This window comes from Excalfactoria chinensis, chromosome 7 (assembly GCF_039878825.1).
Source record: "Excalfactoria chinensis isolate bCotChi1 chromosome 7, bCotChi1.hap2, whole genome shotgun sequence".
In the NCBI taxonomy this organism is placed as follows: domain Eukaryota; kingdom Metazoa; phylum Chordata; class Aves; order Galliformes; family Phasianidae; genus Excalfactoria; species Excalfactoria chinensis.
In genome coordinates this window covers 30,135,865-30,270,992 of record NC_092831.1, presented here as the reverse complement: position 1 = coordinate 30,270,992, position 135,128 = coordinate 30,135,865, and the positions used below count along the sequence as shown (strand labels likewise).

The window sequence follows — 135,128 nt, the reverse complement described above, 5'->3', positions numbered from 1 at the left end:
TAAAGCAGCACCGCTGCAAATCTTAACCAAGATTCTCTTTTTAAGGACCAGTTTAACAATAAGCGAAAGGCATTTTTCAGACAAACTAAACCAACAAGTGGCTGGATGTGCTTAATTTCATTGAAGCTATGGTCAATAAGCTCTTAAATACCTCATTTAACTTCAGTGCTATAAATGCTCTGTGTTGCTTTAAAAAGGGTTCTAAAAACACAGCCCTGGAGTTCCAAGGATGAGTTCAGGTGTTGTTTCCCCTGGCAATTCCTACACACTCATGCACTGCAATGATACACAGAGGCAAAATCCTGCGGGAGCTGCGCCATGCAGCTGAACTCACCTTGCACGCAAGGGCCTCGCCACCTCTCTGCCAGCCTTCCTCAGTGCTTCCTGCCAAACCGAGCTCATTTCCAACCACTGAAGGAAAGAAAACAATGTTAGAAAGATGCCTTCCATTTCCTATCATAATACACTAACAAGGCAGAAGAGTTAATGGCAGAATCACAGCTGGATTTTGATAAAAGAGTTCCACTATTAAAAACTCCAATCAAATAATCACTAAGGGATAAGCATAAGCTATCCACCTCTAAAGGTTTTGTTCCCTTCCCTTCATACAATGAACAGAAGCATAAAAGTTTTCATGGCTTGCAGCAGCTCCAGCAGTCACAGGCCAATAAGACCCAGCTCTCACTTCCATGCTTTCCCTTGGTCAGACCTCTGAAATATCTCCCTGAAGAGCAGTGCTATGATGCAAGGAATCGTCCTCACCGATGCTGCTTTACCAGTCAGATGATTAAAAACAAGTCCTACTTTTGGAAACAGTTCTGCGTAGCTGCACCCAGTTGAGCACAGAGGGTGATTGCTGCTGCCAGAACTGGGCTCCTCACTTCCCAATGCTCCCACATGACACCCTGTAACAGGTAGGCTCTTTGGTCCTGCACCCATGAGGAAGGAAGCTCTATGTGCTACTTACCCGGGACCTGTCTGCTCTGAACAGATCATCCCCCTCATCCCCAGTGCAGCACAGACTGCTCCACGACTGGGACCCTGCAAAAAGAATCCAGACATAAAACACCGCACTGAGGATGTCAAGGTTCCGTATTATCACCAAGTTAGATGAATCCCCCGGCGCTGGCCCTGCTTGCCCACAGCGTGTGACTTTCTCAAAGGCAGAAGCATGACGCAGCACTTCAGACATCAGACTGAGCGGCAGGCTGCAAGAATTTATGCCTGGTTCCTAACCCCAGGGCCACTGCGGGTGGGTGGCTCCCGTCCCCAAGGACAGGTCGGGCAGGGTGTGGGACAGGCTCTGTGCCAGGCAGCCAGTGCCCTGCCTGGCACTGAGCTTACAGCCCTCTTCTCTCTCCCCCTCTCTGGGTTTCTGTAGGGAGCCAGGTCTCTATCACCGGGCACAGAGGGACAGCAGTCAGATAATCACAGTGCTGTTAGCAGGGCAACTGCAGGACCCCAGTGTAACAAAGCCCAGCAGGCATCTCCTGCTTCCTCGGAATGCTCAGAGAGCAGCAGAACAGTTTTCTGTGCTGATGGGGGGGAAAAAGGAATTTTAGTGTTTACCATAAATATTTACATTGCAGAAAAGGGATAGAAATGCTGGTAACACCCAAGTTCTCCCTGTGATCAATGTTAAAAATGAGAAATGGGACCTCCAGAACTACCCAAAAGCACACACTGAAGAGACATCCAACAACTGCTTATGCATACCAGCTGGATGCACAGCTAGGCTTAGCAGAACTTCTCAACCTTGCAAAAAATGACATGTGATTTTTTTTTTTGCCCTTTTAAAGAGACTGAAACATTAAATATGAAGGGAAACACATCTCCCTCTATTTCTAGCTGAGCACCTTTTCCCAGACTAAGATGGAAGCACAGCAGAAGCACGCTGCACAGATCACACAGACCACTTGTGAGCTGAGCAATGCTGACCCAGGAGGCAAACCAGCAGCACCTGGGCAGCCAGACCTCCCTGCTGCATCTCATGGTGGCAAAGTCCAGGCCCTCTGTGAGACCCAGCAGTGAGACAGAGCAACCCCAGCCCGCCTTCCCTCTGCCCAGCACAGCAGCACCTCGTGCTGTGGGACACACGATGTGATGCTCACGTATATTCTGCCCTCCTCCCTCGTGGTGCTTGCTGCTGGCAGGAGATAAGCGTTACAGATTGGGAAGGGCTGGATGCTGGAGACAAGCTGCTGCTGCGCAGGATTAGAGTGTCAGTGAAAGTTTCCTCCTTATCTCCCTTATGGTGAGCGCTGGAATTTCAAAGCCTTCCCCCCTCCTGTGGCTGGAACTGATTAACTCCAGCAGGCGTCTAAGCCGGCCTGCAGCCGAATGGGGCAACAGCACAAGCCTGGGGAGCTCTTTCCTTCCTATCTCCCTTTTGAGAGCCAGGCGTGACCACCAGCTTATTTTAAACGGCTTTTCGGTAAGAGGATGGCTGACAGAGCAAGCAGAGGAGAAGGAAGGAGCCTTTTGGATGGAACAGCAGTCAATCAGAAGACAACAGTCAGGCAGTAAGTGCAGCTCTCAGCTGCCAGAAGGTTAGATTTCATCCAGGAAAAGCCTCGCCGGAGATACAGAATGCTGCGTGCGTGGTAGCGCTGTCCTGAAAGGTTCCCTTGCCTTAGTGCAGCAGCGGGTTGGGTTCAGCTGGGAGACAGCCTGAAGGAAGAGATAGGGAAGATGCTGAAAGCTTCTTACAGGCTCGCTAAACGTCTCTGCTTGTCCAAGCAACTATAGCAGAAAAGACATGAAGAACCTGAAGCTGCTGAGCTTCTCAGGAGCTCCGTCTGCAGGAAGCCTGGCCAAAGCTGCGGGAACCCAACTGCTGGAGTCACAGAGGAACACCTCCGTTCGGGGGAGGGAGTAGCTGATAGTTGTGGAGATCTGGAACTCCTCAGGAACCCAGACCTAAATCCCAAGTGATGCTCAAACTGGCAAAAAGAAACACAACGTAGTAAAAGGATGTCACATTTTCAATGCAGGTGTAGAGCTGTTTCCTCGAGCAGCGTGCAAAGGAAAGCATGTTCCAATCCCCTCTCAGCAAAGCCCAGAACACCGTGAGCATCGGCAAAACCCCATACGCATCAGTTGCCTCCCCAGAGCCGGGGGAGACCCCAGGAAGGCCCGCGTGGGGCACCCGCCGAGAGCCCTGTAGGAAAGGCAAGGCCCGGGGTTATCCGAGGTGGGGGCCCCCGTCAGGTACCTGCGGCAATACCAAGCAGCTGCTGGGGTGAGCGCAACCCAAGAGCCGTTTTCCCGATCCTGCGCAGCACGGCACGAGGGGAGGCAGCCCCGCGCCCGCAGACCCAGCAGCGAGGAGCCGAGCAGACGGCCGGCAAGGCGCGGCCGCATACCCCGCATCCGTGGCTCAACCCGGAGCCGTTCCGCACCTGGCGGCAGGACAGGGCCGCCCGGGGAAGAGCCGCCGGCGAGACGGGGGTCGCAGCGCGGCGCACGGAGCGGCCGCAGGCTCGGAACGCCGCTTCGCTAACGGAGCGAAACCATTCTCTCTAGTTTCCGTTTTTTATTACTATATTTAGAAACCCAATTCCGACTCCCACCTCCCGGACCGCGAAGAAGCACGAGCTGCCGCTCAGCGCTCCGCGATTCCCAGCGCGGCTTACCGGGCACCGGATCGGGGCAGCCCTCCCGGGCCGGTGAGGACGAACCTCGCGGTTCCGCCAGCCCTCGGCCCGCCGCCGCCCGTCCCGGCTCCCTCCGCAGGATCACGGCACTGCCCCCCAGCCCCGCTCTCAGCGCCCGGCGGCGCTCCGGGACCCGCCCCGCGCACACCCCACGGGAGCAGGGAGCGCCCCGCGGCCACCTGCCGGCGGGCGGCGGGCAGGGAGGCGGAGGCGCGGCCCCGCCCCTCGGTGGGAGCGGACACCTCCCGGCCTCTGGCTCTGCCTGGACCGGGATGCGCGGCGGCATCCCTGCGCGGCCGGGTGCGGGGTGATGGAGATGGGGAGAACCAGGCCTGGCCTCACGCAGCCCCCAGCTCAACCCGTCTCGGGCTGCGGGCTCTACCGCTTAACACTCTGTTTCTTCCTGTTTTTACCCTGAATACGTAAGCTGCATTAAACAGGGCTGTATTAAGACCACGCTGAAGGACATGGAGAGCCAGAAGCCTCCTGGAACCGGATCGCAACCACACGGTGCCCCCACCAACTCCACTTGTGCATACAGCCATGCAGGGACCATATGGATTGGAAACAAGTATGTGGTCTAAACACAGAGATTCTGAGGAGCTGTGGTATAAACTTTCATAACCAGAAGACAAAGCGGGTATTACAAACAGTCGCATGTTTCTGTACAGCATAGGTTTTAGTCAACTGAAGGTGGCAGCTCATAGAAACTTTAGTTTCAACATGTGCTAGCTGCTCTTATGGAAACTGAGACAAGACCTGCAAAACCTGCCTGGGTCAATCTTAAGAATGCTTCAAACAAAAGTTAATTCACAGCTCGGGGTGTCAGTTGTTAAGGAAAACCCATCACATTGTCCATGTGTCATAATTCATCTCATTGAAACACCACTGAAAATCCCACGTTTAGCAAACAAGTTGGGGGTTTTAGGGAGGAACAGGGATGACAAATTTAACAAAAACCATTAAGTTAGATAAGTGTATAGATGCTTTTGTCCCCACTTTTCTGCAGGGTCAGGCCTGGGAGTTCTTCCCTCACTTCTGCCTTGCAGTCAGAAACCAAGGCCTGCCTGAAACAAACTTTGTTTTGCCTCCACCATTTCCATATGGCTTCTGTCTTCTGCCGTTCTGCAGTAGTCTTACCAACAAGCACTGATAAGATAAATGCTAAGAAATGAAAAGCACAGCTAGCTGACTTAGGTTCTACCTTTGCTAGCACTTCTGTCATAGCTAACAGATGCTGAAGCAAAAGCTGGCCTAAGGGAAAAGACTTCAGGACCGAAGGAATGCACCAAGCAGCCTTTTACTCATAGCACTTTCTATCTACAGGAGGAAGGCAGAGATGCATTCCCATCGGCATTGCCAGTCACTCCAGAAATAGGAGCTTGGCAGGTTAGGATGCTTTTGTCATGTAAAACCTCACTCAATCATGTGAGTGATTGTGCTCCAATCACTCCAATCACATAAAGCATCATGTGCTCCAGACATGCAACTAAATGAAAAGCTGTTTTCAAGAGAAAATAAATACTGAGTATTCAGTACTATTTTTACGTCTTGAGTCTCATAACAAGTAGTTTCATTGTACTGGACTCTCTCTGAGACCATAACATCATAAAAACCTAATGCTTTCCTGATGCTCCTGTAGCTGTTTGCCATGGGGAACACAGCGCTGGCAGCTCGGGGCTCTCTGGATTACCCCTGCTCTCCAAAGGTAGCTTAGGGGCACATGCCCTTAAGGGAAGGCAGAGCAAAGGCTTCTGAGCAATTCAGAAGAAGACAAAATGTTGTTTTTTAAATAACTCTGAGAATTAATTCTCGTTCAGAATGACAATATTTTTGAAAGGGGGGAACTTCTTATAATGGAAAGATACTGAGCACTTCAATTAAGGGAGACTCAGTGGTGACAGTCCCTGACCAGAGAAGTCCACTGTCACAAACACTGGCCTCATCTTGGTGCCATGGCAATGCAGAGGCATTTTCTCTCTTTTATTTTTAAGAACATTTTCTAAGCACTGACTCTGTCAGCGGTGCATATAGAAGCCAAGCTCTCAAGCGTCACGTTCATGGTGAAGGGAAACTGAAAGCACAGTGATAAACACACTCCAGGAGCTGAGGGAAAAAGACAGCAATACCTTTTGCCTTTGTGTCTGTATGAAGCAGGAGGTGACGTCTGCAGCAGCTCCAAGCCTGACCATCGGCTGTCACGAGAGGCGGTGGGGATGCTTGGTGTCAGCCTTCCATTGCCCTGCAGCTCGGTGTGGTTGCAGGCAGCCTGTGCAGTCCTGTATAGTCAGGCGTGTACCCTGCAAGTGCACACCATCCTCCCCCTGCAGCTACTGCTAGAAAGCATAAAACAGGGAAACACAATACCAAATACTGTTATATTTTTTGCTAATAAGGCAGCGTACCAGCCAGAGACATATTCCTGATTTACATGCAAGACTTTTTATTCTTGTTTGCTCCCATTCTGAGCCCAGTAACACAATGCAGGCCTGCAGCACAGTGAGGAGATTAACTGAGCATGAGGCATTAGAATATTGCAAAGAGGATCAAAAGAGATTTGTGGCTGAAAAGCTACACACCAGAATTACAGTCAGCTGAGAAGCCGGGCAGACAGAAAGTGGGTAAATCTCTTAAATTTAGAGATCTTCTAAAATAAATCCAAGCGTTGGGGGATGCGCTGCAGTGTGTCACATCAGCCCTCCCTGGGACACGAGGCTGCACACAACACCAGCTTCTTTCAAAATGGAAAACTGTACTTCTGTGACAATCAAATATTACCAAGCAAAAAAGCAAAGTCACAGTAAACATGGCCACAGATGTTCCAAAAGCCGAGAGCCCGAAGGACAGGAACAGACAAAGCAGCAGCCATGCATCATTTGCCACACAATGGTAAATGATACAGAGAAATAACAGCAATTGAAGTGCCCAGTCTTCCCAAAGCGTTCCCTTCTCCAAAGCAAAAACCACTATTGGGGTTCCCAGTACGAAAGGTTTTGAAATAGAATTCAAAATAGGAAATTGCATCTCAGTTGAGGTAAAAGCATATTTCACTACTGCAGCCAAAGCCGTGGATCAGCAGGGCAGTGACACGTTAAGACCCTGCTCTTCCCAATCCTCTAGCAGCTCTGGGTATTCATGTATTTAAAGAAGAGGAGTAATGTGTTTCGGAGGATTATCGTACCGACATCTGCACTCAGCCTTCAAATTTTCACACTGAGATAAACCATCATTATGAACAACAAAGAGCAAGTACAAGTACAGAAAACAAAGGGCAAATAGGAGGAGAACAGGTTTTGTACTGTATGGGACCTAGTTGGGATAGTCACACACAGAGTGCTGCTTTCTGGAGTTGTAGCTACAGCACTGTCAGCAAATCACCAGCAGGCAGGAGGCGGGGAGAGGACAGCCAAAGGGCTGCAGCTGTATGATGCCATTCAACCCAAACAGTGCCCAGTGAAGTGGGCAGGTGAATGGCCCCCCTTAGAGCACAGCAAGGAAGGATTTACAAACAGGAAATGTACCAAAGATACCTTAAGAAGAAGCTGGGGAAGACACTTGCTCATTAGGGCACAGACTGAGGACTGAAGGAAGAGAGTGCTACGGAAACATCCCTCAGGGAGGTGTATGGATGGTTATATGGCAATACACCTCCCATCTATGGGAGGTTTATGAGTGGCTGGATCAGAGCTACTGCTGCAGAAGCTGGTTTCATTCTCTTAGATTGCCTTGTTGGCTGAGATCAAGTCCTGTGTCCATTCTCTCATACTCCAAGATTACCTTCTGCAGTGCAGATGTCAAAAAGATTCCTTTATAAAGCCACAAAATGTCTTCTACTGACACCAAAGTGGAAAGATAAATTAGACTCTTCTGAAAATGAATTTCAAGCTTACTAAGAACTGACATCGTGATTACTTTACATCATAAATGTGTTGTTATCTGCAGATATTATCCAATATCCATACAATCTGGTTCATTTTATCTGAGGCTACTGTCCCATGTTTGGTATCCTTTCCACTTTGTCAAGAGGTTTTCAGTTGCATAATCTTACAATCAGAATTGGTGCACAGAGGGAAATTTCTAAGACTAGACATTAAGTAGCAAGAAAAGAAATAATGTTGGGGGCACAAAGTGGAATATACAACCGCACACAGATTAAACAAGGTACTTTTTGGGGGCGCATATAGAAATATAACGTATTGGCACATGGCAAAGAAGAAAGTAAAAAAATTGATTTTATGTGTGGTATTTGTAAGTCCCCTAACTGTGCATTTTGGTTTCAGGAGGAAAAAATAACCTTTAACGTGGCTCAAGTGATTGCTCACTGGAGAAAAAGGCATCTTGAGGAAATCATGAACATGAAAGACCAATTCAGCTGAAAAAAAAGGATACTTTTGGACTGCTCATGTCACAGTCACTCACCACTGAGAGGTTCAGCAGAGTGCCAATACTTGGCTCTGGAGCCCATTTTTAGGATATGGCCAAGATTTCTGCTTTTAAATCTCAGTTTGCCTGATTTCCAGTTAATTTTGTGATGTCCAGTTCTACAGCAGATATGAACACCTTGTGGAGTGAGCTCAGGGTCAGGATAAAGCTGGGGTTAAGACCTGAGTTTATGTGGCGGTGGCAGGGGCTCCTTTACTGAGCCAGGGCTTGAGTGTGCCTTTCAGGAAGTGTCAGACATCCCATATCGCTATGGGAAAAGGAAAGACATACATATAAATAGTTTTGTACCCAAATAAATAATATGCAAAATACAAATAAGAACTAAAGCCCTTTAAACCTAAGTGTTGTCTTTCACTTAGTTTCAGCACACTTTTATATGATGAAGTGATCTCATTTGTAGATATATTTAACATAGGAAAGATAATACAATCTCCTAGACACGAACAGATCACAAAAAATCCAGCAAGGCCATCCAGACCCAGGTGATCTGCCAACAACCCCACAGGTTAATATTAGAAATTAACTCCTATTAACTTTTAGTTCTTCATTTAGCTCTCCCTCCTTCTTCACCCTGCCCCTGCCCCCCCCCCAAGTCAGAAATCAGCTCTTTGATGTGTGAATTCAACACTGTTCGTCCCACACAGTTCCAAGTTCAAGATCCTACTTGTGGGCTGCACAGCATCTCACTTGCTGGAAAAACTTAGTCAAAGTCCTGACTGCCTTCAGAGGCTAAGACTCTGGGTGCAGTTTCCACTGCTAAACTTGTGTCACTTAGCACCAAAACAAGCCTGCTTTTAGTGAACGAAAGGAATCATTCCAGTAGCTCAGCAAAGAGCCCAATCACACACAGTCTGACAAATTCTTTTCAGTAAGCGTCAGTAGTGCAGACAGACAGACACATTATTTCAAGGCTCAGTTCTCCTGAATCAGAGGGAATGAAATAGAATGAATTGCTTCAGCCAAACAAGAGTATTTAACATTCATGTCTATCTCATCGATGAGCAATATCACATAATATCAGCAATTAAATACCAGCTTCTCCAACCGCTGCCACATGTCACTGCTTATGTATCTACTTAGCGGTTTGCAAAGGTCTCATCCCCGCAGTAACTTAGCACACCACCTATTTTGTTCTCACAACTGTCCTTCAAGTGGAAAAGGGCATTTTCTTTTTAATGGTTGAGCAAGAAGGAACAACAAGGGGGAACAGGCGGGAAAATCATCCAAGCACACAGGCTTCAGCCCATGCATAAACACAGAGCACCGTACTGGCTCTGGACAAGCATGGATTCCACCGCTTTTATCAATAAAATAACTAAGACTATTTAACAAGTACTCCTTCTATGTGCATTTGTTCATATGTTACACAGTCTGGAGAACAGAACCAGAAAATCACGCTTTCATTTCTTCATAATTCCTCCTTATGGCAAGATTTTATCTAAGGAAACAATGAGTTTACATCTATATAAGTGAGTAACATGATTCTCACTGACATTTTAGAGTCGAGACCCAAACTTTAAGATTCCTAAAGCAAACACAGCCTTTCCTCACTGCCCAATCTGAACACCTCTGAGCTTTGCTAGTCAGGTTTTTCTATGCTGAAAGATTAATCCTAGGCAACTACAACATGTTTACACTTGCAGGCAACTTGTTACTCATTTTACTATTGGCGTGATTTTAATTAATGAAGGGTTTTATAAGTTTCTTTCTAAACTACTTGGACAGAATTAATTGAAAATGTGCTGGATACAAAGCTGCTAGAAATATGAATACTATTTAACGAAGATGGATTGTTAAATTTACTTCCAAGATTCTGTGCAAGCTCATTATTCAAGTACTCTATTCCAAATACATCAACCGTGACAATAACTTAATGACCTACACTAATGAATGTAATGTATTATTGCATAGATGCCACATCATGCTGTTCTGATATTTGTTTGATTTTCAGGTGATTGCACAGCTAAGTGCAGAATATTCCTCACCTTTTTACTAAAGTGAGTAAGAATGAGAAACACCTTCTGTTGGGAAAGATGCTTGTTTGGGAATGCTGTTCAAATGTTAGCCCTCCCAGGAGAGGTAGCGAAACTCTCTTCAGTTTCTTCACAAGAGCAGCCTGTGAGCCACGTTCATAATCTTGGCCTGAAATCGGGATGATGGAAGACTTACCTCACTGCTATTAGAATATACAACTTTCACATGTGTTCTTTAACTAATTTAAGGTTCAGCTCTGCTTTGAACATTACACACCAGTACCAAGCACTGTGCTGCACCATTTCCATTTAGGAAATTATTTTTGGAAGAAGGTCCTGCTTGATGCAAGAAGGGTGAAGGGCACTAGGATTTAAAGACAAGAGGGCACTAGGATTTAAAGACAAGAGCTGATGTCTGTTCAGATTTGACCCACAGTCTTTGAAAGTCTAAAAGCCCTTCAAATCAATGGATTTCGTTATTTCAGTACTCTTGGATCACGCTACCTTTGGAACATGTTGTCTTTCATGGTATCTTAAAGCTCTGTACGTCTGCTTGTTGGAAAGTGGAATTGCATAAAAGAACTGGTTTATTCAATCAGAACTGCTACTGCTTTTGAATTTTCATCATGCTTCAAACTTAGCATATTTTCCCAACCTTTGAAAGAAGAAAGGTGCTTTAAATTCTCTGCATTTGACTCTGTCTGTATTACAGGCATGAATTAAGACTTTTCTCAAACCATGTTTGCGTCCCTTTGGATATTGTTACAGCTTCTTTATTCTCCCTAGCAGAAAATTAGTAATCAGATTTTCATGTATTTCCCTTGTCTGTGGATTTCATGATGTTTACAAATGTTTACAAGGGCATGTCAGTGAATTTCCTAATGCAAGCCAGTACAACAGTATCCATAACCTCCACTCCCAAAACATAGACTCCAAGGACTCCGTGCTACAATATTCCCTAGAAAGCTCTTTAAAGATTCTCAACCACTTTTTAGAGTCACCCCTGAGTGATAGTCAAGTAAACAAAGACTGCTTGAGCCCTTTTTCTCACATACATTTGCACTGCTCTTGTGCATATAGCAAATGGAAAATACATTAATTCCGCCTTAGTTCCTCAAGTTTTGCTTCACAGCTGGCAATATCATAGATGATACTATTAAGTATAAACACCACAATGGATTAGTGAAAGCATTAGTTTTTCCTGATTTTACTTTGTAAGGAAAGGTAGATTTAAGACCTAATATAGAAAACCAGAGTCTATGTGATACAGTATCACAGTAGAGAAACTGGGGTTCCTATACATGGTTAAATTACATGTAAGCAATCTCGCCAATAGAATTGTTTACTATTCTAATAATCACCCCAGTAAACTCACAGTATTTAAAGCAGTGCAGTATGTAAAGCTATTACATAAGCATATTTTTCACTTTATATTCCAGTACATTTTTTAGGTAAATTTAATCTGTGCAAACTTCTTTTTAGATGCGAGACACTTTCATCTCACGAAAGAAGCCAGAAGCAGCCCCTTAACACAAGAGCTTGGTTTGCTTTTTAAGACCCAAAGTTCTCACAGTGTTTAACTGTGGTTAAACTGGAAATGACTCTGGAGCAATAACTTCCTTCTGCCTCCCAGCTGGGCAGACTTGTATAGCAAACAATCCAGCTGAGATGGTTGAATATACAGTCAGTGAGAAGGAATAATTGTTTGTATAACTTACAGGTTCCTCTGTTGCTTATAATTATTTTTTTAAACACACATATAGAGGAGAAAGCTCAATGAGAATTTCTATTTAATGATGTGTAGGTATTTTTATTTTTTATTTCTTGAAGGTTTCAAATAGTTATAAATAAAAGGCAACTATAGTTATTCTACGCCTGTGCAGCCTACACATTCCCTGAAACACTGCAGACGATTACACAGTATTGATGGCTATTCTATCTCAAAACTGAACCTTGCACAACTGAACCTTGCACAACTGGAGCGGTCTTGGAAACTGAGGAGAACGGAGGCAAAAAGAATACAGACCTGGATCAGTCTGCCTGAAGTTACAGAAGTGGAGGTACTTACTATAGAAAGGAAAGAAAGTGATACACTTGATAGCGTTATGCTTTGGACAGAGAAGATGTTTCCTGTTTCCCATAGTAAAGGTACAACAGATACTATGCTGGAAAGGAAGAAGACCATAGTGACAAGGAGTTGTCTTCACATAATCCCTAAAAAGACCACAGAAGTTGCAGCCTTCAGAATGGCTTCAGAACACCCAGATTTACTATAGTATATGCAATATAAGGTTTGGAAGGAATATCTGATCTCATGATTTCATGCAGAAGCCAAGCCTTAGCAGAGACTGCAGTGGAGGCGTATGGAGCAGCAGACAGTTTTGCATGCTTAGAGTTGGAGGATTTTGTTCCATGTTAGATACAGGGGCATTATCTCTGATTCACATCACCAGATTTATTTTTCAAGCTTGCCAGGCTCGTTTGTATTAGTATGTGAGAAACAATAAAAAAATCCAGCAAACTAAATTCTTCAGTCTCGTCTGATTTCCTCATAGGGATGCAAAACCTGTTCTGGAGGCATGCAACTACTCTGACACTCCTGAGAATTACACTAAGCTCCATCAGCTTTCTTATCGATTACCACTTGTTAATAAGATTCACATTTAATTTTGATTCTCTATTACAAAACATGCTCTTCCTGAGACCACAGATAGAATGGCAAAACAAGTTTTCTAAAACAAAATGAGCAGAAAAACCACAAAACTAAACAGGCAATATTTTGCAGTGGCTGCTGCTACTGAATTTTGTCATCTGCAACTGATATTCCAAGCTTACTGTTTAGTAAGTTTGCAGTGGGAGACAAATGAACCGGAGAAGACGCAATGAAAATGATTGATTTTATTCGCCATGCCCCGAGAACTGACCTGAAGCCTTTTGTGTTGAATCAAAAGCATGCACTTACCACAATAAAAGCACTGGCAGCTCTGAGCAGCTCTTCCTGTCAGCAGAAATCACACATTAGGTTGCGACTCCTTGTTAATTCAGCACTGGCTGAAATCATGCAGCGTTAGTCCATTTGGGCAAGCTTCTTCCAGTTCCTTCCCTTTTCTGCTGCCTTTGTTACCCTTTTGTAATTCTATGGAAGAAAGAATGTGATAATTTTACCATAAAGCTATATCCTGAAAGGAAAACTGACCTACCCCAAATTCAGATTTAAATGTAACGCTTCAGGCTCAGCCCTGCATTGGTGGAAAAGAGATAAATATTCATTTACCACTGCTGCAGTCTGGGAGAAGCAGAAAGCTACCACTCTCACGCTCAGCAAATATTACTTAAGAAAGAACTTCTTGCAGCAACTCTGTGTATTAGCACCTGATCTCAAAGAGTAACTCTACCCCTACAACCAGCTCCAGTGGGACAGCTTAGAAACTTGGCTGGTTTACAGGAAATAATACCCTCTCTGATAATATTCATAACGTAAACGTTAAGAGTAGTTTAGGACTTAAATCCTATATAATCTAATTGAAAAGAACATATTAGGTCTGCCTAGATGAACAAATTACAGAATGTGGTGGTGACTTTCTCACTACCAAACAACTAGATGATGCTGTTACAGTGAAATAAACATTTTGATGAAATTCTGTCCAGAAAATCACAGTAATATTGTGCTACGCACTGGTTGTTACCGGTACTATTAAGAATTTCTGTGACTCAGTACTTGCAGCTCTTTGTCCTGTTTCACGATGGGCTACTGCAACTCCAGGCCATTCAAAAGGCTTCTTAAACCAAAGAGCATCTTATCTGCTTGGTAGAGCTTTGCAAGGTGTCATGCAAATAACATCTTTCCCATTGCCTTATGGCTGTTGGCATTCAGTATGACTCAAAGGACAAGCTACAAAACTGGCTATCAATTTTCCCCTTTCTGATCCACTTTAGTAGCACTGAATGCCTACAAGACAAGCCTAAAATTAACCTTATATAGTAATGGTCTGATAATGAGCTATTAAGTTCACCAATGATTGACAAACCACTTTTATACGTCATTTTTAAAGTACAACACTCTGAAAAAGGATTCATAATAAGCCATTCTGAAAATAATGACCCCTATTTACTTCCATGTTAATTACAACAAATGGAAAAAGCACAATTACCCTGGCTGACAAGGTAAATTCCCAGCTACAAAAAACTGCTTTTCAACAGTCACCACCAGTCGCTATACGTTCTCAGGCTGCCCCTCTGCTGCCATCTGCTGCACAGCAACAAAATATAACCATATTGGTGGGAAGGTTCACTCCCTACTGCCATACCACCGACACCTTCTAGCTTCACATGCTAACTTAATAGTATACTATATATATATATAGTATACTATATATATATATATATATATATATATATATAGTACTGACAGGAGGCAGTACTTTCACAGCAGCTCTTCTGTGTTTCAGAAAGTTCCAAATAGATATTGAAATACATATTTTCTTCGTATTTTTGGTAAGCCTTTTGCCCTTTATTAAATGCATACCACTCGTGATTTAGCACAGTTCAAAGAAATGCAAGTAATGTTGATGTTGTTCGAGCTAACAGAAAGGGATATACAGGAAGAAGATCTCTTTTAATAAGTCAATCAGTGAAGTATCCGCTGCTCTCCAAATATCCTTGTGCAAAGTTCATTGGGCATAAAACAAGCTTTGTGCACATTTGTGCAGCTATTTGTTACCAAGTGTTAAGTCCTACATTGTTGTATATATGTGCAGAATGGCTGAGGTCTATTACTAAAGGTGAAAAAAAACAACAACAAACCAGTCAATTGTTTTGTGGTCAATCATTATTTCTCATCAGCCACTTGGTTTGTGCTGCCAATTATGGGGCTTGATGAAAAAGAAGAGCTTGCATGTCTCAAGGAAAAAGCTTGTGTATTTTTATAGCAGCAGCCTTTATTGTGAGAAATTGGACATGTCTGCTAAAGGAGCCAGAGCCAGTTCCCAAGAGAAAGAGGCAGGACAGCTAATGCTCTAGCCAGTGCAGATTGTTTTTCTTAAGCTGGTGCTCTTATGGGAAGCTTCATAATGGAGCTCATAAATAAGAAACATCTTTATTACATCAACAGGAAACAAAGAAGAAAATACTTATCAAAGAAGAGACAGTAAAAGCTGAGTTTCCCTTCTTCCTATAGAGTAGACAGCATTTAAAACATCCCACAACTATGTTATAAGGCCTCTGAAGTTGTGTTAACTTCTGAAATACTGACATTTACAGCAGCTAAACCAAAGCATTACAGATGAAACCCTCAGGCTTGATTAGCCAACTTCTCTGGTAGGTACGCCTGCAGCCAGGACTGAACACTGCTGTGCATTCTGAGTATCTATTTCAATATGAAATGACTGCAGTGCATTGCTATTGAGAGCACTGCAGCATAACATGTTGTGTTCTGTTCAAAAAGAGTTCTGTGAATGCATTGCCACCAAGGATGCACAATGCTGGAGCAATACGCCAGGCCTGCAACCACAGAAACCTCTTCTATTTTAACAACTGCAATTTGGCTCATGTGTACAAGTTCACTGTCCCAAGTTGTAGAAAGGGGGAAAGGAGGAGGGGGCAAAGGAGGAAGAGGAGAATAATAAGAAATAAAGAAAAAAAAGAGAACTCTTCAGACCCAGAGCACCCTGGATCACCGCGTCCCAGCGGGTGCCATTCCTGCAGAGCCCAGCAGAGGGCAGGCCGCACACAGCAAACCACGGATTCGCAGCCTGAAAATCCCACTCCGCTTTGGGGAGGGGAGTTGTTACCGTTAGATACAACAAAATCAAGGGCTTTGGAGCTTCACATGCCTTGGGTGTGCAGAAGGGAAACTCTTACCCGTCCAGCACCGGCTCCTTATAGGAACGACACGTTTCCCAGCACATGGAGGCTAACATCTCACTGGGGTGGCTCCCAGCTACACAGCTCCTAGGCTGACAATGATAATCCACCACTTGCAGGCTTCTGCAAGGATTTAATGGTTTTCCTCAGTGCCCAGAGATGATGTTCCCTACTTGTTAACTGGTGCTGAAAGCTGCCTTGGACAATGGCTGAACAGGCACACTGAATTTGGTTGCATGCCTGAGCTTGGGGTCATGCTGGTTACCATCCGCTCCATTGCTCTGTGACTTAGGCCTGGTTTTCCTCAGCTATTTCAGTAAACATTGAATATTAAAGTCAGGAATTCTGGGCAGAAGTGTAAAAGATCCAAGGCTAAAGAGAAGAAAGAATCCTTTAACAGGGTGGGAGCCTTTAGAAATAAACAGATGTTTGACAGGGCCCTACTGCAGGATTTAATGTAAGACTAATAAAGAAACACTAAAGCTAAGGCTGCAGAATAAAAAGCTGAACACAAAACTCAGAGAAACTGGAAGCAATTATTGTAGGCTCATGCTCCCTTAACAGTTTTTAAGAAGTCCAGTGGGAATACATTTCCCTACCTGTTCATAAAGTTCATTTCCATTAGCATATCTAGTCAGTTGCAGAGCAACTATGCGGATTAACAAGCACTGGAATATGCAGGAGAGAAAAACACAACGGGAACATTCTAGACCAGCACAAACATACAGAACTAACCCACAGTCAGGAGAAGATAGCGAGAACAGAAAGCTGTCAGACACCAGCTGAAGGAGACCCAATGTCATTTCCCTAAACTGTACTCAATTCAGCAGCAGCTTTTGGGCAAGCTGAGAGGTACATCAAAGGCAAACATTGCTACAGCACCAGTTTCCCACCTATTTTATGTGTTTTGTCCATTTCATCCATCGCATACTTACCTACCACTGCTGGTGAAGAAGTCCTGAGCAGGTTGGGCTCTGTCTAAGCTCCTGAGGAGAGCAGATCATCTGTCAGGCAGAGTGAAGTTTTGCCCTGGTACTTAAAATACAGACTCAAGTGTGCCTTGAGTGGAGACTCCGCAAAATCCCAGATCCACAAACATCTTGGTTTTCCTGGGAAAACAATGGGAGAGCAGGAACTGAGGAGTTGCAGCAGATCCTATTCAGATGCCAGCACCCCATGGCATCTGTATCCAGCACCATGCTCATCTCTTATATGAATCCTGCTCTCTATTACCTGGAACTCAAAACTGGTAAAAACAAGATGAATTTGCTACTTTCTTTTTTGTAAGTCATAGCCATTAAATATGTGAATCATCAAGAACCTGGTGCAGCACAATGCTTAGAAGGTTATACATGTATGAGAAACTATATGGAGAAGAACAAACTACTGTAGGGCTTTTGTTATAGATCAAGGTTTCTTCCTAGTTACAGACTTCATATTGTAGTTAATGATAATAAGTTCAGTTAAAAATACAGTTATTTATGCCTTATAGTAGCAACAGCTTTGATTTGCATTACACAATTTTGGTGATGTTTTCATAGTTCTTTTGTTATCATGATATTTCTGTTTCATTAGATATTACCTTATATGTCCTATCAAGTTCAATAAAATGCTCCTTCTTACAGTTCAGGTGTCTGAGGAAAAAGTACCTGGTAAGTTAAGACAGCTGTGTTCATACATCATACTTAAGGACTTAACATACCCCAACTCCATTGCATTTCATTGTATGTCTAATTTTTTCTGTCTAGTAATAAGTACTCTAAGCAAAATTACTTCTTAGCCATTAGGCTCAGCTGCGATAGCAAATAAGTGAGAGGCAAATCTAGTAAAAAGTACATTAAATGGATTTTCTCTCCTTTTTGATACCTCTAGATTTTTGAACCTCTAGAAGCAGGAGGTTGGACTCCATGATCTCCAGAGGTTCTTTCTAACCCCTGCAATTCATTGATTCCAAAAAGTGACATAAGGTGACTGAATGGTGATCTTACCCAGGTGTCCAGGAGCTTCCTTTTAACGTTTGTTTCAAATTAGGAATAGAATCCAAATGGTTCTGAAGCAGAACAAAAATCTTTGTGGGCAACAAGTGCATGTTTACAGTGCATTTAGTAACATCTGAGTCTTTATTGAAGTTCTACCTTTTGCACTGAGCCAATTACAGGAACAAATTCATGTAATTTAGTTAATAGAAAACAAGATGAGTGAATTTCTAGCCTCCTAGCCTGTAAGGAAACGTTTGATAGTCTTGCCCACAGCAGAATGAAGATGCCTGATTTCTGGCACAGTTATAACCTATATTCTTTCTCCTTCCATAAGCTCCTTCATACTCTCCTAACTCTTTCTCAGCAATGGTCTGGTTCCCCTTCATAGCCATTTGGTTCACTCCCATAACCAGCTCCAATCCCATCCTGTTCTTTCTGTCTTTTCTGGGTTGCTGGCCAAGCAAGGGATGACACAGTGTAGATGGTCCGGAGCTATGAGTACACTGGCTAATAACTAAGTGTATGCTGACTGGCTAATTACAGGCTGCCAAAAACAGATGGGTAATGGTTGAGCTCTGTTTGCTTTTTCCTTGGGGAGGACATTACTAATCTCCTTTCCCTCTACACAGTCACTGTTTTCCCATAAAACTCACAGTAATACAGCATCTTCAAAACCTCCTGTATCCGTCGTTTTAGGGTTTGGTTATTTTTTTCTTTTTCTTTTTTCTTTAGGTTTTCCAGTGAGTATGAAAACTACTGGTGGAAAGTGGAAAGCCAAATGGCAGTTGACAGCTAGATAGCTGTGTGCCTTTTCTCTTTTGAAAGAGACACATTCGTACGTTGCTTGATTTTGGGGGCCTGAGTCATGATCCTTGAATAGCCAGGGTTGGGAATACTGTTCAGTATTGGCAGGCACAGCGGGTAGAATGACACAAACCCCAAAGATAATATTAAAACACCATAAAGTTCAGTAAGATATTTGTTTCATTTTTAACTCTTTGGTTTTGGTTATTTTCAAATCATTTTTGTAAAGTAATTGTGTGGGGAAATAACTTCTGTCTGGTTACTTCTCACTTAATGCTTACTTTGCTCACCTACTTTTGTAACTAGCATTATCCTTAACTGCCACTAAGTCATAAAGAAAAACTATCTCTATATGGCACTGTTCAAGAAATTAAGTGCTTCAGTACTTTCTGATCAAGTGCTATGCCTTCAGCTCTCTCCAAATTCTTGCAGTCTCATAGAAAATGAACAGTAACAACAAAAGATGAAGACCAAATTATTCTACTAACAACCCACAGGTATTCAGAGAATGTGCATTACCATGGTGGCTGAGAGAAAGCTCTGCTCTTGCTAGAAGCCCAGTGGCATTTCCAAACAAGAAAAAGAAGGGATTTTGGTCCTTGAGTGATAAACAAATACCTTATTGAGGGGAAAAGGATGGCTTTTTAAATTTTCCTCCAGAATCATTACACAAGTTAGACAGAAAAACATGCATTAGTTCAAAACAACTCAATGAAAGACCTTGAAGGAGAAGGAGGAGGCCACATACTGCACCAGGCAAGCTGCTGCAGAGCATAAAGAAGAGACACGGTAATAGAGGCATTTCTCACTGGCTGCTTCTCTTGTCCCTTCTCCAACATGGTGAGTGGCTACCAGCCAGTCTGCCAGAGCATTTAATGATGCTGATTTTAATGACTGTGTCAAAGTTCCTACCTGTTTATTGATGGATCATCATTCCCTTTGGAACTGTATCTAGTGTGAAACTTGGCACTATTATCAAGGTTTCCACTCAGGGTAGATTCCCTTTTATATTCAGATCTTTATGATCATTATGATTAATATAAAATAGCTTTAATATGACAATCACTGTTATAATACATTTAGAAGAACACCACAGTCTAAAAGAAATAAAGGACCAACCAAAACCTTATAACTCTTCTGAAACTGGTTTAGTTATTTTCAAGATTCTTTATGTGAATCATCCTATCCGCCATTCATAAAGATGTCTTTACAGCACCTGTAGCGTCCTGGACTCTTCAAAGTACAAGAATACCAAGAGTCTGATTAAAGCAGTCTGGTGTGAACATGGCATTGCAAACTCAGATCTCTCCTAACTTGTAGTTCCAGTGAACCACGAGCCCATTTATGTTACCATAAATTGAGAGCACTTACAGGAGTGTATTGTACGAAAATAAATGCACAAGATATAAGCAGTCAAAATGCTTGCTTTACACTTGGATTTGGCCAAAGTGAGAACATCAAGGGTAGACCCTAAAGCTGAAGCCTGGAACATGTGAGCATGATACATTAATGCTTGCATCAACTTTACACAATGGAAAGGACTGTCAGTTTCAAATACTCAAGATTTACGTTCCTGGTCTGAGCTGAATATTAGGCTCAATTCTGTGCTATGTAGTGAATTTCTATTCCCTGGAAAGGTAATACTAAATAAAACTAATGACCAGGCAGAAATGAGGATTTTTTTGATCCACAACTTCCTGTGTAGTAACTTCCTTCCTGTATGAACATATGCAAACAAATCCCCATATTTGCCACAATTTCGGGTGTGTTCATTTTGGAAAAGAAATAATGAAAAAAAGGAAAAAACATAAAATAATAATAATAAAAAAAATCAGTGGAAAAACTGACAATATGGTCCCAATTTCAATATGCAAACTGTGGCATCTTGCATGAAATTCTTGGATTTGTTTTTGATCTAACATACAGACCCCCAAATCCCCAAACGCTAGCAGCATGTCCAGAGTCATCTACATTGATGTCAGATTTTACAAGCCATGACACATAATTGAACAATTATATCTAGGGGTGTCTTGTGCAGAAAGCACACAAACTATAATTTTAAAAAGTGGGATATAGAGAAGTCACAGATGCTTAAGTAGAAAGCAAAACACACTGTTACTTCAGTTGGTGTAATACAGAGGTATCCTGAAATGAATTAAAATAGGATACGGAAAATGAAGATTTACAGACAAAAAGGATTTAAATGATTTATGTCTTTAAGAACTTTCAGTTCTAATGGAAAATGCAAGCTGGATTATCTATGTGTAATATTTGAGTTGAGCAGCTGATCATATTCCTTAAAAATACCTTTGCTACTAAAGGTCTCTCAGTATCTAAATTGCTGTCCAGGATTTTGCTGACAGAGCAAATTTGCTTTACTTATTAAGTACCTCCACGCTGAATGATTTTTAATACTAAAGGGTCAAATAGCTAGCACTTAATTTTAGTCATACGTGTACAGAATCTTTATCCCTGCTTATCTAGTATCCATCAGAAAAACCTATTACGGTCTTCTGAAATTTGAACTGGTTAGTACACTTGAACTGTTAAACAGCATGGATTCCTAATGTTTGCAATGTATTTAGTATGTATTTTTTTCCCTCCTCTTAACAGAATTTGCCTTTAAATAATACAGTATTTAAATCAAAATAGCAACAGGATCCTCAAGGAGCTCTAAAGAGAGCTCTGCCTCAATTCATAGTGCAGCTATGTGTTCCGTGTGTATTTAAGAATGATAGTGCTCTCTTCCAGCACTGCTGCCCATAGTAATTGGAAATATATCCTTTCCGTATGTGAAGACATATCCTCTATGAAGCTACCAGATAAATCAGTTCACCCTTGGCTGTAACTAAATGCTGTCTAGTGACTTGTGATCGACAGGGCTTTAACCTCTGACAGCTAGATTCATTGTTGGGACAACAACCAATCGTCGGTTTTGACGACATGAGCCTAATCAAAGTCGCAGTATAAAAGCCCCCTTGGCATATATAAGGCACACCAGTGTGGCAAGCCGTCTCTCAGATTGCATTTGCTTCCACGGATCTGTTTAGAACTGAAAGAAAAAAGGGAAAGAGGGAAAGGGAAAAAAAAAACAAAAACAAAAAACCAAAAAAGGAAAAAAGCTGCAGTGACTGTAAGATCATGCAAAAGCTAGTAGTCTATGTTTATATTTACCTGTTCATGCAGATATCAGTTGATCCGGTGGCTCTCGATGGCAGTAGTCAGCCCACAGAGAACGCTGAAAAAGACGGACTGTGCAATGCTTGTACGTGGAGACAGAACACAAAATCCTCCAGAATAGAAGCCATAAAAATTCAAATCCTCAGCAAACTGCGCCTGGAACAAGCACCTAACATTAGCAGGGACGTTATTAAACAACTTCTACCCAAAGCTCCTCCACTGCAGGAACTGATTGATCAGTATGACGTCCAGAGAGATGACAGTAGCGATGGCTCTTTGGAAGACGATGACTATCATGCCACAACCGAAACGATTATCACAATGCCTACGGAGTGTAAGTAATAACCCTGCTGCTTTCGTCTTGCACTGCTCCTCTGAGAGTTTTCTCCGTGCTGTAGAGCCACACAACTCCTCAGGCTCTCCCAACAGGCTGCTGGCTGGAGTCTGCAGGAGGGAGGGAGGAGAGCGTATTTCTAAAGAATCTGAGTCAGGTTCAAATGACCGTGCTGTGAGCCTTTGTTTTACTGTTCGTTTTTTCAGCTCCTTGTAATGTGTGTGCCCTGTAGCACACTTAGGATTTGCCTAAGTGTGTTTAGAAAGCAAAAGGAGATCTGCAGTTGAGTTGGCTCTGTTATTTGCAGCATACAGGACGCTCCCTATTGCAGATTGAAAGTGAAAGCGCAGCTAGTAAGATAACTATTTTTCTGCATGACATTCCACCTGCTACTGTGTTTAAGAGCAAAGAAATGAATAGAAAGACAGCTTAGAGTAGGAGACCTACATAACTACAGCATGTTACAGCAAGCATAAGCATAGAGTTAAACTATTGCTTCTTTGCTGATCCTGTGAGTTAGCACCACCCACCTCCGAGTTAAAACTATATATTTACAGCAAATCTATGTGTAACAGATTTAAATGTTATAATGTCCACGTTACAGCAATCGGCTCCAGCAGTCGTGCCAAGAAAGAATGAAGGCATTTACTGAATGAGCAGATTCTAAGTTATCTTCTGAGTGCTAAACATCTGCTATGGCTCCTATCAAGTATCTTTTGCACAGCTAATACTATAGTATCTTATGTTCTTCATCAGCTGAAGTATTTGGCTATGGCAGCTGTTTTTTAAAATAACACTTAAGAATATGCTGTCAATAAGGAAAAAGATGTCAGGACATTTAAGGCAGGTTAGCAGCTACAGATCTCATTACAATACAAGTACTAGAATAATGTCAGCTCCTGTAGCCAGCTAAAATGGATTAAAAAATAACTGTCAACTTACTTAACTTCAATAAGACTCATACTTAATGGCAATATATTATTGCGACCTTGTCACAAACTGTCAGCAGTTCTATTCTAGACTATTATGCCCAAGATTTCAAAACTACTTTAATTAAACTCGTATATAGTCTCAATGACTAGGGAAAAGTCATTAAGCTTTATTGCTCTATTCCCTTCCTTTTACAAAAAGCCTTGGAACTACTATAAACACACTGAAGAGGCAGCTATCTTAATTGATCTGATTTATGAGTGTCAAAGATCTGTACCATTTAAGATGAGTATTATCTGTTTTAACTTGGCATGGAAATACGCTATCATGACTAGGTAGGACAGCTGCATTATAGGCTACAGGAAAAAGGAATGCAGCACTGCACATGGCTTTCCTATAATAACACTGAAATGAAAACAAAGATTTAGGTCAGCAAATTTCTCTCCACTCAAAAGAAAATAAAGCGTTAAGGCAGTTTGCACATAGTTGCCCCTATCTGCACAGTACATAGCACCCTAAGGTTATTTAGTAGCCTAGAAGTTCTCAGAGGTGACAAATGATGAATCAGCTCATGCTAAGTTGCTGTTGCTTTAGGAAGGTTCTCAGATGAACAGCAGAAGTGGTCTTTCAATAGTCACCGTGAAGTTGCATTGCCTGTTCCCTGTCCTCTGACAAATTTTGTCTAAGAGACTTTTCTGCAGCTGCAGGGTTGCACCACAGTGCTGGTGTGATGGTCAGATCCTTGAGGACCACAGGGGTCCCTCCATAATGCTTTTCTTCTCTTGCCTATCATTTCTGACTTTCTGCCTGTGCTCACTGCTCACTCTGAATCCTCTGAGTGCAAAGGATCAGCTACAGTTACTTAGAAAACTGCTTACCCAAACCTTTTAGCCAGCTTACAAAACAACTATCAATTCCTTGTCACAATATGTTACTTTTAAGTGGCAGCATAATGATTATACTTGCTGTAGAATGAAAAGTGCTGAAATAGAATGATATTGCATCCACTTTGTAAACAATACTGTTTATATAATATTGTAAGACATCTTACATGCTCTGGAAAAAAAATGGGTTGATATATGCATACTTCTCTTTTTTCCCTGTTCAGTAATTTGTTCTTTCCATTCATTTATAGCTGATTTTCTTGTACAAATGGAGGGAAAACCAAAATGTTGCTTCTTTAAGTTTAGCTCTAAAATACAATATAACAAAGTAGTAAAGGCACAATTATGGATATACTTGAGGCAAGTCCAAAAACCTACAACGGTGTTTGTGCAGATCCTGAGACTCATTAAACCCATGAAAGACGGTACAAGATATACTGGAATTCGATCTTTGAAACTTGACATGAACCCAGGCACTGGTATCTGGCAGAGTATTGATGTGAAGACAGTCTTGCAAAATTGGCTCAAACAGCCTGAATCCAACTTAGGCATCGAAATAAAAGCTTTTGATGAGAACGGACGAGATCTTGCTGTAACATTCCCAGGACCAGGTGAAGACGGACTGGTAAGTGTATTAGAAAAATCTCATATAACAATTTGGGGTTTTTTTTATTAGAAAGTAATTGAGTTGTGCTTTAGGGATAAAAATTTACACGCTGTTTAGGGAATGGCAGATAAAGGGTTCAATAGCCCAAATTCTTTCACTCCTGGCTTTCAATTAATGGCAAAATCCCTTTGCATTCCTGTGCCTCCATTTTCCTATTTGAAAAATGAAGATTACCTCAGGGTCATGTTGTGAGGCATAGACTGCAAAATGTTTTGGTACTTAACAATGAATGGTACTAACAAAGTTACATTATGTCCAAACTTGAGTGCAAATACTGCTTAACACAAAAATATTCTGCCCAAATAAAAGCAATCCAACTCTTTCTCTGATAAGAAATTTGCTTTAGCAAGTGTTTAAAATATGTTTCATTCAACACAAGAGTATTTCTCCCTATTCTGTATGCACGTATTTTCCACTAATGACAATGAAAATAAGCTATGTTTATGAAACCTTATTTTTACATCTTTTAATATGTGACAGAATGAATAATTCTACTAAAAATGTGTGAACACAGATTTAGCTTGATATAAAAAACACATCATTATGACAGGAACAAGCATGAAATCGTTTATTTCTGTAAGATGAACACAACAAATCCGAAGTGTACCAGTTCAACTACCACATTTTCCTTGTTGCTTCCCCAAACTGCCACAGCTACAACCACAGTTGAACTTACTAAAACAGCTCAAATCACCAAGAAATTTCTGCTTTTGAATACTGAGTGCTGAGATTGTAATTTTGCTTCTACTGATACACAATAGATTGTTCTATTTACGTAGCTATGAGATGTTTAACTTCATAGCACCGTAATGCAGTGAAAAGAATCAAGACGAAAGGCACATCTTAATTGTAAATCCATCACAGATGTGAGTCTGTTGAAAGTGGCCACTGAGATATCAGTACTGGCTACACCACCTCCATCCATTCAAATGCCCAACAAGGAGTTTTCACACGTGTGGATAAGCCAAGGCTTCTCCACAGCTATCATCACCTCTAAAAACAAACTGAATCTTGAGCAGTGCAGGGTTAAACACTCTGCAGACCACGACAGAGAAGAAAAAAACAAAACAAAACAAAAAAAAACCAACAAACACCACTCTCTTCACACTCCTCCAGCTCCTTTCCATCCACTCTCTGCATTGGGCTGCTCCTCTCCATCAAGCCTCTCCCCATACTGCTTACTTTTGAAAGGAGCTTTTTCAGCAACAATGGGCAGCCCTGAAGGTGCATGCCTTCAAAGGAACCAACCCAAGTAGCAGTAAGCTGGGCTGTTTTTTTAACTCCTGTGGCAACAGCTTTGTCAGTGCCAGACAGGCACACGGTGCTGAAATGGACATGGAGCAGAGGAAAATTTGGTAACTTTTTCAAACTCATGATGACAAAGGTTGCTATATCTTTCTATGCTCAGTTAAGGACTGTGCAAAAACACCTTCAGTAGGAAGCATATGCTCAAAGTACTCTTCTGTCCACAAAGCTCTCTCAGCAGTCAAAATATCAGCTATCCCTCCTAAGTCAGTGCAGCAAACCCAGTCCTCTGTGTAAAAAAAGCTGTGAAGTGGAAATAACCAGCACCAGCATGCAAAACTTTCATTTCTGTCACCACTCCAATCACTCCTCCAAACTGTAATTACAGAGATACCCTGTTCTCCTTGGTCTGGAGGAGAAGCCTTCCCTGACATCCAGAAAACCCAAATAAAATACCATTTCAATGGTGGGAATTTCAGACAGACTCACAAAAGGGAATCCAACACTGGTTGGATCCTGCCCCTTAAATGTGTTTTTTTCATTTATTTTAGTTTGAGGGGCTTTTTTTTTTTTTTTTTTTTTTTTTTTTTTTTTTTTCTCCTTTGGGATTTCTTCTAAAGAAGAAAGCAAGGAAAGCTCTTACTGTAGCATTAAGGAAAACAACAGCTAAAGTAGAAACCAGAGATCCTCATGATTTCTGAAACTTTCTCTTAGCAGGTATTAAGAAATGATGCTAGCACTAAAACAATGATGATTTCAGGAAGAGATACTCAGAAATTAACACTCTTTGTGAAAAAGCAGCAGGGAATCGCTGGTCTTCAGAACAAAGATGAGAAATAATCTTTGAGCAGGGAACAAACGTAGCAGACTTGGATGGGGAAGAAGTACTCAGAAGGGTAGAAGTTCAAAAACATTTGCAAATGTTATTTGAGAACATACATTTGATACGTTTGTGTCAGAGATATCTAACTGCATGTTTTTACTCAAATTACATACACCTACCTTGTTAATACTTCCGATTCTTTTTCCTCTTCTCTCAGAACCCATTTTTAGAGGTCAGAGTTACAGATACACCAAAACGGTCCCGCAGAGATTTTGGCCTTGACTGTGACGAGCACTCAACGGAATCTCGATGTTGCCGCTACCCACTGACAGTGGATTTTGAAGCTTTCGGATGGGACTGGATTATAGCACCTAAAAGATACAAAGCCAATTACTGCTCTGGAGAATGCGAATTTGTATTTCTACAGAAATACCCTCATACTCACCTGGTGCACCAAGCCAATCCAAGAGGCTCAGCAGGCCCTTGCTGCACACCCACCAAGATGTCCCCTATAAATATGCTGTATTTCAATGGAAAAGAACAAATAATATATGGAAAGATACCAGCTATGGTTGTAGATCGTTGCGGGTGCTCATGAGACCATCGTGAGATCCACCACCTCATAAATTGTGGAAGCCACCAAAAAGAAAAAAGCTATATCCCCTCACCCATCTTTGAAACTGTGAAATTACGTACAGTAGGCATTGCCAACATCCTTATACTGTGTGACTGTACAGACCACATTTAGCACAATATGAGCTGCAGAATGTGAACTTGAAGACAATAGAGTTAACTAAGGGCTGGCTTTGAAACAATGGACAGAGAAGCTACAATCAAAAATCGCTGGATTTAACAAATGAGTTTCTTACATTGTGAGGGAACCAATATTCAGTCATTCAGACAAATTTATACACAGTTTTCAACCTATGTTGGTAATCTAAAGTAAGCTTCTTCTCCTCTGAGGACAGAAGGAGCGGGCTATTAAATCAACTTCTTTACAGCTTCACTTAACGTTGTATTCACAGAAAAATATATACCGGTAACATATACACCACTATGCAATACCACCAGAATCGTCCTTGAACACTTGAATATATAGTGCAGAGTTGTGTTAAGATGAAATTCCACTTAAACGGACAAATCCTGAAGTTAGGGATGGTGTAGTGTATTTAGCGTGTTTCCATTCCTTATTTTCATTAGTATGTTAGTAATCAATGGCAATGGTGCTATGTAAGCAGGCTGAGTAAATAGAAAGATAGTTACCTAAGTGAAAGAATTTAGAGTAATAATGAATTTGCCCTATCCTCAGGTACACTACTCAACATTCTCAAGAAAAAGATTTTTAAGGGAAGGTGAATAGTTTTCTAAACATGGTAAAAGAAAAGGCAGTACGGAAGCCTAACATTCAAACCATAATCCCACACTGTAATTTGCCTTCGCAACATTACCGTTTGCACTATGATAAGCCAATGCAAATAGTTGGTTGCTACAGATATTGTTTAAAAAACCACTTTGATATAACTGACTTGTGTAATATGTATGCATCAATATTTTGTAAATAAATGTTTATTTTTTAATCACTGTTGGTATACGTTCATCACAAGAAAAGAGTGATGTTAACCTGTACTTTAGTCTAATAAACAAAAACCAGTATTGTCTTCATAATATAATTTCCTGGTTTTTAACAGTAACACGAAGGGACAATTCAACAAAGTAAATCGCATGTAGAGAATTATACCACATTTCGTATGGTTGTTATTTTTATTTACATTTTGATCCACACCCCATTTTCCATACATAGAACATTATTAACCTAAGTAATAACACCACAAAAGACTGCTGCTAGACACCTGGTATTATACCTTAAATTTTGCAGTAAACTATTGTCTTCATTTGGGTAAACATGATAAAGCAGATTTCCACCCTAATTCAGTGCATTTCCTCTGTGATAAAAAATAGTTGTTAGGAATTAAAATGTTTTCACTTGAACGTAATATATTTTTAATATAATACAGAATTCAATTTTGAACTTCTCTTTGTGAGAAGCAATCGTAGAATTGCAACCATAACTGATTTTCCCCTCCGATGTATTTTTTCTCTAGGTGGTAAATACTTGTAAAAAGGCAAAAAAAACTTGATACAAAGAAATCAGACAAGAGTGAAATGCCTAAGTTCGATTGATAAATTTGAAACTTAAAGAACAAGCAGATTTTCAAGCATCCCTTCTGAACCATGAGGTGTTCTGCTAAAGCTGTGCCCAAGCATCATGCAGATGTTCAGCTTCTAACACAGTTCATCTCAGCAGACCTCTGCAGCCCTTACATACACCATCAATTTAGTTTCCTGCAAGCACACAGTGTAAAAAGTCTCAAGCAAACAGTGAGCCAAGCTAAAGGTCAGTCACACTCATAATTTTACATCTCATTTCCAGTTCCATAGAGTTTAGGTTCATTCTTCTTTGGTAGTTGGATGGTGGTTTTATTTCCCTACCCTCCCAGTCCTCCTCCCTTCTTTCTCTCTCATTCTTGGATGCAATCAAGCTCTTTCGGCCAAATGCTCTAAAAAAAACAAACTGGCCTGAGACTTGGACAGTCCAATCCAGGCAGTTGCATTTTGTTAAAGATACAGCAAGACCAAGTATGGTGTTATAAAATAAAGCGCTCAACAAACACCATATCCAAATGATCCCGAGACCACTTAAACAATTAGTGAAAAAAAAAAAAAAATTGAGAAGTTAGGAAATAGTAGGTAGATACAAGGCACTAACTAGAAACATAATATATACTACCTATAGAATTCAGCAAAAATGTCACCAAGATCCTCACTTAAGATTTAATGACCCCATCCAGATGGAACATGAGCTCCATCCCAAAAATGGTACTTGCAGCAGCAGCACCTCTGCACATCACAGCTATCTGTGCACTGATGCAATAAGACATGCAGCAAAGATGAGCTCACCAAACCACTCCCACCACTGCAGCTGCCCCTAAGAGCAGTCTGACCATAATGCTTCCATGAAATGAATTTGACTCGTGTTTTGAATCAATAAAACTGGATGTTCGCAAGCTCTGTAAATGCTAAAGATCCAGTCCTCTCTCCTGCTTAGCACAGAAAAGCCCTGATGAGATCCAAAGGCCAATTTATTAATTCATACAGGCTTGAAGTACTGCTCTGTTCATATCTCACTGTTTAGAAGTATTCACAAAAGAGCTTATAGTGCCAGCAGCTCCTGAAGCGAACTTGCATGAAGAACAATTGAAACGGGCAGGCATACAGTTCATTCAGCACTAAGCAACTACAAAGCAAAATTGCAGTAAATATTCTACCACCTACTGTTTGGTACTCCAGAACTACCGACAATGAGAAGCCTGGAAGCCATGTGTAGGTCAGGTGAAAACATGAGCAATGAGCTTTGCAGCACTTTGGGTGTAAATTCATCTGATACTCACAAGCCTTGGCTGCTAAAGCTCATTTTGGAGCTACAGGAAAGACTTCATTTTCTTCAGATGTGGAAAAAAATCCATCTTGTGTGTATTCTCAAAACGGTACAGCTACCAGGGAAAATAAACCAGCTCAGTGCCCATGAGCCAACCTGAAACACACCAGTTTGTAACCTAAAGGCCATCTCTTGCCACATTCTCTAAATTAATTAAGTATGCAAACAGCTCCTGCACAGAATTATCTTTCATTATAAGTCAATGGCCAAACTTAACTTCCAATCTGGTGCTTTTCTATTATATGTACTGTACTGCAACGAGCCTTTAGAAGCAAAGGCAAGCCCTCTGAGCACTGAAAGGATTTAACCCAAATGAATCCTAGCTGAGAAAAGGCAAAGAGGGGAGAGCTGGTTTGATCTGGGGGCTTTTCCTACAGAAATATTGTCATGGTTTTTCTTTTTTCCCCCCCTTGATCAGTTTTTGACTTGAGAGAAAACAAATGATTCTAGCTAAGCAATGATACTACAGAGATCACACTGCAAATTCTGATGCTATGAAGCTGCCTGAAATAAAGCTCAGCCTTGGACAGCACACAGAGCATAGGCTCCCTTTGCTCTGCAGTGCACGCACCTTTGAATGAGAGGCTTATCCCACTTTTGGCCAGGCAGCGAGCCTCTCTCCCACCAGTACATTCGTCACCATTTTTCATGTCGTTATCCGTCAAGTTCAGCCCCACTGACATATGAACCAGGCAAACCGAACACCTGGCTGTCACGCTTTATAGCATCAGGTTGCAGCGTGGCGCCAGGTGGTCCCACGTCAGGCAGATGCCTGCGGGCTGAGGTCAGCTGCCTACTGTATGTCGTGGGCCGGCTGCACTGACATGCAGGCAGCAAAGCGCGGTGCTGGGAAAAGAGCCTTCTCCTTGGCTGTGCCTGGCAACTACCGTGGTAGGCAAGAGCTCCACCTCACCCATCGGTTTCTGGCACGTTGCTCATACATCAGTGCTGGAACAGCATCTGATATGCCCGCCCTGCTTGGAGCGCTTTGGAGATGTGCTGCATTAAAAATTGTGCCAACTCAAATCCTGTACGTTATCTCCTTCCTGTGACTTTCTAGGGTCTTCCTCACTTGTGATGGTTTACATAGGAATTTTTTAGAGGAGCGCATTGATTTTTATGCTACATTTATGCTGCTCCCTGTAAGTCAGCATGGCAAAACCCATTTACTGGCTTGTGGACATGCCCTCTCCCAGAATGAGAGCATCACTCTGTGGGTACCAGGATTCATGCCCAGCTTGTCAGTCACCCAGAAAAGCGCATAAGAACCCACAGCATTACGGCAACCACCTCTGTATGGGCAAAGGCATCTACTAACAAGGTTACACCAACCAACCCTAGCAAAACCTCCTCTTGTGTACTGACCGCTTAATTTGTTTTTCCCATATGTTATCATAGCTGGAAATGCTATCAACGCATCCCTGCAGATTTATATTCTGATTGCTAAAAGGATCTGACCCCCCTGGTTCCCACACCACTGCCTCAGCTTTCCTTATTAACCAGTCCTGGTGTAGGATCCAAGCTCTAGACAACTCATACTGGTCATCTCTTTGGATCTTATCATCACCTTAGGTATTTTCAGTATTTTCGCTTGGCACTGGATAGCACGGTTCTTTCAGTAGCTCTTGGATCTTAAATTAAAAAAGACAAAAACTGCCGTAGGGTTACAGTTCCGTAAGCATGGAAGCAACTCACTTCTGTGGCTCAATTCTGTTTTCTTGGGGAAGAATACGTAGCAAGCCTAACAGGGCATAAGTCTGTGTTTCCAGATGGCTGTCTGAGGAATATAAAATGGTAAATAAAGAAGGGAAAAGATCTCTTACTAACAAACCTATTTTAACTATTAGTGAAAAAGACACATGTTAACAATATTTCTTACATATTCTTTCATCATAAATAATCAGCAATAGGGAACAACTCTTCCTTTTATTTTTTTATTATTATTAATTTTATTTTTCAAAGCACAGATTTTAGGCAGCACAGTAACCGCCTGGTAACAGACCCCAAGCAGCCCTGTGGTCTCTCTGTGCCATCAGTGACAGTGGCTTTCCTGACCCCTTACCATTACCTGCACGTGTTTAAGGTTACTGGCCTTTACAGACATGCTGCCAAAATCTCTCACTGTTCATGGCTTTCCCCTCCTTTAAGTCTCCACTGCTCTAAGTCTCCCACTTGTAAATGAAATCATCTGACTAAATTTGTGCCAAACTGTTTTTGACACATGACTATATTACAACAGTCCTTTTTTGTTTCTATAGTGGATCTTAAAGTAAATTAAGTCCACAGAGGGTGCAAAGCAACCCTTAGTAACTGTTGTTTGGATTAGCTATGATTTAACTTCAGATCTTCAGCTGATAAACAACCAAAAATTGGTTCGACAAATTTCTTTTGACCATGATTCAGCAGGAGCTTAGTTAGAACCAAACGTGATTACTCGGTTTTGGCTATGCAGCCTTCACGAGGCTTTTCCAGATCCTCTCCCACGGACCCTAAAGAAGATTCAGAAGCCAGTTGTTCCCTGGCAACATTGCCATGAGCCTTGGTCAGAGATTTAGCAACATCTCCCGCATGGGCTTACAGCAAAAACCACTGTGTCACACACACATAGTTTTCTTATAGCACAGTCTTAAAGTCATAGAACCGTAAAATCATTTGAATTGAGAGATACCCTTAAAGATGATTTAGTCCAACTCACCCACAGTGAATAGAGACACCTACAGCTAGATCAGAGATCCATCTAGCCTGACCTCGAAATGCCTCCAAGGATGAGGGCATCCAACCTCTTCAGGCAAACTGTTCCAGTACTGCACCATCCTTACTATAAAGAACTTCTTCCTTATATTCAGTCTAAATATCTCTTTTAGCTTGGAACCATTTCCCCTTGTCCTGTCACAACAGACACCACTGAAGAGTCTGTCCCCTTCCTTCCTATAGTCCTTCTACAGATACTGAAAGGCCATTCTCAGGTCTCCCCAGACCCTTCTCCAGGCTGAACAGCCCCCACTCTTTCAGTCTGTCCTTGTAGGGAAGGAGTTCCATACCTTCAATTGTGCGGCTCTCCTCCAGACGTGCTTTAATAGGTCCACCTCTCTCCTGCTGAGGCCTCCACATCTGGACATCATACTCTAGATGAGGTCTCACAAGCACAGAGTACAGGGGCAGGATTACCTCCCTTGTCCTGCAGGCCGTGCTTCTTTAGGTGCAGGCCAGGATACAGTCCGCTTTCTGGGTTACGATGGCACACTGCTGCCTCACATCCAACTCACATCCACCAGTACCTCTCAAGTCCTTGTAAGTGTGTGCTCCATAATTAAATCCCCCAGCTTGTACTGACAGTGGGGGTTGCCACAACCCAGACGCAAGACCCTGCACTTGGATTTGTTGAACCTTGTGAGGTTCTCCAGGGCCCACTGACTGAGCATGCCTCCCTCTCATCCTCATTATGATGGAGAAAAAGTGGCATTCTGTGTCACTTGAGAGGTCCTTTAACTCTATCTTCTACTATATTCTCACTATAAACAGTTAAGTTGACTTTTAAGCAGAAATCCACCTACAGTCTAGATAGAAATATCTGAACTGAACACAAACTACTTAACAGCAGAAAGAAGCTGGATGTATGCCTGCAAGTCAGCTGACCAGGACCAAGCTCTGGAGCCTCTCCCAGTGGAGCTGGTAAGGCTGAATCTGCTGGGCTAGCACAGCACCTCCCCACAAACTTCACACTTCATTCTCTCTGCTCTTTCAGAAAGCAGAGTTGCGTAAGGCACATGTTAAGGACATGACAACATGGTTAGTACTTCTACTGCAAGGAAAGCAAGTCTCCAAAGAGTAATTTCCAAATACGCCACCACATTCAAACAAGGAGCTGAGTCCACATTAAGATGTCAGCTCATTATTTTGTCAGCTATTTCTTTGCTTCTTGTGGCTGCAGCATTTTGGGGCTGTTTCTTGCAATATCAACAAGATGTAACTTGTGACTGAAACCAGCAAAGTGCTTTAAAACCTTTCCTCTCAGTACTGCTTCCTGTGCATTCCCCCTGTTCAAGAAGTGCTAAACAAGTTGAAATACACATTAAACTGTGACACTGAGGTAGGAACAGTTAAACTCAAAGACAGTAATTTCAATAAGTGCATCTTGTGTCTTTCTTAAACCAAGGCATAAGGTTTCCATGTCCAGAGCAGCCTCCATCCATCCAAATACAACAGGATGATAACAGAAGGCCAAATCAGACAGGTGCTGATAGCCAACTTCCTGGAAAAAGAAACACCAAGTTTCAGGCGTAGAAGTTACATACCTAATAACAACAAAAACAAAACAGTAAAAGAAACCTCATCAACACTTGCTTTCTCAGAGACTTGTCAAACTGAGGCAGAAACCAAGGACTTGTGGCACTAACTTCTAAATGAGAGTCAGGGACCTGACTCTCCTTTTTATTATTTGTTTATTCTTGCTGAAATTAAGATAGAAATGACTATTTACTTGATCTACCAGAGGCCTCGTTCTACTGGCCCTTGCAGAGTGCCGGCACTCTGGGCTTTCAACGTCTGCTCAAGAGAGTGACACGCTTCACATTCTTCACAGAACACTTTTCATAAGAATTATACACTGTTTAGAATAGCGAGGAAATGATGCAGCCACATTCATCAGGTAGAAAGAGCAATATTTCTTTCCATTCTTTCTTCCAGTTTATTTTTAAGTCTTCTCAAGTAGGGTGGTTCATGGGTGGCTCTGGTCACAAGAAACCTGACTTACCCCACACTCTACATTAGACAACGTATTGTAATCTCTCTGGAAAAAGCATCTTGAAACAATTGCACTGAAATTTTTGAAATTTAATTTTGATATTTAATGAGTACAGCTATTAAATGTTTGACCTCTTGCAATAATGCTTGGCCACCTTGATTAACTAGGAGTTACTGACATCATTATAAAAAAGTTACAGAGAAATACCTTTTTTTGTATGACCAGATGGTCATATCTCATTGAGCAGCAAAACAACAAATAAAATGCACTGGACTCAATGACAAAAATCATAGGCTGGAATCTGAATGTCACAACCATTTTTTTTCTAAATGAAGCCAAAGCCTTCTATCCCAGATTCCAGTTGTGCTAAAGTAATTGGATAATCTTTATTCTCTATGTATGGAAAGAATGTAAGAGAATACTGCCGTTACAGCTGCTTGCTTTAGCACACTACGGAGATGACTAGAAATAAGTATAGTTCACCCCAGTAACTTACTTAAAAATATCAGGCAAGCTACAGAGTCACATGAACGGAAAGACACAAATATTTATTTGGCCTATTCTTAGAAACCAGGCACCTAGATTTCTCGTTAGATTTCACAGTATACCCATACTCACTCAGTTTTCATTTAACTTTGGACACATCTGTTAACAAAAATGAATTCTTATTCACTCTGACTGCCAGCAAGGCAGTGGAATTTGGCTGCTCAAAGATGTGTCTCCTGTTAGCCTTTTAAAATGCTTCTTGGTATTTCCTGCATTTGGGATTAAAGGGAAGACTGACTACACAAACTTGCAGGTGAAGAAATGGCTTTGCATGAGGCCTCGTGTTCAGTGTCATGCCATAGCCTCCTCCCTGTTTAAGAGCTCAATCTGGGGCAGGCTATAGTTTACATGAAATGATGCTTACAGAGTTAAGTCATGTCAGGTTTACTTGTGTGTAGTTCATTGCACTAAAACAACCCTATCTGGAGACCATTGATTGAGTATCCCTTGAATAACACAGAATTTTCTGAGCTGATGCATGGCCTCTCACAGAGCTCTCTCAAAAGAGAGGCAAAATCATGCTCCGAATACCCTCAGCAGTGCTTCACAAAGGTCTTAGTGACTGTGACACTGCAGGGTCTGTTACCTTCCTGCCATTTCCGATGACACACTGAATATGAGTCCCAACGCGTTCTCCTCACTTGCGAAGGATAAGACACCAAGTGCTCCCGAAACAAACATACACGGATGTACAGAACAACATATCTTATTTAACTAAACCCCAAAAACCATATAAAAACTAAGTCGTGCCAAGGCAAAGCTGGTATCATCCCTCAGAGCAATACATCCACCCCAAGCACACCAAAGCAGAGATTCTCCAAGAACTTCCACTCTCTTTGAACCTTCCCTTTGACATTTAGGTAAAAGCCTGCCAGGATGCTTCCCCACTTCACATCACCTCAGTGATGTTGGCCTCTAATTTGATTGCATAGAGAAGTAAGAACTTAACAGACTATTTTACTGAAGTTGTTATTCACCAACTGATCACTAGCCTACATTCAATTGCAAGTTGTGTTTCCACCCCTAGAGAAAAAAAATGAAATCCAGCAAGTGATTAAACAACTACGTGAACAGTGCTGCAAAATAACCCACTAACAGCAGTGCTTCTTGTTCAAGAAGACGAACTGCAACCATTTCTTCAGAAGAACATCACAGCATAGAGCTATAACAGAATAAACCACGCAGGCAAACACCCATTTCTCAAACAAAGTGCACCTCTTACCTGAAATAATTAATCCTCTCAAACAGAGAAGGAAAAGCCAACTCTAAAAAATACTCAAGTTGGAAGCGCTACTTGATTTAACCAAGGTGAATAGGGCATTATCACCATGCATTTGAAATGTTCTATTTTCCCCTGTAACAGATGAGGACCTACGCAAACAGAAGCCACAAAACATAAGCCTTTTCTGCACTGCTGCCAGCTGATTTGCCTTTATTCATGACCTTTGCATGCTGCACGTTACTGGGTTTCTTCTGCCTTTCTCAGTCTTCTGATCCATAAAGACACCCACAATTAGTTTTACACTGAGCCCTGAAGGACTGTTACCTATGATTTGCAGTTATTAGCTCAACTTTTTGCTATCCACCCTGATTTCCTCAAGAGAGGCACAACCCAGAGATCTCCTTCAGGGCTGGAAAACTGAGACATCAGCAACTTGTCCCATGAATCCACCAACACAGCCACATTTCCCAGGCCTCACGATTGCTCTTACCCGGGTACCAACTTACTCAACAAAGAGCAGTGTGCAGCACTTGCCTCCAAACCCCAGAGCAACTTGCCCCTCACATTTTCACTGTCCTGTTACTTCAATAACATGAGGGGTATTTCAGCCTTTGAGGTTCTGTCATTCTGCTTTAAATTTGGAGGCCAGTTGTTAGGAAGGATTGTAAGCAAAAGACTCTGAATAAGATAGGTACAGGAATTAATTGAATGTGGCTAATTCGGAAACAGTCTGCACAGTTTTATTATTGCATCCTGCTCTTAAATGACAGGGAAATGAACGGAGTGAAAAAAAATAATGCATTTTTGCATTAGTAGCAAAAAGCTTCAATCTACCCCTAAAAAAATTTACTTGAAAGAGGTCATGGTTTTGACATCTAAGTACAAAACTCCAGTAAACATGGTTTTTCCTCATCTTGCCAAAAGGTTGTTGAAAAAGGATGGAAAGTATCAGGAAGCGGAGATTTTTAGGATCCTGCAGGCATCCATTTGTTGCTCTGAACCCTGTTCCTGTAATGTGAAGCATTCCTAGTGAAAGGAGACACCTGCTTCTCCACGAGGCAGTTCCCCTATGGGCCGTGAATAATCCGATACACTTCAGCAGGGTTTTTCATCCTTCTGAATCCAGCAGTAATCCAATTTAAAATACAGAGCGGATTTTCCAAGGTTATAAATTATATCTGTTATTAACATAATGTTTTGGACAAACTTCCCTTTACAAAGTTAACTAGAGTTTTCTAAGGACCTGGATAATTCATCAATATGGTTTGTTTTGGCATCCTCTTTTCTAGATATTGATAATGAATATTCCAAGCTGAAATCTCTCTAAAATGAGCTGACACAATATACTGTGACAGAGAAGTGCTTACACATGACAGGTTTGCACTGTTATGAATTGAACCAACAGTCTGAAACAGCCGTAGAACTGCAAACATCAGTTCAAAGCTAAACAATGTTACATAAATAGCATTAGAAAATTCAGTACGTGGGAAAATGCATTTTGCAAGTGTAGAAAACCATAGAGACAAGAAATACTTATTAAAAACTCTCTCTACTTACACTTTCACACCAAGCTATCTTGTTAAAGTACGTTTCCTGCTAAAGTACATTTAAGCATACCAAAGTGAACTAAACGCAATAATCTTCAGTTAAGAAGCGATGCTCTACTTTCTTGTTCTAGCCTCAAAAACAGTACAAACTCATAACTCAAAGATGCATTCATCAGATGTGCAGCATTAGACACTTTGCATATAAAGCAGTGAAGCAAGAAGCTACATCAGTGTTATTACCACATCAAAACCGAGTATGTTTACAGACCCCAGCAGCATGACAGCGTTGAGTCGAGAAAAAGCAGTTTGAAATCAAATGTTATTAATTTCTTCTTAATGAAAACAAGGTGAGCAAATGTGACTAACCACCCTGGATTAGAGGCTGTAGTTTGGCTGCACATTCACAAAGCACCTGAAACCAACTGGTGCTACCACAGTGATGCTCGAGAGCAACTCAGAGCCAACACAAAACACTCCGTTTCCAAGGCAAACGTCAGAAAGCAGCAGTGATGACAAGCTCAGGAGTGCAGCCTTCTGTACCTGTGGCTTGGCACATTAAGTGTATCTTCAAGTCATTTTTTATTAAATCTGTATCAATCAGTAGCTCAGAGCCTTTACAAAGAGCTCCAAAAAACTTAAAATAATTGAATTTTTTTTTCCTCAAGTTTCTTTAGTGAAGCTTTTTGTGAAACCCACTTGATATGTTTATTTAGGTATTATTTTACACAACTACATCCATCTCAGCAGTGCAGAACAGATAATGAAAACCACTCAATATCATTGCCTTTCCAGCTGCAGTTTGAGCTGACATATTAAGCTATCACATAACTGTGGCAACTCTCCAGGCAGCAAAAAAAAAAGAAAGCTTTGCACCTGTTTACAAATGTATATAGTCATTATTCATCATTACCTTAAGTCTACATCTGAGCCAGACTTCTCTTCCATTTACACCTGTTTCACGGCCCTCATACAGTCTAGATGAATCCTTCGTTTCTATATGGCACAACTGTACTCACCATTCTGATTTCCTGCATAAGCATAACACTCCATAAGTGAATAATGAATACATGCATTCAAACAGCATTTCTTTGAACACCTCTGACACTCTGCCCTTCAAATAAACGTACACAAAAGCCTCTTAAATCTCTTTCTCCAACAGAAACCACCACACTGAATCTACTACTAAATTGTACCTCCCAGTTTCAGTAACTTACAACAGCATCCTTTCCAGTACAAACATAAGGAAGAACAACACCTTTATTTAACTGGGAAGAATTCACAGAAATGCTGACCAGTTACACTCCCCACTGTCAGCATTATAATTGTTCTAGAAGTTTAAGTCAGGCTTGGATTGAAAGCATTACACAACTAGGGAATTGAACTCAATCACACAAACCAAGCATGATGACAACATTTAGTTACTTTGGAGCCATAATATGACATAAGGAACTACTGGGAAAATTTAAAACAAATGCAGTTCCTTTGCTGAACTCCATCCAAGTTGCTGACATGGCTGCTCAAACAAAAAAACATTGGAGGCTTCTCAAGAAACAAACAGGAACATCTGGAAAGCATGTGAGTCTGACTAAAAGGAGATTTGAATTATTCCAGCCATCGTCTACCAGCTATAGTCAATCTACTTTCCCTTCGTTTGTCAGATTGTCTTCTGTTCTTAAGGAATGTGATCAAAGACTGAACTCATAGAACAGGCCTCGGAAATAGATTTTGCCCATATGGATTAAGCTTAAGCTGCTTACTTATTGTATACCTGCAATCAGATTTCTAGGAATAAGTTCCCCTTCCTTATTACTTGGAAAGCAGGACCTTCACTGCACTTCAGTATGGTTTCTGTTTGTCTTATAACCTATACTTCAGAAATTTGAATCAATACTTATTCAAGTTAATTGGGATAGACAGGTGAGAATAGTAATCACTGTAATTCTACAATTGCAGATAGGCACTTACTAGAGCAGGAGGGAGTACCCCGGATTCCTCAAACGACTGCCCACACCAACTCTCATCCAGGTGACTGAAAGGTGTTTACACTGAGCTTCAAGACAGGGAAGTGCTCCTATTTGAAGACTGAGGATAGGAGAGGCTCCTAGTTCTTTCTACAGCGCTGCCTCCACAAGTACTAAGAAATAACAAATAATTCAGTTTCCTCTGCACTGAACCATAAAAAGAAGTTTTTACACGGAGTGTACAAAATTTAATATGGTTCAGATTATAACACAGATTATGTGAGAAAAAACAGGAGGTAAAACAGTTACATTTAAAGTCTACCTTTTAAAGAAACATGAGAGCATATCTAGATCTTCTTGCAACATAGAATATTAAAGACTTTCCACAAAATCCTTTCCAGATCACTTCTTCTGAAGCAATAGCCACAGCAAAGACTGTATCCTTTTGCAATTTATAGTAATGGTCAGAGGGTTTCCCAGTAAAGGTCAAGTGACATAAGGGACACATGAGGCAGCTGTTGGGAGCACAGGAAGGTGCACCACTGGAACATTCAGAAAGGACACATACAACAGCCTTCTACCAGGTGCATCTGTGGGACTTAAATCAACAGAATAACACTCACATATATACTAACACTAGAAACTGCACATCTCCAGAGCGAGCTGCTCGTTGTTACACTTGAGCTAAGCAAGGCATTTACCAGATTTTACCAACCAAGCTAAAGAGAAACAGATGACTGAATTGTCTGAGAAGAGCATGTAGAGCATAACATCTGTTTTATTGATGCCCGTCTTATAAAATCAGGGATAAAATTTCAATTGATGGGTGACCAGTTAAAAAACAAACAAAAACAAAAAAACCAAAACAAAACCCAAAGATACTCTCAAGAAAAAAGAACTGCTAGAATAGCTTTTGGACAAGATGACTAACCAGTGTACAAAACTTACTTGATGTCAATTACTTTGCGATGAAGTCTTAAGACCATGACTTGGAGATGAGGCAAGGGATATGGTTATGAAGAAAACCAACAAAATTAATTGATACATGAGAAAAATTTAGAGGAAGTCATGTGTACAACTTATCATTTTTATGAAAATACATAAAAGAAGAAAATAAAATCCCAGCTCCCACAGTGCCCTGCAGAGTAAAAAGATCATGAGAAAACGCCATGTGATTACCCTGAAGTGTATTATCTCCTCATGAACAACTTTTATAAGCCCAGTGACTCCACAACGCAAATGCAGAAAATGGCATACTATAAAACATTTACAAGCCTAGTTTCGCACCTTGTTACGTGAAACCCATATGGTTGCACTTGGCATCTCTACACCAAACAATTCCTTCAATGGACAGTATGACTACTGAGGTCACATATTAGACTCTCAGCAGGCATATGGGGCAAAAAGTCCAAATTCTGACAAGCATCAATCAGCAAAAGCAAAAGCCAAGCCACAGCAGGGACTGGGAGATTGCATGCTTGGCCATGCAAAAAGCCCCAGCCACACCACTGCTCCCATTTCTGCCATTGGCAGCTTGGCCGTGGCCGCTGCTTGCCCTCAGTCGAAAGATAAGACTGGACGAGCAGGAAGAATCAGGAAGGTTTTGCATTATGCTGTTATTTGCAGCGCCAGCAACAGCCAAAACAGATTAGTCGGTGTCCAAATTCAAGAGCACGTGCTTCAGAGCCAGCTTCCCAGTTGTTCACCATTTATCTACCCCTCATCTCTTAAGATAGTGTTAACTATTTCAAAACTTGAGTAAGTCACCCTCAAACTCCTTAACCTGCATTTCAGCTTTAAAAAGTGCTCCTGGTATGACTGGTTTTCTCAGGAGAGCACCTAATTCTCAGCATAAATACCCACCTGTCTCCACAACCAAATTCAGAAAATGGTTGTAAAAAAGAGGAATTGAGAACAGTCATTAAGACAACGTCCCCTAACGATGTTGTAATTTTGGACTATACACAGAGTTCTGTACATAGAACAGATTTGTTTCAATGAATGGCAATAATAGTCCACTCTCCCATACCAAATATACAGTCCTCAGAACATGGGGAGGTTGGGAAACTGAGAAGAAAATAGTTTCAATGCTTTTTTTGTTCTTGTTATTGTGTTTTTATCCCTCCACATTGACTAGCACAGTAATACTGAAAACTCAATATTCACTTAGCAGCCTGCCTCTTAAAATATGTGCAACAAGAGAAGAAAATTGTTGAGCAAAGAGCTCTAAAACAAGCAGGGAAAGAGGTATAACACAGTAAATGGTGGAGGGAGCGGGGAGGGGGAGGAAAGGCAGGAACATTGTCTTTCAACCCCAGATTAAAGGCTTAGAAAACTGGATTTATAGTTAAACAATGAAGTATTTCTAATTTTAAGTCGCACTTGATAGCGGTGAGTGCTGGTGAAGAAGGAAGCTGTAAATAGGAGGAGGAATGGGGAAAAGGCAGCTGTGGGTAACTAAAAGAAAGCAAGAGTGAGAAAGCCACGCAGGGGTGGAAGAGTGCACTCCTTTCTGGAGAAAGAGGCTGCAAAGGATGAAGGAAGCAGCAGAAAAAATTAAAAATAAAAGAAGATTGAAGTGCAGTAGCTGGAAAAGAAAGTATAAGAGCAATCAAGACTACTTACTCAAATAACAGACAAATGGGACTTACAAAGTTACAATACGAATAGAACTAATATATTCCTCAGAAATTGATTTCAGACAAAAAAATACAGTGCTTAGTCTAAAGGAGTGCAGATACAAGTTAAGTTGACTGTCATATAGTGAAAGATTAAAAACTAAAAACACAAAAAACAAGAAAAGAGAGGAAAATGAAACAGATGCCCAGAATATCAGCCTCCACAGTAACTAGCCATGAATTATCTTCCTCTTAAGTCAAACCATTCTATTTCATATTGGAAACTGAAGCTTGTTTAAAACGTAAAAGGATGCTGATCTGCCAAAGCTTAGGTAAATAAAACATACACATCAGACACAAAGAAGGATGCTTAGAAATCTCAAGTCCTCAGCAAGAGAGCATAATGTTATGTCTGTTGAGAGAACATCAGCACCAATAAAGCTGTTAACATTTACTTACACATAGACTGATTTAAATTGCAGGCTCCCTTCCATAACAGAATAAAAGCTAAGTGCATCTCAAAACTGCATTGCTGAAATTAATTTTAAATGAACATAAGAGAAAGCCTTTACAGAGCATTTTACACAAATATTTTACACAAATATTTACCACTACATATTTAAATTAGACTGGTAAATACAAAGAATCTCAGAACCATAGGGGAAAGAAGGGACCACTGGAAATCACCTAAATCAACCCTCGGCTACAGCAGCTTGAGCTGAAAAGTGTCCAAAAGGGTGCCAAGTAACTCCAGAAAAGGAGACGTCACAACCTCTCATGGCAGCTTTCTCCAGTGTTCTGTCATTGTCACGGTGAACAAGTTCCATGTAAACACGTTAAAGAACTTCCTGTGTTCCAGTTTTTGCCTGTTGCCCCTTGTCCTGAAAAGAGCCACATACGTGTGACTCATGATTTTTAGGCATTCATAAGCGATTATGAAATCCACACCTCAGCCTTCCCTTCTCCAATCTGAACAGCCCCAGGTCTCTCAGCCTTTCCTTGTATGGGAGATGCTCCAAGCCCCTATTCATCTATGCTGCCCTCCATTGAACTCTCTCTAGGAGATGTCTGTCTTTTTAAAACAGAGCAGCCCAGAACTGGAGACAGGTGTATCATTACTATGGTAGAGTACAGGGTAAAGCTGACCTTCCTGACCTGCTGGCCATGCTCTTGTTAACGCACCCCAGGGTAACACTGGCTTTCTTGGCCAAAAGGGCACACTGCTGACTCATGACCAATCTGATGCTTAGCAGGAGGCCAGGTTCTTCTGCACAGAGCTCCTCTCCAACAGATCAGCCCCAAACACATACTGATGCGCAAGATTACTCCTCCCCACATGTAGGACTTGACAATTGCCATTGCTGAATCTCATCACGTTCCTCACTGTTCAGCTTGCCATTCTGTCCAGATCTCACTGAAGGGCAGCACTTCCTCCTGGTGTGTCAGCAGCTACTCCAAGCTTCATACTGACAACAAAATCAGTGAGAATGAACTCTATCCTCCTTTGTCCAGGTCAATGATGAAAGAGCTGAATCAAGTTTGAGCCCAGTACAAACCCAAGAAGAACACCACTAGTTACAGGCCAAAAATAAATGTCAGGAGTGGGATTTGAACCCACGCCTCCAGGGGAGACTGCGACCTGAACGCAGCGCCTTAGACCGCTCGGCCATCCTGACTCATGAAGATTGTTATACTAAAATGGTATTTTTTAAAAAAATAATAATTATTTTTATTTCTAATTCTAAAAGGACAATTGTTTCTCCATTATAACATAACTGAACTGCTCAGGCAAGAGAACTGAACTTCCTTTTGGAGTAAAGAACTTCACCAGGCAGGCTTACATTTAACCCTGTCTAACTAGCGAGTATAGGCTGCTTACTCAGCAAGAAATAAGCAGTAAAGTACATTGAGCTAAACGTGGCATCAAAACTTAATCAATTTCAGCTTTCCTCACAGCTTTAAGAGAAGGATATGCTCATAGCACGTTCTTCCATTGAAATGCTATGAAAGATTTTGCAGGATTTTCTACTATTCAAACTTACTGCGTCACAGCAGGCTTCTATCATTATTATTCCTTTACTTAATAAGGGTTACATTTTCTTCAGTTTGGTGATAGTTTTTTTGTTGTTTCTCTTCCCTCGTTTTAGGACTTGCAGAGAAGCTCCTGCAAACAACTGCCTGACGCAGGATCCAAGACACACAGATCCACACCAACTGAGGAAGTAACACCAAGAAGCTCTCAAAAGCTTGAAGAGTGCTTCATATTCACTTACATAGAGTCATGTATCTATTTTTGAGGTTCTGGCACAGGAATTGCATTTCCTGTGCTACAGGAAAAACAACATGTGAAGTCTTCTGCTTTCCCTACACCTGTGGAACAGCTTTCCGGCTTGGAGACCACTCTGCAAGATCACTTCCTGCAGAACGCATATCTGTTATGGGCCACTCCATGACTGAGGGGAAGAGAAAAACTTAAAACTAAATAAATACCAAGAAGTCACATCATCACATGCTATTTGCAAAGAAAATCCCATATTTAGGCAACACCAGATGCAAAATCTCTGCACATTTGCCATATAACATGATTATTTCTCTCTAATTCCATATTTGACTGCACAGAGGTAAAATTAGAAGTCATACCAATAGACTTGCCCCTGGTGGGGCAGTGGTAGAATTGCTGCTTGCAACACCAGAGGGCCCGGGTTCCAATCCCCCCTGTGGTGCAGGGGGTAGAAGTGCCGCGCTGCTACACAGAGGGCTCGAATCCTGGGAGTTGGACTCAATGATCTCTAAGGTCCCTTCCAACTCGCACGATACTATGATACTATGATGATATGATACTTCCAATTGGTACGCAATAATTTAATCAAACTTAACACCATTTTTATATTAGAAGGCATTTCTGGTATAAGAAGACCACAGAGAAAAACAGCAACTGACTCAGAAGAGCGTTCAGATTATATTCTGAAGGTCACACCAGAACCCCTAAGCAGAGAGTGTGTCATATATACATGCTTCAGTTCAGGCAGAGCTCACATCAGCCTTGCTATGTAGTCCATATATTTCCCATTTTACATACACCTTGTAGTTTGACCCTTTATGTCTGAAAACCTCTGGAAAGAAGTTCGAGAAGGAATCGGAACAGTTGTTGATCCTATCTCAGTTCTAGGTCTGTTGCACACAGTTCACATGCATTCAAGGCTGAGATTAACCTAATGCACTTGAGAAAATAGGTAATTAAAAAAAAATTAAGCATCATAAATTACATTCCATCCCAAACGGTCTTAAAATGCTTTATAGGCTATGCACACAGAGCACTCCATCTGTCACCCAAAGCAAGTACCTCTAGGATGAGATGCAACAACTGTTACACAGCGAATGGCAGCAGAGAGGAAGTGAGGAATACCAGCGCATCGAATCGTAATTGCAGGGGGAATTTAGGTAGGAAGAATGCAATTACCCACTTTGGAGCCCGGCCAGACCACGGGGGTTAAAACCTTATAAAAAGCCCTATGAGAATTTTAACAACCCCTCGCGCTCAGGACCTTCGATTTACTTTTAGCCTTTAGGAACAAGGTTAACAGCTCTCCTCAACTGGTTTCACACGCTGCCACAGGAAACAAGGAAAAAACAACTTATGCTCCTTCCCTGCAGCTTCCACCCAACTACTGAGTAGATTAATACTGCTTAGTCTCCAATACGTGATAAAAATGCAGTGGAAGGCAATGCTATTGAAAGCTGCAATGAATCAGAGCACTTCTTACTGATCCTCCAAAAGATCTACAGGAAGAATATCCCCTTCTCCACTAAGACCTCAAATCCTCATAATGAAAGAATTTGAGGTCATATCAGTAGGTATAATAATGTTTGTGAAGGTGCACAGAGAGGAAGAATCAAGGTGTTAATGTCAAAAATAGACATTCTTGCTCCAACAGCAGCAACTGAGAAAGAGCACGTGCACAGCTCAGGCCTTATCACACAGGAGACACAGAATGGTCACAGATGGCATTTTTATAACTTAACTCATGTATCTGCATGCACAGGTGTTGCTCAAGTAAACCTGAAAGATAAAAGCAACTAACCAAGTGAGAAAGATGAGCAGATAGGAAGAAATATAAGCATGTGGCTCATCCGACTTCCAAACCCACTGGCACCTTGAGGCTATAAAAAACATTGCAGTTACACTTACAGATTTCCTTCCTCCAAAACAACGTATCAAGTGAGGCTGTAATAGAGCAGGGCCCTTCACTCACATTCAACTGAAACTATTTGGAGCAAATTCCAAGACACTGCCAAACACCCTTGGAAATTGTTTACATTATGTATCCATACCCCACATAAGTAACTTATTTCTTCACCGAAGTTACACAAAAAACAGAGATGTTAAATATCTTGCCATAGACAATGCAACACGGCGCAGATATTTTTATGACATCGTTTTGAAACTCATACAGTTTGCAAGGGTGTGTTACATTCGCCTTTGGCTTGTTTGTTTCGTTCACATGAGATAAATAAGGAAAATATCCATATATTGTAGATGACTTCCTCTTAGAAATCCTTACTCATTCCATCTTGTTACTGCAAAAAAAGTGGGGGAAAGAAACAGCAACCCAAAGAAGCACATTTGGGGTTGTAAATACCCCTCAGCGATAGCAGGAGCGCTGTGTGTCACACGGACAACGCTACTGCTGCAGGAGCTCTGTGATTTATGCTAATGAGAAAAGCCACCTTGACGAAGAGAAAACAAAGGACAGACCAGCTCAGTGCTGATGCAGATTTTGAACATTAGGTTTAGATTTCACAGGAAATACCGAAGACCAGTGGTTTCAGGAATCTTGCAATGCTGGTACATAACTCGGAGTCTTCACTGGAGAGATGTCAGTCAGAGGCACAAATCACTTATGGACCATTTGTACCATGTGGTTTTATCTCAGGTCTTAACAGCTCTCCTGCATCCTCTGTTGAAGATGGGAAGGTCCGGTGCTTCTACTACAAGGGCGCACTTCAGTAAGCACAGAATTCAGCCTCCTCTGTAAGATCATCATGCACAAGTACTCCACAATACTGCAGCTGCAAGAGAGGCTTGCCTTGCTCTAAGTTTACATTTAAGTGGGTCTTGAAAGAGTTGTTGGGATCTCCTCCTCCCCAAGCACCTTTGGTACAACTTCCAAGAGCTAAACAATTATTTAGGAGCCTATTTCTTCACTGACTTACTAGATAAATCGAGCCCCCGAGTGCCTAACAACCAAATTTTCAACAGCACTTAGGTACTTAAAGAAATTTCACATGCTCGTTCCCTTTAGATTTCAAAGCAGTGAGGAAAACACAAGCACTGGCTTAAAACCTGTCTTTACTGCATTCAAAGAACAACAAAACCAATTGTATGAGGTCTCTGAATGGTCACAGGGGCAGAACTTTCAAGCTATACTAAGACATTTTCAAAGTCACTCGGAGCAAAACAAGCATACAGAACAGCTAGTACCCACATGCAGCAATGAGCACACCTGCACTTACTATGTTTGGAAACAATTTGCTTGGCACTGTCAGAAATAACTCTAACTCTGATGCTCATCTTTCAATTCACCTTAATTATGGAGAATTTAATTGGTCCTAAGCCCACCAAACATCTCTTCCGCTGACTTCTGGAGAAAAGGGATCCATTCACACCAAAAGGCTGAAGACCAGCTATGCTGCTATAATTCAAGTATAAAACACTTGAAGCCCTTAATGCATTTAGCTTCAGAAGTATTTTCTTTTAGTACATACAACGCACATTTCATGCATGTGAACACATGATCTTGGATCTTGATACAGATCTGCTTTACTTGAAGGTCTACATCCATTCTAGCTCAGAAACTGGTCTGAGTAGGTAGGTTACTTCTGGAGTTAAGCATCTTTCAGACCATATAAAGAAAAGGTCTCAAGTTATGAACACAGGTCCTGTCTGTATTTACTGCAGACAAATTATGTCAGCTCACTGTTTTTTTAGCCATCAACAGTCATCTGTGGAAGAAACTGATTTATTTATAGCTGCTAACAATAATGTCCATTGATTAATCTCACGCTTAACTTTTTACTTGACTAAATAGAGTGATAAGGGCCAACGAGCCCACTTGTGGTTACTCCAAGTGCCCTCCCTTACCAGCATATCTAAGGAGAACTGTAGTCACACAGATTGCTTATTCATAAGCTATATTTGTGCCTCACAATAAATGTGGCAAAGACCACTAACCCTGTAGATCTTGAATTAAGAAAACACTACTTAGGTACAGAAACTTCAAAAATCTGTACAGGGATAACTCCAGCTTCAATTTAGGGAGGGCTTCCACTTGGGCTGCCAAGTTAGTAAGTGTCCCTACAAGCACAAAATGGATGATTAAAATAAAGGTGACTAGAAAATGTTGCTGCTGACTCTGTCGAGCTAATCTGAGGAAATACATACGCTGTTGAAACATAAGTAAATGGCCCTAAAAAAAAACACCTCTGTAACTTGCAGGGTCAGCACTGCTAATTCATAGCAAGACCATGGCACACTGAGAAGGCCTTTTTTTTTGTAGTTCTTTAAATCCATACCACTGTACAGATGCCGCACACTATGACACTTAAGCACAACAATTAAACAACACGGACACCTTCGTCTAGTTATATGCTATGACACCTAAAACAAAAGCACACGAAATGAAACTTTCTGGGTTTAGAATAAGGTGGGGAAGAACAAGGAATGTATTTTGCCCCATTGATTACAGGGAACAAAAGTGGCCGTGATCTTAACACCTGGGAAAAGTCAGGGCATGCACAGCTGGCTGCGAGCTGGTCACACATTCCTGAGGTTACAATTACGACCAGTGTTCTCAAACCAGGCTCACTGACAAGCAGTTGCAGATGGCCAAAATGCTTATGTGTGGAAATAGCTTTACTCAGCAAAATCTTAGAAAAATAACGTATCAATAGGAACTCTTGTATATGTAGATTTAGCATTTTCTCAGTGATGTTTTCTTCAGTTAGCCCACAGGTCATGTAATACAAACTGAAAACAGGAAATCTTTTGTATCACATGCCATATATATCACTCGGTACCAGAGTATCACTTTCTGCAGTGAGCAGGCTTCCCGTGCGCTTAAAGCGGGGAAACAGGCTGCATACAAGCTCCCTTTCCCAGGTCTGCCATCACCGGGACAGCCCTGGGCTCCATGTATTGGCTTCCTAATGGGGCAAATGGGTGCAGTGCTGCTCCCACCCACATACCCAGGACTGTGGTGCAGACATGGGGGTGAGCAGCACTGAAAGCCGTCAAGTGCTATTTCAGACTCTCTGCAAGTACCTACATTTTCTCTCTTCAGTAATAACGTTTTACAAAGATGTTACAAAAAGGTGTAATGATCAAAACTCAAACAAGGTAACACGGCCTGCTATGGCACAAATACATAAAGCTTATTCTCTTGCTGCTAAGCAAACCACCCTTGCAAGATGTTCCTTCAGTCAGGTTACCCAGGAGCCACTCAACCAGGTGACATGTTTTTATGCTCAAGTTTGGACATTTCGTATTTACAGAAGGAAAAAAGCTCTTCTTGTGCCAAAACACAGGAAGGAAGAAGTACTCCAAGGCACCACATGCCTTGAACTTGATGTTTTTCAAACTCTCGAGTCGAGTGTCCAGCAGAATCTGTACCAGAAGCCACCCAGTGCAAGTTAACAAACCTCCCACCAATGCAGACGGAGCCAGCAACCATGAAAGAAGTATCAATTGATATTAAAACAGCAACACCAATACCTATTTGGACCACTAAATGAATCTTGTTCCCCAGACAAAAGAAAAACAACCTCAACCAGCACAAAAAACACCAAAATTCCATCATCTGAGCACAACTACAAACACTGTAAATGCAGAATTTTCCCTATAAAAACAAAGGAGAAAAAACACACAAGAACATGGCTCAACCCTGCTGTACTCTGAGCCAGCACCTCGTTGCTGGGATTCCTATGACAAACATCTTTATGCACATGGTCAGCAAGACCAAAAGGTCACTACGGTTTTAATTTACTATTTGCTGTAAAACTCATATCATAAGCAGACTTGGCATACGATTCTCAAATATCACACCTACCTTGAAGACAACAAAACGCAAAGTTAAGTTACAAACCACTCAATGCTCAGTCCTACTAGGGATTTCTGATCTAAACCAGCCCAAATCCCACCTCCCCAGGTGTCACCATGCCTTAGGTTGCTCCCAGCATAGCCGCTATGAAGATTAAGGCCTTTTACCAGAGTAAAATTAGCAAGACATAACTGGGCAGCCACAACCATGATGTTGTCCTAAAACTAACGGCATCTGCACAAAATATTAGTGATCGTTTCATTAAGAATCTTTTAAATAATTAGTTTAACAATTATTTCCTAAATGTGTAGGTTAATAACCGTGAGCATCAAAACTCCCTGAAAGAGTTTGCTGTGAGATTAATTTGAACTAGCATATTCCCTTCAGCATATTGAGCTTTTCAGAGATATTTTATTCAGCTTGTAACTACCAGCACAAATGCTGATTCTAAATATATCTGCTGAACTCTAAATGACTTCTGTTTATAGAAATAGGACATAACAAGCCATTAAACCTTCCTTACAACAACCTGCCCTGTGCCAAAATACTTGCTGCAAATTTTTAAGTTAAAGACTCATACAGACAACACTAAGAAAGCTACTACAACATTATTGCAATACATTATACCTTAGAAGCCTCTATTAAAAACTTCAGTTTTAATCCTGCATCACACAGGCTTGCCAAAAAGGAAGAAACCTACCACCAGTGCTTGAGACCATCACTGCTTAGCATGATTTAAGGAATCAGCACAACACTTGATTGCTATACAGCATCCAGGTAAACGCCGAAGGAACAGGACACACGAGTGACAAAAGACTGCACAGTTTTTGGCAACTTCTAGTGCCATTTGATCTAAAATTTCAGTCCTAGAGACTCTACAGAAAGTTCTAGTTAGCTAACAGTTGAACACAGCCAGCCATTAGGTTCATGCTAATTATTGCTAAAACCTGAGAGCACAAGCTTAGCAGCAAGAATTGGGTTTTTTGTTCCCTCACTGCAACTCTGCGTCCAGCTCAAGGTGGAGTTGTGCAGGACCTCCCATAACCTAACAGCAGTCGGTGCACTTTTCAGCTTATAGAATCATTAAGGTTGGAAAAGATGTGTAAGATCATCTCATCCAAACATCCACCGACCACCCATATTTCCCCCCAAAACATCATCTTCAGTATCACATCTACAGGTTAACATCTACAGTAAACCTCACTAATAGCATAAAAGGTTGCAACACTGAAAGGACAGGGTCCATCTTATTGCTCTGCCCTGGTCGATGCATTATCCCATTTACAGATGTAGACCAAAACTGCCAGCTCAAATCCTTGCTCTCTAAAGGAGCTGGCAGTGTTTTCACATGCTCTGAGACTGCATTAATCACAGCAGAGAGTTACAGCTCAACTAAGTGGCAAGAGATCACAAGCAGATAGTATTCCAGTGCAAAGCTTTTGGTGCAATAATGGTGGTAGCACTGTGTAAAGGAGGGTGCTACCTTGTGGGAGAGGTAACTGAGTCGCTGTGAAGAGGGAACTTATCTACAACTAGTTTCATGCATCTGAGTAACTATGAACAGGTTCTTATTTTAAGCTCTACATACTTACGCTGCCAGGGAACAATAGAAATTTAAACTGACTTAAGAGTCAAACTCTGTTTGTTCTAAGCGAAGAAGAACAGAAATCCCACAGCACACTGATTTGAAAGAATCTATTTATTACTAGCCTGTTCTGGCCCAAAGTTTGACAAGAATCACTCCTCACAGCTGAAACAATTTGCCTTTCAACAACTACTTCATATGAAACTAACTCTAACTGTTTCCAGAAGGATTTTCCTTTACTTCCTCCTGAGGTTAGATGACAGGACTTTTTTTAAGCCTACAGAACGAATACAAGAGGGTTACTCTTAATTTTTGATTCAAACTATAGCTACTCTAATCTCTTGTTAAGACCACTAAGCCACCCAGTAGAAACAGTACCGGGCTAATAGCAACAGGGCAAGACAGAACATATTCTGTATTTTATATCCACTTGAGTAATTTTACCTGACTCAGCATCATTAAAACCATCCAGAAAGGAGGTCAAACTCTGCTTTTACCAACATCGTTTTCTCACTGTGACAACCTGAGAAGTGAACACTCCTATAAAATCACTTCTAACAAAACGGTTACTCCTCGCGCCAATGTTCTAAATGGAAAAGGCATTTTTAGTGCTGAAATACACAATATCAGTAATTTCAAATAACTAGAAGAATGTAATGATCCAATTAATGCTGATTTCCTCCATGTATGAATGAATGATTTGACCTGGGTTTGAACACAGTATTTCAATAATGCAGCTGCCATATTCATTGGTCTCTACGTTACCTGAAAGTTAATCTGCCAAACAAGACAGAGTATTAATCTTCAGTGCTTCTGTTCTCACAGTGCTGAGTTAGTAATGCTCCACAACTCCATGTTATTTCACTGAAAAGTTGTTTTTAAAATACACATAGCATTTACAGATACCATAACTTCACAATTAACATAATCTCACCTGAAGAACTATTACTATCAACTCCAAGGAACCATAGTTGTTCTGTACTTCAAAGCCTTAGTAACACAACATACCTGTCTCAAGGCATACAGAAAATAAACAAACTAGGGTCAAAGCTATCACCACATACAACGAAAAAATTCCATGAGGTACCTAAGAGCCTCACTCGTACCACCTTATGAGTGCTCCTCCAATACACAGTGACATGAAGTGCTTGATCTGGACTAGTCTGCTCTGGCAAAGCTTTACTCATGATGCCAAACAACAATGGAGGATGAAATAACCAAGGAAGAAATAAACACTGAGAAAAATTCAGGGTTGTTTTGGCTGAGTAGTTCCAGCAGAATCACCAATGGAATCACTGATGTGCAAAAAAACGTCCCATCGATTGAAAAAAAAAACTACAATAACATCGAATAAACATTTACAGTTTCAGGAACATAAATGACTGAAAAAGCCCTAAGAATTCTGTAGCTGCAAATGACAGCAGCATCACAGTTAATATTTAATCACGAGCTTGTGAGAATGTTCAGTAGTGGGGGACAGGATTAACATATTGCTTTAAAACATTCCATTACTTTCTGCATCTGTTTACTGATAATAAAAGAAACAGCTGTTCCGAACGTAACATTAACAGGTGTCAAGCATTCATTTGAGATTTTAAAACAATCATTCTCATCCATTTCCTCCTTAGCTGTTTTGAGATGACATTAGAGCACCCCTCCTATTAGCTTACACAATTAACTTGTAATTGTTTAACCTCTTCTCGTGTCCACAAAACATATACATGTGGAGTTAGCTTCCTTCTCATTTTGTGCAAAAGGCTCTGTTCTTATGCAGCGCACATCCTGAACTAATTCACCAGATGTGTTCCATAAAATGTTTGGTCACACTATTCAGCAGCTTTCCTTTAGCAACTGTTCTATATCAAATTTACTGTAAAAAAAGCATCATAATTATGAAGCAACACTGTATCAAATTCACAGACCTAATACCTCACTATGCGTGGTTAAGCCATGAATGATAATTGAGCTTGAAATTGTATATTTACTTTAAATAAGTCCCCCAAATCATCTGCAACAACGTGTGCTTAATTCGAAGCCATTAACAAAAGATTTAACATTTCCACATTTATACTCTCCATAATTTTAGTTATGATGCTCCATGCTTAAGGGAGAGAGAGAGAGAAAATAAGAGCCACTTCTGGTAGGTCTCCATTTGAAAAACAAAATTAACATCCCTTATGCTTATTACAGATCTCAACCCAGCCTGCTAAACACTGAATGTTAAAGAAACTGATTAATAAATTCTTCAGCATAGCTATTGTACCAAAAAATCCCAAACAAACAAAAAAACAACCCACAAATGCAAAGCAATAGGTTGGGTTTCGTGTGCATGTGCTTAATAGACGAACCTATCAGAAACTAGGCCTGATTACAAAAGATACAGCAAGCTCTGAAGACCACGTTATAGAAAACCTCTTGAGGTAAAACAACCACAAGAAACCCCAACCTAGTAGATGATGGTTGCTTTCCTGAAAGTAATACCAATACACTTGCAAGAAAACATAATAGAATGAACCCACTTGCACACACCGCAACTGAAGAACTATCAGTTGAGGAACTGGAGTACTGTATTGATTCTATGCTAGGTACTTCCATAACTGAAGTATACAAGAAGCCCATTATAATAATGTCATAGAAACTGCTGCCAAGGAATGGCTAAGTGCTCATGAAATAACTCACCATTCCCCTGGTTTTGCAGTTCTTCTCTGAGCTGGTACTACTCATACTGAAGGAATAGAAATACCTATACCCATGGAAATAATCCTAATCCCTTCACATACACAATTCTTGACCAACAGGAAACAGAAACCTCATTAAGACTCTTAATACACTTAGAAAGGAAACATGTAGGAGATATTACTTGCATTGCATGCTTATATTCACAAACAGGAAAAATGATTCTTCCTTCAGTCAGATGCTCCTGTATTTAAAAAGAAAATTAATGCTCGGTGGTTTCATTTTAATACACAACTTCTCAGAATTTGGGGGATGTGGACACTGGAGCTGGAAGTGCACCAGCACAACCGGCCAAAAAGCACCGTTCATACAATGCTTCTGAGAGAAGAGGAAAGCTACCAAGAGCCAGATTAAAAGAACAACAAAACAAACAAGTTGGAGTCTGGAAAATCCAGCCTTACTGGACAAGAAATGATTCTACCTGCACTGGGCTTATTTGGGGAAGGGGAAAAAGAGCACCCCAAGAGCAGTTTCCCACCTGGTAACACTTTGAAACGCTGACGACTGGCAGGAGGACACGGTGCTCCTTCAGAACCAGCCAGAGCTGCCAGCTGGCCGTTTTTATTAAGCAAATTAGCACAAGAATAAGATGCCAGCAGAGGGCACTGCAAATACTGCAAGTCCCCTGAGACGCCCAGAACCGGCCATTGGTGGTGACTAGGCTGGGTCTGAGGTGCCCTGCCTGCTCCCCTGCACCCCGTCTTGCTCCAGATGATTCGTTAAGGGAAGAGTCTACTAATAACCAAGCTTCTACACAGCGTAACACCTCTCAAGCATTTGTTCTTCCCTCCAAATAGGGAATGCAGTTCAAGGCTGCTGCACACCAACGTGCTTGGTGCTCTGAGGAGACCCACATGGGCCGGACACAACACCCACAGAGAGAGACTCCAAACAAAGATCAAAGCTGACAGGCCTTCCAATGCAAGAACTACCACGGCAAAAAAACACTACTTGCCTTCTCATAAACCATCTAAAACCATCACCCAGTTCCCACCAGCACAGCATCAAAGCAACTCACAGTTTTAACTTGCAGTGCCACAGCCGCCATTGCTGAGGTGAGGTACAGCCTCCTCCCTGCAGACCGTCCCACAGCGCTCACTGCCAGCACCCAACCTCAGCACCTCACAAAGGCTAAAAGGAAAACAAACTGAGTATTCACCTACCTCAGGGAACTATTTTGAGGCACCTTGCAAGCAGAGAGCAACCAGTCTGGTCAGGAAGGCAGGAGGGAAGCCCTGGAGCTCAGCCTGGCACAGCTGCCCCACAGAAATGGCTGCTGCTCATTTGCTGCTATGGCAACAGAGCCCAGCTCAGCACCTGTGCAGATGCTGGCCATATCAATTTGCCACCCACCTCCACCTAAGCACCTTTAAATTAATAACTGTTGAACTCAATAAATGTTTGCAGATTGAGATTAATAGACACGTGTAGCACTTATTAACACACATATAACATATTAGTCTTCCCAACTAATTAAAATCAGTACTTGTATTCATTTAATTTCTAGCAGACTACGCTTGGGGATCCATTCTCCTGACTGACTTGGGCATTTCTCACAGCTAGGGCTACTCTTTCAACTCTTAACAGTCAGTATCCAAACGAGAATAAAAATAAACTATAACCTTCTGTAGCCACTGCCACACGGGGATCCTGTTTTCCCCTTGGAGCCAAGAGTCACATCTCATTCCTGTGCCTCCTTACACCTTAATTTCAGCCTAAAAATTCACATTTTCCGCAGTGAGTGGCACTTACAGCCAATGTGTGCCTAGTTTTCCAGTCATATTCTAAGTACAAATTAAGATATCCTGCTTGTACCCTCCCTTAGTCCCTGCTCTGTTCTCCTCCAAAGTCCCTACACTGCTGATACCCCCCTTCTTGCCTATGGGGTTTGCCCCCACTGTGAATATAACCAGTTACATAGTGCACTGCTAGGCCTCTGATGGGTTAAAGTCAGACACATTAAGATCTTTCACAGCTGGGAAACATAATGTAAACCCAGAAGAAAGGTGGCAGTTGCTTGATCACCCAGGTGGTAACTGCTTAATCACCCAGGCTTCTGATTAGCAGTCACAAAAACAATGCAAAGTTAGGTTCACTTCCATACATTCACAGTATATGAATGTGCTGTAACAACACACAACTAGGGATAAACACAAACAAGTAATCTTTTTAGAACCTTTTAAACATACACTTCCAGGGACGCTGCATTGCACTGAAGGCATAATCTAGTAAGTTAATAGAAGTAGCCAACTGCATAGTTGGAATACTACAAGTGTATAGTTGTAATTACAGACTAAATAGCCAGAGGGTACCTAAGAAAAGACTCACCAGTGCTGACACCTTCACTGTTGAGATAGATGCTCTCCAGTTTTGAGGCTGACCACAAAAACTTCACAAAGGAACCATCTCCATAAAGGCATGCTACCTTAGTGGTGGTCAGCCCTTAAATGGGATCTGGGAGAAGTGGATACAAGCTCAGCCCCTTCTGGGAGCACAACTGAATTACCTTCACCTGTGCTCTCGCAGCTGACTCCTCTCCTGCCTCAGATGGTTAATCAGAGGTTCAGGCTGTGATCCACAGTTTCCCTTACACCGACTGATCAAAACATAGGAATAAATACTACATTATGGTAAAAATAGAATAAATGTGTTTACCACCAGCAGCAAATCTTTGTATAGCAGATTTCTCCCTAATTATGTCATGCTTTTCTTGACTGAAGACTGTCCGCTTCCAAATAGTAAACAGTTTATGTATAGCACCGCACTATCACACATATTGCCATCTGCTTTCAGTGCTAACCTGTACTCTCATGACTTCTATCTATTCATCTTTTAAATAATTCGCCCATCTTTGTTTATCTTAAGTTTTAATAATGTACTGAACTTTTAAGACTCACATCTTTGCACCTGAAGGTTAGAAATCATCACAGTTACTTTCAGAGTTAATAAAGAAGCTTTTTGGAAATGAAACTCTAGGACTTCAATACTCACAAAATCTAACAGTATCCGAACAGAAATCGAACAACATGAATATGTGCCAGTACCAACTATATGTGGAAGGGCCACATTTAAATACTTATCACTCCCCGGCTTCCTGTAGTAATTCACCCATCTTGTCACAGTGCAACCAATTTTGCCAAGCTCTTTTGAGAGCAGATTATGACTGTATCTAGAACAGTTTGACATACCGATATTTGCTGATTTTAGCCAAAAACATTAGAAATTAGAAATGAGAAAAGCATCAAACCAGTTGAGAACATTTCTTTAATAAATTCTTCTAAAAATAGTGGAGCCTTTATCTACAATATTAATTTATTTCCATTTCTCAAGCAGCACTTGAACTAAAAAAAAAAAAATAAATAAAGGAGAACTTTGATAACGAAAAGTAAATATACAAAAACTTTACACAAAACATACTGAAGATACAGAATAACAATCAAAAATAAGCAAGAAAAATTTAATCCCAAACAAAATGTTCCATTTACTGAATAATTTCCTTGGAGTTATGGCTTGTTAACTTCTGGAATATCTGTTAAGTGATGAAAAAAAGGACGACCGTGAACACAGCCTTTATTTTCCCTTCCAAGCTGTTGCTTCATCCTGTAAATTGTGTTTTCTACATCTTCTTTTGACAAATGCAAGGGCAGCTGCCGAGCTAAACGCACTGCTTCTCCCTGTGGAAAGGAAAAACAAAACAAAACCAAATAGTTTTAACGTCCATGTTAACCTGGGGCTATCAGAACACATGAATTAAGCACTCGCTGTTGAAAGGTCACTCTTTTCTTTTACAATGATATACTTGGAATCCCAGAAACACAAGTTAAATTCTAAATGTACCATACTGGTCATTTTATGCTCTTCTATGTCAGTCACACACAGCGTACTGGTTATGTTTGCACTTTCTCTGTTAGGGTTCCTGTGTTTCTGAATAGCTCAATTTCTGTTGGCGACAGTATTGCCTGAAGAGATTTACCAGTTCACAAGGCATATTCCACAGCACAAAATTATCAACTTTATCATTATTCAATGTTAGATCAGTGCTATAGTAAGTATATAATACATGCTGTCATCTCACAGTACTAGACATCAAAAGTGACTGCTGAACTAGTACTAGCAAACACCTTCAAAGAATCAGCAACATCAAAAGGTAATGCTGTTTCCTTCTATTATCTTAGGCCTTTGTGCCTTCACAAGGCATGAAACCAACATTTACCATTTTTTATGTTAATATTTTCAGCAGATCTCCCCCCAGCCAAATGGAAAAATGAACAGCGTGGAGCACTGTCTACTCAGGAAGGCTTTTTCTTTGAGTGTTTCTCTATTTGTGCTTCTGGGTTTGCCAGAAGATAAACCAAAGAAGAAGAAGATAACGTTGATTACTCCAACTTAGGACAGAAACTGCATTCTGGAACATGAGATGACAGTAAAAAAAAATCCAGTGCTTATTGGAAAAAAATCAATCATTTTCACAAATGCAAGCCATGTAATTCCCAGTGAATATGCATTTTCCAGCTACTGTTACTGCTGAACATTCTTTTGAACTGTTCCCCACAAGATCAACTATTGCTGTTAATAATGCTCTGATAGTCCCTAGATAAACACCATTACTGTATACACCTTTACACACACACACACCTTTTAAACGCTAGCAAAGACACAAACCAACTGTACCCAATCCACCCGACAGACACGTATTGGTAAGAAGAGAACTTAAAGCTTCCAGGTTACACTCCTGTCTCAACATTGAACTGACTCTTTCTTTAAGAGCACATGACTATAGTTCACCTGCTGCAAAGGCAGCTGTAAATTTACTGACCCCAAATGACAGCCAAAGATTTGTATAATTCATGTTCAAAAGGTTAAGCACGGATTCCATCTAAATGCCTATGCCTCGCTATGTACCCTAGTTCCAAATAACACGTAGGCAAGAGCTTGCATAAAAACAAGTTGAACATATACTTTGGTATTCTTTTGAACAGATATCTGAAGAGCTGTGCCTTAAGATGGCATTAGTGAACCATCTAGAAGATAAGAAATGATGGAAAACTCCTTTTAGTTATTCCAGCTTTTACCAATACCGTATTTATTAGCTGTCTCTGAAAATTCAGGCCTATTACTGTCTCTGGGCAGACAATTTTATCTCCTGCACATCAAGCATTAAAAGAAAAAAGAAGTAATTCTGGTTCCATCTGTTGCATAACAACGTCTGAAAGAAAACAGCTTAAAGATTCTTTTACTCAAGTACCATTTCTCTGGCTGCTAGTGAATAATGCTGGCTGCTGCTGAAGAACACATGGCTTCCTGCAAAACTCAGTCACTAGCGCCATGAGTAAAGCAGACCTCTGAGACGGTCAGTTGTCAGCATGCGCTTCCCTTAGCTTCAGCACTTATTGATGCTAACTAAATACAAGCGTTTGCAGAAGCATATGGGTTTCCCTACATGTGAGACTTCATTTTTTCACTTCGACGTCTTAATTCCAGTGACAGCTTGCTTTTTTGGCAACTAAGATTCCCTTTGTCTCTTATCCCCTCTTGGAATGAATCATAGGAATTTTTCTTCGTCAAGTGGAAATGGTGCACTTTCTGCTTTTCAGGACATGCATCTCTTAAAAGTTAATGCACAAATTAAGTTTCCTTTAATGCCTACTTCTCATGAACTAATAGCTCAGATCTTCATAATAATTTCTTTACAAACCTATTGAGGAGGGAATAAAAGCTTGATAACTGTTCTGGGTTCAACTGCACTGCAGAGCTTGAAAGCAATTTCATGACTTTTGTGTATTCTAACAAGGAAAAACAATGTTCCAGTCTGAAAACTGCATATGCAGAACAACCCTGTGAGCATAAACTCTCAGCCTGTACTAGATCACATTGGATGACTGTTTTGTGGCATGTCTGATGGAAGTATTTTGGTAAGCAATGCAGAGCCCACACAGCTCAGCGACTATCTGGCATTCTCCTTTTCAAAAGGAACTTCTGTTCAGACTAGAACTACATTAATTAGAATGGAAAATTGAAACAAGAATCTCAAGCTTCAAGATTTTAACTATTTGCTATGAGCTTAGCTAGCCAATCATCACAAGTAAATTGGCAGGTCTTACCTCCAAGTAGTTTATCACTTTGAGAGGCCTACATTCATATACTTCCTTTGCATTTCCATTAACGACTGCATTGAGAATTTCTTTCAAGTCAGAAACACCGTAATACGACAGACAATTGGCCATTCCCTCTATTTCCATGTGGCTTTCTGAAGCTGAAGAACCTGAAAATAAATAATCATAATAATTAAAAATAACACAGCAAGTGACACACTGCTTTGATTTCTACTTTGGAGAAATTTGGAATAAGTCAAACAGACCTAAAATCCCTTAATAGATTAGTAGAATCAATTCAATACAGTTAGGAAACCTTTCTCGCTCCTTCGAGAAGCATTTCTTTGTTCAAGGTCTCAAAATGATGATCTGTGCATACTGACATCACAAGCCTACCAGTTCAATTTAATTCAAACCCCAGCTGGTGCTGTTGAAATGCTTCAAACCTTTTGCAGCATTTCCAGCCTTGAGCATAGCTTTAATTAAAGCTTCCACAGTTTTGATTAAAACATACATTAAATTAAATTAGAAGGTTGCAATAAAACTCAACTTAATTTGAAATTAATTAAAACAGTGTTGGCCCTACTCCCTACATAATTGGTTTCAACACCTATACAATTCAGCTCCCATCAATCATAACAAATGCAACTTCTACCAAAACAGAAAGGAGCAATTTCTCCCAGCAATGCAGAGAAGGATCTGAAACCTGAATATCTAAAGGCTCCATGACAGACTTGATACACACACGTGACACTGCTACTAATTAAAATGAGAATAAATCCTCCCTTTGTTTTGGAGTATGGTGGGAAAATCACGTACATTCAGCCTGGGTCATGAATGACTCAGTAAAAGCAAAAAAGGAGGAAACAAGCAGACTGCTGCAAACTGGATTCAACTAAAGAGCTGTGATAAGGGATTGTCTGTATTCATAATAAAGACACAAGCTAGTACTAAGACCTTAGTTCTAAGAACTATCTGAAAGATTTTAGAAATATACATACAATCTAAGTTAAGACAATGTATTAGCTACTGCAATTAGACCGTTATCCATGACCGGTCACTGTTAATTGGACAGTAATTAAATGAGATAGTAAATGAATAGAAGGAGAATATAGGGTGAAAAGAGTTGCCTAAATACAGTTATGTCATAAAGGTAAATAATGCTGGTGGAGTTTTTCAGGCTTCATGGAAAGAGATATTTTGACCAGAACGGGACACAAGGAACTAAGAATCACGTGCTCTTATTCCAGCAACATATTTAGCACCACATCAGATTTGGAACTTGGCTTCCTTTTTCATCCAGCACTGTTGCCATCCTCTTCCTCAAGCTGTCTTTCCCAAATCTTAGCTAGTAAACCTCGACATTTTTATGTACCACTGTGAGCCGGCAATCAGAACCAGCTGAAACCAACACTTCACAATACTGTACATTTATTTCTAAGTCAAATCAGACTTTAGAGCACACCATAAGAACACATAATACAAACTCTGAAGTCTCCTTCTTTGGTACTTCTATTTCTCCTTTTCTGCTTACATCCTTTGGGCTGAAAAGTAACATACTGCATGCTGACTAACATATATTTATCTGCAAGTCTTTGCAAGAATTCATATATTGGCAACACTTGATGACATACGCAGATGTCCAAACCTCAATATACTTGTAAATTTTTGACAAAATATACATTAAAATTGTTTGAGTACTCGAACAGCAGTCTTCAAGCAGTTTCCATGGCGATTTCTGTGAAATGCTTTACAACTTCCAAGGAAAATATTTCAATGAACAAATAAACTAGATTTTAACTGACTAAAGACATGGATTTCTCATTGCTAAAAATTTCCCCTTTGTCTGTCCAAACAAAACATTCACAATCACCTTCGGATAATTCCTTTTCGATGGCCAGGAAAATCTGTTCTCTTCCAGCTGCCACCTAGATTAGGTGACACCATAAGACCACAAAGCTTACAGACTTTTGTCAAGATCAGACTGCGGTGAAGTAGCAGCATGATTTTCCACCAGTTGTTTACAAGCAGCAGCTTGTATTACCAAAGAAGGCAGGTAGTTTGTCTGTTACTGCTCTTTGAAACCTTTTAAACACAGTCTTCGTATACATGTAGCTCAGGTATGTTATTAAGACAACAACATGACTCTAAAACGTTGCCATAGCTCAAGGCAGACAGATTAAAAAAAGGCTAAGACATAGTGCCACTTCTCAATTCATTTCCACCCATCTCAAGTTTTCACAGAGGAAGCAGAAGGTCTGTATACCATAAATAGGATAAGAAGAATTGGAAGGAAAGTATTCCATCTTACTTCTTGAAATGGTTCTCTGTATGTAGAAAACACTGCAAGCTAGTTGTCACGGGTTAACTAGTACTCAACAAACAAATGCCAGGAAGAACCCAGAAGTAAAAGCAATAAGAGCACACCCTCAAAAGGCATCATCACTTGAAGTCCCAGCGAGGCCAGAACGCTGAGTGGGTGGGTGGAAGGAGAACTGGAGCTCAGCGTCACCACTTAAGAGGATCACAATTGGCATGTTCTACAAAGAAACCGTTATTTTTGCCCAAGTGACATTAACAGCAAGAAGCTTTTCCTGAGTTATTTCACAACTTGTTTTTCACTCTCAGCTATCCAGAGAAAAATCTAGTTAAAAACTCTTCAGACTGCTGAGCAATCAACATCAACAAGAGACAAAAATACTGGTCTACTAAACAAGACAACATGGCACATCCAATGTCTTGAACACTTAGAACAGCTTTGGTTGCAATCACGCAGACCAAAGGCAAACTACATTCTCATTTCACAGCAACAGAACATCCCAAGGACAGACGTGGCCTTAAAAAAACCACAGCCAAACATGGTCTGAAACTACCACACTCTTGTAGAAATCACTATCCAAAGGCTGGACTCATGAATAAAGAAAGGGAAAATAATAAGGAAAGGAAGAAGAAAAAAAAAAAAAGAGGAACTGATGAAGTATTAAGTAAAAATCCATAGGCCGATTGGAAAAAACGACCAGGTGAAATTCCATTTTTTGTTGGCATTTCTACCTTCATCTGCAATAACACGCTATAGCAGAGGCTGTAACTCTGTAACTGCCATAACATCATTAGCAGAAGCTTATAAATATGACGGACAAGCCTCAAATGTGATTAACGTTCCACTCAAATAAAGTTACAATATAAGACAGTGACTGAGAACTGAATTAGATTTCCATTCCTCAGATGGGCTGGTTATATAGTACGCATTGAGTCCTTGATTAAACGGTTCCTCAACCTGTATAGTGCACATAAAACCAACAGGGCACTGCTTGTATTTTCATTAAACTGCAAACTAAACAAGATCAACATTCCTCAGAAGACTTCATTCTCTTAGTTTTATATAGTTGGGGACATAGGAAAATGATTATTAATTCCTGGTAACTATGCTGAGTCCTATAATGTTATATCATACAATTTCACTCCTGTACTAAGCAAACTACTTTTAAACTAGACGGCCTTTTCCAGTTCCACAAGAGTGCTCAGCATCTCTCTTCTGCTGTTACCTGAAATCAGGTCTTCTAAATGTTAACAGCAAAATTATTCACACCCAGTTAAGAAGGACAGAAAAAAACACAAAAGGTACATGAGCACAAAGGCCTCCAATCCCTTCCTCCCATATTTGCCTAGAGACAAGTTGTAGACCTGCTTGGTTTTTTTACTTGCTTGACTGACAGCTTCTTAAGAGCTGTCTCTTACCACAAGTACTTGATTGCCATAATGATTCAATCTAATTCCTTTCATGAACACTTCCGGACAGCTCTTGCTATTTATCACAAGACTTAGCCACTGAGAAGGAAGCATCCTTGTTTGTGCTGTACGTTGTTCAGTAAAGAAAACAGCTTAGGCTCTGTTCTTCCCAAAGAGCCAGGCTCTGACAGAAGGAGTTACTGTACATCCCTTTTTTGGACCCACTCTTAAAAGATCCCATATGTTTGAGCAGATCTGTCAACACCGTACATATGCAGGGATCTGTAACACATGAAGCTATAGCGTTTCTAACAGCTCTTATAGCGAATCTTTTCCCTGAGCTGTCACAGATAGGTACTGCCCCAAAGAAGTTTGCTTTTCTTGGAATTCTGCTAGAGAAATCCTGCTGCTCAGAACCGATCCTGGGTGGGTTGCCCCTGGAATTCCAAAAGCATCGCTATAAATGATTCTTCAGAATAAAAAAAAATCTTTAAGCACTTAATTTTTACTGCTAACCTTAAAGAAACTCTGAGTGGAGACCAACCTCTACCAAAAGAGCTGATGATTTTCTGAATCTCTCTTTACCAGCCCCTTTGGGCACCGTGCTGCAATCTTGTTATGAATGAAGGCCTGCAAGCCAGCCCCAACTCCTTATTGGACCTCCTCAGCTGCCGAACAGAAGAGGGACAGTGAGCTGAAGCACTCGCTCACATAAGATTCTGTAAGTAACTATCACCTTGCAGGAAGCCGCCTTGACTATAGAAGCCTCAACAGTTTAATCATTGCGCCAGAATGATTAATGCAGCATTTTGAGAATTGAAATAAAAATGTCACGAGAATGTGGATTTCAGAACATCCTATTCAAAGAATGTTATACCACCAGCTACACACACTTTTTTATTCATGTTTGCTGTCATCAGTTTCCCTTAGTCACTCCTGTATATAGATGAAGACATTCCTAGCAAAGTAATATAACCTTAATGTTTAGGAAACCAGGATCTCGGTGCTTAGAAAGATAATGCAATGCAGAATAACAAAATAGACACCATTTAAAGCATAGAATCAGAATAAAAAAAGCTTCAATAAGACTAAAAGATGTTCAAGCCATCCTACCTTCTATCACTTTTATCTGGAAGCCGTTTGCTACAAGCCTTGGATCTGACAAATAGCTCGTTCCCCTTAATATCTGGTAATCCTTCTGCATTTTCTGAAGAGCATCCATGTAGTGAGGTTCACCAAGAAGACTGGGAAAAGAAACAACACTGCACAAACCAACACCCAAAGGGTTAAAAACAATCCTTAATTATACAATTAAAACAGCTCAGATAAATACATTAAACATATCAGATATCGAGGGATCATGATTTTGAAAAGCATTTTGGAAAAAAAAAAAACAAAAAAACCAATCTTTAAAAAGAGGAAGTACAAAATAGCAACTATTTACATATCATACAGAATGACCAAGCTGAGACAAACAGCATTAACTACGTCAGCCATTCCATAATCCATGGGGAAAGTTAGCTAGAGGGAAGCTGTGAAAATGTGGAGCACTTACTTCACCCCTCTGGGAGCAGACATTTGTCTTCACTACTTTTCCAAGCAGTTCAAAACTCATACTTATTTCTACTGGAAAATGACCAGACTGGCTCTTTATTTGGTCTTTCATTTATCTGTAAGAGCATATTTTTATGTTTTGTACGCTTACAAATTAAAACAGTAACAGAATTCATAAACAAGGCCTCACCAGCCTACTCTAAATCACTATAAATAATGAAAATCATGTAAAGTCTTCTCCTCACTTGTACTCTACCTGTCTGATAACACAATCGGCTTGTCCAGTTTCTCTACTGGAAGCTTATGGTTCATCAGCAATCTTTTATGCAGCAGGGCTTCTTCCAATCTATATGGATTCAGCAACATTAGCTTTTTTTCAGTAGCAAATATCCAGATATCAGGAAAACTCTGGCTACGGATCAGGCAAAGCTCATGTTTATCTGAATTGCTCTTCTCGTGCCTTGGAATTTGAGGTCTACAGGCACTGAGAGAAAAAGGCAGTGTAACAACTTTCACAGGCTGGTAACACTTGGGTTTCTTATCAACTCGAGCATGCAACATTTTGTCAAGTTTCTGTTGGTTGGGTAGAGAAATCTTCAGCCTGGCCTTCTGTCTTTCTTTCTCCTTTATGGGTCTGCGTGGTTCTTGATGCATGGCTTTGCTAGCCTCTCTGTTGTACCGCTCCAGGTCTCTAGCAGCTTTGATTTCATACCTTAAAAATGAAAGGAAATTATTTGAACCAAACAAGAAATCACAGACTCCAACTCCTTACACACAAAACCAAAAGGCAAGGCATCTACTCCCATGGTTCACTCGAGCAGCCACATCAATACATTTTCCACTGTGACTGGGGTGGTAAAGAGATCGGAAACCTTGCCCCTGTGCCTCTACCTGGCGAGGATAACGACTTCAAAACTTTCCTTCATTGTGACAGCCAGGAAAATCTGAATTTTTGAAGGGAGATACATCAACTTCATTATACAAGGAGCTAGTGCAGGTTGTCTTGGACCTCAATCCCAAAGACTGTGTTTAACTCGTTCTTGCAATGAGACATATAGTTTCAGAAGATTTGCCACAAGCACATCCAACCCTACTCAAAAAGCCACTTAAGCTTCCAGATCTCCGCAAATTTCAAGTGGAGACCAGGCATTTAACTAGCAGTTCAGAGGTTAAATAATTTCATAAGCCTCAGGCTCTATTTAAGGTAAAGAGGAACTCTGACTTGAAATAGCCTAACATCAGCCACCTGAATAAAAAGCATGCAAATCCACAGTAGATAGGATTATCACAGAATTCTGAATAACAAACTTAGAGATATTTCACAAAGTGACTCTAAACTCTGTCTTCATAGTTAAGTCACTGCTACGTACTAAAGCTCTAAAACCTGCAGTGATTCTTAATGTGCTTGTGAACATCAAGATGACAGCTAAAGTTTAATAGATGGTTTGTGCTCGCCTCCCACATACAAACCTCACTTATCTGAATGACAAAGGAACAATGTGCTACCTCCTTGTTTCGCCCTGATTTGATACTCTAAACTCTGCCAGGTTATTCATACCAATCTGACCTTCGATGGAAGGTAGTGCTCTCATACAGGAGTATTGGAAGTAAATATTTTAACTGGTCATATTTATTTATTGCTACTTGCTGGAACAGTTTGATTCAATTATGTGTATGCGTGCTGGAAAATTAAGGTCAAGAGAAGGGTCACCATTTGCAATTAATTACGATGTGCTAGCATTCACATATGGTACCAATATTTAGTTAACTAAAAAAAGTCAGCTTAAATAGTTTCTTGCAATAAATCATGTCCTAGAAAATATGAAGTAAATGCTAAGACAAAAAACATCTGCTGCTTTTAAAATATATCAATGAAGCCACTTGACCAGAACTTTTTCTAATACAGAATACATTCATACTATTGACCAGATTAATTAACACTTGGTTTTGAACAGACACAGTTGTAACATGTGATAATATTTAACTACAAGAGTACTGAAAAAGATAAACCAGAACCAAAACAACTCCAAAGAAAGTCCAACATGCTTCCATTTTAGGCCAGCAATAGAGAAATTCTAACCTCACAAGATCTGACTGCGAGGGCTTTGCCTAACTAACTACATAAAAATAACCCAGGGTCTCTCAGACTGGTACACTGAGTAGACAAATAAAACTGAATAAATCTGAATATGTCTGTTTGGAGTAACTTCTGAGAAGCAATTGTCACTTGCACTGACTTACACAAGCTGAAAAAAGAGGTACCACATTCTGAATAATAACTCTCAGCTTCAGCCTCTTCATAATACGAAACTGAACCAACTCAAACTACCGTCTCAAGCAAACATTACATTATATTCCTGTGTTTCCTGCCTTTGTGAAGGGAAAAGGCAATTAAGTTTTTCACTTCTCATATCAGCTTTTCACAGAGTACTTGCGAAACACCTGGGTTCCAGGTGATTGGTGTACTTGCCTCAGAGCAAAAGGGTTAAAACACGTTAACAAACAACACTTTTTTGCCTGGAATTACTAATTGCTAACTTACTCCCCAATAGCTGCAAATAATGCATTCACACAAGCCGTGAGATGCATAAAAAATTCATCAGGCAACAAAAAAGTACAAGACAGGAACTAGCTACTGCTAGTCACTAACGACAGTCTATGCACACGCTCCCATCTGTCAACAGACAGCAAAGGCCGTGCTACCTCAAATGATATTTCTCCCAAGGTACAAATATACTTATGAAGAATTACCATACAGCACTGACAAGGTCATCTGTTAGCCCCATGATAACGTGTGTAGCTCCGAACCTTTCTTAGACCTTCAGGATATACGCTGCCGCTGCTGCTGTCATTGCAGTTGGATGGATTTCTCCCACTGCTACCTGAGCCTGATAAGCAAGAAATATTAAGGCCAGACACACACACAGGCTGTATTAAGAGCAGAGTGAGTATAAGAAATTAAATCCTGGCTTTGCAAAGCAAGGGGATATGAAATGCTGCCAACATGGACATGCATGGAAACTTTCCTCTTCTATTGTAACCAAAAGACCATAAAATTTGACATTCCGGTTGAGTAATAAATGCTGGCTTGTTTTGAAAAGGCTATCCCGTGTCATTATGTGACATCTGTTGGTTGTGCTGCTCCCAAAAGGGATTTAAATTCATTTAGACCTGCTGGAGAAGCCAGAGGCAAAAAGAGATGCTGAAGCCGAGCACATAGTCACCTAAACATGGACTTTGTGGCAGAAGGACAGAGGTCTAAAGCCAGAGAAGAGATGACTTTCCAGGAGGGCTGCCTGAACCTGAAGGCACAGCATGCTCAGTAGGACCATGGCCCCTTGGCTGCCCTGTTCTATACACAGTTGCTGTTACCTCTAGGTGGCTCAATTCATCCAGAGTGTCCGGTAGGCAAAAACATGCTCTCGGCCAGACCTGCAATATTTCTTTGGGATTGTTGCCTTGAAGGAAAAGATAACTACCCATCTCTTTGCAGTAGTTATTTTCTGGAGCAATTTTACAAGATTGAAAGCAAAACAGAAAAATACCAAAGCTGAAAAGTATTGATACAACTAGTGCTAAATCTTTCACTGACTCCAACATCTACTGCATTCACTTCTACAGGTATGAAAAATTCCACTACCAGAGAGGTCTCCTTCCTGAACTAACGTGAAGTTAATCTGTAGGCACACTCTTAAACATAACAGTTGTACCAGGAAAGCAGCCATGAAATCTCGAAAGCTAAAGCAGAGCAAATGAAAAATTTCTGAAGCAGCTGGCAGAACCTTTTGTTCTGTTTCATTAAAAGCGTGAATATAATTGGAGCAGACTTCTATTATTACATCAATATTCCTGCTGAAGGAGAGGTGGGCAAAACACCGTTTCTCAGATGTGTGGTTTTGTGATGGGAGAAATACAGTTTTGTCTGGTGGCTTCCTTAGTCCCTTCTCTTCACATCTGTACCATTAAGAAAACATGTTCTCGCAACACTTCAGTGACTCCATTGAAAAAACCACACAGGATTGCTGAAGAACCATTAATTTCTCCTCCATATGATTCTCCAAAGTGTGTTATATTTCACTACATTAAAAGAACCTTCCACGTTTTGAACTTAAAATGCCTTAAAATCTGTTGTCCTAGTTGTTCTTTCCAAGCAATATAAACTCCACGTACATTTTAACTAACTGACCACCAGATCAAAAGAAAAAAAGACAAGACACCAGAAAACCCAAATGAAAAAAGGCTGAAATGTTTTCCTTACTTGCAGGTGAATTTCAGTATGTCACTGATAGAACAGTTCAGGAAATAGGAAGTGGAAATATTCAGACCATAGTCTGAGAAGAGGTTTGATTCAGAGTGAAACAAGGGACCCGCTAGCATTTGAACCGTACTAAACTCTGAACAGGCACTGGGATGGCTGTTGGGGGGAAAGAAATTCCTTGTGTCATCTGACTGGGTTTTACGCATACAGTAATGGAGTAGACTGGGATGGGATACTTACTAAATATAGGGGAAAGGAGTTTTCCAAACGTTCAAATACTAAAGATCCTAAAAGGGAACTCTCACTTGAAAGCAATAAAAAGAGAACTGCTGGTTGGAAAAAGTTCTGGAAGAACGATACAGAGCCTCATCCATCACTGCGCTGGTTTTCATTGACAGCGCTTCTGGAGTGACGATACGCAGGCAAGCCCTTAAAAAGCTGATGTTTGTATGACTCACAAAGCACATTTCTTGCGTGCTATTTCTAAACAACAACTCAGGGAAATAGTCCCTACTTAACTGCTGCACGGCAAATGCAGTGGCCAAATAAGTAACTCAAATCAGCAGCTCATGTCTGACAGAACCATTACTGACCTTGAAATGACAATAATAATGTTCTGGTCTGTTTTTCATCAATAACTGGGAAGTTATCATCTTTCTCCCGCTCACAACAGATGACTCATTTGCTCACCGCTAACCGCTAGATTTAGAATCAAGATGAAGCCTGGAAACTTACTCCTGCTTGTCTTCTTCATTTAAATTCTTCCACCGCTCTTCAATTTTCAACAGGATCTCTTTCATGCTACACCTTGGATTTTCAGAAAACAACTTGGAACGATATTCTTGGATGAAGTGTTCAAATGCAGACTTGGATTTCCTTATTATTCGACCATTAATTAAGTCATAAGCCGTTACTTGTCCTGTTTTTTCATCTATTATGTTTGTTTTCCTGGTACTTTGATTTGGGATTTGTGGATCGTGGCTTTGTTCATCACTGCGCTCACTTTGCCTATTAACTGCTCCTCCAGCTTCAGGAATTAAAACCTTAACAGGTTCCAGGTTGTCTCCTGAGGAGTTTTTAAAAGCATTTCCCATACTCCAACTATCAGCAGATATTTCAGGTAAGTCTTCAGGGACTAAGGCTTCTTCAGTGTTATCAGAGCTCAAAAGGTGCACACCATCTTTTTTAGACCCAGGATCCGTAGGAGCACTGTTTCTTGGAATACCAGTTGTATTTTGTCCATTCTGTTCCTCCTCACACAAGAAATGTAAGGAGCCTTCTTGAAAGGCATCATTCTTAGAAGCCTCTTTTTCTTCTAGGCGACTATGTACAGTATCACCAGATAATATCTGATGGTTTAAACAGATCTCTGTGTTTTTTCCTGCTTGACAACTTTGCACATCACTGCTGAATGAAAGGAATGAAGTAGGAGCATGTAGGTCATTGTTTCCAGATGGTTCCTTTTCATTAACAACCACATCTGTTTGTCCTGCTTTATGAACAAACATGTCTTCTGAGGCAACAGCTGTTTTATTAGCTTCACCAGGGACCGAAGCAGGTAGTGGCCCATACAAAGTTTTCAACACATTTTCAACAGCAAATAAGACAGACTCCTGGGAAAAAAAACAGACAAACAAAACAAATGAACAAAAATAACAACCAGAAAAAAGACACAGAGAAGTGTAAGTGAAAACCGAAATACATAACTGACAGATACCGAGAACACAGAGCAAAGTGATCTCGTTCACAACAGTTTCCAAACAAACTTGGAGAGATTACGGCACACTTCATTTTTCACTGAGGCTAAAAAAGGCTCTTAAATGGACACATTTCACCGCAGATACTTGGGAGAGGTGTTTTGCTTCACTGGTTTACACTGAAATCAAAGTGATTAACTGCTTTCTTTAGAGCACAGTGGAGTGATTGCTGAACACCATATCAAGTAAAGCTATTCCCACCTAATACAGTATCACAAGCTCACAGTAAAATCAGAAGGACCAGCCACACTCCAAATGATGGAAGCACATTTGTGAAGGGGCTGCCAAGACAGTTCTGCAACAAATGATGGAAATAAGGAACAAACAAGAAAACCCCAACCCTCTTCCTAACAACAAAGAGAAGTTTTAAACTACAACAGGTGTGAGAACGCTACATTAATTTTCACATCAATGGTACCTCACAGGCAACGCATTTTCAAGATTATCATAGACAAGTGCAAGAACTTGAACTGAAAAGGATAAACTGACCCGTGTGACTACCTATGTGTTCTGTGAGTAAAGGCTTTACCAGCATAGCTTTGTTAATTTCCACGACATTACTTTCCATATCAAGAACCAAGTGAAAGCCAATTTAAGGAATATGTATCACTACAAAAACTCTAAAATGTGGGCACATACTGTTTAGTTAGATTTCAGGTCTCGATGTTATCAACAGGATATCCCAAAACTTAAATGATGTCAACCATTATTTAAGCAACCATTATTTAAGCAAACTGTGCATTCAGCAGAAATCAACTTTCCCTTTGTAATGTGTGCAGTGTTTGGAATGTTTACTACTTAAAGCAATAAGAATTTATGCAAGAGATTTATTTAAGGACACACATCAAAACTGCATTTAGCTTCAGTCACTATAGAGCTATGTGGAAACAAATACACGTATGTGACAGCACATAAATGATCTTCAAGATCAACTGGGAAATGAGCTCTGATTAATACTCCTATAAAGCTTCAGTAGCACTGATCACCTTCAAACACTTGGGCAGTTCCACAAGCCCTTATCGCCTGTGCGTAAGGAAAGCTTGTCAACTCAACAGCAGAGTAAGACACTGCTTACCTTATAATGCAACAGAACTTCAGTTTTATCAGGTGTTACATTCACATCCACAGCAGAAGCGGGTACAGTAATATTCAGAAAGAACACAGGGTATAAGCGTGCGCTGTCCTTCTGCATCAGCACGCTGTAGTACTGCCGGATTAACTACAGATTAATTCGTTACAGAGATGTCAGTAAAGGCAACAAAACAGATAGAAAGGCACATAAAGAAATTGTGATGTTAGAAAATTATAACCATATTTAGCTTACAACTACATTACTGTCTCTTTCGGCCAAGCTAAAGTCTGTTTGAGACAGTAACATACGCACCACAGAGTTGACCTTTTCCCAGAACAGGATTAGTTTGTTCCTTCTGTTAACCCAACTCTAAATTTACAACTTTTCACAAACTCTGCTTGCCCTTATTGCTTTCTCTATAAACCCCATGAAAACTCCCGACCAAAAACTAAAAAATTAATTGGTTGTTTCAGAATTTAAGTCAAAATAAATGATCACCATTCCAAGAATGGCCCTAATCAAAGGGCAATGTATTTTTACTATGTATTATAGAGCCCGGAACCGCATCCAGACCCTGCTTAAGAAGCGGCCTCTTTTATGGGACCCAAACTGAGCCTTACACTGCAGCAAGAAACAAGTATATCAGATACTGCACAGAGACGTAGTACAGGCTTAGCCTTGTTTGCCACTTAGAGCACAAACACAAGTTCAGGGCTTACATCTACAAAACTCTGACTGTAGACTGAAAATGAACTCATTTTCTCCACTTTGAACCCTACACATACACTTCAGCATGAGTTGAATTTTCTTTTCTGGGAGGTGCGAGGATTAGAACAGCAGTGCTGCTCCAAGTGAGGTGCTGCGAGGTTCAGCAGTGTGAGAAACCCAAGAGTATCAAATTCTGTCTACACAATGCCTAGCTGTAGCCAGTGCTTCTGCACTATCACTTTCAGTTTTATTCAACGCATACACAGATTTAAAGTGAAAGTGTGTAAAAGCCTGATAAGCTCCCAGTATGAAGTGGACAAAATTATTATTTTAATTTCAGAGAAAAATTCTTATGGGAAACCACACACAGTTCCTGCCTGAAAAACTGCACATCTGTAATTCTGCGAGGCTAACAGTGAGAAAGAATCAACTACCCCAGGCTCTTGTCTATCTGAAGTTGGCCATAAGTATAGCCCTCCAGCTCTGCAGTTGAAAACACTACAGAGTGTTACCTTTAATATGTCCTTCTGATGAACTGGACGTTCATTTATAAAAATAAAACTCCGTTCTGAGCTTGAGAGACTTGTCAAAGAGCTGTTTGAGTCAGCTTTGGGAAGAAATCCAGAAAGGTTTATCTGTAACGACAGAACAAATGCAGCACAAAGGTCTTTAAAAGAGAAGGTCGAGAAGATTTTGTGAAGGTGGTAAATTACACTGAAACATACAGGAGTCCCAGCCATTCAAATAAACGCATTGCTTCTTCACAGCCACGATGGTTTACTGGGAAATACTGGTGATAGTTGGACAGTTGGGCTGGATGATCTTGGAGGTCTTTACCATCCTTGGTGTTTTTATGATTCTACAATTCAAGCAATAAAAGCTCTTTAAATAAATAAATAAACAAAGAGGCTGAGGATACTTCTGTCTCCATCACCCCTCATCAATTGAGACTTTTCCTACAGGGACTGTAGGTTCACGAGGCTGCTGTCTGCAGCTAAGAGTTGGAGTAGGCTGAAGCCAACAAACCAATGCCAGCTAACCCTGTACGTGCTGACCACAGGGTCACCAACTACTGCCTGTATAAGCTAAAAGCACACACTGCCATCCAGCCTGGAGAAGGGGGTAGTGAGCTCACACTAAGGTAGAAAATCAAAGCATCAACTCCCTCTCTTTCCACACACAGGACACTTTAAATTACCTCTTATCAGGCCTTTATTCAAGACACCAACATTTACCTACACCACTATCATCCAAACCATCTGCCTTCAGGCTGGGCTGAGCACCCTCAACTCACAGCCTCCAGAAGAACCTGCATGCACCTAACCCTGACCAGGAACACATCACACAATTCAAGAACCTAACATTAAGGAAAGGTTTTAGAACTTCTCCATTAAGCCCTTTTAGCTTTGTTGCTGTTTTTTGGGGCTTTTTTCCAGCCAAAATGAGGCCGATGACACGTGCTGCCTGCCTCATCCGCTCCTCCTCTCCTCCACTAACCAACTTAAAAGCCCTTAAAATGATATCAGTTCTGTCTGGTAAAGAAGCAGAAATCCCAAAGATAATGTATTTCCACAATTTCTGTGATAACTGGCAGCTGTCTGGAGGACAGCCTCGAAATAATGACCCTTCCGTAGAAAAGGCCGTCATACCTTTTCCAAAGACAGGATCCAGCAGCACTGACACGTGTCAGCCAGCACAGGTACTGCCCCACGTGCTGCCCCACTGCAGTTGGCCCAAACAAATAGCTAAGGGTTCAGTGTGGGGCTGGTGCAAAGCAAAGACTGGATTCTGGATACGTGGGAAAGTATCAAGAACGTTCTGGTAGCAGCGTGGATCAGAGAACACAGAAATCAGATCTTTTTGGTTTTTCTGTTGGCAAGACCTCTTGCACATACTAAGACCCAAGCTATCATGCATTTGAAACGGGACTTAAAATCCCTGGGACTTGGCCTATCCTCCCCACTCACCTACGTCACAGCAGCTATTTGCCCATGTGCTCCCTTATTCCCTCCTGACCTTGTAACAAGCATTCTGTGCTAAAGCCGGAGCGTTCTGGTCAGCAACGTTGCACATAACCAAACACCACTGGTCAAGTTAAAGAGGTGTCAAATATCTGCTGGATGATTATCAAAAAACAACACGCAGCACTTCTCGATTTTATCCTGCAGCTTTAGCACATCCTCTCTGAACGTTCCTTCTTTATGCTTCAGATTTCTTTTCCAGTTCCCAAACATCTGTATTAGCGTTTCACTTCAAACAGTATTTTTACATACAGGCAACATTAAAACAAAACTGAAAGTCTCTCAATAAGTCACTTCAGAAGCTGCCAGATTGAGACATGGCTGACTGCTGTTACTATTTAAAGACACGTGGAATATCAAGTACGCTCATTAGAAGTTAGTAAGGAGATCTAAAACTAACCTTAATTACTACAACTATCACATGTAAAAAAATTTCTTAGTTCAGGCAAAATTACATCGACTGCAGAATATTAAATAAATGTACATATTAAAATATATCTGTATTGAATGGACAGTAAGCCTTTCTTCAGTGCTTAACGTTTTCTCAGCAGCTTGGATACCTGCCTGACTTCACCCTCACAGAATATAGGACAACTCCTAGGAATTCCATAGGAATTCCTTTCACTGTAAAAATTTCCTGAGTGAAACTTGTCAGCCAAAATGGACCCACCCATTTCCAAGAATGGGGATGCAAAAAGCAAAGATGATGCTTTGCACATGACTAACTGTCCATCCTTTATTTTCTTTGGTTCTCTTCCTACTCTGTGAGCACTGCCCAACTTTTCCATGCCTTGGAGCCAACTTGAACTATGTTCTTGTTTTATGCGGTGCTCGTAATAGGGAAGTTTTGAAGAAGGCAAGGCTTTAAAATGCATGAATCGCTTATTGCAGAACACTTGAAGATGCAGTTAGTAAGGTACGGCTTACGAAAGGTTATAGCAACGCTGATTTCATATTCAGAGTAGACTTTGTAGTAAAGGAGTAGGAAGCTGCACCGTGGACAAGTAGGAAGCAAAGAACTGGTGCTGCTCTCATCTCTGTACTATATGAGACATAGACTGCATGGAAAGGAAAGAGTGGCATAGACATTGTCACCAAATATCTATCCCAACTCCTGCATGCAAGGGAAAGAGGCAAGGGCTGCACAGGCAGCCTTAATTCTGTCATTTCATTGTGTTTGTCTGCTTAAATTAGAAATATCCACGGCTTCTGAATGCGAGTCTGTGCACACACAACGTGCATGGATCACTTACACACCTATAAATGATGCACGTGGCATTTTACACACTATTTAGAGACAGAGAGAGAGATGGAATGTTCCCAAACTTCTATTCAAGGAATATGGATGCCTCACGATATAGCAAAGAGGTAACATGAGAAGCTGAGTGCCTCCCTCAAGCTAGTCCCTTTTAAATACCCCCTGGTCCTCTCTGCAGAGCCCCCTACATTAGCCATATGGGGCACAGCCAGCAAGCACTCAAGTAGGAATAGAACATCTTTGCTTGTTCTGACGTAAACAAGAAAAACTTGGTATGCTAAGAGAAGTAACTTTGCTTCCTGCCCAGCCCCCTCCCCCTTCAATTCCCAGTATGTATATACTACAAGCATTCTCACAAACTCCATATTTAAGACTGACAAAACAGTTTCCTGCAGCACAGTTATTTGCGTTCAATAGGTACTCCCATTTCAACAAAGGTGATTCATCTCATCTACACAACTACGGGCAAGATCTGCTACTACAGGATACAGACAAGTTTACTGCGCAGTCTCAGCAGAAGGAAGACTCTCCTCTGTGAGAACGTCTGCAACAAAAACAGAAGCAGAATGAATACAAAAAAAGTGAAAAGATTAGACAGAGCACAGTATAATGGGCAACTCCTTCAATTTCAGCAGCAGCAAAGAGTCTCATGGGCTTAAGTTTTGTGAAAGCTGTCAAGCATTGCTTTCAAACACAGGTTTAATAAAAATCTTGCAAAACTTGCCTTCTAAGCACATGCTTATTTTGCAATTCTGATGACCCTGAGTGAAACTGAAGGAATATTTTGAAGATAAGGCTAAAAGGCCATGAGGATAAGAACGATAGAACTACTTAGTTATTAATCAGAGCACAACCTGCCCGCAGGCCAGGAATCCTAACTTAGACAGCTCTGAGCAATCAGCAATTCTGCATTTGTCATCACAACTGTTTTTACTGCCATTTGATCAGCGCCACATGAGTCCTGACGAGATGATTCTGGGAGTGCATTTTCAATCACCAAACCGATTAATTTTACAGAGAGGCAAGTAACAGAATCAAGTGCATTCATCAGATGTCACTCCGGAGATAATATTCTCTAATTCCAAGTCTCTTTTTTGAATACTGACTTAGCTCTTCATTGACGGGCTGTAAGTGGATTTGGGAGAAGAAAGTTTAAACTCACCTCAGGATCTTCACAGCGGTGTTGAAAAGGTACCATACTGCCCATAACGGCTGTTCCCAGAACTGACATACAGGCCATTTTGTGATCTGACACCCTGTTCTTCTGCCAAATAACTGCCTGAAACGAGTGGCACAGAGTCAAATTTTTGACATTATATTTATATTTGTTGAACTTAAGTCACGTCTATGAACATGCATATGCAACTGCACACATACTGTATATGTAACATTCTGTACTTTCACCCTCTTACACTCACAGCTTTCAGTGTTAACACACATGAAACGGTACATTTTAGCAAGGCTTTTCACGTCCTGTTGCTGATTTAGACTTGTAGCCATCAGAAAATAAAGGAGTTTAGAACATCTTTTTGGCATGAGCATTTGAAGGTGGGCACTGTAATGCATACGGTACTTCAATCCACTTTGGGAGAAGCTGGGACATGACATATCCATTCAGAGCTCCCAGCTGGATGCTTGAGGTCTACCAGCCTATTTTTTTTAGGAAGGAAAGCAGTTTGTAAGGAAGTATCTCTAGCAAAGTGGCTGTTTGTCTACTGAATATCGAAGTTGGCAGGATACGTGCTCTATTAGATACATACCTTTCACAAAGAATTAGCCAGTGCAGTAAGGCTGCATGAACCGCAACTTGCACGAAAGACATTTTCCTTTTAAATCCTCTGACATAGTTAAGAAGTATTAATGTAGCCTTGGGAAGTAAAATTTTGCCTCTCTAATGTGAAGCACCTTCATCAGCATGAACCCCTAGTGAACAGACAAATTTAACCCTGAACCTGCTTAACTTGTACTTCCCACTAGATATCAACAGCAATTGTGCTTAATTGGCTTTCTGCTTCTAAGCAACCTCTAGACTCACACTGGCTTTGTATCTCCTTCTGTTATCGTTAGCTGACTGAGTCTATTTTGGTGGGCAACATTCAAACATAAAAGGAAAAAAATGCAGGAAGTTGCCCATTAAATCTGACATTACGGTGCTGGTTTAAAAATAGATGTTTAAATAGGTGCTAGGTGTCCAATAAATTCAAGATGAGTTCACAGTACTCTGGCACAGGATGCTGTGTGAAAGCACGGTGAGCGAGCAAAGAAAACACATGCAGTGATCTCAAGAAACGCAATACAGAGCCTTTACATTCCACCTGTCCTGTCAGATATTCACTGGCCTCGAAGGGCGAACTGCGCTGAAGAATGCAACACTCCTGTAAAACAGTATCCTCTTTTTATGGGACAGGTGGCATTTTTAAGGCTTTGAGACTGGTAACCCCAAAACTTATCCCCACTCCTTAACTGTTGATTTCCAAACTCCCTCCTGTCTGGATCTAACTCTCTTTCTGCACCCCACCAACGCTGTGCACACTGCCCTGCTGACCCACAGCCACCTGAAAGCCCCCAGATGCAGAAGACAACCTACATCAGAAGACAAGGCACACACAAAGGGGTAATGGAGACGGGGTGCAGAGAGCAGTGTGCCTGCAGCTCAGTGCTCCACAGGCAGAGGAGGATGGAGCCCCGTGGCGCTCAGCCTCTCTGCTCCACACCTGCTGCACATCTCCTCAGAGACATTTGGGAGTGATGAAAGAATCTGTCCTCTTCCTCAGAGCTCATCTTATAAAACATATCCTGTACCGCTGCTATTTTAAAGTCGATTACTTAAAATGGAAACACAGAGTGCCAAACCATTTTTTCTTTACTGGATACATTTTAAATTAAACACTTGTGACAAACAGAGAAAGACACTTGTTACGTGACCAGTATAAACACCCCGCTGTTTATTTTAGGTGATCCTAGTGTGATGCCACAGGTACAGATATAAATCCTAGCTGCTGATTAATGCAAGGCTGCTATTACCCTGCCCGGCCTGCCGAACGCTGGTACGTGGGACTGTAAAAAGATCACAGCGGTGAAGTGCTTTTAGAAAAGCCACGGAACATGAGAACTTATTAAATGCAAACTTGCTAAAAGTAGACGCTGCTAATAAGCGCAGAGCTTATTTACTTATTTGTCTTTTTTTTTTTTCCCCTACTAAAGCGACCCTGAATGGATTGCGTGCCCTTTTTCAGCCCAAACTGCCTATTATGAAGTCACGCTGTAAGAACAGCTAGTTAATTCAAAGAGAATTATTTTCTGGACTCTCCAAATGTTTTAATGAGCTTTAAAAAGTAATCCATTAAGAAACAATGATAAATCTGTTGGATTCATTTTAAAAAGTGCCCTTTGCCACGAGGTTCCTGCTATAGCCTCGTTTTTTAACCTTGATTATACCCTTTAGTTCAGCTAAAAATACACACCCACACACCCCCCTCGTATCTTTTTTTTCTAGGTCATATAAACCTGGTGTCCAGGATGAGCCAAGGAAGAATCCGACTCTGCTCAGTATGATGACACTGCAAAAACAGCCTACTCAAAGATATATTATTACATACAGACCATCTTAGGGTTTGTTAGAGCCAGCCAAATATATCTCACCTTCCTCTTGGCTTCATTGAAGGAGATTACATGAGCTTGGCCTTACTTTAAAAGTCCCAACATATATGAAAATCTATTGCACATATACAGAAGATAAACACGAGTATGCATGTGTATGCATTTCCTTGGCCCCACCCAGCTCCAGAACATGTGAATGGTCACCGTTTGTTGCGATATATTAACACATGCATGCCTGAAACAGCAGTATCTACTTTATACTACACATAGGCTAGAAGGATTCCTTGAAAAATGTCGAATGACTGGAAAAAGAGAAGGCAACCTCTTCCTATTGAGGTACAGCTATTCAGCATGTCACCTCAAAAACCCCAAGGAAGGACAACGGAAGAAGTGCAGCCGATCCTCATCCCAACCCATCTTTCATGCTCTAGATCTGCTACCAGCAGCCACAGCAATATGCAAGCACAAGAGGAAAAATACCAGTTAGAGTTGAGGACTGGATGCTGTTCCTGGTGACGGTAATGAAGAACAACTACTATGCTGAGATGAACTTCTCCTGCTTACCTTACTGCTACTTAACAGCAGTACTTAACCAGCCTTCTGTAGCACAACTGACATTCTTGAATGTAAGGCAGGCTTTGAGTGCCCAAATCCAACCCTTCTTCTTCATTTATTGCGTGATAATCATTGTAGCTTTTTATCCTGTAATAAGTTTGAGAGTGTAAGAGTCTAGTAGAGCAAGCTCTGCACCTGAACTGCAGGCTGCTAACATCCGTTTGCTCTGTTAACAAGAGCTGCATTTTGCATTCTAACTTCGTTTTACATGTTCCAAGAATCCCACTCCCCTGATATCTTACTTCAGACACTTATCTCTTTGGGGCGATGTCTTTCTTAGCTTTCCTGACTTAAAACCAAACAACTTACTAGGCTGCCTCACAACCAAAACCGTGCCTGCTATTTGCTAAGAGCACACGAGCAGGAACCGAGACAGGCAGCAATATCAAAAGCATGAATTCAGTCCAAGGTAAACACAAAAAGCCATCACCACAAAGGCGAGCTTTTGCTCATGCTGCACAGAATCCTGACTGAGGGGAGGCACCTCTCTGCAGTGGAAGGAAAACTATCACCTACAATCAAGAACATACCGAGAAAAAGACTTAGTGTAGTTTAGAATCCCAGCCTTGAACCATCAGTGTTGTTTGATCTGCTCCAAGCCATAGCTGGTGTCCTGGTTTAAAAACCATGGTAATCTGCCTTAATGAGAGCGCTGTGGTGTTCAAGAAACCTTAAATGATGTACTAAGGGACATGGCTTAGTGGAGATATTGGGGACAGGCAAATGGTTGGATAGATCACCTTGGAGGTCTTCTCCTACCTTGGTGATTCTGAGACTCGGTGATTCTTCTGCACAATCTTCCCTTGAAAACAAGTCATTATGGCAACTTCTCAGTTAACCTTAAAGAACACAACTCTTTACCCAATCGTAAATGTCTTCCCCAAATGTTTTCTACTTGCCTCTGAGCAGTCAGTTACCTCATCCACTTCATAACTGACCATGGTTCATCTACTGCTGGAAGCACAGAACAGAGAAACCTGAGGCACTGTTATCCCCCCTCATAAGATGCACTCAATGAATCTATCCCAAGGCATCAGACATCACAGCTATCAATGGAGTTCGATGAAAGGTAGTTATTTTCCACTGCACCATTCATTCTACAAATCCTTAAGTATTTCCTGCTCAAATTTCCCACCTGTGATTTGAGAGCACTCTCCCAATGAAGATGCATTCCTGAGCATCATGTACTACACAAGTGCTTGGTCTGGGGACTGGAAGGTAAGTTATGAGAGGATCCAAAAGGTACTGCAGGGAGCCACAGGCCTTCTTCTGCTAACAGATCTTTCAAAGCTTTCATGAATTACAAAGACAGAAGAACGTTCACGTTTTTCTGGCTGTTTTTACCATACCTGGTCGACTGTGGTGCTTTGAGAAAACGCATTTCCATAACAGCAGCAAGAAAAACAATCAAAATCTAAACCCTCCTTCAGAGGACGCAACATCCTCATGGCAATTTCCATGTAAGAAAGGGAGTATAAAAGCCTTCTGTGGTACAGTGGTTAGCAAAGTAACAGACCGCATACTTAACTCTAACAAAGCTCACTGCTAAGGAAGTGGGAAAGCTCCCACGCAGCTTTAGAATTGCCCTTTTGCCACTAACAGGTCTTAAGCCTGCAAGGGTAACGTGCAAGCTTTACAAGAGCCAGAGGCAAATCTCAGATACTGTAGCCAAGGCTGCCTATATGAAGCAGTAATTGTTTTGAGATTACAGACATATACTGGGCTGTCATTTGAAAAAAGTGATGGATGGGAAACTGGAAACCTCAGGGAATTAGTAATAGGATATAAAGCATTTCACCTCTAGGTCACCAGTTCAAATTCAACCAGGTTGGTAGTGACCAAAAGTAGTTACCATCTGGCAGCTGTTCTCTGGCTGATGTAAGCTGAGTTGAGGGTCTCAGCGCATTTCCTAGTGGACAGGTGGCCACATCACAAAAAACATCAGAATTAACTCTCTGTTGGGCTTTCTAAGCAAAGTCACTCAACAGAGAACGGAAGAGAAGACTGAATTCCAGATCAACTTTAATGCACGCTGCTTGCAGAGCACTGCAGATTTCTACTAATTCCCCGTTATATTTTAAAGCACAAATGAGGAAGGGAGTTGATCATCATCGTTACAGTAAACGGAGTAACCTTCCCAAATCAAGGAAGTGCTTACGTGCTGCTGTTAATGCTAAACATCAGATTTCTTTTCAGTGTGCAGCTAACAAGAGTTTGGAAGCAGAATGAATAGAGGTCAAGTGTGATCCCATTATGAAAAAAAAATATGGAAAACTTACCCTGATTCACAATTCTGGTTATTACATCTCTGAAGGAAAAAAACCCCACAGTTATTTAAGAAAGCTCGGAGAAAAAAAACAAACTGTTGTTGGGTTAATGGATACAGGCTGTAGGAGGTCAAGACTTCTCCAAGATCTTACACAAAACTAATTCAGATAACGAAGCAGCAGTACATACTTAGACCTAAATGATGCCACTAGGTGCAACACCAGCCACTGCCACAAAACAGCTTTGGCTAAGACAGAATGCCAACCACAGGTAGAGAAACAGCTGTAGAACAGACCAGCTGCATCCTGACTTTCATTTCTCCCAGCAGCCCACCCGTGCTTTGCGAATGGCAGCAGTCACATATGATGCTACCTGTTGATGGGCACCACCTAAATTAACTGTTGCCATAATTTGTTCAGCCTTTCGATGCCTGAAATTGTTAAAAAAAACAAAGGTACAACTACCAGGTGTCCTCTCTCCTCTTGCTTTTAGTGCAACACAAGTAACAAGAACCGAGTTGAAGTATACGGCCTTTCAGCAAGCCAAGGTATCCCTTAAACATCACTGGGATGACTGGGTGACGGGCTACAGACACAAAGTGGGAAGGAGCAGGTGAAGAGTCTGCTCCAGGCAGAGCACAGCAGCACTGCTCATACAGCACAGCTCAAGCTTATGAGGGGCTACAACGTGGCATTTCGGGCTGAAGGATTTGACGTGGCTTGAGCAGTAGCTGACTTTGGAATGTTCTTAGCACGCTTTCAGATAATGTTAACTTTAAATAAACTTGCTGAATACTCATGTAAATTATTTCCATTTGGCTGTCTCATTATTCAATATGCTTTCAAGGAACACAGTGATGAAAGAAGAAAAATACCTTTCTAACATAACCATACTGGCAAGAGGATCGACATTATCAGTATTCAAAGAATGTCTTGGCAGGATAAACCTTCATAAAAAGAAGGAGCACCAGCTAATCCAAGTTGTCAAAATAGCAGTAGTACTTCAAGGGCTGATCTGCAAAGTGATTCGTTATTTATTGCTAATGCAAACAAAACATTCTGAGCAGAAATAGCAATTGATCATTTCCCGTCAGAAATCCACTGACCGAGCACACCAATAAATAAACCCTAAGAGGACTGACAAAAGGAGATCTGTTTTACTTACATACTAGAAAACTACCCGAAGGCAGTAGTGAAGCAGTGAAGAGCATCACTCTCAACAGCAAACAAATTGGACGTTTAAGGGCAATATTTTCATTTGTAGTGACACAGACACACAGTGTGGCACAACCACAAGAAAAGAAAAAAATAGGGAAATGTCATTCAGAAACATAAGGCACCATCTATTTAAAAACAAAACCCCACACAACACCAACATAGTGGAAACACAGCATGCAACCAGTGTGTCGGGGATACTAAAAATGCATATACATTCAACAGCTCAAGAATAAGCCTGACTTCCCAAAACAGATTTAACCTAGAATCTCTTACACAGCCATTTTCAGATGCCTAACATCAGACACATTAACGTTAACTTCTTCCTCATCACACATATATTCTTCCTCAGTATGGTGACAGCTATGCTTTCTTCCACTCTCATTCCTTACAGAACACAAGAAGGATTATTTTAGAAGGTACTGGCTTACTGCCTTTGAGACTTATTCTCGAGAGCTCTGTGACATGCACTGTGCTGTACTATCCTTTCTACTTCTTCAACCCATCTTTCCTTGTCTCCTTCTGCAGTACTGAATATCTCTGCTACCTCTTTGCTCTTTTAAGTCTTGGAACCTGATCTTACTCCTGACGTCTATCATCTTCTATGCAGCAGAAAGTATTGGCTCAGCCTCAGGAATCTGAGATTCTAGGAAGTCGTTTGAGTCATTAGACATACACATTTTTTAAAACTAATATATAACCCTCGAGCTCCACGAGAAACAAAGCGATTTATAAAGGCAATTCATTCTCCTAGCACGCATCGGACAGAAATACTACAGACACTGCCAAAAAATAACGACAGCAACCAAAAAACAATCACAGACAACCCTATTCAGTAGTGCATTACCCTAGCATACATACCCTATGGGAGTGCTAAGGGAAATATATCTTCCAATTGGACTTACTAATGTCAGTGAGAAAAGCATTTATCATCTGAAGGAAGAAGAACTTAAAGTCACATGCTGTGATATAATGGCAAAACAAATGCATGTGAACCTGCTCAGAATTATGCTCTGAAATGGCAGCATTTCAGATTGCTGAATAAGTACGATGCAATAGGCAGCTTTTGTTCTGCAAGCAATGACAAAAGCAGCAGAAATACAGGAATGTGTATTCGAATGGAATTTATTTTTCCTCCTTTAGTTTGTTGTATAATTCTCAGACACTTTTAAAGCAGTTACACGTGTGCAGACAAACTACACTTCCTATATGATGTCTTGGGCCTTTGACTTTCACAGCTCAACAACAGTTACTGAGCGACCTCTTGTGTTCAAACGTATCCGAGCAGCTTCTCTTTTTATTACTTTTATTTAAATAAGTGACACGTAAGGGCAGCAGTGCAAAATCCCTGTCATTACAGTCAACATGCGCTGCCTGCACATAGTGTCTGTGCTCATTTATCCTACCAAACCTGCCTACCCAAACTTGGCATTGAAGAGTTTACCTGTGAAGCAAAGAGGATGGGCAGACTTAGTGTATTCCCAGCAAATAGAAACAGATAGATCTGTAACACGGAGGTGTCACTTCCTAAGCTGGGCTGTTGATCCTACCACCACCTGAGAAGAGCTTTCATTAGCTGCTACATGAGTTTGGTTTTCAGCTCTTACCACCCTCCCTTGCCAAAGTACACAGTGAAAGCTGAAACAATCCTCCAGTCTCTTCTTTATTCCAGAAAGCCACCCCATAACCTCTATCCTTAAGACTACTGGCCTTCAGAAGCATCACGTATGTCAGTAGATAAAACCCGTTCATGGTATTTTCTCATGTTTTGTTTACATGATTGCAACCACAGGCTCCCACAGTGTACATTCTCATCACTGTGTTTCACTCCTCAGCATTCTCCTTTTCAGCTTGCTGTCTTCTAGACTTCAAAGCACAACTGCACTGTTAAAATAACCTCAGCTTTCAGAATCTTAACAAAATGTTTATACGTGTACAGAGATCATGTGACAACAAAACACCCCTATAATGCATTTCCCAACCATCCCCTTCAACAACACCAAGACAGTCTGGAAGACAAGGGATGCACTCTTTCTTCATCAGCAGCAAAGGACAGATCGATAGGACAGAGGCACTAACATCTCTGTGCACATCAATGGGAATTTCCAAACAGCTGGGATCACACAAAATCTGTACCATCCATGCAATAAATGTCTAGTTCAAGAAGGTCACCTGAACAACCATATTCTGCAATAGAAAAAGATGTTTCCCCAGCACAGACTGTCAAACTTCAGATGTGTGACAGAAGATAAATGATAGTCACACAGGGAAAGAAAAGAGGTTCACAGAAGGTACAGTTGATGTACAGTACTTAGACCTTGCAGCAATCGACAACAGTAAATAAAAGCCCCATCTTAAAGAGAAAAACTTCACCACACCCGCTGAAGAGGGAAAAACCACACCACCAATTAAATACACAATCAGTTTCAGAAACCAATACTTAACACTAATTCTATGAAGCACTGCTTGTTCTGTCAGAGTGCTTAATGCAACCTACCAAGTGCAAACCCCTGCAGTCCTAGGTTTCAAGCTTTCTGTAGTCTCAGTGAAATAAGACTGAAAGCAATAATTCAGCTTTGCAATACAAACCCAGTAGCCACAAGGCTGGCTTTCTGTTTTTCTTGTTCACAATATCTACACTTAGAGATACGTAGAAGTACATACATATATATCATCAGAGCATGTTACACAACTCCAGAAACAGGTAGACCACCTATTGCCTTTTCAAGAAAGCACAGTGGCACTTATTTCCACTGAGAGGGAACTCAACTGTGAATGTTTGGCAGTAAAGAAAAACTGCTAAAACAGATAACATCAAGTAGGAAGGTCAACAAACTAAAGTAGTCTGGAACAGAGAAAGAATTGCTGAAGGCTCTGGCCAGGAGATGTCACTCTATACTTCAGAGCAACTTGAGAATTCATTAGCCTAACTTTCCTCCCATGCATCCAAAGCAGCAGCACAGCCAATAAAATGAGCAATGTGAAATTGGAGTCAGGTAAAGGAGAAGCGCCCAACATGTCACTCCTGTAGCTGTAGGTTTAAATGACTGTTCGGTAGCCTGTGAAGTCAAAGCTGCCCCCAGGAAGCCTCCAAATTTGATCCCCTAAGTCTTCCCTAAGTAACAAACAACTGGCTCAATTAGCTGACTCCTAAGGATCAAGTATTTTACATATTATCTTAATTGCACAAATTCATCAGAAAAAGACCCTTAACACAGCTGACAGAGAAATAAGGATTATTACCTTATTATGCACAAAGGTTATTCTCAGTTCAGGCTTTATGATGCCATACGCTACCAAGAGGTCCTGGACTTTTTTCAGTTCTTCCTTGCACTTTTTATTTGTTGAGTAAAACTGTTTCCTCACAGGAAGGTTCTTAAACAACTTGAGGACTGTTACTGTTGTACCTACACAGCAGGTGAGGAAGAAACAAGCAGACTTTATACTGAAAGCATATCACCATCTTGACAGCAAGGAAACTCTGCTCATCCTTGAAGGGCCCTGTCTGTATACAACTGCATGCAAATAAACCCTAGCAACACTAAACTAGATTGCTAGATTAGCAATTAAATTAGCTCAAGGAGAAGAAATATCAGTTATCAGTCACCTTGTGAAAAAAAGTACCAACATAAGCTTTGATTCCCCTCCTTTGACCAGGGGATGATTGCAGCTTTAAGCATTTATTTGTACACAATGAGAGTAATTAGAATCAGCCATTAATTAAAGCCGAAAACAACTTCAGCGCACAGTAAGTTAACCACTTTATTATGGAAAGTTAACAAACTTAGAAACTAGTAAGACACATCTGGATGCAAAGGAATGCTGAGCTCCATTAAGGCCTTTTGCTGGCATTCCCATTAGTGTATACCTGAAAGTCCAGGTACCTCTGCTCAAGGCAAAGTATGTGGTGAGAAGGGTATTTATCTACCAGTATAATCATGAAAGTTCTTCAGCTACAAAGATATTGCAAGGTATTAAAGAGGTAACATGGGATTCATTTTTCAAAAGCAACCATTAAACAATTTGGACAAAACAAAGGGCCGTGCAATTCACAGGCTCCAAAAGGGCCTCTCTGGTTGTAGAAAATACTACAGCCTAAACCTTAAAGATTCTCATGTTAAAATTAACTGCCTATATTGCAGAGTTGTCAGATTCAGCTCCCTCTACGAGAGCTGTCCATTAAGTAACCCTAGGCAGCTTTTCCTGAGTCAGGGGCTCCCTGCAGCCAGACAGCAGACCAAGTGAGAGCCAGGTCCAGCAGGCAGGCTCCGCTCTGGATGTACAAGGCAGCGCACCCACCATGGCGCAGAATACTGACAAGGAGCTTGTGAGGCTCAGCATGAATGTGCTAAGGACAATAACACATGAATCCTTAAAGAAAAGCAGCGACTGCTTTCTCCGAAGCCCACCTTAAACACAATAAAGGAGCAATCATCCCTTCAGGGATCACAGACCTGTCGGAGTGTGAAAGCGAAGATACGGTGTAGCCTTACTGGGCAACAAATAGCTGAAGAGTACCGAGAAAGACCGAGCTACCCCAAGCCCACACCAAGTCTGAACAGTGAGGCCACTTGTGAGGCGAGGGCAACCCCTTCATCTTTCACACACCTGAATGTCAAGAGCCACAACTTTACTGGGTTGGTTCAACAGCCAAGCTGCTTCCAGGTACTCCTTCATACAGGAGTAGGGCAACTCTTCCCCCTTTAAGAAAGGGTTCTGTTACATACAGAAACATCATCTTGACTCTGAACAAGTTTTCATGTACTGCCTGCGCCTGGACCTGCGGCAAGGAATTATTACAGCTTTTATTTTCACTCTGTCAGCTTGAAGAATAGAGTCAGGTAAGACAGAACTAGATTAAAATTACTATGTGAGGCAGCTTCTGAGATGTTATTTCTTATGCTAACAACACGTTCTTGGCTGACAAACATAAGGCAAGAGATTTTCACAGCTGCCAAGATTTCATGCTCAGCCTCTAATACAGAACAGGTATTTTGACATCAAACAGAGCCTCAGAGAAACAAAATCCTTGTCATAACACAACAGTAGAACACAATATCCTACCTTGACCCAGATGGGAAGGCTTTTGGGAAGTTATATGCCCACTACTATCCAAAACATACTGGGTGCTGATATCATCATCAGCTGTCTTCGTTGTGACCAAAACCTGTGAATAATAGTAGTAAAGACATGTTAATCAAGGATTCAAAAAGACCAGAATGAGCTCTAATAAGCTTGGCTATCACTCTTAACATTGTTCACTTTTAACATCATTCAGCCGCCGCAATGAAATGTAATTAGATTATAAAATCCTTCTCCTACAGGTGTTTCTTAGTCACGGAAAGCTTTCTGCATTAGCACTCATTTTTCCACCCATTTAGTTAAAAGCTACGCATTTCCATCACCACGCTACACAGTATAAGTCGTTCCTCATACCTACAACACATACTTCTATGTCTTCTACTCTCAACACAACTTAAACAGCTAAACCAACTGATAAACTTCTCATTTTCAACCTTCAAGAGAAGACATACTGTGACAACTTCTTAAATTCAGGTGACATTACACAAACCTAGTTACTATCAAAGTCTGTAATAACCTTCCACACCCAGCATATCTGGCAATCGTGAAGCCCTGTGTTTTGTAAACTGCTAAGGTAAGACACAGATCATCTTTAGCAAGACCAGTTACACTCCAGCAGTTCAATAAAGCTGCGGCTCTGTGAGTTAAGCTACCGATGTTTTGAACCAAGAGCCACCATGCTTAAAGCGCCCTGGAGACACGAAGGTTATTACTCCCACAGAGCTTCAGGATGTTTTGGTTTATTTTCGTTTCCTCATATGAATCACTCTGAATTCAGCCATGCCTCTGGAGAGAAAAACAGTAATTGATTAATTGGAAACAACAATGTTACCAGGCCTATGTACAGGCCGGTAGTAATGTATGTACCTCTTAACTGAAACTTCAGGGGCAGTTTGGGCAGGCAGAATGCAATTAAAGCCAGGAGTGTTTAATTAACGTAATTACTGATCCCCATATTAACGTAATACCTACTATAGTACTTAATAGACCAGTCAGACCAACTCCTGTATCTTATGAAACGCAACACAGGCTGATTAAATGCTCAGTACAGATGGCATCCTGCCCTGACAGCTCATCAGGACTACTGAGATCTATCATTATCCGCCAGCACGCCACCACTTCTGAAAGCCTTTTTGGAAATCTCCATCCAAATATACAACCCACTCCCGCTTAGTGCAACACGAACGTAGCCCAAGGTAGCAGGGAGTCTGGCTCTCTCACCCTCTAACACCTCTCTTGACCTCAAGAGCTGACAGTTGCCATCAGACACCGATCTCAGTATCTTCTTGCAGTATCTAATCCTTGGGAGACTGAAAAAGAAGTCCAAACTTGACCTCGTCTCAGCACAAAGACAGAGAAGCACAGAACAGGTAGATGCCGTGTGCTTCACAGTCTGAATATCTCTCAGATGGTTTTGAACCAACTTCCTTTTAGTCTACAAGTTATATCTTAAATATCAGTACACCGTCAGCGTCAGCCCTGTTAACACAAATATATGGATCAGACTTAGGCCAAGGAGGAGGTTCCTGTTTACTCATAAAGACAGCCGTTTGTGCAACTGCAGTCATATGCATGTCAAGGAACAACATGGACTGCAAGAAGATCCCATGACTGTTGATCATTTAGATAACATCGAGGCAGAAATCCTTACTAGAACTGCAGCTATGTGGGCCATCAGCGTCCTGAAGTGATATCTCCCGGCCACCATCTGCTGCTGCTTATTTCGAGTTAGCTGGATTCTAGTAGGAAACTCAGCCAAGCTCTTAGGCATTGTAACACTAAGGGGGCAAACCAGCATTCCAAGGAATCACGTATCTATACCCTGATATGACAGAAAAGGACAAGGAAACACTAAGCAAACTGTCTCTGATGGATATTTACTAAGGAAAACAAATGCAGCACTGGTATAACCAGTATGACGGTGCATAGGACTGACACTAACAGGACATCTATACTGCCTCCTAACCCTTATGATATGACTTAAGGGTGGGGAAAGGAGGCACAAACAAACCAGGCCGTCCCAAAAACAAGTTCCCAGAGGCTGCCAGAACAGTTTAAAGACTCTGCAATGATATTTTATGAAAACTTTCACAGACGTGCACAAATCACAACACCGAAGTCCAGCCACTCACCTCCGATACGCAACAAATAGATCCCAGGGCTTCCCCACGGAAACCGTACGTTGTCAACCTTTCGAGATCCTCAGAAGAGCTTATTTTTGAGGTGAAGTGTTTAATTGCCATAACAGGAACATCAGCAACCTTGATCCCATTGCCATTGTCTCTTACTTCTATTTTGTCAAACCCGTAATTCTCCTAAGTACAAAAAAAACAACAGTAATGAATTGCTAAAGTAGAGTAACATATTAAGGCACAAACAAAGCGACTGCAAGTACTGCTTCTCTTCCAATATTTCAGTATACGTGACTACTTGTCATTTCAATAAACAGCTGCATGAAACAGATAAAACTCCAACAACCCAGGTAATAAGGACAGATAAATGAAAGATGAACTTCAGCTTCTCTAACATCTCAAACTCACACACAGCCAACAAATGCTTTCTTCCGGCAACACTACAATCTGCACATAGAAGTGACATCCAAAACAAATAAATCACAAGCAGGATGAGAAAGAGGGTACAACTGCAGGATCGCTAACTAAACTTTCACAGCAGCCACGTGTGGCTCGCTACAGAGATTATGATCTGTCATACAGAAAAGGGTGCCTAGCGTGTGGTACATTGAGGCAATCACGTAACTGGTTTGCTTCCAAAAATGGTCTTGAATGTGTGGTTCCCATGTTTCCATAGCCCACTGATGCTGTGCAGAGCACACGAGGGGCCATCTGGAAGGATGACTGATTAAACAAACTCACCACGTTGCGCCACCTGGACACAGCCTGGCTGCAGTTAAGGAAAAAGTAACCTACTCCCTGCTGGGAAACAACACAGAAACTATGATAGAGCCAAACTGGGCATAAAATCATGTCAAGACATAGAATTATCCAGGTTGGAAAAGACCTCGAAGATCATCAAGTCCAAGCACAGCCTAACCATAGTACCCCAACTTTAACAACTCTCTGCTAAATCATATCCCTGAGCACCACATCCAAACGGCTCTTAAACACATCCAGGGATGGTGATTCAGCCAACATTAGCAAGATGAACAGATCATGAAAGGCAGGAAGACCTAGCAACACCAAGCATGTGGTTTTTGGTCTTAACTTTTCAGGGAACCAGATGGATCAGCTGTTTAGTTAAACTTCTCATCCTGAGCTAAACTTCCTCTGAGAGGGATGTAAGAATTAAAGCTTCTGCTTTACGCACTGAAAAAGAGAAGCAGAAACAAACACCTGCCCTTTACAACAGCCATTTAATATAACATAACAAACCTGCAGCTGAGATCCGTACTTCCTGAACCCCAAATTGTGCTCTAAATAGTAACAAAGGCTGTTGCTCATCTACTCTATTAAATTAGAACATGCAGGTGTAAATCGGACTTTAAAGATTATTCTCATCAATTCCTGTTGTCAGAGCTCAGTCAGGGAAATGGATAAGACTGACGCCCGTGTAGTCTCTTTACTCCCCAACAAACAATTATACTGCTGCATCAGCAGGTCCGAGCATACTTGAACCCAAACCCAGGACATCTCATCAAGAATCAAACCATGACTCCATAAGCTTACTGCACAGTCACGCTACCAGGATAGCTGACCCTGCTGCTAACAAAGCTGCATGTTTGTCTTCATAATAGCAACAGAGAGGAGGCTCAAATTAACAAACAGCTATCACATAATGCCCTGGCTACAGCTCAATTTTTAATCAAATGACTGGGTTTATAATGTAATGAAAGCAATATCACATTATCTAAAGCTATAGTACGAGCTCACGTGTTACCCTGTCTTGTGTAAAAGCTGACTGACACATGAGGCACCAACACTAAATAACATCACCCATCGGAGTTTGGTTGATCAAGTTAGCAAGGATACAAACCTGTCTAAGACTTCATGCTATACCTCGCCACTACAACAGCTTCTGAGAAATATCTCACCTGCAGATCAACTCCTGCATGCCTGTCTCCTGACATGCAGGGAACTGATTTTGTACTATTCCTGTATGAGGTTAAAATATATACTTATAAATTACATTAAGTTCACTCACACCCACAGCAATGATGGCCTGAAAAACACATTGGCAGAGGAACAACTTTCCCAGTCCCTATTTCGTACACAAGTGTACAAGGAGAAGGGCCTTACCAATCTAATGTCAATAGTTGTGGCACTGGCATCCAAGGAGTTTTCTATCAGCTCCTTCACCACGCTGACAACTGACGTAATCACTTGAGAACTTGAAAGGAGACGAACAGTTTCTGCTGACAGCTGCTTCATAGTGGAACTAGAATCAAAGAAGCTGCACAGAAAGACAGGAGAAATAGAATGGAAAAAACACATTACAAATACACATATCAAAACGTGAAATTTAACATAAAGGTTAAGGGGGGGACGTTTCAAAGACTCATCCTCACAGCACTTTCTATTTATGTTTTCCCTACTTTTGGAATTTCTAAGCTCAGCTCTGCTGCGTTCTGCATACAGTCACCAGCAGCCACAAATTCAAGACCCTTCAGCTGTGGAAGAAGGTAGGGCAGCACAGCAAAAAAAACATGCATTAAATGGCATTGTGACCTATTGGCAATGAGGAAAAAAAGCCAAGCCTTCTGCACTGTAACCTTACCGTTCTTACTAGACTTACTGCATGCCCTCAGGCGGGTCTCTTTATTCCTGTGTATTGAACATGAAAACAGAGGTGCCTCAAATTGTAGTAAGGCAACAGGGATGCTCCTCTCAATGGAAACACTTACAAAGGACTACGAAACTCCAGCTGCATTCCACAGGGTCACACTCTGCCATGAAGATGATAAGTAGATCTGCAAATTGTTGCAGATATTAAACACTGAGTATGTACAAAGTCCTAATTAACCAAACTCCAACTGAAGTCTTTGCTGATCCTTGCAGTAGTACACAAAGAACACAACCGTACTTTTTCATACATAAGAGAAAAGTGACAGAAAGAACATGACCAGCTCTTTGCATCTCAAGAATGGACTGAGCATTATACCGCCCTGACCCTCAAGGAACACCTTGCTTTTGTAACCCACAGCCCCCTACTGTGAGACTTGGAAGGCCATTATGTATACTGAACGGCAAACAAAGCCCACAATACCTCGGGCTCCTATTGCATCCCTTCAAGCAACCTGGCAGAGGACAGCCTGGCCGGTCCCGTGACTGTACAATCAGCAACCAGCCCGAGGCTACGAGCACGTGAGAAGGAATGGAGCAGACCCAGCCAGAACAGCAAGAAGGTGTGCAAGCAGAGCACTGCGGCCAGCCCCCAAAGCAGGACTAACCTGCAGGGTCTGCACCGCTGGCACAACAAGCAAACGGCATTTCTCTGCCTTGAGAGCCTTCTCTGAAGCACTACTCAACACAAAAGGCCCAGCAAATATATGGCTACGGGCAAAACAAGTCAACTCAGCCGGCAGTGTTTGAAGAGGAAGCGGAATGAGCACTTTTCTGAGAACAACTTAAGAACTTTTCTTCCTATACACAGTATCTACATTCCAAAGAGAACGTGCCCTGCAGATGTGGCAAGCTGATCTGACACTTCTGTTTTCTACCAGTCAAAGGAACACGGGAGGTGTGTTGCTGAATACAGGCCAGCATTAATCACTCGCACAACTTCCGCACGCATCCACAGGTCAGGCAGGGCTCCTGCACCAAGTGTTTGATGATTTATCGACGAGCACCAGCCTGGAGCTGAATATCTCCGTGAAAAGATGCTGACAAAGGGGAGGAAGGAGCTGAAAACAAAACCGCTGCAGATCACAGAGACAAATGCCCTATGAGCAATGCAGGGCTTAGGGAGAGGAAGCAGCTCTGAGTCTGTTCCTTGGTCCCAAACCTCACCGTCAGCGGGTGTGAGCAGCACACAGCCACACCTGCTGCCACCTGGGTACCACTTCTGGGGCTCGTCGTGTCGGAAACAGGCAAATAAACACAGAAGCACGCGTACACAGAGCTCAGGACACCCGTAGTAAGGAAGAATGAGGGCAAAACAAGGTGACGGACCTCTAGTTTTGTCCGGGTTTCTGGTGGGAAGCACCTCCTGTACTCGGTACGCACAGGAACGCATCCGAGCTCTGGTTATTTTTTGCCCCAAAGATGGTATTTCAGCTCCACACTTACAACCCTGTGCTGACCAGAGGCGGTACACCGAGCAGCAGGGCCGGCCCCGTCGCGCCTCTCCGGGCAGCTGCCTCCCCTCCCGAAGCCAGACAAGCCGCAGCACGCCTGCACACCCGGTCCCTGCAGCCGCTTTCCTTAACGGCCCGCACTCACGTTCATTTTCAGCTGCCCATGTCAGAGAAGAAGAAATCCCCGCAGCCATCCCACCCCCAGCCCGCCCCGCGCCCTTCCCGCCCTGGCGGTGCCCGCTGCAGGGCCCGCCCGCCCCGCGCTCCGCCCCGCGGCTCCAGGCCCGGGCCTAGGCCCAGCGGCGCGGGAAGCGACAGCTGCCCGTAGTCTGGGCAGCGCCCTCCTTTGCCTTTCACTTCTTGGCCTTCCCTTTCTCTTTCTCTTCCTCCTCCTTCTCCCCCCCTCCCCAGCTGACAGCCCAGCCGGCCCCGCTGCGCCCCTCACAGCCCCAAAGTCCCCCGTACCTGCGTGTCCCGCTGCCCCGTGGGCGGCCCGGGCCGGCTCCTCCCAGCGCGGAGCCCTGCCCACGGGGCGGCCGCCCGGCCCTACCTGAGCCCGCGCTTCTCCTCCTCGGCGGCCGCAGTCAGAGAGCGGCCGGCGGAGCTCCCGCAGCACCTGAAAGGTGGGGGCAGCGCCCGGGACGAGCGGGAGGGGCGCGGGCCGGCGGCTGTGGCGGCGGGCGGGTCCCGGGGCTGCTCTTCTGCCGTTGTGGTGCCGGCAGGGCGGCGAGAGGCGGCGAGACGGGGCGGGGCGGGCCGCGCTGCCCGGAGCCGTCTGTGCTGCGGGGCCGCCGTCCTGCGAGGACCGGAGATCGGGCTTTGCGGCTGTGTGCTGTCAGCACGTGAGAGGGGGATGCCGGGCTTGCTGTAGGCCTTCGTTTAAAAACCCACGGTGAGGTGGGACGGTGGGCTGTGAGATGCTTTCTGGTCATGCGCTGTTTGGCACCGCCGTGTCACCTCACCACCTATTCCACGCACACCAGGTAGCAGCACACGCTTCCTACCCTGTGGCCGTTGATACGGCCCTGTGAAGCAGCTGTTCTCTGGCAGTCCTGGGTGTGCAGGTGTGTTCGGACAGAGAGATACGTCTGTAGGGGGCCTTGAATGAGCACAGCCTGGTGTGGAAGTAGATAAGTTGGTTCCAGTTTCTGAAGCCAAATTACAGCCGGTTTTTGGCAGTAGGAAAGAAAAGACAGGAATGCAGTAGATGAAGAACGTGCTCAGCTGATTAAACAAGAGATGCTGAGGAAAAAATAGATTCCTTATATCAAAATATGGTACTGACTAACTATGAAACACTTTGCAACAAAGGGTGGTTATAATTGCCATTGCCACAGTTCAATTTTGGGTTCCTCACATCTATTTTTATATTGCTAATTACTATTAACATGCCTGCTACTCATTAGAGTGCATTACATTGTGGTGTTACAGATATGATGGTGCTCTGCAACACCAAACAAGTACCAGAAACAAACTTACTAAGAGAATAGAAAAGCCTATTTCTGCCCGTTAGTGTTACTGACAACTGATTCTGAAAGAAGTTCACAGTTCTCCATCCCAGTCCTGTAAAGGTTGATAAGCAGTCCTATGGCTCGTGCCTGTATGAAGTAGGACCTACTTATTTCAACCAGCCTCCTTCCTAATTTGCGAGCTTCATGTATTAGGTACCTCTATGATACAGTAGTCTTACTCCACAAACAGTTTTGTTCTGTAGGGCAAAAATGAACGTCGGAGTTGCCCACAGCGAGGTGAATCCAAACACGCGGGTGATGAACAGCCGTGGAATGTGGCTGACGTACGCGCTTGGAGTTGGCCTGCTCCACATCGTCCTGCTCAGCATTCCTTTCTTTAGTGTCCCTGTGGCATGGACTTTAACAAATGTGATTCACAACCTGGTGAGTACCCTGCCTTGGTGAAATAGGTGTTCACACATAGTTTTAAAAGCAAGTGAAAAGAAGAATAGCTGGGCTGTGTGGACACTGGCACCAAAACCATCTTCTGTACGTGGCTTAGCCACTGTTAAGTGGGTTGGCTCGTTTGGGGAGGAGTGATGGAGGATCACGTTGTATTTAAGCAGAACGGCTTTGAGGTATTTCTTATTTATTAATCCAGTAAATGTGATAAATAAAAGGAGTATTATCTATTAATGTTTCTTTGTAAATCTGTATCTCAAGACGTTCTATTTCAGTGCTTTGGATGATACTTCTCCTGGCATGGAAGTGTTTGTGTTCTTTTTCTTGCTTTGATTTCTAGTCAAACCAGACAAATTGTAGCTCTGAATGACTTCAGTGCAAAACTCTGTCACACTGTGCATGACATGGAAAAAAAACCTAAGCATGGTATTTGGGAAGACCTTGATGACACTGACCCAAGCCCTGAAACCATTTCTTGTTTAATGGATTGTGATATGAATTATGACTTCAGCTTCCAGAGGCTTTTGCATACAGAAGGCCTTGCAAATCTTTCTGCTGTAATCATTCTAACCATAAGAATTAATTAATATTTCTCAAATACCTCACTGAATTCGTGTAGGTTGTGATAATGACCACAGGGATGACAGCATGCACTAGCCATGTCGTTTTCTTGCAGAATGCAAAAGATGGATGTAAACTGTGCTTTGGATATTGGAGCATTTAAATGGCACTTTTTGTTTAAATTATTTATCCCGGAACGCAGAAAACTTTAAGCTGACATTAAAATTAATTGTAGTGGTTCTTTCTGCATGTATTGGTGCAAAATGAAATGTGGAGTAAGCTTTGGGATGTCCTGAAAGGGCCTTTTTGGTCATTTTAATTGAGGTGTTGGAAAAAGCATGAATGAGATAATTAATTAAGCAAATGAATTCTATGGTAGTAGACCTCTGGACCAGAGGCTGTTTCTAAGATACTTGCTCAGCTTTCACCTCCTTCATAAGAATCCAGAAAAATGAGATACTTCGTTTCTGGATAAAGCTTTCCATCTGTGTGTGAGATGGTGATCTTTGTGGGTGAATGCTGAAGACTTTGATATTTTTGGGTAGAGACTCTTGCTTGGAGTTGGCAAATAAGAGACAAATGATAGTTAAAATTGGAAGCTTTGCTCATTTGTTGAAACTGGACTCTCCTATCTGGAATTGACGGCCGCTAATTTATCTTTGAGAACTGCTATCCGTAGCATCTGTCCATCAAATAGTAACAAGGAACTCAACGTGGTTATGGAGATGGACAGATGGCATTCAACAGGTTGCTGGTATTCAGCTTCTAAGCACTTGAAGCTAGTGGGAGGTTGAGGAAGCTGTCGGAGGTTCTTGAAATATTGCCAGTATTCACCAGGGAGATTTCTACTTTGTGCAAACTCTGCCTCATAACTCAATTTCGTACCGTGTTGGGAAACAGAAACATAAATCATCAGCCCAGAACGTGCTGCAGTGCTGGTGTACATTCTGTTGACTCTGTGTGATCTTTGCCATCTAATGTAGAAGATGAAGCGTTGGGTTGTGGGTCACAGAGACTTTGGCTTTAATTCCCGATGTGCCACTGGCTCTTCTTTGCTCTCCTCTAATTTGTTATTTCAGGTGAGCAGCTCTTCTATCTGAGAGTTCATTTACTCTTTTTTTCTTTGTGTTGTTTGTCTGTTTGTTTTTTGCAAGGCATCGAATTGCATAACAGCTAAAAGTACACCAGCATATTCATTTGTTTTCCTCCAGGGAATGTATGTCTTCTTGCATGCAGTGAAGGGGACTCCTTTTGAAACACCCGATCAGGGGAAAGCAAGGCTCCTGACACACTGGGAACAACTGGATTATGGAGTACAATTTACATCTTCAAGAAAGTTCTTCACAATCTCTCCTATAATCCTGTGAGTTCTAGACTGTATTATGAATGAAGTCAGTGGTAAAACTGTGGCTTCAAAAGCCTCTTGTAAATGAGTTGCCATTTACTTTTGTCTTTTTTGGGCTTATCTCCATCCAAGATGGAGGGAGTACATATTCACAGCTGCACAGTCAACAGTCTTCAAGCAATTTTCAACACTAATTCATAGTACCAAGGTCGAAGTTTGTAAATAGTTATTAATGGAATGGCTTTTAAAGATTGGAAACCTTATAAGAAAACTTATCAACTCTTGAAGGTCTTTAAAAGACTGTGGAGTCATAACTATTGAAAAGCTAAGCTCAGAATCTCCTAGCGCACGTCCTTTGCTTTGCAATAGTTAGAGATCACAAGGTACGGAATGGGTAGAGAGGAATGCGGCAGTCCTCACCAAAGGGGACCCAAGGTATTGCCTTCTGTTGACACTAGTTATGTAAATAGACCCATTGGAAATTGTGCACCACCTGTCTCTGTTGACAAAAGTAGGGTTGCGTAACTGAAAGAAATCTGAGACGTGTTTAATATCCAGATCTAAAAAGTCATTCTGTTTTTCCTAAAAGGAAGTCATCTGCTTGCCTGTGAGAGGTCTTGCCTTTCTTCAGAGACAGTTTCCTGTAGGAATGCTGTGCTCATAACACTAGTACATAACTCTTCTCACTTCTGTAATGCCTAAGAGGCTGAATAAGTGTTTCCAGTTTGCTGCAGGGAAAACAACACGCTGCTGTGGCACTTCTGTGGGGTTGTTTTTTAGCACCTTGAAGATACTTAGTCTGTAATACTATTGCATAACACTGTAGAAGCTAAGAGGAGGTATTTAATACAAGGACATATCCACAGTTCGTGGTTAAAACATACCTGATCACTGAAGCATCTCTTTCCATCCCTGCTTTGTTGGTGTGTTTGTGGATACGGGTGCCAGCAGCTAAGCGTGCTCTCTTTTCTCCTGCAGGTACTTCCTGGCGAGTTTCTACACGAAGTACGATGCGACACACTTCATCTTCAACACCACCTCTCTTCTGACAGTGCTTATCCCCAAGCTGCCGCAGTTGCACGGCGTTCGAATCTTTGGCATCAATAAGTACTAGATGGAAGGTGCGATGCTGACTGATCCTGACGCAGATTCTGCTTCTCAGGCAAAGGAAATGAACAGTCTGCTGTGATCTAATTGTATTCAATGAGAGATGCTTTTACATCCGAGATACAATTACTATTTCCTCGTAGCGCTGTCTGGGTGCAAGTTGAGTTATTAAGATGCCTTCCAATGCTGAAAAGCAAATAGGAAACCTCTGGATAGGTTTCCTGAAGCAGCGGGCAGGCCCAGCTCTGCAGTGCAATCAGCACTAAGAGTAGATGTAGGTCTGGCTGAGGCAGGTAAGAGAGGTGTGAATAACTGATGAAATGGGGCTGGATGTTTCACCAGCACTCGGTCAGCCGTGATGCAAATGGTAACTTGCTGTATAAATCCAGCAGCCTCCATTCAGAGCACTGGCACTTCTTTGTAGGTGGGTGACAGTAGCTTGTTCCTGCTCTGGATTGCGAACGGGTGTGTTTGTTAATGCATTATACAAGATTGTCTCAGTAAATATGGTGAGAGTTGGTAAAAAGGGATGGAATGCTTCGTGCCTTGCAATTTCTGTCACAAAGACCGGACAAAGCCCATCGCTGCCTGCTCGGGGTTGCTCCATCCCGGCCATGGCCACCACAGAACGGCGGCAGCGTCACTTCCGGGCTCTGCCCCGCCCCGTAATGGCGGCCGGGGTCGGTGGGGGAGCTGGGCGGTAGAGGCGGTGGGGCTGCTGCCGTGCTCCGTTTGCAGGCGTCTAAACATCAAGTCTTGGGCAGCCAAGCAGCACAACGAACAGCCGGAGGAATCGATGCGAAGCGTCCCCTTCCTCGGGGCTGCGGGAAGGGCGGTAGGCGGGGCAGAGCCCGAAGGCAACCTCAGGTAAAGCACAGACATGGGACCCCAACGCCTGCGAGAACAACGTGAGTCTCCGTTGAGCTCTTGAAAAGCGTGGGGTCCCACCTCTAAATCAGCAAAATGATATTAAATCCGTAATAGCGTGTATTCGGAATGAATCTGTACTGACCAGCTGTGCAGCTCCTTTGCAGACATCACCCCGAGACCAGCTGCCGCCCATGAGCAGCGCGGCCAGGCGGCTCCTGCAGCCGGTGATGCACGGCCGGGCTGCGTGGCTGAGCTGCGGCTCCAGGCGCTGTGCGGGACCCCCGAGGCTCGTGCTGGGCATCGAAACGAGCTGCGATGATACGGGGGCGGCTGTGCTGGACGAGACGGGCAGGGTGCTGGGAGAAGCGCTGCACAGCCAGAAGGAGATCCACCTGAAGTAAGCACATACAGCTCAAACACCTGCAGGGACAGTGACCCCACCACCTTCCTGTGCAGCCTTGTGCCACAGCCTCACCGCTCCTGACAATAAGCACTTCCTAAGAGCCAGCCTGAACCCCCCCAACACAACTTAAGGCCATTATCTCTCACATCAAGACCCATCTTTCTTAATCCCCAGCTCACTCTGCAAGGCTGTGGAAAGAAATGCTGCACATTGAGTACGTTTTGTCTTCTTGTGCTTGTTTCTTCCCAGAAAAACACATTAATTCTTTATCCAGTTTGGCTTGACTTTATGTTAGTCCTACTAAAACAACCAAAAATCAGAAATTGGCATTGGTTGCTACATGCATCAGCTGCCAAGCGGAGGGCTGTGTTAAGTTTCAACCCTTGCTTTGGAACGGCCCGCCTGCAGGTAGATTTAAAAGGAACACATATCAAGAAGGGAGAAGTTAGTTCTGTCCTGATACCCCAGTGATCATTATTATTCAGTACACAGAAATGGTTCATGTCATTTAGCCTAAACAAGGCATTCGAAAACATCCTAAAGAAACAAGCAGGGTGTAACAAGGTTACGAGATGCTAAAAAATCTCTTGTTGTGATGGTGTTATGAAACACAAACATATTACAATGACTTGTTTCTAACTAGAGCAGGTGGAATAATTCCTCACGTAGCACAGCAGCTTCACAGAGAAAACATCCAGCAAGTAGCAGAGGAAGCACTCGGCGCCAGTGGAGTTCCTGTAAGTGAACTTGCTGCTATTGCAACTACAGTGAAGCCAGGACTCGCGCTGAGCCTGGAGGTGGGACTGCAGTACAGCTTACAGCTGGCAGACAGGTACCAGAAGCCTTTCATACCCATACATCACATGGAGGCTCACGCGCTTACCATCAGACTGACAGAGCAAGTGGAATTTCCCTTCTTGGTTCTTTTACTCTCCGGAGGTCATTGCATCTTGGCAGTAGCACGAGGAGTTTCAGATTTCCTTCTGCTCGGACAGACCATCGATATAGCACCGGGTGACATGCTGGATAAGGTAATATTTCAATGCACACGTGAATCTACTTGTTTTCCTTCTGTTGCAGTTAAGCTACTTAATCATAGTATTAGCATGAACCTGAGTATAGCAATGTAATGTGATAAGAGATTTACATTATGTTTTCTTTTGTCTATTTTGAAATACCATAAACTTAAGATGCAAGAGGCTATTAGACATTTATGCACTTCGGCAGTTCCAGTATTCAATAGCTTATTAGTTGTGTTTTTAGCAAACACGTAACATAACCAAAGCCAGTTACGGAAGGTTTGATGACAGCTATTTAAACAATTAGTTTCTGGCTGTAGCAAAGAAATCCGCTACTGACCGCAAGAGAACTTAATCGAGTTCTCTATTTTGAGTCTGTTTTCTCCTTAGGTAGCGAGAAGGCTCTCTTTAGTAAAGCACCCGGAGTGCCACGGCATGGCTGGGGGGAAGGCAATAGAGCACCTGGCTCAAAATGGAGACGGGCACCAGTACACGTTCAGACTTCCCATGCAGCAGTATCGGAACTGTGATTTTTCTTTTTCTGGACTTCAGAACCTTGTCAACAAAGCCATTTTTCAGAAAGAAAAAGAAGAAGGTATTCGTAAAGTCACATACAAACCAGCTCCGTGAGCTGTACTGAGGAAAACCCATCTGATCACACCTTTTTATAGGTATTCAAGAAGGTGAAATCCTGTCTTGTGTTAAGGACATCGCTGCTGCTGTACAGCACGTAGTGGCTGCTCATATTATCCAGAGGACGCACCGAGCCATGCTTTTCTGCATAAAAAACAGCATATTATTACCCAAATCTGCAACTCTGGTGGGTAGACATGAGTTTGGTGTTATTGTTGCTTTCTATATTTTAAAGTAACACTATCCAGGATGCCGATTTCCCCCATGACAGAATTAATCATACTGATGGATAAGGAATATGTCAGTGTGTGTTCAACTCAGCTAAAATACTAGGATTAAAATAATATTAATCTGAGGCATTTATATCACCTCTTTCATTGTCTGTTTTTAAGCTAGAAGGACATTTTCATGCTAACTAACCTGACCTTTCCTTACAGCTCATGTCACACAGTGTGATCTAGGGCTGCCCGAGACCTGACAGCTGTTATACTTACAGCATGCTTTCACTCGGGAATTGATTTTAGCCATACTACACTCACATTCTTTCCTGATAGGTTTAAATCTTCACAAATAACATCATGTTGAAATACATTTTCTAATTGCAGTCTTCAAAACGTGATCTGCTAAATTGTTGCTCTTTAGACAGGATGCTCATAGAGTTTGACTTGCAAGGCCTTTCTTTTGAGTTAATGCCTTTTCTCTTATTTTTTTCTTTCTCTACTTCAAACTGCTATCAGGTTGTATCGGGAGGAGTTGCAAGTAATCAGTATATCAGAAAAGGCCTGCAGACTCTGGCTCATGCAAATGGTTTTGCTTTTCTGTCACCTCCTCCAAGACTGTGCACTGACAATGGTGTTATGATCGCATGGTAAGCGCTGTTATCCTTTGTGTGTTTCTGTTACATTCTTTAAAAGTCATCAGAATTGGGCATTTGTATATATGGTGACTAAACCATATATTTATGTACTCAGACAGTTGTGACACACATAGAATTGCTTCCTTACTTAGGAATGGCATTGAAAGGCTGCGTGCAGGATGTGGTATTCTATATAGTACAGATGGCATCCGCTACGAACCAAAGTAAGTGACTCAATTCATTCACAGCCTGTTTCTTCATTTATTCACTGCACTCATTGAAAGTGCAACTACAGACTAGCAGAAAGTGATGAGGAATGTCTCTAGGGGGCACACAGGCTTTAAAAGATACCATCGCTTCCTTTCCTGTGTAGTTAAGTCATCCTCTTCCAGTACTGGAGGGAAGCTTCTTATTAGGAGGGAGACCAACTTTGCACACTACCTGTTAGTGACATGATAAAGGGGAATGGTTTTAAACTAAAAGAAAAGTAGATTAGATATTAAGAGGCAATTCTTTACTCAGGAGGGTGATGAGTCACTGGACTAGTTCCCAGAGGCTATGAATAAATGGCCCTTTTCTGGAGATGTTCAAGGCCAGATTGTACAGGGCCCTGGGCAGCCTGACCTGGAGCCTCATTTTATGGCTGGCAACTCTGTCCACAGGTAGGAACTAGATGATCTCTGAGGTCCCTTCCAACACAAACCATGCTACGCTTCTATAATCTTCAGCATTTAGGTTTGCTTTGGCTTAGATATTTCAATTACCATACATCATAAAGTTTTATGTATTTACCTATTACCGCAGTAGTGTGGAAACAGGAGCAAGTTAAACAGCACACTCTCCCTAACTTGTTAGTTACTGCAGTCATAAACCTAAATGCTCTGAGTCAGACTGTGTTTTCATAACCATAGAAAGTTTTGTGCTAGCTTCCAGCCAAGACCTTTAAGTTCATCTGGCTCCAACCCCCTGCTGTAAGCATGGTCATCTCCCTCTAGACCAGGTTGCTCACAGCCCCATCCAGCCTGACCTTGAACTCTTCCAAGGAGGAAGCATCCACAACTCCTCTGGGCAGCCTGTTTCAGCATCTCACTGCCCTCACCGTGCATAATGTCTTTCTAATATCTAGCCTAAACTCTTCCAGTTTAAAGCCAATTCTACTCTTCCTGTCATTACCTGCCCTTATAATAAGTCCCTCACCAGCTTTCCTGTAGCCCCCCCTGCCCTTTAGGCACTGCAATGCTGCTGTTAGGTCCTCCCATTAAAACCTTCTCCAGGCTGAAGAGCCCAGCTCTCTAGGCCTGTCCCTGTAGAGACAGCGCTCTGCTCATCATCAATTAGTTTTAAATTACGTAACAAGGCATGACATGAGTGAGTTTTTAATGACTTGTTAAATATGGCTTGTTTTATGGATTTAAATAGACCTTGGGCTTAGGGCTGGACAAAATGCTAGGAATCCTTTTGCATTTTCAGTATGTTATTAGTACCAAAGGCTTGTGGATCTGCACATCTGATTAAGAGGGGAGTTGCACTGTACCATAGCAATCATGTTACTTACCTTTTAACATATGGATCATGTTATTTTCTAGAGCTCCCCTTGGAATTGATATTTCAAAAAGAGTTGAAGAGGATTCCATCAAAGTGCCAAGACTGAGGAAGATACAATGGTCAGCACGTTAAGTAGTAAACACATACAATAAACAGCTTCAGATTGTTCAGTGTAACAGCATTCAGACTGTTTTCGTGTACTTGACTTCATGTGGCTAACAAGTGTTGAATTAAAACCCAACAGAGAAATGAATACACATCCATGTGGTAGCTGTGCCAATACAACTGAATTTCAACAGCACCTACTCTGCCTTTGCTAGTGCAAGAAAATGATTCCTACTCACAGAAATTAACACCTGGGGTTAAATGGCTAACAATACTTTTCTAGTTAAACAAGTAACAGTTTAAAGTAAGGAACAGTAAAAATGGGCTGTTAAGATCACACTTCTGGTTTTTGATGTGAATCATGTGTTATTTGACCTTACCTTCTGACAATCGGTAATAGACTGCCTTATTGACTGCATAGGTTTTAACTGGATTAAATGCCTGTCTTAATTATGGCTCACAAATCACCCGATCCACAATGCATTTATTTAGAATGGCCTCAATTTAGGCACAAATCAAAATGCATTACATAACTTTATAAAACTAATGGTCACTTCTGCTTCAAGATGGAAAAAACAGACTAAATGAAGATTCCGAAAGAGATGTACACCAAGTCGATGAAATCCTAGCCAAAACGAGAGACAAAAAGCATCCATGGAAGTCAGAACAACTGCAAGAAAATAAGCCTCCAGTACTAGCTGAAAAGGATAAGCAGAAACCTTTATTGCCATTGGTAATGCAGCATCACTGTTGCTCAGTACATCTCTCCAGGAGGTGGTAACAAGCAGACTAATGGAAGAGGCTGTGTAGGCAATCAGCTCAGCAGTAACTTTGAATCACAACACTCCATACAGTAAATACCTTTCTGAAAAGCCATTTCTGGTACCATGGAGATTATCTTCTTGAACTTGGGGCCTGGCAACCATGCATTTATTGTGTGCTGGACTGAAACAGCAGTCACACCTTGTGTGTCTCCTGCAAACATACTAGGTTGCTACATACTTGATCTAAAGAAAACACAAAACAAAACAACAAAATAACAAACAAAACCAAAAGCACACGAACCACATGGGAAAAAAAAGACTATACAATGTATCATTTACTAGCAATTGCACAAGGCTTATCCATGTTTTGGGAACAGACAGTGAAGCTGAAGAGGAATGACAGACATACTGAAAACAAGAGAACATAGAGAAATGGAAGGTCTAGCAATGTATTCCTTCGCACCTCCAAGTAAGGACAGCTAATGGAAGAGGTTCCTCAATCACTGAGTTCACCTGAATACACCTCACACTTGCACTAAATATTCAGGCCAGATTAAAAGTAGTGCAACTTTTGTATCAGTGTACGCTGAAGGAAACCGACAAGTGCTGGGCTATTTCACACCAAAACATCTGGAGGGTTTAGACAGCAAAACACACCAGCCATCATTTATCAGAAGTCCAAAAAGTTTCTTATTCTTAGAAGGGCACACCTGGATCTAACAATACTAGCAATGATGCTGCCACGTAACGTACTTCTTTCTTGAGCCCACCCAGCAGTTCGGTGGGAAGCCCTACAAAGTAGCCTTCTGTCTCAGCTTGAAGCCAGACAATGTGGGGACATGGTAAAGTCGTGCAGCTCACTGTTGTCACAGCAAACAAGGCACAAACATTTTCCTGTGCTGCCATTTGACCACTAGGTTGCCTTACCAGCTTGTTCAGCTTTACGTAACACTTTTGCCAGGCCTGAGTATCCCTCGAGAACATCCTCCAGTATTTACAACACAATACTTTGAGATGTTATTAATGAAAACTGAAAATTACTTAAACAACTTTCTCAGCAGTATTTGCAAGAAACCACTATATTTCCTAAGGACAAGATAGAAACACAAACATTCCAGCAGGTTCCTCAGTTAGAGAGTACAAACTCAGTAAGTATTAAACAGTTATTATTTCACCCCTTATGGAAACATATTTAGCCAAGAAACTGCAAGTAATAGTGACAAGCATACTTTAAGGAATAACGAATAACTTAATAAAAATGTTTATAAGAAACTAGTTAAACTGACAACCAAAATGCTAGAACCTAATTGCACGGTGTTAAGTGATAGTGCAACAATGACAGCAGAGCAGCAACATCTCAGGCTGCAGCAATTGAGGATTTGCTCAAACCCAACAGCAATAGACAAAGAAATAAAGGAAGGAAACTGCTTGCTTACCTTCAGAAGACCTCCGGTACGAAAGGATCTCCAGCAAGATGCTCTCACTGCCACTGCCAGCTCTTAAATGAGGTCTGGGAAGGGGTGGACCTCAGCTCCACCCTTCCCATGCACTGCTTATACCTGAGCTCCCCAGGGTTGATCCTGCCTTCCAATCAGGTGCTCCATCACTGCTTTAGGCCACGACTTGACAAATACTTGTAGTTTCTTCTAAGCTTAATACATAAAACTACTTCAAACCCTTCCAAAATAGCTCATGTCTGTCTGTATTTCTAAAAATTAGAAGACTTATTTGTCAAAAGAAACTTATCTTCCTGGTAGAAAAAGCACAACTTTTTCCTAGGAATCCTAGTAAGGCACAACTTAACTTCTGTAACACAACTGGAGTTAACAAATAAAGCTGACATTCAGTCAGATTAATAGTCCTTTGGCCTAATCTCTACCTGCTTCAGAACCAGGTGATGGAATAAATCTTGCCAGTTATAAAAGGTGATGTGCAAGGAAGTCATTTTCCCTCAGAGCGCCAGGAAACTGCCCATGCTGTGAAGTATTCGAAAATTGAAGCTCTTGAAACAATTCTCTGCAGTCCCCAATTTCTGCGACATTTCATTTCCACCATTACATCAGATTGTCTGTAAAAGCAGCTATATAGTGCTTTGCACAATACTAGGTTTTATGCTGGCCTGAATACTTCTATTTCAACCCTCTGATAACACCCGGATACAAAGCCCAGGTGATTTTTGTTGTTTTAAGCTAGAACGTCTGCTTTCATTTGAGGATCTCCCCTGAACTACACAAAGAATGCCTTGTAGCTATAGAAGCAGCAGAGCTCAAGCTGGAACGAGAAGCAAGGTGTCAGGGAAACAGTGAAGGATGAAGAAAATAATGCAGATACGATACCAGAAATCCACTGGGAGCAGAGGGAGCCTCAGTCCTGAGGCCACCAACCAGCCCAGCCACACTGTACACCCCTCAGTAGCTGAGGCAAGGGCAGCCTGTTTCTCAAATAACAAATGGTGAAGTGCCATGCATAGAGGGAAGCTTAGAGGCAGTGTGGCCCAGGACCCTCAGCTCTCAGTGGCTCTAGCAATCCAGGTTAGCTCCTCACCACATTCTCCCTTCTAAAACCATAACCCAACAGACTGCAGGATTCACTAGGCACTTAGCTGAGGAAGAGGGAAAGGAAATACCAGCCTATGACTATCTATTCCACACAGACCAGTATTCCCTTCTCCCCCAAGGACGCATTCATAATGTGTCCAGCACAAGCACTAATCCACATATATTATTCTGATTACTACAACCAAACCCAAGTCAATAAAACAAACAAACCAAGCCAAATGTTTAAAAAAAAAAAATCCCAAGGATTTACTGAATTCACATATAGGATAACTAGTATCTTAAGACATAGCTTTCCAACTCATCTACTGCAATAACTTCAGTCTGCTGCATGTGTGGTAAGCTTTTTCATTGTTGCTCTCCAGTTTTGCAATCCGAGATCCAAACTGCACAGCCCTTTTTGGCAAAATGCTTGCAGCTTCAAGGCCAAGTTCCTTGGCTCCAAGGCGCAGAATCAGTTTCTCACCAATTCCTCGAGGTAAAGTCAAGTCCGCTTTTTCTGAGATGGGCAGAGAATTGAGGAATGAAACCACATCTTCATCCATAAAAGGAAACCTGAAGACAGCAGGAAAAACAGACGTGCCTTAAGCATTAGCTCCATGCTACTGAGGGAACTCTCTAAAGCAGCTGTGTTGTCTGAGAGGGTAGGTAGAACATACTGCAATTGAACTCAGAAGCCCAGAAGTTTCCAGTTTCTCAAGTAACACTCCAAGATAACTTTACAGGGTTTAAAGAAAACAAACAAAAATGCTGTATAAAGCCACACCATAACTTGGAAACAATAAAAATCACAAAAAAGATGCCCACAGCCACCTGAATATCAGGCACTCACACCTATTCACAAGCACAATTACTGCCTGCCCACCACTGCAAATAATTCTTGCCGAAATATAAATGTTTGATTAAGAACATTCCTGGAAATACACTGTTGGGCACAAAGATCACATTAAAAAACCTTACACGCACTGGAGCAGCCTCTGCTATTAGACAGCAACTAAGGGGATTTGTTTTACAAGTCAGTGAGCAGTAGTAAGGAAAAAGTAAAATCAAAAACCCAATTCTTGAAGTAGTCTAACTTAACGACCTGAAAATGAATGGAATATCGATCACGCTTTGATTGCATGGGCAGGAATACACACCGTTTATGCTAATGCATCACAGCCTCTCCAAGGCAGCGTTAAGAAACTCTCCATCTCCAGTCAGTCCCCAACTTACCACAACAGAACACCACAATTCTGAGAAGACCACTGCACTTAAAGCAATAAAACCCACTTGATTGTGCTTTCTCCAACATCTGTTGCTGCTTTTTAAAACATCCAGATGGAAACACAATGTTCATGTTGCTACATTTCCATCAGTATCTTTGCCGTGGTACTACAGATTAACACCCACGGAACAGAATTCAGACACAAAAATGTGCTAACAAGATTCAAGTAAAGCTTTTTCTCAGACCGATTAAAGCAGAACCTAACCAGTAAAGCCAGTTTTGATTCATGTTAGTATTACCTGGCTTCTTTCCCGTGATCACCAATAATCCTGTCGTCTCTACCAAGATTTCTAGAAGAAATGCGACCTAACTCCATTTCAAGTTCCTTATTCAGACCTTCTGGGCCACATTTCTTGAAGCAAACACGGTGCCGGGAATAGCCAGCGAGCTGCTCGTCTGCTCCAATGCCTGTAAGCACAACCTTAGAAAAAGAGAACAAAAGAAATCCTTCTTAATATTTAGGGAGGCTCGTAATACATAACTGATCTTAGAGCTACATACATGAAAACAAGATACAAGAAGGAAAGAATTACTCTTTGCAGCTTGAACAGTCATTCAATCAGCTGTAATTACAAAGATAGCAAGCAGTCACCTTTTGTCATTATTAATAGCTACTTAGCCACATAAAATAGTGTGCCTGAAGAATACACCAAGTTTATTGATTTGTTCAATTGGATTAATAGCACTTGTCCACTACTGAGTTCAGACACTGAGAATGATAGGTGCTGACTTTTTTCATAGTCACTTCAGCTTAATCAAGCTCACTGAAAACCCACTGACGCAATGAAAGAACTGAATGCAGGTTTAAACTCCAGAACAACACAGTCTATCAGTACTGTATTCTGCCATTGAATTTCAGAAAGCTTGTGAATATTGAAGAGCCCTGCTAATTTCCAAAACAGAGCTGCTTTTACATTCACAGATTAAGACAGAATATATGAAACAATTTAAGAAACAATCAGTACCTTTGCAGGACTTTTATATGGCTTCATTTCTCCTTTCTTATTAATATGACCCTGTCCTCTGGAAGCAAACCAGATAGCACAGCCAATACTATCATCCAAAACCGTATCCAGAGGATAAATTAAGTGATGAATGAATCGCCTTCTCATTTCTTTCAGTTCCTTTAGGGTGACATTAATTTCCACAAAGTTCCAGGTTCTTGCAGGGTTAAGGGCTTCCAGTTCTTTCAGCCCTGCCCTACCAGTAACTCTGTCAGGAACGTCAAAGCAAGATAAATCATCACCAGTTTTAGCATTGAGATCTTCAAGATTTTCTTGACCATAATGCAAATTCAGCTGCATTTCCTGCCTGACACAGTTTTTAGTGGCGCCTGTTCGCTTAGTAGGCTCTTTTGTCATGAAAGCTACATTGAGAAGATCAATTGGCTCCTCCAAAGGAATGTGTCGATCAGCAAGGGCTGCAATAACCATAGAGTCAACACCACCAGAAAAGAGCACTGCAACATGAGCCTTCCTGGGACAAACACCCTCCACTTCTCTTGTTCCCTGATCTTCACCTCTGAACAGTAATAAAACTCGTTTCCTCACTGCTTCGTCTAAAACATCAATAAACTGATGGACCAGTATTTTCTTGCGTTCCTCTGCAAGATATCCCTCTAAAGTTTGTATGGAAACCGTGTGGCTAGCGTCGCTGCTATCAGTGCTTGCATGTTCAACTGAGGCTACAGAAATGGTTCTGTTTAAGGGGGTTACCGGTGCGCTGAGACACATCTTGGACTCATTCATCTTAACGGTGATGTGATTTGGTAAGTCTTTAGAAACCTGACCCAGAATATCAATGAATATTTCTTCTTCAGTTTTCTCAGTGCAACTGTACTTCCACGGAAACAACGTTAAAGACAAGGATTTAGTTGTCGCGTAGTCTTTCAGATCCATCTTGAAAATTCCAGATGCTGGGACTTCTTGACATTGGTGACAAGATTCTGAATTCACACTCACAGATGAGAGACAGAAAACGCTATCATTCACATTACCCAACTGCCAAAGCAAACTACGACGACCAAAATAATCTCTACCAAACCATAAGCTGTGTCCAGATGCTTGATAATAAATAAAAGACCACGGACCCCGGAGCGATGAGAAGAGCAATAAAATATCAGCTTCACTACTGCACAGTCCAAGATGATGAAACATAACTTCAGTGTCGTTCTGTGAATCTCCTACATGTACTCCGTTAAAAATTTCTCCATTCCAAAGGAAAACATTGTTATTGACATCTTCCAGAGGCTGAGGAGTCATCAGTCCCCTCAGATGAAGCACGTGGCCAGAGAAAAGACACTCATACGATGGCTCACACACAGTCTTTATCAACTGTTGGCTGCTGTCTGGTCCTCTTCTTCTAAGAAGATGGTGCAGATCCTCATTAAAGTGATCATAAATAGTACGCTGGCCAGATAAAGCAACAACACAACAAATACCACACATGGCGACTGGGAATTCAGATAGACTATTTCTTGACTTTATTCTTCTCCGAGTTTTCCAATTCTTGATGTTCTTTCTTTAATTGATCTAATGTATCTGCACGATAAAAAAACAACACAAGAGAAATGACTAAGTGAATTTAGATCTACGAAATGTGTGTCATTAGTTACTTGTTGATTTAAAGACAGGAAAACAAAACTAGGAAACAGACATGCTACAGTATTGATCTAATACAAACATACCACAGTCTAATTATCATCAATTATACATAAAGATCTTTTCCCCCTCAAGGAAGTTCACACTGCAAGTTTAATAACGTAAAGGAAAGGCCAATTATTGCCTACATCATCGGCACAATTTATATATCTGTAATAAGAAAAATGAATAGACAATGTGTCAACACATTAAACTCCAGTCAAAAAAGATACAGGCAACTGTTCATACCAGAAAGAAATTTTATATTTCACATTTAATTCTAACACCTTTTCTTCAATTAACGTATGTCTTATTCTTCCATTTCTCTATCTTGTTAATCCCACAAATTCATTCTCTCAACCACCTAAAGATTTATAGCTTCACTTCCAGTTTCGTAAGAGTTAATAATTAAAAAACAGAAGGAGGAGAACTGAGCACACAGAGCTTCCCAAAGGGCACTAAGAAAAGCGACTCCTCCGTGGAAGGACTCCCTCCTGCATCTTCAGCACACACTGTTTTACCACACATGCAAATCAAGTGGAAAGCACATTAATTCAACACAGAAAAGCAGGCACAACTGAAGTCCACTTGGTATCTAACATGCAATTGCCAGCACTGTACTAGAACTTGGAAATCCTCAACAGCTACAAAGACAGCTTTTAAACAGTTCAACTATTACCTTTTGCCTGGCAAACTTACTTTTGCATTGAGACAGTGTTTCTGTTCGGTCTACAAGGAAGAATATGTTGCTATTGGGTTGCTGCTTATAAACTTTCTGTAAAATAAACACAACGCCACATTAAGTAACATACACAGGCAACCACACTGCAGCAGAAACTCATCAGAGTCCACTGACATACCCTTCCCTTTTATGTCAGAAAGATATCTTCTGCTCTGCCATGAGCAACGTCCTCATGTCACACCGAGACATTTCAGGATCAGCCCACAACCATTCCGCATTTTTCTCCTTTCTTCATACTTAGAGGACCATATTTTGTTTTACATCATATACACGTGAAAATAAAGAAGCTTTTAATATAATCTGACCCACTCAAACATCATAACATAAATTTGTGCTAAGCAAAAAGTAAAGCCTTGCGACAGCTTACTGTTACACTGCACAAGTGTAAATAAACCCTCAAGTGATACAGTTGATTGTGACACCAGACAGAAGACCACTTATACATTAAAATCTTTAGCATAACTATTGAAGATAATGTACTCATACTGCAATTTTGTTTGTCCTCTTGCCTCTATATAAACTCATCTGATGCTAAAATGAAGTAAGCAAAAGAAAACCCTTCAATACTTACCCTGTTCTTCTTTAAATTCGAAAGCTCATCAACTACAACCTTCTGTTCCTTAATCTGAAAGAGAAAAGACACATACCAGTATAATCGTCAACAACAGACTACTGTGTGGCAACCCTGGAGATTAAATCCAGCCACTAATAACAAAGAGCAATAGGGGACCCTTCAAAAAAGCTGAAATACGGAGCAACACACAGTGCTTTCTGGAAGCACAGAACACACGGCTTGCTCTGCTCCTCCCTTCAGCCCCCTAGGAGCAGCTGGAAATTCCCACAGGGCTGTAGCAGCCAAACTGAAGTGAACACATAAAAACGCTGCTTTAGCAACAGCAGCAACAGCACACTGGGACAGACAACAACGCAGCGCCATCTTGTGACGCAAGTAAAGCCAGGCATTGCAGCCGTGCAGCTAATAAGCTGTGTCGTGCTGATGGGGTTACTCTCTTTAGAGAGACACGGAGCAGCACCTCAAGCCCTGCAGGACTCACCCTCCGACTCAGCTCCTCCTTACGGCCCAGCTCGGCGCACTCCTCCTCCTCCCGCCGCGACATCACCCCGCTAACAGGTCCGGCCGAGCCCGTCGCACAGCAACATACGCACAACGACTGCGCCTCCTGGGGCGGCACTTCCGGCTGGTTACTGCGCAGGCGCCGCTAACACAGCTGCAGTGACTGCGCATGCGTGTAGAAGAATATAGCCGTTAGCGGGTCGGGCGTTGCAGCCGTTAGGCGCGTAGGTTTGAAATGGAGTTGAGACCACAGTGGCTGTGGGAGCAATGGGAGCAATGGGAACGGTTTCCTTTGGTACTGACTGCCTTGTGGGCGCATCTTTAACAGTATTTTGGTACATGGAGACTGGAACACTAGTCCAGTGTTTGTTCCAATTCGTTGCTTGGTTTGTGAGGGCTCAGCAGGCAGGCTTTTTGGGCTGAAGGATGCAAAATGGGCCTCAGAGCATGAGGGAAGGAAGCTGAAAAACAGCAGTGTGTGTTCTTGAAGTTGATGTGGAAACACAATCAGTGAGATGAGATGACTCCATCTGGGTGTTTCAAAGCACACTGAGATGGTAGGACTAAAAGGAGTCAGTGCTGACATCATGAGCAGAACAAGAACGCTTCACGTCCAGCCTGTGTAGCCCTCAGTGAAGGAAGCAGACTGCTGCAAAGCCAGGGAATGGAAGGGCATGGAGATACAGTGCAGTGGCCAACTTGCTATTTCTTCATGCACAAGTGAAACTGGTAAGTGTACAGTAAGATTCTCAGATGCTATGATGGGTTGTAGCAGTTGGAAGCGTAAGAGTTATCTGGCATAGGAAATGCCATGTGGATGGTGTGGCAGGACTTAAGAATGCAGAAGTGTTTTGCGTTCGTAACAATCTTTGTTTATTTTAATATTTCCTGATTGTCTTCTTTATAACCAAAAACCATTTAGGTAAGTTCATCGTTCTGAGCACGTATGAAGTAAAACTGTGTAATCAGTGATAGTGAAGACCTTATTCTGACCTCAGCTCACATTTTGCTGACAGGGAAGAAGCTCCTAACTTAGTAGTGTTGGGGTTGCTGCAGTCCATGGAATTGATAGAGGTGCTGTGTTCAGTAATTCAGTTGATCTATTCCAATTTGATGTCAGTAATGAGTGGCGTGCAGCTCTTTGGTGTGTTGCATGTTACTATGGTGTTGGGCTTTATCGGGTCCCTGAGCACAATGTCCTTGCGTATCTCTCTATTAAGGAAAAGCTGCTTGAGAGACAGCAGTGACCTTGGAGCTCTTTGTGAAAAAGCTTCTAGAAGCTTTAGCAGAGCATTCCCAATTAGGTGTCCTAGGAAGCCTGAATCAGGCCCTGCATCTTCTCTTGGGAAGTGTAATTCTTTCACTTTTGCTTTCAAAAACCACTTGTGTTTGGTTTTCACTTGAGCCCCTGTTGTAGCTGGGGAGCCGTGTAGGCAGGATGGTGCATTTGGATCTGTACCTTGACCCACAGACTTGTTTCCCAGCTGACCCCAGAGTCACCTTGTCAGTGGAACTTGCACATCCTATTTACTCTGTCTAGACTTGACCCTGACTTGCTGAAGGTTTATCTTCTCTTTTTCACCTTGGACCTGCCTCATCACTCTGTAGTTGTTGTCTAGTGAATTGGACTCTGTGCCAGACCTGGTGACTGCTGCTGAGTCTGCCTTGCATATATGCTGTGGGATAGACTTCTAATTGTTGAGACCACAACCCCTATTTGCCCTTGTTACTATCATCCGTTCCTCTTTCCTAACACCCGCAAGTTTACGTAAAAAGATTCTAATAAGGGCTATGAATATTCATAAACATATAGAGCAGAATATTACGATGAAGAGAACGAAATACTTAAAACAGGTAGATTCTGCTGTTCAGTATCTCAGATTAAAGAAAAACTGGAATGTAGCTCAAACTTGTTTGTATGAGTTTCTGTGGTATGAGGCTGGAGTAGCTATTGCCAAAATACATACAGGTTTACTGCAAGTTAAAACAAGTGTGACAGTCTTTTATTGGACTGTTGATTGGTTGAGATAATTTATTGCTTCCGAGGAGAAATCTCTTATCTGCCATATTTGTTGTTTGGCAGCCAAAATAGTGTTTGTTCTACTGTGATTCTGTTAGCATGATGCAGGGAATATGAGCAGTGAGAGAGTGATGAATCCTTCTTGCTCCCAGACGTCAAGCCTGATATTTAATTGCCAGTCAAATCGTTACCCTAATATCTGAGACAGAAAGAAATCAGTTTTCCTGTAGTTTTTGTAGTATTACTTTTTTAGTGTGGACGCTTTTGAATGAACATGGTTTTATCAGTGATCTGAGTTGTGATTCACAAGTAATGATGTAATTAGCAGGGGATGTGATTTATTTGCCTGTGGTTTCTCTAAGTTGTTGGCCTTGATGTTCTTGTTCTTCTCAATCCATTGCTCTAAGTAAATACTTGATGTCCTTTCTATTACATTTAAGAGAAGTACAAGTGAGTACCATCATAAGGATACTTAATCGACGTGCTTTAGTGAATTGGATTGCAAGTAGTTCAGCATCCTTTGACAATCTAACAATATTTTCTTTTTGTATAAGAAAAAACTGAAAAGTGTAAATTTGTGAAAATATTTTGGGAAATTAATATATCTGTATCTTGCTTCCAGGAAATAGTTATGTAGTGTGAAAAGACGACTGTCTTTTAAGTGGTGATTGTTTCCTAAGATGGCTGTGAATTAAGTCAGTTCAGCCTGGATTGACTGTATCTTTTTTTGTTTCAGTTTAATATTTAGGCAGTATGAAGACATTCTTAATCGTGATGACTTAACATCTCTACTATAGGAAAAGCGATTGTGTACGCTGATAAGTTAACAAGGGAAAACAGATGAATGCTTCCTTGTGAGCCTGTCAAATCACATTCAGTGATCTCAGTTCTGTATCTTTTTAATTCTGGTGTAGATGTATTGTAGTGGTACATTTGTCTTCCAGTTTTTGTGAATACATCATGGGAGGAGGGAGTTGTTTAAGTGGTAGAAAGATACACATAGTGACAGATAAGGCTATCGTGATTTCATGTCATGAACAAATTTAGACTTAGAAATGAAAAATGTAGCTAAGTTGCTAAGATAAGCAGGGTCTGAAAATGTCTTCCACTAGCACATGTTTTAAGTATCAAATTCCAAGACAGATTTTGATTGTTTTATGAAATTCTCATTGTGCTCTGACCTCATAATTGGTTGGTGAATGAGCTGAATACTCGAGGGAATAAAATCTTGTTATTCACATAGAAAATAACACATAACACAGTGTCTATTAGTGGATGCTGTTCAGGAATTTGGCTTCTTTATCTCTTTTTAAATATTGAACCTCATTTCAAAGACATTTCAAAGCTCCATTCCAAACTCAGCTACTTATAGCTCAATTCGTATAGAAATATCATGAAATCTCACAAGTCCTTTTGCTATTGATTGCACTGCAAACACTGTGCAGACCTCTATGAATTGTTTGAAACATTTGTTACTTTAATATGTAGGATTATTAACTTTTGCTACTTGAAGATTGTTGTCTTCTGTAATCATGCATTTTTTTATAACATAAGTAATTTAATAATACTTTCAGCTTGTGAGCAACCTTGTTTTAATGGTGTCCCTGAGCTTCGCTGAAACTGACTGCAATTTTTGGCAGTGGTAGAAGAATAAGGGTTCTCACTTCTTAGCTGAGCTATATAAAAAGACAATTAGGTTTTAAGAAGAATTAGCAATATAGTAATTTACAAGCCCAGATTTGCTTTCAAGGGAAAAAGAAACAAGATCGAGGTTCCTTTAGAGCCAGTCCTGCTCCTCCCTCTGCTTTCAGCTGTACTGCTGCCTCCAGCCTTGCTTCGGTGTGGCTTCCTGTGGGATTGTGTGGTGGTACGAGTTGAGCCAGCCCAGGACTTGTGTGCTCTGAACAGTCCAGAAGTGAGTCAACTGGAGATGCTGCAGAACTGTTGTCTAGGGGTTGGAAGGGTTGTAGAGTAAAGACACAAGTCTGGAGCACACAGAAGAGTTTTGAGGTTACTGCTTAGTAACTTGGGAGTTTGTCACTCCTGTTCTTTGGAGCAATTCATTTAATCTGAGCACCTCTCAGCAACTTGCTTTCTGAGTGTTTTATTTGCTGTTATGTTACAAAGGTTGACGATTAAGTAACCCAGTAGTCAGAATACGATTTCTGTAATTATGATCCTTTTACTGTTCAGTAATAAACACAGTTAATGTTTATTCATCGCAAATTCCTTATCATGTTTCTGAGATGGTTTCATCGATGGGTTCTTAAGAGTGACAATAGTGGGTTTGAGGCATACTTATCGATGTGGAATGCTTTACAGTTCTGCTCTTACTGTGGATATGCAGTCATGGAATGTACTTTTGGTAAGTCAATTTAATAAGTAAGTGGGTTCCTACTATGTGGTCATTCCTGAACTCACTCGCATTCCTACGCGCAGTAACAGTATCTGTGTTTAAAATGCGGTGAAGGAAAAGGTCTACACCTTTCCTCTCCTTGCAGGAGTCTGTGAGGCTTTAAATTGACTTTGTTTCAGGGCTGCTGCAACTCTGTTGTTTACTCTGTGCTTACACTGAAAATGTTGAGGAGGGTGCTGTAGATCATTATTTTTTCCCAACAGCAGCTTGGAGAAATAACCAAACATGAGAATTAATTAATACTTTTGCTCTAAGATGTGAGTAGTGGCTGAAGCCTAGGAAGGGGTTCAGTTTCTTGCAGATAGACAGCAGCTATTCCCTTAGCTATCTTTCTACCCCACCGATTACACTTCCTACCTAGCATGTTCTTTCACGAGCAAAAGAATAGGGGTATTAGTTTGCGTAGGTCACTAGAACTGAACGGTCAGGGCAATGAGAAGGATTTTACAGAAGGATTTTACTCTTCTGCATAGCTGAGTTGGACAAGATAAAACCATTCATATTCTGTCTTGAAAACCCCGGTAACAACTAGCAGTTAAATTTGGTTTGCCGTTATGGCTCTTAAAAGTAATTGGAACTGAAGAGTGCCAGGACTATTGTAACTCTGATGCTGGCCACAAGAGAGCAAGCTGGAATTGTGCTGGCTGCTCAGCAAGTCCAGAGCTGCTCAAAGAAACAATGGAGACCTGGTTACAAGATGGGTAGGTGGAGTCTCGAAAAGAGGAGACTAAGATGTCTGAGGGTATCTGTGTTTGGCTTGTTTGGAATAGTTTCCACTGTAATCCTGGGTTATTTTTTATGTAGATGATGTAACTTCAGAATTCACGTGATTAAATTATGAGGTATAGCAATGATCTCTACATAAACTCATTTGTTAAATTTGTATTTTAATATCTTACGAACTCATATCATTAATGTTGAAATTGCTGAACTCAATCAGTTTTGCTTTATAATAACCCTTCCACTGATTTGATTGAGGCACTGGGAGATGAAGGGAGTTAGGTTAGTTTACACAACCAGGAATCTGGATCTTTGTACCCGAATCTATGTAAATTTGTGGTTTGCTTCCATAAGCTAAGTATCTGGATTATAAATTGCACAAGCAACCTTGCAAACCCTCTAATCATTCTGTTTTAAATGTCCTATTGCTGCAAACAAAACAAGAACTCTGAGCATGTTGTGAGCTTGCAGTGCAGGTTTGTTCAGTCTTTACTTCTGATGAACTTTGAAGGCTGTCAAAGGGCTTTTATGCACAAAAATTCTGTGCGGGTCAGATGCACACAATTCTTGATTTTCTGATTAAATGCAGATTTTCATCACTTTCACTTGGAATATATTGAGGCTATTGTGAAAAATAGCAAACAGCTTGCATAGCATTGCTCTATCAGTAAATATAAACGTGTTCTCACCATAGTGTTTGGTCTGATGATTTAATTTAAATCTATGTCCACTCTGTGTTCTCTGGCATAACACTGTGGCAGCTAATGAGTACAAGGGCTTTTATGCACGTCTTGTGTCACGGTAGGTGAAAACCCAGTCTGACTTACGGTCCTCAGAACCTTTCACTCTTTAGCGCAGAATGTCTTGTTGTGCGCTGTTGAGAAGTCGGTGCGACTTGTAGTTGGACCTAGAAAAGCAGAAGAAAGACTTATTTGTCATATTTCTTTTACAGACTTAATGCACTGACATGGCAGTTATTCCTTAAATACTTTGAGTAACTGATACACAGGTTTACTTTTCAAGTCTTCATACTTCAGTGTTTAGCAGTGAATGTCTACATATCTTAAATAATCAAGTGCTCTGTCTTATAACAGCAATCATTTCATTTGCAGTGTGAAGCTGAAGGTTTCATGTCTGAAAGCTGGAAGACCCACTTCTGATATGGTTAAAAAGCAGGAATATGAGCTGCGTGGAACTGCCTGTGTACACCAGTTACAGCTTTGCCTCCTTATCATTACCCTGCGCTGAAGCATCTTGATGCTATATCACATTACTGCCAGTGTATCTTAGCAATAATAAAAGGAAAAGAGAACTGCACCAAGTGCATACCGGGCGATGAGGCAACCTGACAAGTGCTCGGTTCTTTCGCAAGTTGAGCTAGGAAGCCGGGAGAAGATTGGAGAGTAAATTATGTGCTTGTTTCTGTTTCCTGTTGGGAGTGCCTCTCTATTGGTAAGTACTGTTTAAAATACTACGTACAACTGGTATTTTCTTTGAGATAAAGCACATAGATAAGATTGCTTTGGAGGATTAGGCAGACCCAAGCAGTATGGGCTGAAGGTATAGAAGTAGCTGCATGCCTGTAATGTTCTAACATAGGTCTTTTCGAATTAGGAAGATTATTTCAGAACATGATCCATTTCCATTGGTGACAGTCAGTCCCCGAAGTTATGTTCCCTCAGGCTTAAATAACCCTGCATAAATATGAACTTGAGCAAACCAAAACATGTCTATGTGGGTTAAAGAGAGAGGGAATTTCTTAACACCTTTGTGAAGCTTTCTGAGACAAGAGTTTCTTTGTGTGAGAGGACATTATGAGACAGCTTGTTGGGCTTCCCTTATTTTTACACTTATTTTTCTTTATTTACTAAGCTGAGAACTCCCCTTTTGCCCATTCCCTTATACTTCTTAAGCATTTTTATTTATTTTCTTGCATTTGAAGCTTTGGTACAGATAGGCCTGAACATGTCAGGACAATTGTGGACCCAAATAATGTAAGTCCTACTGGAGGTTTCAGCTTGAGGGTTGCACTTGTTCACCATTGTTTTTGATGAATATGCTACTTAGTGCCTCAACTGCTCTAAAGGTCCACGTGACTTAAAATAGCATGCTGAGATAAATACAGAGAGGTAATCTAAGATGTAATCATGTAAGCAAGCAGAATAAGAGGCAGAACTTTGGCTTTTCTTCATATGTGCAGTGTATGAGCATTACTACTTTCATGTTTAAAAATAGACTGTTTTATGAAATCACAATCAGAAAATTTCTTTGTACGAAAATGATGTATCAGTGAATGGTGAATATGTACCTGTGTTACTTTTATTGAAGTTATTCTTGACTGTCATAAGGCGTTGTGCACAGTGAGTTATGTTCAGAAGCCTAGGCAGTTCATCTCTCTAGCTGGAAAGAAAATATTCTAATGAAGTTCTCGGGGCAGCAAACTAAGCATTCCACAGCTTGGTGAGCTCTGACTGAAAAGCTTACAAAACAGACCTCATGAGACATGTATTTTAGAACTTCATGGGATAAAGGCATCTTCTGTTTGTCACTTGGACCTTCTTCAGGTTTTGTGTCAAAGTTTGCTAGTCACAAGTTTCTGCTCTGTTCTAAGCCATTACTGTGACTGTCATCTTAGTCAAAGCCTAAATGTCACCAAGTCTGAACTGCCTCCTTGTAAAAAACTGTTACTGAGCATATATCCTTTCCTGCTTTTACCACGACTTATTGAATAACTGCTGCTGTTAGAATTGAAGGCTTAATGTAGTATGAAGTGGTTACAGATGTGATGACCTGTAATAGCATCATATTTTAGGTAGCCTAACATCACTCCGAAGGCTTTCTTCTTACCTAGAAGAGTACCACTAGGCTCTGGAAAGCCAGCAATGTAAATGTTGGTACACGCAAATGTTTATAGTTCGTTTTATTTGTCACTGCTACAGTTGAATGAGATAATGTTGACCTAGTTTCTAGCATTTGCAGTACTGAATTTTGAATGTGATAGGCCGTCATTTGGAGCAAAAGCAACCACAAGAGAGGGGAGAGGCATCTCTGTCATTTCTGATATGTATTTTAACGGGTAGATATGTAGCAAAACAGTGACAATGGCTCTGAGTCTTAGCAGTAGTAAAGATCACAGAAAGACCTCTTTAAAGCTTTCTGCCAGTAAAATACATAGGCATACGTGATAAAGGTAACCTAGATAAATAATGCCATTTTACAACATTGAACATTAGAGTGTAATGTATAATTTTTGTAAGCATTCAGACCTTTACTTAATGACCATTACCAGTGTTTAGCACTTCTGAAATCAAGACGGTAAGGTAGCATCTGGACAATAAGCTACAAGCTCCTGTAAGGTATAGTCTCGGCCAGCACACTCTGTTAGTTGAGTTTGTGTTGTTAGAGCAGGCTTTTAAATCCTGCTAAAAAGAGAATAATATGAGAGCATTGGTGTAACTTCGTGCACTCGCAAGTAGTGATTCTGCTTAGTGGTGAGAGTCAGTAATAAGACCTGCAAATTTAGGGTAATTAAACAATCTTTGTCCCATTCTGCTTGCATTCCTTATAGACTGAAAATGACTGTAGGATCAGTGTCAAATCACACAGGCATTGTAAGGTCCAAGTGACCTAACAGTAGGAACATATGAAAGTAAACAGTGGAGATACCCTTTTGCACAGTGATAAGCAGTAGGAGCAACATGTGGTTATGTTTGATTCTCCCAGGACTAGAACAGAGAAAAGCAATGACAGTAAATTGTAATAGAAGAACAGAAATTCCTATATTTATATCAGTCCAGAAGGATGAAAGTTCTCTCAAAAATGGAGAAATGAAAATATTTTTCATACTCTTCATATCTTCTGAGATTTCTTGGATTATTTCCATCCTCCTATTAAATGCTGGAACATTATTATTAGGGATATGATGATTTTCAGTCTTTATTATGGAAGTTCAAAAGTGGTATCTGGGGAGTGTGGTAGCTTCTTTTTGTGTGGGCTACGTATGTGTTAAGTAGAAATGGCTCCTGCTTATAATGCGTTAAAAGTAGTTAATGTTATTATCTTAGTCATAAAAGTATTTCAGTCTTCTGTCTCCATTACTGTACTAAACTGATACAATGTAAATCCTGCTGCTACTGATACATAGTATTGCTCTGCAGGAAAAGATAAGTTAGAACCCGAGGTAGGACACGAGGAGTCAGATCAAAGGTTCGTCTGGGTCTATAGGCTGTCTCTGTCTGCATACAACAGCTGACACCCAAGAAAAGATATACAAAGAGGTATAAACAAGAAAAACTTATTTGATTCAAGCACCGATTACACTAAAAAGGTTAGCTATATGGCAGGATTTTTTTCCTTTGTGAAATAATACCTCTTTCTTTAATGAGATGAGGTGGATTTTCCTACTGTTTTCTACTGTTGGCTAATAAAGAAGGAGTCATATGTGTGCTTTCTCGTAGTATAGCATGTATATGAAATGCCTATAAAAATACTCATGGGTTCTTGTCAGTTGTTACAGGTAGACAGCTAAGCAATTGAGAGGAATTTCAAAGAAGTTTTTCTTTGCTATTAATTTTCTAGACTAGGACAATTAGAGTTTTATAGCACAAGTACGTGGCCCAAAGGAGAACGAAACTATTTTTTCTCTCAAAAACAATCTGCAAAATAAGTTCTATTTTCAGAAATCTCTTTACTGATAATAGAGGTGTTTATAATCATGTAAATTTAACATGGAGAAAGTAGTAAATGGCAAGTAATTAATCCCCAAATCAGCATGATTAAGTTGTGGATAGCTCAAAAGACAAAGCTTACCATCTGATACTTACGGGGGCAGCTGGACTCCACAGATCCCTGTGGAATCTGTCCCCGTGGAAAAAGAAATCTACCCTAAGCGGCAGTATCACAGCCTGTACCTGGCATATTGGTGAACAGATTTTGGATGATAATTCTGCCTCTACTGTTAAATAACTTAAATCATTTTCAATGTGATTAAAGAGCAAATCGGACTGACTTAACAAATATCTCCCCAAAAGCATCATTATAAAATACTTAAAACAGAATAACTAGGCCTTGCAACTACAGATTTGCTCCATTAGACAGCTCTGGCAGAGATTATGTTAATTTCAGTGGTGATAGGTTAAAATGGTATTAACTAGGAGAATGCCATGATTGTCTTAAAAATCAGGCTAAGGTGACATAATTATTTTCTTTTTTTGTTGTTTATTTTATTTTTATCTGACTTTTTTAACTGACTTTTAGTAGGCTATTAAACATGTCAACTAAATACACTCTTATGCAGGTTGTATGCTGACTGAAATGCAGGTCACGGCCCCTTTACAGTACATAGAACAATTCAAAGTATTTTGATTTTAGAAGGGAAGGCTCTGTCATTCAGATAAGCTAAAGAATTTGTCAGTGAAAATGAATTATGAAAATGTGAAACATTGGTAAGGAGTGAATTAACTTAGAGTAGACAGTCTGGGAGATGAGAAATGTGTAATAAAATTACATGCAGAGAAGATAACTCCTTACAAACCCAAGTGGAGATGACTCTATAATACAGGTGGAGATGATTCTATAATACAGGTGCTGCAGCGTTTCTGCTTAGATAATGTTAGATTCGTGTGAGTTTTTAGTTAGGTCTGTGTCTAAATGACTAGGAATTGATGGAAAAGTGGCCATGGCTGTGCAAGGTCTGCTGTAGAAACCCAGTTTCAGAACTAGGTTTGAACTTGATCAGCTTATGTTGATACATCATGTTTAAATAGCACATCTAATGTCAGTTGTTGGAAAATGTTGTACAGGCAGTAGAATGCATTAGAATAATTGGTGTTCAGTGTAGGTGACAAGGTCAAACAGCCCAAATAAACTCATTTCAGGATGAAGTCAGAGGTACTGAAGTAAGGAATATCTGTTCCCTGGGTGATGAACCCAGAAGATACTCATGGGAAGAGTCTGCCTTGCTTAGTGAACCGACATTTTTAAAGACAATTAACAATCAATTAGAAGTTTCAGAGGGCAGTTAGGTAATGCTAAATTCTTATGAAAGTAAAGGAAAAGAGGAAGATAAAAAATAATTTTGAATCCTAATAGATGCTGTTCTTACTCCTCTTTAATCTGCCTTGCATAGTGGTAACATCTTTCTTACAAGCTTCATTTCATGAGGATGCCAGATCCCGTTTCGAAAAGGGTTTTTAAACCGTCGTGGAATACTCAGCCAATGATTTTGTAAAAGCCAAAATCAGGTGAAATTAAGCACTGATAGAAATGAAGCAGGAAAATGAGCACTTTCCACGTCACACATAATGAGTGAGACCTAAATATGTACTTGACATCTCTTCAGTTTACTATTTTCTTTTAGGTACTACTCCATTGCAGTAGCACACAGAATTTATTGCTATTTATCTTGATATTTAGAGTTTTTCAAGATGCATTTAGATGGACAAAGCTGAAGGTAGGACACGTCTGTCTTAGGTTTGGAGATGATGAGGAAGCTCAAGATTTATCTTCAGTTACTGGGTGTTTCTTTTTCTAGCCATTACACCACTGCAAGTGTGTTTCATTTGCTGATGCTGAGAACAAAGCTGGAGATATTGGTGGGAAAGACTTTCTGTGCTAATACACAGATAGGGAAGTGATTTGGGGGAGAGAGAAGGGAGGAGATTTGTAGCATTCAGCCCCTTCCTGGAAGTGTTTCTAATGACAGGTTGCGCCACCTATTCTGCCCAAATATCTGGCGGTACACAAAACAGCAATGAGGAAATAATTGCTAGGAGACTGGCAAGATAACCATTAACTGTGTTGACACTAATTATGTTTCTGATCACATGCCTCATTGGTACTATGTGACTGATATGTGGGAGAATCTATTTACAGTCCTATTAGGACTGAAAAGTTGTAGAATGTGATGTGTGAAATTGGATGGCTACCTCTTATAGATTGAACTGAATGACATAAACAGGACCTATGGACTGTAGAGAAGTAATTGCAAACAGGAAATATTTATGTTGCTCATTGAATATTAAGTAAAAAATGCTGGCTTTTTTAAGAGGATAATTTTATGAGCACTAATAGCATTTTTTGTAGTAGTGTGCAGTAGGATGACGGTAGCCATGTATCGTGCCTCAGGGTATAAGGATTTTTAAGTATCCTTCTGCATTGGTATGTGCAAATGCAGCAGTGCATTGCACATTTGGCTCTGCTGAAATCTGCTTCTTCAGCACTGGCTGTTGGTCGAACACTTTGATTGAATGTGAAGGATTTTATGCTTCCACTACCTGTTTTTCCTTTTAAGAAGTCAACAACAGCAACAAAATGGTGCGGAGTCCTGTGCTGTTGCTAAGTACTGCTGGTTATCAAGTACTAGAAGTTAAACAATATCATAGATGCCGGTGTTGTCTGACTTGTAGCCTTGCATGCAGAGACAGGCAGTTGGCAATGCTTGCTTTTAGTTATCAGGTTCAGTTCTATGCTTTTTTCTGTCATATTTAAATTAATTGATTAAAATATTTTGATTCAAGTGAAGTTCTTTGCATTTCCATGTTAACATTAGCGTGTTATTTTTGTTTGTTTGTTTACTAAAGGATTTGTTACAGTTTGTATTAAGAGAGATAACAAAAGGAAATTCTGCTTAGACGCTGATGTGATCCATTTTAAATGAATTTCTAAGTAGTTTGTCTTCAGAAGTACGACGCCATCATTTAACTGTAGGCAATAAATAGGTCTTTTTTGCAAGCGTTTATTATGCATCTCTCAATTTCTGATCAACAGAGTAGGTAGCAGTTGTTTGGGAGCTGTATGAAATACCTGCCTGGAAAAATGATTTTGCAGCATTTCATTGTTTAATTCTTGATAGAAAATTGCGTGTGCTTGAATCAAGTAAATTTTACTGCTTAGGGAACGGCTTGTGTACCACTCAGTACTGGACTAAGTGTTTTTGCTTAATTCAGCAGCTAAAGTGAATAGACAGAATATTTTCTATGTTCCATGTGTTGCTATTATTTTGTTAGACCATACTTGTAGTCCTTCAAACTTGAAAACAGTTAAGCATGCTTCCTGCTTAACTTCGGTGACATTGCTTGATTTATTTTCTTATTTTGTTGTGAAGTGTAACTTTTCCTCTGAGAATTTTTAAGAACCATAATCTAGCACCGCATCAGTATGAAGCAATGCACGTTTCCTGGCCAAAATTATTGCACGGTGCTGCTGCGCACAGTGAAACAGCTGCAACTTCCGGACTGAAAATTCTGTATGAGAGGAGAAAGGGGAGTGATTAGTCCTACATTCTGCCCTTGGATTCCTTGCATGCTCTATAGCTTTAGCCAGGAAAAGCAGTCTTTAAATAGGAAGGATTACTATTCTGAGGAAATTTCCTGAGTTACTCCGACAAGTTAAGAGTGTGCCTTGCGAAAGCTCTTAGTATGACCAGGCTGTCAAGCTTTTGGCACGTACCAGCCTTCCTGCTCGAAGGTAGAGATTTGATGAAAGTCTGGAGTGCCTTCCCTCCCCACATGTGTGTGAGGGGCATTTATCATTGTTTGGTCTGAGACACAAAGAACACTGTTGGTTTTAAATTTTTGGAGGTGGTTGGCCCCTGTTTCAGAAGGCACGTACCCATACCTCAGAACAAATCAACATCTGTATCACAGAGTAGGTTGCTGAAGTTTTCTCTTTCTGCAACTACTTCATCCACAGCTGTTGATCTCACTCTGATTACTTGTGGTTCTCAGGGTACAAAACATACAACCTCTCACTCCAGTTGCTGTTAGTTAATGTTTTCTGGATTGTTTTGGCAGCAATGCTTGCGCAGCTGCTGCTGTTTCTTTTCTCATAGAGCATCACTGGGGACTGAAATTTTTGTTCTGATGGCAGAATATTTTTAGCCTGTACTGGTGGAACTCCTAAAATCCTTGTGCTAGCACCTCTTATCCTGTAGGATTTGGGTATGATGGTCATGAAACTGTTTATCACATGGCAGTGGCACCTGATAATACACTACAATCTCCTGAACAAGAGCGGGTTTTCTGAGGTTTGTAAGGTGGTGTCATCTCCTTTCCTTTTTGTTCTTATCACATTGCCGCTGCTCTGAATATATGGATTCTGCTAAAATTAATTTGTCCCAGTTATGCCTTTTTAGTAGAATAAAACCAATTCTGGGCTGTCAGTAGAAATGAAAATGAAACAGGAATGGATGCAGGAGATACTCAGCAACTGGAAGCACTAATTCATTCCTCAGTTAAGATAAAAGCAGATGCAGATGAGGACAGTCAAGCAGTGGAACAAGTTCTCTAGAGAGGTTTTGTCATCTTGAGTCTTATTGGTTTTCAAGACCAGCCTGGATAAAGTTCTTATGAACCTGTTCTCATAGCTGACTTTGTTTGGAGCAGGAAATTAAACAAGAGTCATTCTGAGGTCCCTTCCAACCCAAATATCCTGTCATTCAAATCTGTGAGTTAAAGAAATGCTTAAAGGCATCTAGCACGAGGCTGATAAAACCTGCCACAATCTGGCCTGTTGTCTACCCGCATCCTCCTCCTTTCTTTGATTGCCCTTCCTTTTAATCAGACTGTTTCCATCTCCTTTTTCTTTGAGTTGGCCCGTGTTTGTGTGGAGTGCTATCTAAAACAGAATCACAGGATGACTCAACTTGTAAAGGACCTCTTCTACTAAATGTTGTCCACCCCTTCTGCTCAAGCTGGGCCACCTAGAGCAGATTGCCTAGGAGCATGTCCAGGCAGGTTTTAGAAGGAGAGAGACTCTTCAATGTTTCTGGGCAATGTGTGCCATTGCTCCATCATCTTCACAATACAAGAAGTATTTTCTGCTGTTCAGCTAGGACCTCCTCCATCTCAGTTGGTGCTCATGGCCTCCTCTCCCATCACTCTGTACCACTAAAAAGAGCCTGGCTCTACCCTTTTTGCACTTCTCCTTCAGTTATTCAGTGACATTGCCAACTTTTCCCTGAGCCTCCTGTTTTCCCCACTGAGCAGTTGTAGCTCTTTCAGCCTTTTCTCATAGGAGAGGTGCTCCAATACCGTTGTAAGCTTTGGGACCTTCTGTTGGATTTTCTCCAGTATGTCTATTTCTTTCTAGATGTAAGGAACCCAGAAGTAGACTCAGCCCTCCAGGTGTGGCCTTGTCAGCGCTCAGGGGATCACCTCTCTTGAGCTGCTGTAATACTTGAGCTACTGTATCCCAAGGTATCATTAACATTCTTAGTGGCGAGAGCATGTTACTAGCTCTTGTGCAACTTAGTTTCCACCAGGACCTCCAGGTCTTTCCTGCCTGCTGGCTTTCCAGCGGACTGGCCTGTTGTAGATGCTAACGAGTCACGGCAACACTGGCCCTCAGCATATATTTGCACATAGGGTTGTTCCTCCCCAGATATGGGACTTGCACTTCTTGTTGAAATTCAGTGAGTTCCCATCAGCCTATTTCTGAGAACCCTCTCATCCTGTTTCTCAGATGAGTTCCTGTCCGTCCATTTCTCAAAACACATTTCTCACTTCCAATGACCTGCCCTGTGCTCCAGTACAAAGATTGTACTGATGAGTTCTCCCCAAGACTGTTCACTAACTTTAACAAAGTTATCCTGGGGAGAGAAGTGAACAGGGCTGATGTGTACCATGTTTTATATTCAGGAAGTCTTCCTGTTTCCTTTTTTGTGCTCATGTGCTGAGGGTAATTTCCATGGCTTTTTCATGCTGATATATATATAATATTGTATGTTATGGGTTAACCTGTTTTCCCAATTTTTATGCTTCTTTTGTTGTTGTTGTTGTTGCCTCTGATAGGATAGCCTTTATGACTTGCCCAGTCAAGCCATTTTCAGCCTGTTTATCTGGCCATTCTTACTTCTTACTGGTTGTTTTTACTTGATATCATGGTTTTAGTTTGGGCTGGTCACCAAAGAGCTGTATCAAATCAGAACGTGGATAACAAGCGCATTGGAAAGACGCGTTTTGAAGAGGTGGCTCTGAAGACCTTCAAGGGAGGTGCCCTGAGGAGAACCCGTATTGTGGACGGAGCACACATGTGTTTTAGACATGAAGGTATCTTATCCTCCCAGAGAACTAATTATGGCTTATGAATTCTGCTAATAGCACGCTTTCCTCTGGGATTTTGCAAGGCCTCAGTATCCTGCTGTAGGAATCTGCAGCAAGACCCTGGTGGATATCACAAAAAAAAAGAGCTTAGCTGAGTTTAGACTCATTTGAATTTATTTGTAGCATAGTAGATATGTGGACTGAACTAGACATTTTTCCTGTATTAACACTTCTCTACAAATAGTCATACACAATTAACTCTGAGAATTGACCTCTTTTTTAAGAACTGTCTTATTTATAATGTCATAACTAATGGAGTACTGGGTGTTAAGCCTCAGCTGTTGTTTCACTCAGTTAATTGAATATAATTGGCTTATAACGGCCATTGTTCTAACATCAGTCAGGGCACAATAACACCACTGTTCTCTGCTTCCTTTTCTGTGGCCTGTCTGTAGAATTACGCTTTATGCAATATACATGTGGTGAAAGTAATAATACCATTCTTTGAGTATTGCCTCCCTTTATATGTTTTCAGTATACTTAACTAACATTCATGAATTTAACCTCTTAGTGACCCTTCAATTATAACACAGGTAGTAATTGTCATTTTACAATTTCAGGGAATTGGGAGATCTAAATTAAACATGGCCATATATGGCAGCAGTCTGAATTTAATATGAAAGCTATTATTTATCTGCCAGTTTTAGAAGACTGTAGAATTATCTTGTTTTTCACAACATGGGGCATTAAGACAGAATGTGTCTTTGTTCAGAAACAGATGAACGACCTGTCATAAAAATGAAAATACCGGTAGGTGTGCTGCTTTAACCTTGGCATGGACAAAGCATCTGAGCATACACACCATTTTCTGTGTGGACTGTGTAGCTTTTGCTGAGCTCTGCTGCTGTAACTAGATTGATTTTTTGGTACTGCAGTATAGGTGCAGCCTGTATTAGTGGAAAAAGCCAGAGAGGATGGATTCAACTTAGTGATTAGCTAGGTACTATACTGTCCTGTTTTGGTATCAGTAAGGAGTGAGAAAGCAGTCCCATCCAAGATTTAGTGAAGGCACATAAATGGGCGTTGTTTTTTGTTTTTTTTTCCTATTCAGATGTGAAAATTTAGTTTTAATGTTACTTTTTGAAGTTTCTCGAACTGTGTTATATGTGGTGCTTTCAAATATTAGAGACTATGTTTGTGTTCAGAGACACAGCCCATGTTTAATTCAAACTTATCTGATATTCTGTTTTGCTATTCAATTGTATCAACTGTAGGTAGATGTTCTGGTTCCGTCCTTGCCCAGCTCCTTGGGCTCCTCAGCACTTGCTGGCAGTCTCATAGGAGAAACTGACATGTCCTTGGGTCTATGTAAGCACTGCTCAGCAAGGACTGGCACATCACTGTGTTATCAATATTATTCTCATCCTAAATCCGCGACACAGCAGCAAATCAGCTACTAGGAAGAAAATTAACTCTGTTCCAGCTGAGACCAGGAAAAGAGCTTTGTAAGCTATTAGTTGTGTTTGAAAAAGTTTTTTATCAGATTTCCCTGTAGATATTATGATAAAAGATAATCGCTTTACATACGCACATCGATTAGAGCAGAGATTGTAATCTGACAATCGGTTGGGCACGTGATTAGCTTTAGCTGATAAATAGATGTGTATGTGTGATTTTCTTGAATCGCTTATTAGCTAAATACCAAGAGTAACTGTAGGAGAAAATAGAGAACAGAGTAGACTGCAGTAGTAGTATTCTGTTAGAATAGGCTCTATTTGCTGAAAAGGAATGAACAAGTTAATTTGTTGACCCCTAGACTTTACTGAGATTTTGGCCTTTTATCTTCCAAGTGCTTTCCAAAAATTTATTAATTAATCTTTACAACATTCCATTAGAGTGGTAGATAAATACCACCGTGTTTATGAGAAACTGAGACATTAAGGTGGAGTCATTTGTTCACAGCCACATGGTGAGTCAGTGATGAATTTGAGATGAGAATCTAGAATTGCCTGGCACCCAGCCTGCCAGCCTCTTTCTCAGTCTTCTCTTTCTGTGTGCCAAAGTCTTATTGTTTTCCCTCACTTTCTTCCCGTTTTCCATCTACTTCTCCCAGGTCATACTGGGAGGACAGATCACGCCCACGTTGGCAAGTTCTGTCTTGACTTTTATTTTTTTCTCATCAGTTCCTGCTTTAGTAAATGGCAAGTCTTCTTCTTTTAGGTGCTGTCTTTGGTGTGTGATTCTTTGAGAAGGTAATAAGCTTAATTGAACATACCTTTTTTTTTTTTTTTTTTAATTTGATAAATCAGGACATACTTATATATATTTTGCTAATTGAATGCAAAACTTTATCACAAGAATGAATCTTGAGTCTCCAGTTAGTCAATCACATACTTTCTATATGAATTCCTTGAAACCTCAAAGTTTAGTTATCTGCCTAAAATCTCAAGAAATGTAACAGCTTTATTCTGAAGAGTGATTACCAAAGCCAGTGTGTTTAATTCAATGAATTTAATTAATTAGAAAACAGTAATTGTGAAGACAGACATCTTCCCCTGCCCACTTGGAAATGATCCTCTCCACCCTGGTAAGTAATTTCTGCCCTGTAACAGCACAAGATCATGAGTTGTGGAGTCCTTTTTTTCTCCCTTCAGTTTTCCTACTTAAAATAAATCAGGATGAGTTCCCCTTTAAGGCTCCATGCAAGGTTCTGATGGCTCCA

At 41.3% G+C, this 135,128-nt stretch overlaps 6 protein-coding genes, 1 long non-coding RNA gene and 1 other non-coding gene across 15 annotated transcripts; 3 read left to right on the top strand and 5 right to left on the bottom strand.

Moving 5' to 3' along the window:
- Positions 1–21,514: 21,514 nt before the first annotated feature.
- Positions 21,515–57,734, bottom strand: LOC140254753 (uncharacterized). Its single transcript, XR_011904305.1, has 4 exons — positions 57,660–57,734; positions 26,960–27,151; positions 21,892–22,053; positions 21,515–21,769 (listed from the first exon to the last, which is right to left on the bottom strand). It is a non-coding gene; the product is annotated as an uncharacterized lncRNA (long non-coding RNA).
- Positions 21,859–27,378, top strand: MSTN (myostatin). Its single transcript, XM_072341726.1, has 3 exons — positions 21,859–22,231; positions 24,297–24,670; positions 26,998–27,378. Exons 1-3 carry the CDS (start codon positions 21,859–21,861, stop codon positions 27,376–27,378), a joined length of 1,128 nt encoding a protein of 375 aa, XP_072197827.1.
- Positions 44,508–44,590, bottom strand: TRNAL-CAG (transfer RNA leucine (anticodon CAG)). Its single transcript has one exon. It is a non-coding gene; the product is annotated as a tRNA-Leu (tRNA).
- An 843-nt stretch (positions 57,735–58,577) lies between the features above and the next one.
- PMS1 (PMS1 homolog 1, mismatch repair system component) lies at positions 58,578–97,387 on the bottom strand. Of its 3 annotated transcripts, none has more exons than XM_072341155.1 (13): positions 97,275–97,387; positions 94,813–94,966; positions 92,692–92,874; positions 90,542–90,644; positions 88,721–88,884; positions 78,943–79,059; positions 75,014–75,136; positions 73,797–73,940; positions 71,700–72,577; positions 66,963–67,418; positions 66,266–66,396; positions 61,433–61,593; positions 58,578–59,005 (listed from the first exon to the last, which is right to left on the bottom strand). In XM_072341155.1, exons 2-13 carry the CDS (start codon positions 94,942–94,944, stop codon positions 58,835–58,837), a joined length of 2,763 nt encoding a protein of 920 aa, XP_072197256.1. In that variant the 5' UTR covers positions 94,945–94,966; positions 97,275–97,387; the 3' UTR covers positions 58,578–58,834. The 3 variants fall into 3 exon arrangements, with proteins under 3 accessions (XP_072197256.1, XP_072197254.1, XP_072197255.1); XM_072341153.1 differs by having other exon boundaries at positions 58,579–59,005; positions 66,266–66,414; XM_072341154.1 differs by lacking the exon at positions 97,275–97,387 and adding an exon at positions 96,955–96,996 and having other exon boundaries at positions 58,579–59,005; positions 66,266–66,414.
- Positions 97,114–102,265, top strand: ORMDL1 (ORMDL sphingolipid biosynthesis regulator 1). Of its 2 annotated transcripts, none has more exons than XM_072341164.1 (4): positions 97,114–97,432; positions 98,524–98,704; positions 100,495–100,646; positions 101,607–102,265. In XM_072341164.1, the coding sequence occupies exons 2-4, from the start codon at positions 98,531–98,533 to the stop codon at positions 101,740–101,742; spliced, it is 462 nt and encodes a 153-aa protein (XP_072197265.1). In that variant the 5' UTR covers positions 97,114–97,432; positions 98,524–98,530; the 3' UTR covers positions 101,743–102,265. The 2 variants fall into 2 exon arrangements, with proteins under 2 accessions (XP_072197265.1, XP_072197266.1); XM_072341165.1 differs by having other exon boundaries at positions 97,231–97,432; positions 98,511–98,704.
- A 118-nt stretch (positions 102,266–102,383) lies between these two features.
- Positions 102,384–107,632, top strand: OSGEPL1 (O-sialoglycoprotein endopeptidase like 1). Of its 5 annotated transcripts, XM_072341162.1 has the most exons (9): positions 102,384–102,602; positions 102,759–103,002; positions 103,652–103,840; positions 103,948–104,039; positions 104,418–104,622; positions 104,699–104,847; positions 105,398–105,528; positions 105,669–105,740; positions 107,103–107,301. In XM_072341162.1, exons 4-9 carry the CDS (start codon positions 104,028–104,030, stop codon positions 107,191–107,193), a joined length of 660 nt encoding a protein of 219 aa, XP_072197263.1. In that variant the 5' UTR covers positions 102,384–102,602; positions 102,759–103,002; positions 103,652–103,840; positions 103,948–104,027; the 3' UTR covers positions 107,194–107,301. The 5 variants fall into 5 exon arrangements, with proteins under 5 accessions (XP_072197263.1, XP_072197258.1, XP_072197259.1 ...); XM_072341157.1 differs by having other exon boundaries at positions 102,391–102,602; positions 103,652–104,039; positions 107,103–107,632; XM_072341158.1 differs by having other exon boundaries at positions 102,394–102,602; positions 102,770–103,002; positions 103,652–104,039.
- A 3,077-nt stretch (positions 107,633–110,709) lies between these two features.
- Positions 110,710–114,199, bottom strand: ASNSD1 (asparagine synthetase domain containing 1). Its single transcript, XM_072341156.1, has 3 exons — positions 112,718–114,199; positions 111,992–112,173; positions 110,710–111,040 (listed from the first exon to the last, which is right to left on the bottom strand). Exons 1-3 carry the CDS (start codon positions 114,197–114,199, stop codon positions 110,791–110,793), a joined length of 1,914 nt encoding a protein of 637 aa, XP_072197257.1. The 3' UTR covers positions 110,710–110,790.
- ASDURF (ASNSD1 upstream open reading frame) lies at positions 114,155–116,325 on the bottom strand. The gene is made up of 4 exons (XM_072341163.1): positions 116,189–116,325; positions 115,705–115,758; positions 115,091–115,166; positions 114,155–114,292 (listed from the first exon to the last, which is right to left on the bottom strand). Exons 1-4 carry the CDS (start codon positions 116,249–116,251, stop codon positions 114,222–114,224), a joined length of 264 nt encoding a protein of 87 aa, XP_072197264.1. The 5' UTR covers positions 116,252–116,325; the 3' UTR covers positions 114,155–114,221.
- Between the last annotated feature and the right edge of the window lie 18,803 nt (positions 116,326–135,128).

Coding starts and splice junctions, on each gene's coding strand:
- MSTN (XM_072341726.1), top strand. CDS start 21,859: ATGCAAAAGCTAGTAGTCTATGTTTATATTTACCTGTTCATGCAGATA. Junction 22,232..24,296: donor TATCACAATGCCTACGGAGT/GTAAGTAATAAC, acceptor ATTCATTTATAG/CTGATTTTCTTGTACAAATG. Junction 24,671..26,997: donor GACCAGGTGAAGACGGACTG/GTAAGTGTATTA, acceptor CTCTTCTCTCAG/AACCCATTTTTAGAGGTCAG.
- PMS1 (XM_072341153.1), bottom strand. CDS start 94,944: ATGAAGCAGCTGTCAGCAGAAACTGTTCGTCTCCTTTCAAGTTCTCAA. Junction 73,941..75,013: donor ATCAGAAGGACATATTAAAG/GTAACACTCTGT, acceptor ATTAATCTGTAG/TTAATCCGGCAGTACTACAG. Junction 72,578..73,796: donor AAGTTCTGTTGCATTATAAG/GTAAGCAGTGTC, acceptor TTTTTTTCCCAG/GAGTCTGTCTTATTTGCTGT.
- ASNSD1 (XM_072341156.1), bottom strand. CDS start 114,199: ATGTGTGGTATTTGTTGTGTTGTTGCTTTATCTGGCCAGCGTACTATT. Junction 112,174..112,717: donor CATATAAAAGTCCTGCAAAG/GTACTGATTGTT, acceptor TCTTTTTCTAAG/GTTGTGCTTACAGGCATTGG. Junction 111,041..111,991: donor GATCACGGGAAAGAAGCCAG/GTAATACTAACA, acceptor TGCTGTCTTCAG/GTTTCCTTTTATGGATGAAG.
- OSGEPL1 (XM_072341157.1), top strand. CDS start 102,797: ATGAGCAGCGCGGCCAGGCGGCTCCTGCAGCCGGTGATGCACGGCCGG. Junction 103,003..103,651: donor CAGAAGGAGATCCACCTGAA/GTAAGCACATAC, acceptor GTTTCTAACTAG/AGCAGGTGGAATAATTCCTC. Junction 105,741..107,102: donor GGCATCCGCTACGAACCAAA/GTAAGTGACTCA, acceptor GTTATTTTCTAG/AGCTCCCCTTGGAATTGATA.
- ORMDL1 (XM_072341164.1), top strand. CDS start 98,531: ATGAACGTCGGAGTTGCCCACAGCGAGGTGAATCCAAACACGCGGGTG. Junction 98,705..100,494: donor CAAATGTGATTCACAACCTG/GTGAGTACCCTG, acceptor GTTTTCCTCCAG/GGAATGTATGTCTTCTTGCA. Junction 100,647..101,606: donor ACAATCTCTCCTATAATCCT/GTGAGTTCTAGA, acceptor TTTCTCCTGCAG/GTACTTCCTGGCGAGTTTCT.
- ASDURF (XM_072341163.1), bottom strand. CDS start 116,251: ATGTCGCGGCGGGAGGAGGAGGAGTGCGCCGAGCTGGGCCGTAAGGAG. Junction 115,759..116,188: donor AGGAGGAGCTGAGTCGGAGG/GTGAGTCCTGCA, acceptor TTTCTCTTTCAG/ATTAAGGAACAGAAGGTTGT. Junction 115,167..115,704: donor CGAATTTAAAGAAGAACAGG/GTAAGTATTGAA, acceptor TTTATTTTACAG/AAAGTTTATAAGCAGCAACC.